The 144,179-nt window shown below is 44.8% G+C and overlaps 2 protein-coding genes across 2 annotated transcripts; both read left to right on the forward strand.

Moving 5' to 3' along the window:
- Positions 1-58,164: 58,164 nt before the first annotated feature.
- Positions 58,165-59,133, forward strand: LOC139324563 (uncharacterized). The gene has a single exon (XM_070954275.1). The coding sequence runs from the start codon at positions 58,165-58,167 to the stop codon at positions 59,131-59,133; it is 969 nt and encodes a 322-aa protein (XP_070810376.1).
- Positions 59,134-62,733: 3,600 nt separating this feature from the next.
- On the forward strand, positions 62,734-114,900 carry CACNG8 (calcium voltage-gated channel auxiliary subunit gamma 8). Its single transcript, XM_070954371.1, has 4 exons — positions 62,734-62,956; positions 75,682-75,765; positions 107,100-107,240; positions 114,257-114,900. Exons 1-4 carry the CDS (start codon positions 62,734-62,736, stop codon positions 114,898-114,900), a joined length of 1,092 nt encoding a protein of 363 aa, XP_070810472.1.
- Positions 114,901-144,179: the final 29,279 nt, after the last annotated feature.

The following is a 144,179-nucleotide window of genomic DNA, read 5'->3' on the forward strand; positions in this document are numbered from 1 at the left end:
AGATACTGAACAAAATCCTCGGCTCTACCCTCCAAGGGGTCCTCCCGTGCTTCCTGATAGAGCAGGGAGCGGGTCACCCTAAAGAGGGCTGCCGGGCGGTTATCTGATGACACAATAAGAGCAGCAAAATAGCTACATTTCGCTGCTTTTATCGCCATTAGGTAATTCCTAATGTGGGATCTTACTAGTGTCTGGTCAGATTCAGAAAGACTGGCCCTCCAACTTCTCTCTAGGCGTCTTTTCCAGTGCTTCAACTCCCTCAGCTCCTCGGTAAACCAAGGAGCCAATTGAGAATGGCGCCGGGTCAGAGGCTGCAAAGGCACGACCCAATCCAGAGCTCCAGCAGCCGCCCTATCCCAGGCGGCCACCAGGTCTCCAGTCGAGGCGTGTGCCAGAACCTCAGGAAATGGCCCAAGCTCCGTCTGGAATCTGTCAGGTTCCATCAGGCGCCTGGGGCGGAACCATCTTACTGGCTCCGCCTCCCTGCGGCGGGGTGCAGCAGTTCAAAAGTTGAGACGAAGGAGAGAGTGATCTGACCATGACAAGGGTTCAGTAACTATATCCCCTATCTCAAGATCCCTCGACCACTGTCCAGAGTCAAAAACCAGATCCAGCGTGTTTCCCCCTGTGTGGGTAGGGCCATGAATTAACTGGGTCAGGTCCATAGCTGTCATGGAAGCCATGAACTCCCGAGCCATCTCCGACGTCTCACCCATGGACGGCAGGTTGAAATCCCCCATGACTATAAGCCTAGGGGTATCAACCGCCACCGCGGCGATGACGTTGAGTAGCTTGGGCAGGGCTGTTGCCATGTGGCAGGGAGCCAGGTACGTGATCAGCAAACCCATCTGAACCCCATGACCCCATTTCACAAGGAGGGATTCACAGCCGGCCGTCTGAGGAACAGTGGCCTCCCTCGGTTTCAGACCTTCTTTAATGATAACCGCTACCCCCCCCTCCCCTCCCCTGTGACCTCGGCTGATGGAATGCTTGGAAACCTGGCGGGCACATTTCAATGAGGGGAACCCCCCCCCTCCTGGCCCAACCAGGTCTCCGTAATACCTGCCAGGTCCGCACCCCCCTCCTGAACAAGATCACAGATGAGGGGGGCTTTATTTACTACGGACCTGGCATTGCACAGCATCAGCCGAAGGCCTGGGTCCTGAGGGTCTATGCAACCTGAGGAGCGAGTAGAGCCTTGGGGGCCGGAGCACGCCACCGCTCGTAGACAGCGAGTGCGCACTCCCCTAACCCGATATGGCCCCCTGCTCCCGCCATATCTACCCCTCCCACCTACAGTACTGATGTTCAAAAAACCATCCGGACAAGCTCTAACCCCCCCCCCTCGACCCCGGGTCCCCCACCCCCCACACCGCGCTTCACTGCCAGACCCGACCCTCCCCCTTGTGGGTTATCCCCCATACCCACAACCCGAATTCCAATCTGACCCTCCCCCTCCCTGGGACCCCTTAAAAATTTGACTAAAAATTTCAATAGAAAACCCCTCAATCCCCTAGTTTTCACATGCCACCTCTCTGGGTCCCAAAACCCGTCCTTGAGGTGGGCCCTCGATAGTGAGGAGGGCCACATCTGCGAGAAGGGGGAATCTTGCAGCGCAAGGAGATCTGCAGTCGTATACATCTCCAAAATGCAGCGATGGAGGCCCGGAGCTCAGACAGGGGACTTCACAAAAGATGTAACACAGCCATTTGTTCATCAATGTGCTGTTGGTATCTCTACTGTCCTCCCACAACAGTAGGAGGGTCCTAATTATCTCCTCCAATGGAGGCGACCTCCGGCCCGCCCTCTCACGGCGGAACCCCCAAGGGGCCGTAGATTGAAAAACTTCTCCCACAGACAAGAGTCATGATGTAATAGAGGACCCCTCAACAGTTGCATCAGTTTGGCTGACCATGGTCGGAGGAAAGATTTATCAGTCTATCAGTCAGTCAATGAGTCACGCCAGGGGCGAAGATGGAAAATCCTTGGCAAAGTCTTGTACTCAAGGTCACATTCGAGTAAGTCCCGATGGAAAAGGGAGAGGGAAGGGAAGGGGGAGAAGGAAGAGGGGAAGAAAAGGGGGGGGAAGAGAGAAAATTCCCTCAATCAGGGCAAATAATAAGCCCATTTAGGCGGACACAGTACCCGGCGGGGGGAAGGGCTGGTATCTATGCGACGGAAAGCTCCTCCGTCGCCTCCCAGCCCTACTTTCCTCAGTTCTTCCGGGATAACGAATCCGAACCCCAGCCTCCATTGGATGTCACAGGGGGCCTCCAGGTCCTCTACAGCCACCAAGAGGGGGTCTCTCTTCTCCAGTCCTAGACCCGTTTATGCTCCTCTCAGTTTTCACCCTCCAGCAAGCCCCCTTCTCCGGCAATAGGGCCTGAAAACAGCTCCAGTACTTCCTTGGGGTGTGCCATGGCCCAGTTTAATGTTAGGGCCGGCCTCACCACCCCCGCTGATATCCACGCCACCATTCCCGGATTCCAGGGGGCTGCTGAGGAAGTTCCTGAGTGGGGTAGATGAAATTTCAACGGGCTGCCACCACTCGCTGCCCCACAGCCATACTTCCCCCTTCACCTTTGCCGCTATCGCTGCCAACGACTGCTGCCAAACAAACCACCATAGCTCCATTTTCAGCGGCGGCGGAGCAGCACGGCCAACTTCTCTGCCAGCACCTCCAGGCATGTCCAGGGGCGAGGGAGATCTCAAAAACCCTCACCCCGAGCTCCGCTGACTGAACCCGCCGCCGCCAACAAGCCTCATCTCCATATCTCCTCTCTCCGCTCTCAACTCTCCGCTCGGCTTCGCTCTCTGCTCTTCCTTCTCCTCCCCAGCAGCGCCACCACTCTCCACTCTCCACTCGGCTCTCGGCGGCGTCGGCAGAGTCGGAGCGGCACGGCTACACTCTCCCTCACCGTCTCCGACTCCAGGGGCGTTCAGGGGCGAGGAAGATCTCAAAACCCTAGCCCTGAAACCATCCGACACAATCAGAGGTCGCTGGTGGTCGAGCTCCCCTGCAGTACCCCCTCAAGCTCCGGAAAGTCCTCCATCCAGCCGCAGCACCTCACCACGCGACCGCCATCTTGCGCATGCTCAGAAGGTAGCAGCTTTTAAAGTTAGCTATGTAGCCAGTTTTGTTTTTTCGCCAAAGAGATTTTTTTTTTGGATTGGAGCTTTCTTATTGTTATGGGTAATTTGTTTTTTCTGGCTTTGAGGGTTACTATTGGTACATATAGTTTAATGACGTTTTTGACTTTGAGCAAAAAATTTTTATAATGGTCTTCAGCAGTATTACAGCCAGTGAATAGAATATGCCAATCAAGAGATGAGAGGTTGGCAGTTATGGGATCATAGTTGGCTTCTTTAAAGTTATAATTTGGAGTCCCGTCATTATGACCTTTGCAGGGACGTAAATTGAGACAAAAGTCAATCATGCTGTGGTCACTGTTAGAAAAAGGTTCTGTTATTTGTAGTCCATAAATTGTGTTTAAACTGTTGCAGAAGGTGAGATCAAGGCAGTTGTTGAGTCTAGTGTTGTTTGTTACTAATTGATCCAGTCCCAGAGTAGTAACGGTATTGTACAGGGTTGTATGTATAGGTTCAGTTGTACATTTGTTTAGGGTCCAATTAATTAGAGGTAGATTGATGTCACCAAGAAAGATAATAGGGTGTGAGCAGGAGGCTGCCCATGTTAGTAGTGGAGTTAGCTTGTTTGCATGATCGAGGTCGTAATCAGGGTCTTTGTAACATAATAAGAAGAGAAGTTTGGTATTTATGGACAGATCACAGATGATGGTCTCAGGAAGATCAAGGTCCTGTGTAACTTGAATCTTTTTCAGATCTAGGGACTTTTTATAGAAAATGGCAACACCACCCTCTCTACGGCTTTCACGGTCAGATTGGAAAACATGATAGTCATGTACTGTGGTAATGGAGTCTGGAAAGGATACATTCAACCACGTCTCACAGACAAAGATTAGATTGAAAAGGGCTGCATTTAGTAGTAGTAGTAGGAATTCAAGCATTTTATTTGCGAGGCTTCTTGTGTTTCATAGCTTTCACTTAAGGTCTGTAGTGGTGGACCTGGAAGAAGTTGGGGGCGTGCGTGCCTAGTTTTGGTTGTTGGGAGGGTGGTTGTTGGGATGTGTGATGCTGGTCTTGCGTTTAATACAGTCAGCATGGTAGTCGATGTATAGGTCGGTCTCACTTTGGTCCTGGTGTCTTTTAAGCTCTGAGTGGAGCTCACGAGCGTGGGCATGTTTTTTTTTTTAATATTTTTATTTTTTCCAACATAAACATACAAAAGAAAAATTTTCTCAAGAACGAAGTCTTGGTCCGGTCACAAATGGGTATACTAGTTTAAGAAATGAAAACAGATAATTTTAACATAAATTCCAACATCTTAATTTAAATCTTTCTATTATCATCATACATCTCAATCTCCTACTAAAACAAAGCTCATTTTTTTTTTATTGAAAAAGTTTTCAAATACAAATTTTCCCCCCTTTTTTTCCCCCTCCCTCCCCCTCCCTAACCCCCCCTCCCCACCCATCCCCCCCTGTGACTTCTTCGTAACAAAAAAAAACCTAATTCATAACAGATTACTTACTCCCTCCTCTAAATATTGACCTTTACTTACTAAAAATATTATTAATATTATGACATCCCCCTTTATCCATACATTTCAGAAAAGAGAAAAGAAAGAAAAAAAAAAGACATTATACTATAACATTATAGAATAACTTCTAATTTAGCATAATAGTATTATAACTCCCAATTTGGCAATAATCTGCCCTTTTTCTCCTCTCCCAAGTTTGTATCTATATATTATTACAACAATTCAAGACCACCTTCCACTTTAAAACTATACGATAAGTCCTACTTTAACATTTAATCTTCTATATATATTACTATAACATTTCAAAGCGGCCTTTCCCATAAAATCTAGTTTAACATTTATTCCACTCTATCCATTTCCTCCACTCCCCTAAATATATCACTTAAAAATCCCTTTTCTTAGACTAATCAATCTACTAACTAGCTTATTCACCCACTATCCTGCAAAATTACCATACACAACAATTCTTAATATCTTTGATTCACTGCCCACACTACTTAAAAATATATGTCTATATATTCCATTATATCTAAATAAAAAAAAGAAAAGACAATGACTTTAAATTTATAGTCCATATAATATCTTCTTTGAAGTCTTTCCACTGGATTGGTAGAACCAACATCCATAATAGGGTGACATAGCTTGCTGGTGCAACAGTTTATTCAGGATCTTCAATCATATCTGCCCCCATCAGTAGTAAATATCTTCTTATATGTATAAAAGTAAAAACAACCACCCGAGTGACATTATAATTATATTTCATATAGTAATAATTGTGGTTTTCATCAGGATTATTGATTCCCATCATCGTAGTGGGTAACAACCCGATCTTCTGCATGCCCCAGCATAATTCTCTTGCCTTGTGATTCAAGATAATTATAATATGTTTATCAACACAAAAAGAAATTCCAAAGTGGATAATTCAAATCCATCAGTTTAAGGCTCTTTTCACGTCCCCAGATTACGGCCATGCAGAGATCTGCCACAATCCTCAGGATGATATTAACCAATACGTCGCCTCTTCTATGTTTACACATAATCATTCATATTTTAAAGTCACTGGCTTCACTGTTGCTTGATTTAGAAATTTCTATTTTTATGCAACCTATTTCTTTTTTTCTTTTCTTTTTGTGGGTTTGATTTCCATCCTGGTTTCCTTTCTACAAATTGTATATCATCTGGTCGGTTTTCATTCTGCTTTGTAGATTGGTCTTGTTGGTTTTGTTTTTGTGTCTCATGTTTCTTTTTTATCCCTTGTATATCCCCTAATTGGTTTCCATGCTTGTCCTTGCCTTGATAAGTCATCACATTAAGGTTAGATGCCACTTCTTTCAAATTTGTAGATAATCCAGCTGGGGTGTCCGATAAATCCAAAGGCAATTTATCTGGTACAGTCTCTATAATTCGATATTTTACCTTTATTTCCAGCTCCTTCTGCTTATCCTGTATTATACCTGAAGATGTTAAGTTCATTTTCAACCTATTTTGATAAAATTCTTCCGCTCTTTCAACAGTATTTAGCTGGTATCTTTCTCCTTGATATCTCAATATAATACCAACTGGGGCGTCCCACCTAAATGGGATATTTCTCTTTTTTAACTCATTCACCAGAAAACCAAATTTCTTCCTTTCCATTAATATCTTAGGTGGGAGTTCCTTGTAAATCCAAATCTTTCTTCCATACAATTGCAAATTAGAATTGAAGGAATTTTGCACAATATTATTCCTAATTTCTTTATCTGTAAAATAAATCACCACATCTCTAGGCAGTTGCCTTTGCTTGGCAATCCAGGAGTTTATTCGATAAACTCTGTCAATCCTACAAAACACTTCCTCAGGTTGAACCTTTAAAATCCCAGCTAGAATTTCAGAAGATATTTTCCTTAAATCATCTCTGTTATTTTCCTGCAAACCTCTCAATCTTATCGCATATTCTGTGAAATTATATTGTACCATTAGAATCTCTTTTTCAATCCTCTGTTGCAAATTTTCTACATTACCAGACTTTTGATCAGCATCAATTTTAGGTTTTTCTTCTGAGCTATTATCCTGAGTGTTTATCAGATCATTTTCAATTTTTTGAGTTCTATTGTCCAATTTATCTTGAATTTCTTCCATTTTAGACTCTAGTAAATTAGTATTTGTGTCCAACTGTATCATAAATTCTGAAAAACCATTAGCCACTTTTAAAAATTTTTGCTCCAAAAAATCAAACTTAGATTTCACCAATTCTTTAATTTCCTGCTTAAATTTTTCAAGTTGCTGATTCACAATCTCCTCCCTTCTTTCAATCTCCTCTAAGAGAAATTCTATTATATTAAAATCAGGTTTCTGAGACTGAAGAGTTAAAACTTGTTCCTTTAAATTGTTGGTGGGGGAATCCCCCCCCCCTACTTGTTTATCTGACTTTGTAAGTCTCAGTGCCATGTTTCCGCCCAGGCAAGCTTTGTTAAAAAAAAAAAAAAAACAAGAAAAAAGACTTCTTTCCAATCAACAACAATATCAAGTCTCCAGGGGAAAAAGAAAGAAAAAGACACAGGAGCGAAGTTTTGTCTACAAATGTAGCCAGTGGTATTTATTCCGCTACATTGTAATAATAGAAAACGGAAGGACTTTCCCTTTCAGCCTCTCCTCCCAAAGCTCATTTTTATATTCAATTATAAATTCAATTATAAATCAAAATTCAATACCGCTCTATCTAATTTTTTTTCCATTGCTCCTTTTAACATCAACATTAAACACAAAAACAGTCTAATCTATTAATCTATATATTTACCTTACAATTTTATCACCACGAATCCTAATTTCCAAATGTATGCAACTCAATTTTTATTTCAATTTATTAATCAAAATTTCTTTCTATTTTTCTCGTTTTCTAGACCCAATTCATCCTATCTTAATCTTAAACTTCTACACAGACATCTCAAAATTTTCCATTTCATTTTAATTATTGCCCAACATTTTCTTTTTTCACCCCTTATTAATAATTATTCTTCAATGTATTCTCCTCGTTCTCCTCCATCACTCCCCTTATTGTTTGGCTGATTTCCAGCATAACATATTTTGGCTGAGTTTTCAGCATATTCTCCTCCATAACTCCAACTATTATTTGGCTGATTTCCAGCATTTTCTCTTATTTTGGCTGATTACCAGCATGCTTTATTTTGGCTGGTTTCCAGCATTACTTATTTTAGCTGAGTTTTCAGCATAATCTCCTCCATAACTCCAACTATTATTTGGCTGATTACCAGCATTTTCCATTGTTTTGGCTGATTAACAGCATTCTCCTCCATAACTCCACCTATTATTTGGCTGATTTCCAGCATTACATTATTTTGGCTGAGTTTTCAGCTTATTCTCCTCCTTAACTCCAACTACTATTCTGCTAATTTATTTTAAAAATTTCTTCTTCAATATGTTGTCTATTAATCCACTGTTTCCAACTATACTATTCCAGGGTGTATCCCCATCTATTTCTTGATATTAATCATTTCCAACATGTGTTAAATTCAATCTCAATTATGACTTCCATCTGTGTACCTTAGTATATCATCTATAAACATTAACAATTAATCATAATTATCATCCACCACTTTATCAACTTAAAACTAAAACATGTTACATCTAATTATGCTTTTATGAAAATATCACTTTTTTTAAAAAAAATATGATTTTATTAACATACATAAATCATACTATATAATATATAACAATATACACAATACAAACAATCAACAAGTGCTCCTCCACCCCTCGGGATCATTCCTGCTTCCAAAATCTTAAAGCTTCTTCTGGTGGTGGTATCCCCCTTCCTCCCGAAAACACATATATTAGGAACTGTTTCCAGATTCCATTGAATTCATTTACTTTCATTATGCCCCTCCTTACTTTAATATTACAAGTCAGTTTATCATTTATGGCAATATCCCATACTTCCTTATACCATTCTTCCAAACAATAATCACCTCGTGTCTTCCAGTTCCTAGAAATCTTGCTGCGGTCAACAAATTTGTTATCAACTCTTTAGTCTCTTTTTTACACTTTATATCTTCCAATAGTGAGAGTAATGCTACCTTTGGTGCCTCTTCTACCTTTATTCCTACAATTTCTTCAATCTCCTTAAACACCATCTTCCACAATTTTTGCACAAATTTACAATCCCACCACATATGTAAATACGTTCCTTTTTCCCCACAACCTCTCCAACAGTTATCTGAATAGTTCTAATTCATATTGCTTAATCTAACCGGAGTTAAGTACCACCTCCATACCGTTTTATAATAATTCTCTTTTATTCTTACTGACATATTTCTCAACACTCCTTGTTGCCAAATTCTTTCCCAACACTGTTGCCCTATTTGTATCTTCAAATCAGTTTCCCATATCATCTTTCCTAAATTTTCCCTCTCCTCTTCCTCCAACAATATTTTATAAATTCCACTCATTAAGCCTTTTATCCCTTTATTTTCTTCCTTTACAGTTTCATTTTTTTCAATTAATTCCTCGAACCTCGTTAACTCTCTACACTCTCCATTTTCTCTTATCCAGTTTTTAGTCCATTGTTCCACTTGGCTGTAATTTAACCAAGACAACCGTTTTCCTCCTAGAACCTCTTCCAATTCCCCACGTGTCCTCATTCCTCCTAACCATTCCCTTAGTTTCATTTTATTTTTTTCTTTTAAAATTTTATTCACTTTTTTTTTTTTTTTTAATTTGATTTATATGCCACCCTTCTCCGAAGACTCAGGGCGGCTTACAATGTGCTCAGCAATAGCCTTCATCCTTTTGTATATTTATACAAAGTCAGCTTATTGCCCCCACAAACTGGGTCCTCATTTCACCTACCTTAGAAAGGATGGAAGGCTGAGTCAACCTTGAGCCTTGGCGAGATTCGAACCCTGCAATAATTGCAGGCAGCTGGTCTTAATAAGCTTAATAACAGGGTGCCTTAAACCCCTGTACTACCAAGGCTCTTATTTCTTTATTCTTTATTCTTTATTCTTCAAATTCCCTGGGAACTTTTCCAAGATTACTACCGGTGATAATGGAGAGTTCTTCGGAAGCAGCCTCCCTTTATATTTACTCCAAATTTCCCAATGAAACTTCAGGAGAGGATTGTTTATGCTTTCAGCCCATTTCTTTCCACCTTCCATAAAAAATATATTTTCCAGCTTCCATTCTAATTTGGTTTTAATTTTAGATTTATCTTCCAACCATTCCAATTCTCCTATTCCTAAAATTGCCTCTATAACATGTCTAAGCCTATTAGCGACATAATATAATTTAATATTTGGGAGTCCTAAACCCCCTTTTTTTTTGGCTTAGATACCACTTATTTTTATTTATCCTTACTTTCTTATTCCCATTACAATAGTTATTCAGTATATTCTGCCAACTCTTTAACTCTAAATCTGATATTATTATTGGTAGCATCCTAAAAGCAAAATTAATCTTTGCTAAAATCTTCATTTTTACTAAAGCAATTCTTCCAAACCATGAAAAATTCAGCCTTTTATATTTATTCAAACTTTCCAAAATCTCCTTCTTTAAGCTGCCTAGATTTTCCTTTTCTAACTTTTCCAAATTTTTTGTAATTCTAACTTCCAGGTATTTAATATGATCTTTAATTCTCGTTTCACTTCGCTTCCCTTCCCAATCCTTCTCTTCCCTTTTAGTATAATTAAACAACATCAACTCAGATTTTGACCAATTTATTCTTAATCCAGTTATTTCTTCAAATTCTTTTAGATGCCATCCAATTCTTTCCATCTTATCTACTATGTTCTTAACTGTTAACAATGTATCATCAGCAAACATATTTAGTTTTATTTTACCTATCCCTTCTATCTCCCCATCATCTCTCAATGCATTGGCCAATAGTTCCATAACCAATACAAATAGGACAGGTGAGAGTGGGCACCCTTGCCTTGTTCCTCTGGCGAGTCGTATCTTGTCTGTAACTCCATCATTCACTACCACTAAGGCAGAGTTCCAAGAAGATAATTGATCTATTACAACTTTGAATTTGTTTCCAAACCCCATTCTGTCTAATACCATCTTTAATGCTTGCCAGCTCACACAATCAAAGGCCTTAAAAATGTCTAAGGCTAATATCCCCGCTTTAAGCTTTAGATTTTTAATCTCATGAATTACATTTAACACTCTTCCAACCAAATTATGCATTTGTCGACCCATTACAAATCCACATTGATCTTCCCTTATATAATTACCTATAAAATTATTCATTCTTCTTGCTAAAATAGTTGAAAAAATTTTTGCATCTTGATTTATTAATGATATAGGTCTGTACAAGTCAGGGAGCGTTGGATCCTTATCTGGTTTAGATATTAATATTATTAACGACTGCTCCCATGATTCTGGAATCTTTTCCCCTTCTAATATTGCATTATACAGCTTTAATAATTTCGGTACTAATAATGTTTTAAATATTTTATAGAATTCTGTTCCTAATCCATCTACCCCGGGTGATTTACCCACCTTCAAACTTTCAATTACTTCTACAATTTCCCTTTGCGATATACTCCTTTCCATTAATTCTTTATGCTCCATTTCCAGAGCCCTTTTTATACATTTCCCAATATAAGCTTCCATTCTGTCCTTCTTAACCTCCTTACCCTTGTACAACTCTTGATAAAATTCCTGGAATATTTTTAACTTTCCTTTCATTGTACTACAATAATTCCCCAATTTATCTTTCACTATACCTATTGAATTTTTAGCTTTCTCCTTTTGCGTGAGCCTGGCAAGCATCTTGGAATTTTTATTACTATTTTCAAAAAATACTTTTTTCATGTATATTAAATTATTCTGAACTTCCTCTAAATTTTTATTCTCTAATTCTTTTTTCTTAGCTTGTAATTCTATTAATTTCTGTTTATTTCTTGTATGCCAATACTCTTTTTCCAATTTCTTGATCTGTTCCTCTAATTTTTCCCGTAATACAGCTTCTTGCCTTTTAACATTACAAGCTTCCCTAATACATATTCCCCGTGTCACCGCCTTCATGGTGTCCCACACCAATCTCATTGCTATTTCTCCCTTTTCATTAATTTCCCACAATTCTGATATCTCCTTTTGCATTTTCTCAACCACTTTCTCATTTTTAAGAATCCTTGTAGTCAACTTCCATCTAACCGCTTCTCTATAGTCTTTTTTTACCATGAAGTCTAAACTAACCACCGCATGATCTGTTACTTTAATTACTCCCACTTCCATTCTACACAACTTAGTTGCCATATCCCTAGAAACGAAAACATAATCAATTCTAGAATAAGATTTATAAGTTGGGGAATAATATGTAAAACCGGGCTCCCCACCTGTAAGAAAATGCCACCCATCCACGTAATCTTTTTCTTTTATTAATTTATTTAAAATGGTGATATTATTCCTCCTTTCAGCACTTGTGGGATTGGTCCTAACCAATCTATTATTCATAACCATATTAAAATCTCCACCTAAGATGACATGTCCTTCTTTAAATTCTTCTATTACTTTAAACAATTCTAAAAAAAATTCTTACATGTCATTCTCAAATGTCTCACATTTGGGGCATAAACATTAACCAACGTATATGCTGTACTTTCAATTTGACCTTTAATCATAATAAATCTACCATGCCCATCTTTTTTTATATTCTCTATAGCAAATCCAGTTCTTTTAGAAATCAGTATGGCCACCCCATTTTTTTTGAAGTCCCCAGTGACTTTTCATAATGGAGTGACCACTTCAAATGAACTTCATTTACTCCATCCTTATCCTGGTGAGTTTCCTGCAAAAAAATGATGTCAGATCTTTCCTTGTTTAACAATTGTTCGATTCTCCCCCTTTTCACCACTGCCTCCAAACCTTTGACATTGAGTGTTGTAATTCTTATAGTTTTATCCATATTCAGCACATACAAATTCTTTATGATCCCTTGTGCACTTTAACTTAAACCAACAAATAAAAAAGCACAAAACAAACTCAACTAAATAACCCTCATAACCTACCCCCCTTCCCCATCCCCCACCCCCAAATCTCCCCAAACTCTTTCCCCCCCACTAAATCCCTGGTAGCCTAATGCTCCAGCCATTCCCTTAAAGGGGGGGGGGGAGATGAAGGCCACAGTCCAGAACCAGCAAACCTTCTAGTATTAATATGTTACAGATTTATCATCTCAGTCTTGTCGATTTCACTTCCCACTTGCCGTGGCTCCTCTTCCTCCACCATTGGCACTTTTAAGAGCAGCATCGCCCTGCAATTCCAGCCCCAGACTTTTAAGTAGCTCAATGCCTTGCTCCAAAGAGGTAATCCTATATTGTTTCCCATCATACATAAACCTCATAAATACTGGGTATCCCCATGCATACTTTATCTCCCTTCTCTTGAGCTCTTCGGTGATTGATTTAACACTACGCCTCCACTTAATTGTTTGGTGACAAAGATCGTTATACACTTGAACTGTGGATCCTTGAAACTTCAACAAAGCTAACGACCTCAGCTTCATCATCAGCTGCTCTTTTTTTTGTAATAATTAGAAAATTTTACCAAAATGTCTCTGGGACGAGACCCAGCTCTGAAAGCGCCCACTCTGTGGATGCGCTCAATGTCTTCTTCTCCTGTGGCCAGGTTAGGGATTATTTCTTTAAACCATCGTGGGATCAATTTCCTCATATCCTCTCCTGTCATCGCTAGTAAATTTCAAATTCGTATTGATGATCGTCTGCTTTGATCTTCCAGAGAAATCAGTCTTTTCTCATGCTCATCAAACTCCAGAGAGTGCTTTTCTTCCATCTGCCTCATTTGTTTCCCTAATTGGTCAGCTTCCACTCTAAGGAGCTTAATCTGTTTATCATTATGACCAATATTTATAGCTAATTGGTCCATGCGCTTGTCAACTTTTTCTGCATAATCATCCATTCTTTTGAAAATCGCCTCTTTAGTGCTAGTCAGCATTTCTCTGAGTTCATCCACTGTTGCTGGCTGTGAGCCAGTTTTCGCCGCCATTATTGTTTCGCTCTCTGATTCACCCAGAGATTGTCTTTTTAATTGTGCCGCGGTGTGATTTGAAGGATGGATACGTTGCCACTTATATTTGCTAACACCTTTTTGTTTTTTCGATGGCATAAATCTTCAAAGCCTGGGCAGCAATCAAATAAACCTTCTGCTTCCAGCGGGTGTTTTTTTTTTTTTAATCCGTAATAAAACTGGCTGCTTAACCGTGTGAGGTTGTAAAGTTATTAATCACTCCTTGAAGCACGCTGCTGTCTAAAAACAATTCCAAATATTCTTCTGTGGCATTCCAACAACAGCGATTAGGCCCCACACTTTAAACATTATTTATCGGTTTTTCACTGTCCCAAACAACTCTCTTTTTCCTCTGCTGTTGGCCCAGATAATCATAAACAGTCCTTCACAAATTTCTGTCCATTTTAGTTAGATGATAAATTTTATCGGCCCACTATTCCGGAGCCGGGAAAAACTCTTACCGGCTCATCAGGCTGTCAGGCCCCACCCCGAAAATATCACTTTTAGTCACCTTAACTTCCCACTTCTATTTTAATTATCTTTTATTTTTAATTTTCTATCTTTATTTTACCATAAGCACTTCTTGTTTTTATTTAAAACTCACTTAAACTTTGAACCATTTAAACAATTAAGCATTCAAACATTGCTATCTAGTTTATCTATTTTGCTTCTTCATTTCCTTATCTGTCCATAAGCATTTCAATTCAAAGTCAATACTTCCACGCTTAAAACTCTGCATATCCTTTTTAATTCTATTGTAGAATCTGTTTCCAGTAAAATCCATCAGCTTCTCCACTTCTGTTCCTGCGCCAAACATTTTGTTGCTGTGCCAGTTAGTTAAAAGTTTATTAGTCATTGTGTTTCTTCTTTCTTTATAGAGCCATTAAAAGACAGAATAGGAATCTCCAAAGTTCAAAAAAACGTAGTTCTTTTCAAAGTAATCCACAATATGTAACGAGTCAAATAGGTTTTTTTCAGAAAAAAAAACAAGTTTCCGCAATCAACACTTTCACTTAGTCACAGCTTCAATCACCATTTTAAAACATTTATGTAGCAATCCGTTTAATCTCTTTGTCTGGCTTTTAAAGATGACAAATCCTTAATTATCGCTTTTCTCTTTTCCAAAAGTCAAATCCATTTCAGTTTTAACAAGGAAATTCGAATATCCAACTCTATTTGGTTAATAAGCAATTCATTCCAATCAATCAGTATTAAAGTAAGATTCTTTTTTTTTTTAAGTTTTTATTGTTAGAAAATTATAATACAATTCCACCTTTCCGGTGTCATGGTGTTGATAAACACATACATATACATAAACATAATATTTACTTATTATTTACATGGTATTACCTAATTATCTTAACTTAAAAAGTACTACCCGTAGGAGTTTTTACTTATATCATATTCCATTTTCTTCCTACTACCTATAGTACAACTCATTTCAATATACCCATTTAATTAATCATCTGATTGACCTTTAGCTCTCTTACACTTCACTTCGATTTTCTTTTCTCTAACCACTCATACCACATATCCCACATGCTATAGTAGTCAGTTTCCTCTCTTTCGTTGATTTCTAACGTCAGTTTGTTCATTTCGGTGCATTCCATTATTTTCCCAATTACATGCTCTTTGGGTGGTAACTTTTTCTCTTTCCAATGTTGAGCGAAGGAGATTCTCACTGCTGTTATTATATGTACCATAAGGTACTTCTTCTTTCTTGCAATTTCTGTCTTCAAGATTCCCAGGAGAAATATTTTTGGTTCTAATTCAATAGTATCTCCTATTATTTCCGACAACCATTTACATATCATCCTCCAAAATTCTTTGGCTTGTGGACAGGTCCACCAGCAATGGTAAAAAGTACCCTGCTGGTGGCCACACTTCCAACAATTTGGACTCAGATTTGGGTAAATTTTAGCAATCCTGGCTGGTGCCAAGTGCCACCTATAAATCATCTTGTATTGGTTTTCTTTGTAAGTTGTTGCCCTAGTCATTTTAAGATTGTTATTCCAAATTTGATCCCACTCATCCAGATTAATGGTTTGTCCAATATTTTTAGCCCATGGTAGCATTGGGTCCTTAACCACCTCCTCTATCAAATCGTACTCCACCAAGTAATTATATAATTTGGCCAATAATTTATTGTCCGTGCCCATCCATATCTTGTCGAACCCATTGCTGCCTATCTCTATACCATATTGCTCTTTATCTTTTTTTATATCATGATTGGATTTGTGCATATGTCCACCATTCAATATGAATGCCGTTCTTTCAATTGTTCCATTGTTTTGAGATTCCCTGCCCCATCTAGTATCTCTTTATATTTTACTGTTTTGCCTAATTCCAGGACGTTGGGGTATATTATCACCTCCATCGTAGATAGCCATCTGGGGACTTTAGTATATTGTTTTTTCCTAATTTCTCCCCATATTGACATTAACGTGTCCCTTACTTTATGTTTGTAGAAATATGTTTTTGTTCTTTTCCCTGTTTCCCAGAGATAGGCGTGCCAACCCTTCTGGAGGTCGTACCCTTCCAGTGTCAAAATTCTCTTGTTTCCCAGGGTTGCCCATTCTTTTAACCAAACTAAGATTGCCGCTTTGTGGTAGGTTTCCCAAATTGGGAGTCCGAGACCACCTCTGTCTTTTTTATCTTGTAAGCTCCTGATTGCAATCCTCGGTTTCTTCCCTCCCCAAATAAATTTCCTAATAGTAGAATTAAGTTCCCGGAAAAATTTCCTATCTAATTTGATTGGGGCGGTTTGGAATAGATACAACAATTTGGGTAAGATGCTCATTTTTATTGCTGCAATCCTCCCTAAAAAGGATATCTGGAGCCTCTCCCACTTCTCTAAATCTTGGTTGATACTTTTGACCAGGGGTACATAGTTATCCTCTTTAAGGGCCGAACACTTTGTAGAAATCCATACTCCCAAATATTTAACCTTCTTGACAACTTGTATCCCCATTGATTCCTCCAAGGCTTTCTTCCGGTCATTGTTCATGTTTTTAGTCAGCATTTTAGTTTTAGATTTATTTAATTTAAACCCTGCTACCTCTCCATACTTACCAATTTCTTCCAAAATTTGGGCTCCTGTTTCCACAGGTTCCTCCATAATTAGCGCCACATCATCCGCGAATGCTTGGATTTTATATGTTTCCTTTCTTATTTTCAGACCCTTAATTTGCTTATTTTCTCTAATCCTTTTTAGCAGCACTTCTGGAGCCAAAATGAATAGGAGTGGTGATAATGGACATCCCTGTCTCATTCCCTTGCTGATTTGAAAAGTTTTTGTTAGGTCTCCATTCACTAGGATGTTGGCCCTTTGTTTCTCATAAATCGTGATTATTGTATTCACAAAGTTTTGTCCAAATCCCATTTTGTTAATTTGTTGCTTTATAAACTCCCAGTTCAGATTGTCAAATGCCTTCTGGGTGTCTAAAAAGACTAATGCCATTTATTTGTCCTGGTGGTCCTCATAATATTCTAACACATCTAGAACTGTCCTTGTGTTATTCCTTTTTTTTTTTTATAGAAACTTTATTGAGGTTTTTTACAAACAAAACAGAAATAAAAAAAATAGAAAAAAAGAGGAACAAAACATTCAGACAAAGACATAAAACATATAAGTATAATAACATTTTCAATTACTATCAGATGTACAGTGTTTTAACTATTTACATAAATAATACTTGGTGATATTTCAGCTCACTTTTAATCAATATTTAGCACACCTTTAGGTCTTCCCTTCATTTTTATCATGCAACCACTTATACCACCTTTCCCACACCAAATAATAAACTATCTTCTCATCATTTAATTCATAGGTTAATTTAGTCATCTCTGCGCACTCGAGTATTTTCTTAATTGTAAGCTCTTCTTGTGGTTGACTTTTCTCTTTCCAGTACTGTGCATATGCCAATCTGGCGGCTGTAATTATATGGATCATTAAATGTAACATTTCCTTTCTATATGGCTTCTTTATTATTCCCAGGAGGAAAATCTCTGGTGTTAATTCAATATCTTCATCTATTATTTCATTTAACCACCTCCTAATTTTATTCCAGTATCCTTTCGCTTCCTGGCATGTCCACCACATGTGAAAGAAGGTGCCTTGACCATGGCCGCATTTCCAACAGTTGGGGTGTATATTGGGGTATATTTTTGCTAGTCTGGCCGGGGCTAAATACCATCTATGGAACATTTTGTACTGATTTTCCTTGTATGTCACTGCTCTGGTCAGTTTAAGATTCCTGTTCCATGCCTCCTCCCATTCTCCAAAATTTATATCACGCCCTGTATTTTTCTCCCATGCAATTATTTGGTTCTTTGTGACATCTTCAAACTTATCGTCGCCTAGTAAGTAATTGTATAGTTTTGCCAGGATCTTTTTATTTGTTCCCAACAGGACTTTATCCAATCCATTTGGTCCAAGTTCTAAACCGTATTGTTCTTTATCTCTCTGGTATCTGGATTTCACTTGTAAGTAAGTCCACCAATCTAAGATTATTCCTTGCTCTCGTAAGGTGTCATTTGATTTAAGCCTCCCTCCTTCGTCTAAAGTATCTTTATATCTGCCCATTTTCTCCCTCTCCCATCTATTGGGGTGGGTCAGGGCCTCCATCGTTGAGAGCCAATTTGGGGTTTTTTTGTAATATTTTTGCCTGATCTGGATCCATGTTTGTATCAGGGAGTCTCTGATTTTATGTCTATGGAAATGTGTCTTCCTTTTCTTCTCCATGTCCCAAATGTGGGCGTGCCACCCTTTTTGCAAGTCATGACCTTCTAGGGTAAGTATCCTCTCATTTTCCAAGGTGATCCAATCTCTTATCCAAACTAGCTTAGCTGCCCTGTAATATGTTTGCCAGTCCGGGAGTCCAAATCCGCCTATGTCTCTTTTGCCCCTTAAAATTTTAATGGAAAATCTCGGTTTTTTCCCTTCCCATATAAATTCTCTGATAATTTTGTCTAGTTCTAGAAAAAAATTTTTATCTAAATGTATCGGTATATTTTGGAATAAGAATAATATTCTAGGGAGGATGTTCATCTTAATTGTGGCTATCTTGCCCAATAGTGATAATCTTATTTTTTTCCATCTGTCTAGGTCTTGTTTCATTTTTCTGATTAGGGGGGTATAATTATCGTCTTTCAGGGTCGAACATCTTGATGTAATCCAAATTCCTAGGTATTTAATTTTTTTGGCAACCTGTAATCCTAATACTTCTTCTATCTCGTTTTTCTGGCTCTCTGTTGTGTTCTTGATCAATACTTTAGTTTTAGTTTTATTCAATATGAAACCTGCCACCTCTCCATATTTACTTAGTTCCTCTAATACTTTTGGTCCCGATTCTATGGGGTCTTCGAGGATTAGAGCTACGTCGTCCGCAAATGCTTGCGTCTTGTAGGTCTCCTTCCTGATCTTCAATCCTTTTATTTCCTCATTGGTTCTGATTTTCCGTAGAAGAACTTCTAGGGCCAAAATAAACAATAGTGGGGATAGGGGACAACCTTGCCTTACTCCCTTACTAATTTGGAATGTTTTGGTCCTATCCCCATTCACCAGAATACTCGCCTTTTGGTTATTATAAATAGATTTGATCATCATTTCAAAATTTGTTCCGAATTTCATAATCTCAATTTGTTTAGTCATAAATTTCCAATTTAGATTGTCAAATGCCTTTTGAGCATCAACAAAAATCAGGGCCATCTGTTTCTCGGGGTGTTCTTCATAGTACTCTAGAGTGTCTAGCACGATTCTCAAATTGTCCCTAATTTGTCTCCCTGGAAGAAATCCATTCTGATCTTTATATATCCAATTATTTAAAATCTTTTTCATTCTTTCTGCCATTATACCCATGAATAATTTGTAGTCAGTATTTAGGAGCGAAATTGGTCTATAATTTTGAATTTGTTTTGGGTCGGCACCTTCTTTCGGCACAAGTGTAACATGCGCCTCTTTCCATGACTCTGGAATTTTATAATCTACCAGTGCATCATTAAAAATTTCTACTAATTTCGGTTGGAGTGTTTCTTCTAATTTTTTATATATTTCCCCTGGGAATCCATCGGGTCCTGGAGCTTTGTTATTTTTCAATTTGGAAAGAGCTACTTTTAATTCTTCAATTGTAATCTTTCTATTTAGCATTTCTTTCTCATCATCAGTTATTTGTGGGAGCTCTGCTTTTGTCAAATATTGTTCTATTTTGTCATCCGGTACCTCCTCTTCTTTATATAGGGATTCATAGTATTCTCTCACCCTATCCAGTTTTTCTTCCTCATTTGTCAATATTTTACCCTTAGAGTCTTCTAAGGTATGAATTATTCCCCTTTCGTTTTCCTTTTTTAATTTATAGGCCAGCCACCTGCCCGATTTGTTAGTATTCTCAAAAAGATATTGTTTCGTTCTTTTCATTCTTTGTGCCAGCTCTTCTTGCTCCATGATATTTACTTTATGCTTCCACATCATCCAATTTTCTTTGGCTATTTCATCTTCTGGGTTATCTTGAAGTTTTCTTTCTGATTCACCTATATGATTTAAATATTCTTCCAAGGTCTTCCTTTCTTCTTTATTTTTGTGTGCGGTATATGAAATCACGACTCCTCTCAGATAGGCCTTCATTGTATCCCAAACTATTGTGCGAGGTGTGCCTTTGTTTTCATTTTCCTTAAAGAAAAAATTTATTTCATCTTTGAGTTTTTGTATACAATCTCTATCGCCCAGTAGTTTAGCATTGAACCTCCACCTCCATTGGTGTTTTCTCTGAACAGGCTTCCATCTGATTTCTAGTGGATTGTGGTCTGCCCAATCGTTTGGATTGATTACCGCTGTTCCGATTTCTAACCCCAAATTTCTGCTGACCCATGCCATGTCAATTCTGGACCACGACTTTTGTGCATTTGAAAAGAAGGTGTATTGCCTATCGTTTGGGTGCAGGGTACGCCAAATATCAATTAGATCTAATTCATCAACTAACTCAAAGAAAGCTCTTGGTAGATTTGTCCTTTTATTTTTTTTTTACTTTATTGCTCTTATGATCCTTCTCCGAATCCACAATGCCATTAAAATCCCCTATCATACACATTTCATTATATGCCATTTTCACTAATTGTTCATGAAGTTTCTTGAAAAATTCTCCCTGTTTTTTATTTGGGGCATAAATACCCACTAATAGTACCTTGGAATTCCCTCTCTTAATTTCGATCATGAGGATTCTACCCTTTGTATCTTTAAATTTTAGTTCTGCTTCAATTCCTTTTTTAACATAGATTACCACCCCCCTCTTCTTTTTCTCTGCCAACGAATCAAATGTTTGACCAAATTTTTTATATTCTAAACATTTACTCTCTTCTTTTTTTATGTGCACCTCTTGCAAACACATTATATCAACATTTTGTTTACCTAGTTTTGTTAATATTCTTTTCCTCTTTTTATAGTCATTTAGACCATTGACATTTACAGATATTAGTTTCAAGTCCTTCATCGCTATACCCCTATCTGGTTGTTGGTTCTTGTTTGTTTCTTACGGCCCTTACTGGTCTTACTTTCTTCTCTTTGGCTTCTTCTTCTTCTTCTTCTGTCTTCTCCTCTGCGGTTGCTTCGTTCGTGTTCTGTTGGTGTAGGGCTTCCTCCTCCACAGCTACTGTTTCTAGGTCTTCCTTACTACCCTGCTCTTCTTCCACACCTCTCAGCTGGTCAAGGAAATCTTGTGCTGTACTCAGGCTTTCTATTTTAATTTTTCTTCCTTGCCAGGTTATTAGCATCCCTTCTGGGAGAAGCCACCTAAATAATATCTTTCTTTTATTCAACTGTATGGCCAAAAATCTATATCCTTTTCTCATCTCCCGAACCCTTCTTGGTATCTGTTTTAGGATTATTATTTCTTTTCCTCAGTACGTTATCTGTTCGTCTCTTGCCATATTGTATAAGATATCTTTAACTTTTTTCCTTGCGAAGCGAATATGTACTTCTCTAGGAAGCTTATTCCTTCTTGCATAGTTAGTCTGGACCCTGTATACGTCGTCCAACTCCCTAATTATCGCCTGTTTGTCTTGGTGGAGTGCATCAGCTATCAGCTCCACCATCTTTTCACCTAGGTCTTCCTCTTTATCCTCGACAACGTTCTGAAATCGCAAATAGAAGGAAGCCCGGTCCATCTCCAATTGGATTATTGAATCTTCTAGCTCTTTATTTTGACTTGTCAATGTTTGATCCACGGTATCCAATTTCTTTTCAGTTTGGTCAATTCTTGTTTCGGCTTTTTGAATTCGTTGTTCATTATTAACTATTGATGTTTGGATTTCATTCATTTTCTGGTCCAATGCATGTATGTCTGATTTTAATTCAACATGATTATTTAACAGTTTTTCCTGCATTGCCATCATCGTTTCTTGAATCAGGGTTAATGATGCTTGCAAGGTTTGCATTGCCAGGCTTTCTGTTGATTTTTGTGTCGCCGGAGAAGTTGTCGCTATGGTAGGATTTGAGGGAGTCTTTTTTCCTGTTTTCCCCACTGTGTATGACATGCTTGTCATTTCTTTCAGAATTTTTTTTTGTTCTCTAATTATCCTATCAATATTACTCCAAATTCTCATTCGCCAGTTAGCGCCTCTGTTATCTCCTTCTTTATAAATATTTATATATCTATAATTCTATATCTAATTTTTTCTTCTAAATTTATAACCAAATTTAGCTAATTTTCCGATAGACAATCAGTATCAATATCTATGGGGTGATTCAAATTTGTCACAATACCTTATACTCAATGTACCATTTAAATATATTAAATATTAGCTTAGTGGATATAAGTTAAACAATTCAATGATATGCAATCAATATATCAATTAATCAACAATTCACGCTCAATGTATCAATATAGCAATTAATTTGGCTGAATATTGTACTTTTAAATGCTTAAAATACTATAAATACTGTAAATGTAAAATTTTTAAATACTTGATTTTAGATACAATTATAATTTTAAATACTATAGAAATAATATAAATACTGTAAATACTGTAAATGCTAAGCAGTGGAATATATATAGAAAAATTTAAGATGTCATAATTTGAGGGTATATTATATATATCTAGTCCAAGCGAAAACAATTTATCAAGATATTTACAATTTTAACAATCAGAATACTGAGGACAGAATATCTAGAGGTTCAAGAGCCTTTTTTTTTTTTTTTTTTTTCAAATTTCCCTCCTTGGGATATACTCTAGTCTTTTTTTTTTTTTTTTTGCTCAGTCTCTGTTCTTCTGCAAGCTTAGGACATTCCTCCGAGTTCAGCACTCTATCATGTTTCTTGCTGCTAGACTGTCCACCGCTAAGCAGTTTATTCCTCTGTCAAGTCACTCTAATGGCTGAGCTTCCTGTTCGTTACAAAAAAAAAAAAAGAAGCCAGACTCGATCCACCCAATTTCAGCCTCCGCTAGGTCTAGTTTTATTCACAGTAAAAAGGGGAAATAAGTGCTGGTCTTGAATTTCTCACTGATCCTCACTTGGCACACACACTGTCAGTGGAAATTTATTTCTTATTTCAATGCCAGCTTGTCGGGCTCTCTCTCTGTCAAGGAACTCCGGAAACTTTCAATCGCCGCTTCTCTCGTTAGTGAGACTCTCCACCCGACTTCACCGACCCCTTTCCTGATGTCCTCTTTTCGCGATGCTGGGAAGGTGTGTATTGATCAGCACTGCAACATCCGATCTTCCTTGCTTCCAATCTGGTTGCTGGTTACCGCGGCTTCGTGTCGGCCATTAAATTGGCCGACTCACGCGTGCTGGGTTTGACAGAGCCGCCCAGTCTTGCGATCAGCGTTTTGCCCTCCGCTTTCACGCTCACCCGGCTCGCTCTCTCGTCCGTGGGGCTCTCCGGGCTCCACGCCCCTCAAGGGGACCCCAAAACATGGTGACTAATGGTATTGAGGAGCAGCGGTCACTCACTCAACGCCATATCGCCGCGGGTCACCAACCGGAAGTCTGTCCTTGTGTTATTCCTTATCTGCCTCCCCGGAAGGAATCCATTTTGGTCGCTGTGTATTACCTTATTCAGAATTACCTTTAGCCTTCCCACTACGATACTCATATAAATTTTATAATCGGTGTTGAGGAGGTAGATTGGTCTATAGTTCCTTATCAATTTTACATCCGTTCCTTCTTTTTGTAGAAGTGTAATGTAAGCCTCCCTCCATGATTCTGGTATTTTGGATTTTATCAGAGCCTCATTATAGATTTCTAACAGTTTTGGAAGGAGAATATCCTCTAAGTCTAGATCTTTATATAATTCCCCTGGGAATCCGTCCGGGCCCGGTGATTTGTTCTTTTTAAGTTTAGATATTGCAGTCTTTAACTCTGCCATTGTGATTTCTTTATTTAGCATCTCTTTCTCTTCCTCCCCAATCAGTGGAAGTTCTTCTTTCAATAAGTATTGTTCTACTTTTTCCTTAGGGATGTCTTCTTCCTTATATAGGATGGCATAGAATTCACGGACCATCTCTAATTTCTCTTCTTCCTTATTTATGATGTGACCTTCTGAGTCTTCTAGTTGGTAAATAATCCCTTTCTCTTTTTCTTTTTTAAGTCTATAGGACAACCATCTGCCCGGCTTGTTGGCGTTTTCAAAATAATATTGTTTAGTTCGTTTGATTTCATACGCTAATTTTTCCTGATCAATTAAATTCATTCTATGACGTATGGTCATCCAGTTTTCTTTTGCTATTTCATTGTCTGGGTTTTGCTGCACTTCCTTCTCAGCCTTCCCCAGTTCTTCCAACAAGGTCCTCTGGGTCTCTCTCTTTTCTTTATTTCTATGCGCTCCATATGCTATTGCCAGTCCTCTTAGGAACGCCTTCATTGTGTCCCAGATTACTCCTCTATCGGTTGGTTCCTTTTCATTTTCTTCAAAGAAAACCTTTAACTCCCCCTTTACTTTCTTGATATTTTGTTCATCCCGCAGGAATTGTGTATTTAACCTCCATCTTACATTCCTTCTCTTATACCCACTCTTCCATTTAATCTCCAATGGGTTGTGGTCCGCCCATATGTTAGGTGCAATCTCAGCTGACATGATGTCCATTCCTATATTCCTGCTTATCCACATCATGTCAATTCTGGACCATGACTTATTGGGATTTGAATAGAAAGTGTATTGCCTTTTATTTGGGTGTAAAGTTTGCCAAATGTCTGCCAAATTCAATTCGTCCACTAAGTTGAAAAAGGATTTTGGTAAATTTTTCCTTTTTTTCTTTTGGCCTTTGGGTCTTTTATGATCTTTATTTGAGTCCACCACTCCGTTAAAATCTCCAATTATGCATATATTGTTATTATCCATTTTACTTAATATTTATTTATTTATTTATTTGTTTAAATTTCTATACCGCCCTTCTCCAATGTAGGACTCAGGGCGGTGAACAGCCAAAGTAAAAACAAGACATACATACAAAGCATACAAAATCTAAAACTGTTTAAAATAATTAAATAATTTTGGCCGTAATTAAAACATTCCAATTTAAAATCCGTTTAAAATTGGCTCAAGCCAGACCAGCTAGTTGAAATAAATGGGTTTTCAGGGCCCGACGAAAAATCCGGAGGTCTGTTATTGTACGTAGCTCTGGGGGGAGATTGTTCCAGAGGGCGGGCGCCGCCACAGAGAAGGCTCTCCCCCTGGGGGTCGCCAGCCGACATTGTCTGGCGGACGGCACCCTGAGGAGGCCCACTCTGTGGGAGCGTACTGGCCGGTGGGAGGCTATTGGTGGCAGAAGGCGGTCTCGTAAGTACCCCGGCCCTAAGCCATGGAGCGCTTTAAAGGTGGTCACCAACACCTTGAAGCGCACCCGGAAGACCACCGGGAGCCAGTGCAGCTCGCGCAGGAGAGGTGTCACGTGGGAGCGCCTCGTCGCCCCCAAAATCCCCCGCGCGGCCGCGTTCTGGACCAGCTGGAGCCTCCGGGTGCACCCCAGGGGGAGCCCCATGTAGAGAGCGTTGCAGTAGTCCAGGCGGGAAGTGACGAGTGCCTGAGTGACTGTGCGTAGGGAGTCCCGATCTAGAAAGGGGCGCAACTGGCGTATCAGGCGTACTTTATTATAGAACTCTCTTAATTTTTATTCGGAGTGTAGATAGCTGTTACTAGTATTGAGGAGTTGCCTCTCTTAATTTCTACCACTAATATCCGACCCTTTAAGTCTGTATATTTCAGCTCTGCTTTTATTTCCTTCTTAATATACCATACCACCCCCCTCTTTTTTTTCCCTGCTAAGGAAGCGTAGAGCTTTCCAAGTTTTTTATACTTCAAATATTTCTCATTTTCTTTTTTTATATGCACCTCTTGGAGGTATACCATATCTGCATTTTGTTTGACTAATTTGGTAAAAAATATTTTTCTCTTTTTGTAATCATTCAAGCCATTTACATTAATCGATAGAAGTTTCCAATCGTCCATTCTTATAATCTTGTGTTGTTTTAGTTCTTATTCGCTCGAGTAACTCTTTGTGGTCTTTGTTTCTTCCTTGCTTCCTTACTTTCCTTCTCTTCCTTCTCTTTTTCCTCCGGTGTTTCTTTCTCCTCCGGGGTCCCTTCTTTAGATCTTCTTTGCTGGGTGAGTTCCTCTTCTGTAGTAGTCGCTTCCAATTCCTCTTTGCTACTCTGGTCTTCTTCTGACCCTCTCAATTGGTCTAAAAAGTCCTGAGCCTCGACCAGACTATCTATTTTGATTTTCTTCCCTTGCCATGTAATCAGCATACCCTCTGGCAGAATCCACCTAAAGAGTATGTTCCTCTTATTCAATTGGATAGCAAGGAATCTGTAATCCCTTCTCAATTCCCTCACCCTCCTTGGGACTTGCTTTAGCACAATCACCTCCTTTCCTTTATAACTGATTGGTTCTTCCCTCACTATGTTGTAAAAAATGTCCTTGACTTTTTTCTGAGCGAACCTTATATGAACCTCCCTGGGCAACTTGTTTCGTCTAGCATAGTTCGTTTGCACCCTATATACCTCATCCAGTTCCTTTATTATCTTGTTTGTGTCTTGTCGTAGGACCTCGGCTATTAATTCTGCCATTACTTGACCCAGATTTTCCTCCTTATCCTCAGAGATGTTTTGGAAGCGTAGGTAGAAGGAGGCTCTATCCATTTCAAGCTGGGTGATTGAGTCCTCTAGCTCCCTGTTTTGTGCCATTAGTTTCTGGTCTACTGTGTCCAAATTCTTTTCTTGTTGCTCAATTTTGGATTCCATCTTTTTTATTTTCTGTTCATTTATTTGCATCATCTGCTGTATATTGTTTATTTTATGATCTATACCTTTGATATCCGTTTTCAGTTCTAGATGATTGCTGGACATCTTTTCCTGCATCATGAGCATTGTCTCTTGTATCATTGCCAGTGTCGACTGCATCGCTTGCATGGTAGGAATCATGGCTGACTTTTCAGTCTTAGACAGACCTTCTGTTGACTTTTGCATTGCAGGTGACGACATTGTGATCATAGAGTTAGAGAGATTTGGAGTTGTTTTCTTTCCCGTTTTGGTCACAGTAGATGCAAGGCTTGTCATCTCCTTCAACACTCTTGTCTGGTCTCTGATTATCTTTTCAATGTTCCTCCAGATAATCATCCACTAATTATCTTTCACTTTTACTTGCTGTGTCTTCTAAGGTTAGCAACAGTAAGGATAGCTAAGAAAAGCCTTTTCTCAGAATTTGCAAGGCTTATTAGTTGGTTCAGTCTCCCAAGGAGTCAATCAGATCTATTGATCTTTTCTATTTAAATCCAATTATAACTATTAAGGTGCTAATCTCTTTAAATCAACTACAAATTAACTCAACTAGTCAACTACAAATTAACTAACAACTAATCATATATCTCAGTCAATTAATTCCACTACAGTACTGTCAATAAGTAATCAAGTATAAAAAAACAATAACTCTTAATTAACTTAAATCTTAAAATATGTATATATATATAAATAATTAATTAAATAGTCAGTTAATTGATCAGTTAATTAATAAATCACTATATCAAGTATAATCAGTAGTAAAATTGGACTGTATAGTAAATTTGTGCACAGGGATATGCCTTGGATATAAGAATTAATAAATGCAAAAGGCTAATTATTTAATACAATCAAACTTATGCCCAGCTATATAGATATGTTATTCTAGTACTCTAAATATAAACAGGTAAGAAACTTAATATAATAAAATTCAATATAAATATATTAATAAGCTTGTGTTAATAATAGTTTATATCTATATAATTAATTACTCAATTGTTCTTAATCCCTTCGGTGGCAACACTTATGAGAGCCTAAATAGGGGAGAGTAGTAATCAAATATCACCAGTTTTCGTTTCTCCCGTCTCTTAGTGTCTTAGTGTCTTAACTGTCAAAGTGTTTCAACTCTCTTATTCCGCTTGTCTTCTCCTGGTGCTCCTTCTTGCCTCTCTAGCCAATCGTTGTTCTTTTCGTTGGTTTACAGTATGGCTACACTTCCGGTCCCAGTCTCCAGTCTCTCTCCTCTCCTGATCAGCAGTTTCACGTTCCTGGATCCCCAAAGCTCTCTCATTTGATCCAATCCGCAAGTACCATCAACTTTCTAGTAGCGCCGCCACTCCGCTTACAGATCTCTCCTTTCTGATTTCTCGCCAGCTTGTCTGCGATCGCTCTTAGGTGTCGTCTTCCCCTCCTCTCTCAGTCGTCGCTTATTCCTTTTGTAGCTCCTTTCGATCCGACCAGCCGGCACAGTTCAAGCAAATTTCAGGCGTGCTCAGGGAATAGATATGAGTGCTCTCCAACACCCCTTTCACCGGAATTTCTTGCTTCCCGTCTTGTTGATTATCGCAGCTTCGGGTCCGCCATTTAAAAGGCAGACCTCTCCAAGCTTCAACTCCTCGAAGGGTCCCCAAAATGCGGCGATAAGTGGCGTTAGGAAGAAGCGATCGCTCTTACCACACCATATTGCCACGAATCATCAACCGGAAGTCCCTTTAAAGTAAGATTCTTAAAGGGTCTTTAACTCCTTTCCTTATTTTACAAAATCTTCAAGCCCCTCAGATCTTCAGCTGCTAGGTAAGGCTGGAGGTCTTATTTGTAAATATCCTTATTCACACGTTGTTTCTCGCCTGGGTTGGTGTCACTCACCTGGCTCCGAAGCACATCGTCCTTTCTTCCTTCCTCCTGCACATTGCTTGTCCTGATTTGTCGTGGTCTCGAGGCAGCCGCCATGGCTGCTGTCCCCCGCTGCTGACTTAGAGGGTTGCCTCTGTCCTCCAAGGAACTTGCCCGTTCCTCTCGGCTGCCCAAGGGGTCCCTCTCTTCCCCTGTCCCTTCAGGGCAGGGTAGGTCTGCAGACCTGTCAGCGGCGGTTTGCCAGTCGGGGTTTTTGCGGGGCTCTTCAGAGCCCAGCTATTTCCCCGACTGCATCCCCGCGATACCAAACCGGAAGTCTGTGAGCGTGGGCATGTTGTAGTATTGACAGGTTGGGCCGTGAGCGAAGTTTCTTATGGTTAGTACTGCTTTTTGCGAGTGAGTTTATTGTGTAGATGAATTTGCATTTGCTGGTTTCACTCTTGCAAACGATTCTGCAGAAGTGTGAGGCCACTGTTCTTGAACTCTAGGCCGTCGCAGGTAACGTTGATGATTTCATCAGGAATGATGGTTGATGTTTGAAAGTTGCTGATGATATTGTGGACCTTTGTGATGTCGTCTGATTCATTGGTGTCCTCAAGCCCAAATAAGATGGCATTGCGACGCTTCTGTTCACGTTCAATCCTGTCTTTCATGAGGATGGAGATGTTACTTGCAGGGTTGTCATCTTTGATGAGGTCGGAGATGTTACTTGCAGGGTTGGTGGTTTTCTGTGGTTGTGGTGATATCTACCCTTTCAAGTAGGATAATAAATTTGTCCAGTCTGGGTCTGCATGATGTGCAGAGAAGTGGAAACTCAAATTTGGAGGTTTTTAGTGAAGTTGATTGTAGGAATTGGTCTAAGCTTTTGTTTAAACCCAAGCACTTGTTGTGAGCATACATGTCGCAAAGTAAGCACTTCATGGTATTCTCATCCTCTTTGAAAGCTTCTGTACAGATGAAGCATATGCAGGAGTTGTGTGGATCAACAGTAGAGATTGCCTTCTTTTGGGGTGAGGGTTTGGCAGTGGAGTGTTTTTTGGATGGCATGGTAGGTTTGCTGTGGTGGCACTGGTGTCAGGAAGGTTCACAGAGCACCAATAAAAACAGGCAAGGTATTTACTGTCCACTTTGTCTGTTTAACTTCTGCTTAAATTTCTAGAGCTGCACTTAATTAAACAGTCTCAGTGTTTCACACTAAACAGCCTATAAGCTAAACATATATAAACATATATAAGCTAAAAATAGCTAAATAGCTATGGATCAGGACTCAATTCTATAGAAAGGAAATCAAAGTCTGGTGACTTATAACAGGAAGTTATATATGGAAAGATTTCTGAATTCTCAAGACAGAAAGCTCTTTGTGGATTTGTGTCAATTAAAGGTGAGGACCAAATTTCCAAGCTGATAGAAATGGGAATTACAACTAGCAAATATGTGGAGTCCTTGGTGCTCTCTGAGCTTGCTTGCTGACGTTTCATTACCTGACTAGGCAACATCATCAGTGTGAGGGAGTGTGGGGTTTGCTCCCTGTTTATATAGAATGGAATAGAATAACAGAGTTGGAAGGGACCTTGGAGGTTTTCTAGTCCAACTCCCTGCCCAGGCAGGAAACCCTACACCACTTCAGACAAATGGTTATCCAACATCTTCTTAAAAATTTCCAGTGTTGGAGCATTCACAACTTCTGCAGGCAAGTTGTTCCACTGATTAATTGTTCTGACTGTCAGGAAATTTCTCCTTAGTTCTAAATTGCTTCGCTCCTTGATTAGTTTCCACCCATTGCTTCTTGTTCTACCCTCAGGTGCTTTGAAGAATAGTTTGACTCCCTCTTCTTTGTGGCAACCCCTGAGATATTGGAACACTGCCATCATGTCTCCCCTAGTCCTTCTCTTCATTAAACTAGACATACCCAGTTCCTGCAACCGTTCTTCATATGTTTTAGCCTCCAGTCCCCTAATCATCTTTGTTGCTCTTCTTTGCACTCTTTCTAGAGTCTCAACATCTTTTTTACATCGTGGCGACCAAAACTGAATGCAATATTCCAAGTGTGGCCTTACCAAGGCATTATAAAGTGGTGTTAACACTTCACGTGATCTTGATTCTATCCCTCTGTTTATGCAGCCCAGAACTGTGTTGGCTTTTTTGGCAGCTGCTGCACACCACTGGCTCATATCTAAATGGTTGTCCACTAGGACTCCAAGATCCCTCTCACAGTTACTACTATTGAGCAAGGTACCACATATACGGTACCTGTGTATTTTGTTTTTCTTCCCTAAATGTAGAACCTTGCTTTTTTCACTGTTGAATTTCATTTTGTTAGATAGCACCCAATGTTCAAGTCTGTCAAGATCTTTCTGTATCTTGAGCCTATCTTCTGGAGTGTTGGCTATTCCTGCCAGCTTGGTGTCATCTGCAAATTTGATGAGTTCCCCATCTATCCCCTCGTCCAAGTCATTGATGAAGATGTTGACGAGCACTGGGCCTAAAACAGCTCTCTTAAATTCCAAGACTCTAGTTTGACTTTGTTCTACTACTTGTGTTTGCATAATGTTGAATTCCAATATTGCATGATCACTTGCCCCCAAGGTTCCTGTAGCTTCAACACCTTCTATCATTTCGTCTCTGTTAGTGAGAATTAAGTCCAATATGGCTGATCCCCTTGTTCCCTTCTCTACTTTTTGGGAAACAAAGTTTTCTGCTAGGTTTGTTAGGAACCTGTTGGATCTTCCACTTGGTGCAGAGTTTGTCTCCCAGTTGATGTCAGGGTAGTTAAAATCCCCCATTACTATTGTGATGTGCTTCCTACATACCTTAGTTAGCTGACTAGCAAAAAGTTCATCTACTTCCTCTGTTTGGTTGGGTGGCCTATAGTATAGACCTATGGCAATGTCATTTAACCTCCTTTAATATTGACCCAAATGCATTCAAGGTAATTTTCATCATTGTTGTGCTCTATTTCTGTAGAGATGTAGTTATTTCTTATATATAGTGCAACTCCACCTCCTCTTTTATTTGGTCTATTTCTTTTAAATAATTTATATCCCTCTAGCTGTATGTTCCATTTGTGGGTTTCATCCCACCAAGTTTCCGTAATGGCAACAATATCATATCTGCCCTCATTTACTTGAATTTCTAATTCACCCTGTTTATTCCTCATACTCTGTGCATTGGTGTATAGACATTTGAGTCCATTTTGACTGACCCTATGTTTACTGTCTACATAACCTGTGTCATGCCTGACTGCCCCTGCTTTCTTGCCACCTGTCTGATTAATGCACATGGTATGGCACTCGCTATTAAATGCTTGGTTTTGGTTGACAGCAGGGGTGATAATCTTACTCGCACAGACATCTATGTTACATGCACTGATAGCCCTATTAATTTTGGATTGCTGGGGACAGAAATGTTCTGTATCAATTAATTCTCTGTCCCCACTGTTCAGTTTAAATGTTTATCCAGAAAATCTGTGAATTTATTGCTAAGTAACTCAGTCCTTTTCTTTGATGGATGCAATCAATCTCTTTTGTACAGTTCTTCATTGGACCAGTTGCAGACATCATGACTAATAAAACCAAAGCCTTCCCTTCTACACCACTCCTTTAGCCACACATTAAACTCTGCTACACGCTGGCCTTTCCCTTTTTGTTCCTTACTGTATATACCGGTAAAACCTCTGAAAAGATAAGCCTACAACCTATACTACTAAGTTCATACCCCAAGCTCTGGAAATCATTCTGCACAGAAAGTACATCCTTTTGGGACAGATCATTTGTGCCAAGATGTATAATAGCATCAACATCACAGTCCTTACTGGCATTCTTGACTATATACAGTACCTTGCCCTACTAATCGTGGTGGGGGTGCAGTTTTCTTCTTGATAGACACAGAGATAAGTAATTTTCTCCTTGGAAGTGCCTTGATTGGGCAATTGTTAACCTGCTTGATTGTTTGCCTGGTATTTAATTACTGCGGATAGATAATAAAAAAAGCTAAGAAGGAAACAAAAAGGTCAGAAGTAGCCAAAACCCATACTATAAAAAAAGGAGCAAACACCACACTCACTAGCACTGATAATGTTACCTAGTTGGGTAATGAAATGTCTGCAGGCAAACAACCTGTCAGTTTTGGAAGACAATTTTCTTTTTTGCTTCTTAACTGCCACATATTTTAGCTGGGGAAGTTGGGAGGGGGTTGTTGTTGGAGCGGTAGAAAGTTAGTCATAACAACATTCCGTATTCAAGGACTTTTGCCTGTGTCTGATGGAGACTGCCTGAAGATTGTATCCAGTTGAGTGTGAAGAGTTGATTGGACAATGTGATGAACTTGTGGGTGTGGGGCAGGGCTGTGAACTGTCATCTGGGTGTGGAAAACCTGGAAGCTTTCAGATTTGGGTTTTCCCAGATGTGCCAACATGACATCTCTAATAAATTGGAACTTTGAGGAACCTCAGGCCTCAGAGCTTTATTTCGTTGGGGGTGTTCCTTGGAACCCTGACATAACCATGCTCACAAGGCACCAAGGACTTCACAATTCTACCCTGAGCTACAGATATTCTCTTCTGTTAGAACTAGCAAATAAGAAGTAATTGACCAGCTGCTGGATTCTGTTTGTCCAGTTTTGAGGGCCTTGGATTTCCAGGCAGTGGCTTCAGATAGCTTCTGTATTCTAATGCTAGCAATTGATTATGAAGTTGCAGATAATAATTGATGCCAGACAATGTGTGTGAGGGAGCGAGAGAAAGAGAGAGGAAAGTATATGGAAAACTGGACAAAACGTTTTGGTAGAGGAAGATGGAAAGTTCTGTCTGGAATGGAGAACTGCATCTCAGAAATCCCTAAGAATGGTGTTTGGGAAGCATATTTCTTTTAATCCTGGTTCAATGGCTTGATTTCTGCTGTGACACCAGTAGTATTTTTATTCCGAGATTGTTATTTTATTATGATTCAGTTGTCTGAAAATACATGGAAACAGTCACAATATCAGGTTTCCAAGTGATGAAACCCATTCAAAAAAGAAATAGGCAAAGTCCGTCTTCCAAAACAAATTCCTTTTATTTAGGTAGTCATCAAATTGGTAAAGTCTGTTGTAATTCCAGATCTGACACAAAACGGAATTACACCACATAATATTGCAAGTTAGAAACATCCCTCAAAAGTCACATTCTCCAATAAACACTCAATCCACATTTCCCGGTGTCTTCAAACTCCACCTTAAGAATGTGGCGAGCCTCGGAACCCCCCTTACGTAGGAAAGAGAAAGAAAAGGAATAAATGAGTATACTAGAGAGCTAAATAAAATGGTTACACATATGTCAAATTCAGGCTCGAAACACATGTTGCTTGGAATTTTCCAAAGGAAGGCAGTTATAAATTATGATAAAGCAGAACATGTATTCAGTATGAGGACCATAATAATAGTGATAATGATGGTTATTGGACTGCTAGAAAAAAAAATCATCAGTAAAAGGAATGTAGAGAACCGAACTAGATTTTCTGAGCACCCCTTATAGAAGGATTATAAGGTCAAACATGGCTCACCATCTCAAGATCTATCACCCGAGTCTGTCAGTCTGTCTGTTTAAGTGATCATGTTATTTTCACATGCAACTTTCTATTGAATGAAATCTCCAGTTCCATTTTAGCATCCATAGTATTATTTCCTTCCTGATACTCCCCTTTCATCTGGTATTCAGCCATTTCAAAACCTACACCCCATCCATTCATAATCCTCCCCTATTTAGACTTCCTTCCTTCCTTCCTTCCTTCCTTCCTTCCTTCCTTCCTTCCTTCCTTCCTTCCTTCCTTCCTTCCTTTTTCCAGTTCATCACCCACTGACCTCCCTACAAGACAAGATTCTCTCGTTCATCTATCCTCAAGTACTCCATCTGTCCTTCAAATTACTCTGCTTTTCAGGACATGGAACCAAATGTTCTTTATTTTTTTTAGTTTTCTCAAACAAAGTTCTAACTAAGCAAAGAAAATGACTCAATTAGTTGCATGGAATACCTGGAGGAAGTGAATAAAAGCAACCAACGTACACATTCCAGTTAGCCTCTTTGACTACGTTGGTCAGGATACTTATGGCAGTAGAAACTCACCCAGAAGTGAATCAAAAGATGATAGAAAAGAAAATATTGCCCCAGTGATACACTGAAGTACATTAAATTATAGAGATATTGCATCAAATATTAGGGAAAAACTGGAAATAATCTGTTTATCGATCCATCATTGCTAATTATAGAATGTATAACTAGACCATTTGAGGAAAACTATCCATTTCAGTTGCCTACCATAGAAAAGGGGATTCCTGATTTTACAGCTCCGGCACCAAGGTCACCATAGATGTTATAGAACCTGTACCTCTGTCCTTTTCCTAATCATCCATGGTTATTCCTTTGCCTCAAAGCTCCTTGTGAAGTGGAAAAATTAGAAGCAGTAACCAACATTTTATAAATGGTATCCATGGATACTGTTAGGACAGATTGCTTCCCACTCACCTAGAGCAGTCAAGCAAAAGAATAGAGACTATAGGTTGGGGGCTCTGAGCTACCACTTCATTACTATGTAGAAGCAAAAACTGTGGAATAAAAGAGGATTCCTCTGGATCCTGGATTTGGTTGAGGCTGGTGTACGGCTGCTGGAACGCAGGTTAAGCTTGGCAAGTTTTATAAGAGGGAAGCCCACGAAGCAAAAGAGATGGAATCACAAATAGTGCTTTGGTCTTCCTCAACCTAGTGCCCTGCAGATGTATGTCCCACTGGAACATCAGATGGGAACTTTCAGTGGTATCACTCTAGATCAGGGGTGTCAAACTCACAGCGTCACGGTGGCGTCACATGACGTATTAGGACTTTTTCCCCTTTGCTAAACCAGGCATGGGCATGGCCAGTGTGTGACGCATCTGGCCCATGGGCTGCGAGTTTGACAGCCCTGCTCTAGAGATCCAGGACATCTGGAATAAAGAGTGGCTGCACTTTTAGGCTAATGCAGTCAAGTTTACTGTTTCTTCCATCTTTGTTTCCTCAGTACCATAGTAATATTCCCATAAAGACGCCTAGCAAAATGCTTTATTGCTTGGCACAATCATTGGCACACTCCTTTACATGGATTTAGAGCTTATGGTCTTCTGAATGCCCCACAAAATAGCATTTGAGGAAGTAGAAACATTGCCATGTAGACTACATATTTAAACATAGGAAAAGAATGACACTGAGGTTACATTTAACAACCATGCTTCACATGATTGCTCAGTTAACCACTGGATTCATATAATACTTATATGAATATAATCTAATCAGTTTGGGGTTCTATAAGGCACTTAGCCACATAAATCCTAATCAGGGTTAATACAAATCAAACATAGCATGCATTTGCTAGAGTTTTACATTGATCCAGTCATATATAAGCACAGAGTTCAGTTTGGGAAGTCTGGTGGGGGAGTGTCCTGAAAAAGTCAAGGTTTTGAAAGCATTTGTAAATCCCCAAGTTTAAGATTCATTTTTCCCAGTTAGTCAAGACTTTCCCATTTTCAGGAGGCCTGTTTTCAGCTGGGAGAGTGCTGCAGGAGGTCATGGAGGCTGAAAACAGGCCTCCTGAAAATGGGCCAGCCCATTTTGGCCAGCAGAGGCACTGCGGGCTGGTCCTTTGATATTTCCAGGCCGGCCCCACAGGCCAGATCTAAGCATCCTGCAGGCCGGATGCAGCCTGCGGGCCTTGAGTTTGACACCCCTGAGTTAGAGAATAACAGAATAACAGAGTTGGAAGGGACCTTGGAGGTCTTCTTATCCAACCCCCTGCTGAGGCAGGTAACCTATACCATTTCAGGCAAATGGTTGTACAATCACTTCTTAAAAAGTTCCAGTGTTGGAGCACCCATAACTTCTGCAGGAAAGCCATTCCACTGATTAATTGTTCTGTCAGGAAATTTCTCCTTAGTTCTAGAAGCTAAACATAAAGTGACAACAATGGCTACTGGTCATGATGGCTCAATATTAATTTTGGGATCAGAGCATCACAGCTTGAACTAAGCTTTTGGGGGACACAAGCAGGAGGATGAGTTTGTACTGATGTAATGGTAGCTGAGGTGGTATTCAGCCAGTTTGGACTGGTTCGGGTGAACAGGTAGTGGAAATTTTAACTGGTTCGCTGAACCAGCAAAAACCACCTCTGGCTGGCTCTGCCCCCGCCTGCTCTGCCCACCCCACCCACCCCACCCAGCCACCCTATATATGTTGCCTTTTCCACATGGCCCAGCTAATCGTCTCGCCTCTGTGCCTCGCCTGCTCTGCTCACCAAAGGTAAGCATGCCATCTGCTCACCCTTTGCCTCGGGTCAGACTCGGGGCCCAGGAACACGCCATTCCCTGAGGCCCTGGAGCCTCCGCCTGAGTCGGGGAAACTGCCATTCCCCGGCTCTAGCCTTGCCTCGGAGGCCCCGCCCACTCGCTGTTCGCCTTGGGTGGGTCAGGGAATGCGCCATTCCCCAGCTCTGGTCTTCCCCAGGGCTGGTGCCCGCATGCCGCCCGCCCCACTCACCCTCCGCCTCGCTCACCTTCATCCGCACCTTGGGACTGGTGTGGCTCAGCTGGTGAGCCGCCAGCCCCCAGTAGTTTTTGGCTGCCTTCCGAGCAGTTCCACTGCGATGCCATCCTTCTGGTGTAGCAGGCCATTCTCCTGGCCGGGTCTGGCCATGAGCAGCACTGGCAGGCAATGGGGTGCGTGTGCCACCCTGTTCTTTGCGCCGGCCGCACACACGCACCCCATTGCCTGCCAGTGCACATGCGCAGCGGCACTCCATTGATAGACCCAGCCAGGAGAACGGCCTGCTGCGCCAGAGGGACGGCATCGCAGCGGAGCTCCTCGGAAGGCAGCAGGACTGTGGAGTCCCTTTAAGGTACTTCGATGTAGGGGGGACCATAAAGGGACAGGCCGCAGGAAGCTGCCTTTTCTGCTGGTTCTGTGGGCGTGGCTTGGTGGGCGTGACTTGTTGGGGTCATGTGACTGAGTGGGCATGGCCAACTCGATGTCACTCACAGCAAGGTCCCACCCCCACATGACCCCCTCCCACCAAGCCACGCCCACAGAACTGGTAGTAGAAAAATTTGAATCCCACCACTGAATGCTACAGTGTGTGAGAAAGACCTTGAGAAAGAGGGCAAAAAAATGCTACCTAGGGAAAGTGTCTATGGAGATTCTCAGTCATCCAGGTCACGGTTGTCCCAAAGGTGCTTTTTCAAGAGGCAACTGGACTTTCTGGTTTTTCTTTGAAGACATTTAGCTTCTCATCCATGAAGCTGAAGAAGCTTCTTGGGTAGCTCAGACAGGAAACATGACCAGATGAGCTAATTTTACTTTACAATAAGGATACATTAACAGAATCTTGCAAGTCTGAAAGTACAACTTCGTTGTAAATCAGAGGTCCAGGCTTTTACTCTGTTTCAAGATGTCTCCCAAGATGTCTCCCCGAGAGCTTTATTTTTATACAGTTTTACACAAGCAGATGAAAGGTAGGACAGCAACAGGGTTCTGATTGGATAATCCTCCTCCCTCTTCCCCCACTCAGAAGAAGGTCAGATAACACAGACCATAGCAAGAATGAGATCATCCAGGAAGAAGATACATAACACCAGAAACGGAAGCAGTGTGCTGTGTTCTGCCCGACGTCATGGACTTCAATTCCCTACATCCCACTCTTTTTTATCTTATTTGTGAAGCCATCCTCTTACGAGGGGCCAGAAAAAGGGGTTATTATCAGGCGAGGAATATCCTTGCAGTTGCTTATATAAGGCATGACTTTGAGACAGTGTAGGAAGGGATTTAAAGCAAAATGCAGTTATACATATATTACAAAAGGAAGAAATACACTGAACAAAACAGCATCCTCTAATTAAAATAACACAAATGATAGGCCAAATTATACCAAATTTTAAGTTGATGCTGAATGTTTCTCGACTCATCTAAAATGTTAAAGCAACAAAGTTACATTTTCAGGAACTGATACAAATCAATTGCGTTAGGAGGTGGATAATATACAGCTTTCCCCCAATGAGCTATATTTTTATAGTCAAAGTTCCCTTTGAACAAATACTCAAATTAGTAAAGTTTTGAATTACTACAGCAGGGGTACATACAGGGATTAAACATGTAGAAAGCAAATTTTCCATATCATAAACTTCAGACAAACAAAAGGCATCAGTTTTCATGATGTTTGCAAGCTGCACCCATAAGTTTTGTTTCATGCAAATGTTTGGGTGATATGACAGCTGCTGATGCCAAAGTACAATTATTAACAATCAAACACAAACAAATTATGTTACAGAATTGGCAGTTAAAACCACAAAATTGGCAGCGCACAAATTCTCGGGTGTTTGTTCCACTTGTTGCTGCTGCAGTACTGCCTGTGCTTTGGTGGTCAAATTCTTCACATTTTCCCATGTCACTGGATGACTGGCATGACGGGATCAGATTGGTCATTGCGCCATCTGTAGAGTCACCCTTGCCATCTCTGGGATAGGGTTCAGGGGTTGGTGCCATGACATCCTTGGCTGGGCATACACAACACGCTGGGATCCACAAAGGTCCTGTAGAAGTAAGCACAGCAGCATAGCCCCGCCCCCAAGTAATTAAAGGGACCAGTCCTAACCATGTTTTGTCTGGTAATGCTCTATAATATACCAGAGGAAGAGGCAAACTTGTTTTTTGTTGAAAATGCCTCTGATAAGCAGTCAAATTAGAAATTGAAAAATTCAATTGATTCAAAGTAAATAAAACTTTTGTAACCTGTTGTGTTACCCATGACAAATTTGGGACCCGAGAGCCCTCTTTTTTTATTTGTTTGTGAAGGCAGTCCTTAAAGGACCTATTAGCACAATGGCTTGACCTGTGGAATTATAGGGAAGACCATGAGGAACAGCAATATTCCAGGTTGTACAAAATTGCAAAAAAGCCTGTGAAAAATAGGCAGGCCCATTATCTGTTTTTAAAGAAGAGGGCTTGCCTAGAGCTGTAATGGCTGAAATAACATGATTAGCTGTTTCCCCTCGTTGAGGGGTAGCCCAAATCGCTCCAGAATAGGTATCAATAGATAAATGAATATATTTCCAAGGAGCCAAAGAAGGAACATGGGTAACATCCATTTGCCATAATTGATTAGAGGTGAGACCACGGGGATTAACTCCTGTGTTCCCCGAGGGGGATGCCCCAGAACATTGGGGACAGGATGAAACAATTTGCTTAGCTTGCTCTAGTGGAATGTGGCAAGGTTGTGCCAGCCCCCTGGCATTTTGATGGAGAAAAGAATGACTAAAAAATGGATCTGTAAACAAAGTAGGTAAAACATGAACAGTAGCATCAGCATGACTGTTGCCTTCAGAAAGAGGCCCAGGAAGGGATGAATGACTGCGTATGTGAGAGACAAACTATAAATGCTTCCGGTCTTGTAGAAGTTGCTGTAAAGTGAGAAATAAGGTCATAAGATTGGAGTCAATCCTGGGTGTGATATAAGCACCTGGAAGATTAAAAATAAGTTGACACACATACTGAGAGTCAGAGATCAGATTAAAAGGCTGTTGGAAAAAAAATGTGGAAAGCTAAGATAGCAGCAGACAATTCTGAGTGTTGAGATGAAAACTGTAAGATACTTTCCAGATGACATCATGAGTATCCTTGTAAGCAATCGCTCCTCTCGTTCGTCCTCCATCAGAAAAAACAAAGAACTTGCGATAGTGGAGAAAGCAATGGAGGACAGGAAAAGAGGAAGTAATTAAGCAAGTAAACCTGAAAATAAAAGTGAAAGTCAGATTTTGAGATAGAAAGAACAATATTTATTAAATCAGTTCCATTTCTTTGACAGGCTCGAGTACGCCCCAAGGTTATAATTTCAGATATGGCTTGAATAAAGGGCAAAATATTTGTAGATGGTATTTGAGACAAATAAAGCCATTCAATACAATATACTTTTTGCTGTTCTAAAACAGCCAATACTCCTGTGGGTAGTTTACTAGTAGGAAATATTAACAGAGATAACTGACAATCTCTATGAGGGATTCGATCCACAAACTGAGTACTCAAGATGTTATTAATTTTCTCAACTGTAGCACATACTACAGATGGAACTATAATTAAATCTCCTGGCTTTTTTCCTTTAGTCAATAACTCAAATAATGGACTAAGTAAATGCGTAGGTAAAGAAAAATATGGGCGGACCCAATTAATAGTACTCAGCAATTGTTGCAAATTTACTAAGGAAATAACTTTGGGTAACTTTAAACAAGGAAAAGCCGGAGCAGAAAAAGACTGCAACATTTTATGTCCTAAATACAGATAAGGAACATGCAGCTGTATTTTTTCCAGGGCAATTTACAATCCATAGACACATAAATAATTTTGTATTTCAGAAAGCCAATTAGGTTGTATTTTTTTGCGCTCCAATTAAAATGTCATCCATACGATGATATACCAGGGTTTTGATCCCTGATGAAAGAGAGGGCGAGATGTTACAGACATGCCCCCCTTGGATTTTTACACTCTCTTTTCCACAATCATAACACTTTCCTTGAGGTTTTCTATTTCTATTTTATTAAATTTCTATACCGCCCTTCTCCCGAAGGACTCAGGGCGGTGAACAGCCACAAGATAAAACACATAAATACAAAAATGTAAAATAAATTAAAAACGAATTAAATAATTTGGCTAAACAAATTTAAAATACCCCATAATTTAAAAACAAATTAAAATTTACATTTAAAAAGGGGAGAAGATTTAGGTCAGGCCAGCTTGATGAATTAAAAAGTCTTAAGCGCGCGACAGGTTTGCTGCCTGGTGATAAAGCAGCTGCTAACAAATTAGTTTTATATCTTGACATGCTTTAATCATATCTGCCAAATCAAGATCTTTTCCCAGCCCAACAATTGCTCTTCGGCATTCAGAAGTGGCGTTCTCTTTAGCCTTTTGCCTGATGTTAGAGAAGGCTTGTTGACGCTTGCCAGAAACAGGCACTTTTCCGAAGGCTTGATAAGCACATTCAGAAGAAACTTGCAAAGTTGCAGCCGGTGGACAAACAGAAAGCATATCAGCAATTTCTTCTATATCCCCCCCTCCTTTTTTTTTTTTTTTTTTGCTTTAATTTATATGCTGCCCTTCTCCGGAGACTCAGGGCGGCTTACAATGCGTTAAGCAATAGCCTTCATACTTTTGTATATTTTATACAAAATCAGCTTATTGCCCCCACAATCTGGGTCCTTATTTCACCTACCTTTGAAAGGATGGAAGGCTGAGTCAACCTTGAGCCTGGTGAGATTTAAACTTGCAGTAATTGCAAGCAGCAGATGTTAATAACAGTGCTTTAGTCCACTGTATTACAGGCTCTTTTGTATAATAATAATAATAATAATAATAATAATAATAATAATAATAATAATAATAATAATAATAATAAGTAATTGAGCAGCGAGCTGAAAATTGGAAACACAAAGCTCTGCATGGCCAATACTTGAAAAGTATTGAAGGCAAAGCTGACCAGAAACTAACTTGGAACTGGTTAAGATCAGGAGTACTGAAAAAAGAAACAGAAAGCTTTATTTTGGCAGCTCAAGAACAAGCCCTAGCCACAAACTGTATGAAGGCAAAAATTCAACATGTTACCACCAACAGCAAATGCCGCCTCTGCAATGAAAAAGATGAGACAGTCGACCACCTGATCAGTGGGTGCAGCAAAATTTCACAAACTGACTACCTACAACGCCATGACCGTGTTGCTAAAATCATTCACTGGAAATTGTGCCAGAAGTTTGGATTTGAGTACAGCAAAAACCACTGGGAACATCAGGTTGAGAAAGTTTTAGAGAATGAGAAACTCAAGATCTTGTGGGACTTTAGGATTCAGACTGACAGGCACTTGATCCACAACACACCTGACATAACAATAGTTGAAAAGAAAAAAGTATGGTTCATTGACATTGCAATACCTGGTGATGCACGAATTGAAGATAAGCAGCAAGAAAAAATCACAAAGTACCGGGACTTACAAATTGAAGTTGAGCGACTGTGGAAAAAGAAATCGTGTGTTGTCCCGATTGTAATTGGAGCCCTCGGAGCAATACCCAAAGGGCTACCCCGCTATTTAGAAATTCTAAATTTGCCGGACTTGAACATTTTGACTCTACAAAAAACCACCTTACTCGGAACAGCTTACATCCTCCGACGATACCTTAACAGTTCCTAGGTCCTTGGTTAGGACTCGAGCTGCTGAGCTATTAACCAGCCTCAAAGGCTGTGAATCTCACTAAAGATTAACCAATAAATAATAATAATAATAATAATAATAATAATAATAATAATAATAATAATAATAATAATAACAATAATAATAATAATTTTATTTCTATACCGCCCTTCTCCCGAAGGACTCAGGGCGGTGTACAGCCTATTTAAAAACACAAGACAAAACATCAATTTAAAATTTAAAATTATTAAATAAATTTGGCTCCATTTAAAACCCCAAAAATTTAAAATACCCCAATTTAAAATTATCATGTCGATAGCCCGGCCTGGCGGAACAACAGGGTCTTCAGTGCACAGCGAAATACCCGGAGGTCAGGGATCTTACGTATTTCCGGGGGCAGTTCATTCCACAGGGCTGGGGCTCCCACAGAGAAGGCCCTCCCCCTGGGTGTCGCCAGCCGACATAACTTGGCTGATGGCACCCTGAGGAGACCCTCTCTGTGGGAGCGAACTGGCCGGTGGGAGGCTATTGGTGGCAGAAGTCAGTCTCGAAGGTACCCGGGTCCTATGCCATGGAGCGCTTTAAAGGTGGTAACCAGCACCTTGAATTGCACCCGGAAGACCACTGGGAGCCAGTGCAGCTCGCGCAGGAGGGGTGTCACATGAGCACAACGAGTTACGCCCATAACCACCCGCGCGGCCGCATTCTGGAGCAGTTGGAGCCTCCGAGTACTCTTCAAGGGGAGCCCCATGTAGAGAGCATTACAATAGTCCAGCCGGGAGGTGACAAGGGCGTTAGTGTCCGTGCGCAAGGCATCCCGGTCCAGAAAGGGCTGCAACTGGCGAATCAGGCGAACCTGATAAAAGGCCCCCCTGGGCACGGCCGTCATATGCTCTTCTAAAGACAGCCGTGCATCCAGGAGGACACCCAGATTGCGAGCCCTCTCTGTGGGGGGCAAAGATTCACCCCCAATAGTCAGCGATGGCACCTGCGGACTATATCGGGACGCCGGAAGCCACAGCCACTCAGTCTTGGAGGGGTTGAGTCTGAGCCTGTTCCTCCCCATCCAGATCCGCACGGCCTCCAGGCAGCGAGACATCACATCAAGGGCATCGTTGGGGTGGTCAGGGGTGGAAATGTACAGCTGAGTATCATCAGCGTACAGATGACACTTCACCCCAAAACCACGGATGATCTCACCCAGCGGCTTCACATAAATGTTGAACAGAAGGGGCGAGAGGACCGACCCTTGCGGCACTCCCCATGCGAGGTGCCTCGAGGTCGACCTCTGCCCCCCTGCCAACACAAACTGCGAGCGGTCGGAGAGGAAGGAGGAGAACCACCGCAAAACGGTGCCCCCTATTCCTAACCCCCTCAACCGCTGCAGCATGATACCATGGTCGATGGTATCAAAAGTCGCTGAGAGATCTAATAGGACTAGGACAGAGGAGCAACCCCTGTCCCGAGCCCTCCAGAGATCATCAACCAACACGACCAATGCCGTTTCTGTGCTATGCCCCTGCCTGAAGCCCGACTGGCACGGGTCCAGATAGATAGCTTCATCCAGGTGTCGGGGAAGCTGTCGTGCCACCACGCTCTCAACAACCTTCGCCACAAAACGAAGGTTGGAGACCGGACGGTAGTTGGCTAATTCAGCCGGGTCCAGGGAAGGCTTCTTGAGGAGGGGCCTCACTACCGCCTCTTTCAAGGTGTCAGGAAAGGCACCCTCAGTCAGAGAAGCAGTTATAATCCCCTGGAGCCAGCCTCGTGTAACCTCCCGGGAGGCCAGTACCAACCAGGAGGGACATGGGTCCAATAAACACGTGGCGGCACTAATCTTACCCAGAACCCTGTCCACATTCTCGGGAGCCACAGGATCAAACTCCTCCCAGATAATGTTCTCAAGACCTACCCTCGTCTCCTCCCCTGGACTCATCCAATCGGAGTCCAAGCCATCCCGAATCCGAGCGACTTTATCATGCAGGAATTGCACAAAATCCTCAGCACGACCCTGCAAGGGATCTTCCCGCACTCCCCCCTGAAGAAGGGAGTGGGTCACCCTAAACAGGGTGGCTGGGCAGTTCTCTGCAGATGCGATAAGAGCGGAAAAATGGTTAGATTTTGCCGCTTTTATCACCATTAGGTAGGTCTTGATATAAGACCTCACCTGTGTCCGGTCGGAATTGGATTGACTAGTCCTCCAAATGCTCTCTAGGCGTCTTTTCTGACGCTTCATCTCTCTCAGCTCCTCAGAGAACCAAGGAGCCAATTGAGATCGGCATCGGGTCAGAGGCCGCAAAGGCACGATGTGATCCAAAGGTCCGGCGGCCACACTCTCCCAGGCGGCCACCAGCTCTTCAGTCGAGTCGTGTGTCAGAGTCTGAGGAAATGGCCCAAGCTCCATCAGGAACCTTTCGGGATCCATCAGGCGCCTGGGACGGAACCATCTGGTCGATTCCGTCTCCCTGCAGCGGGGGGAAGCGGTAGGAAAGTCCAAGTGAAGGAGCAAATGATCTGTCCATGACAAGGGTTTAATATCTAGGTCCCCTCTACCAAGATCATTCAACCACTGACCAGAGACAAAAATCAAGTCCAGAGTGTGTCCCCCTATGTGAGTGGGGCCTTGAACTAACTGGGTCAGGTCCATGGCCGTCATGGAAGCCATGAACTCCCGAGCCACCTCTGACGCCTCACCCGCGGATGGAAGGTTGAAATCCCCCATGACAATAAGTCTGGGGGTATCAACCGCCACCCCGGCAATGACGTCGAGTAGCTCGGGCAGGGTCGCTGCCACGTGGCAGGGAGCTAGGTACGTAGTCAGCAAACCCATCTGCACCTCACGGCCCCACTTCACAAAAAGGGACTCACATCCGGCTATCTGAGGAACAGTGGTCTCCCTCGGACAAAGACTTTTCCTAATAATCACCACCACTCCCCCACCCCTCCCCTGGGCCCTTGGCTGATGAAATGCACGGAAACCTGGTGGGCACATTTCGATGAGGGGGACCCCCCTCTTGGCCCAACCAGGTCTCCATAATACCTGCCAGGTCTGCACCCCCCTCCAAAATAAGATCACAAATGAGGGGGGCTTTATTAACAACCGACCTGGCATTACACAACATCAGCCACGGACCCTGGGCCTGAGACTCTGCACAACCCAGGCCACGAGTCGCACATTGGGGGCCGGAGTGCGCAATTGCTCGTAAACAGCGTGTCCGCACCCCCGACACATGATATGGCCCCCTGTGCCCGTCATACCTGCCCCTCCCACTCATTATTTCAATTTCATTGCCCTTCCTGTTGCCCCCCTGTTCCCCAGATAAATTTCCTTTCCCAACCCCTCTGCTGCAACCAATCAACCTATCGCCCCGCTCAGTAGCTATCTGGACCCCCCCAGGTCCACTATTACAACCCCCTCCCTTCCTCCCGGGTCCCCTTAAAATTTTCATTAAAAATTTAAATTAAAAAACTCTCAACCCCCTCTTCGCTGCATGCCATCTCTCAGGATTCCAAAATCCGTCATCAAGATAGGCCCTCGATAACATGGAGGGCCAGGCCTGCGAGAGGGGGGAGTCTCGCAGCGCGAAGAGCTCAGCCGGTGAATACATCCTATAGTCTGTCTGGGGAAGATGAACGAGTCCAAGGATTCAATGGTGCTGATTAAAAAGGTCCAGGAGAGAAAGTTCACCATTCCGGCATGGGTCAACCGGACTCCACTGTCCTCTCACTACAGTGGAGAGGAGTCTCAGGCCGCTGCCCCGGGAGAGCAGTGACCAAGCCACCCTCTCACGGCGGCTGGTAACAGCAGATCTTCTTCGGTGACATCTGCAACAAAGTGACTCCCTCAGTGCCCATGCCCAGGTTTAAACATCTCCTGACAGCAAGGTAGTACAGATGACAATAGTACTGATGGTATAGCCGGAGGTGGGGGTCAGCTGTAGTTATTTTAAGGGGTAATGAGTCCAGATGCGGGAAGGATCCAGTCCGGATGATAATGGTCCCAACCAACGCCCACAACTGGGCCACGGTGGGAAAAGGGGGAAGGGGGGAAGGGGGGAGACGGACCAGGGCGATAGGCCAATCATAGCCTAGCTCTTCCCAACCCCTCCAGTCTCCACAAGATCTTCTAATCCCCCCCCTAAGTCCCAAGGTCTTCAGAAGGTCTTCAGGAGAGTCACCAATCAGGTAGCTCCAAATCAGTCCGCCAGGACTCCCCCTTCCACAGCTGGCAATAGACCAGTTGGAAAAGGTCTAAGTTTGAAAAGTTCCACCAGGGTCGTGCCACTCCCCTCGGCGTCGCCCCAGCAGCCGCCATTTCACTCCCGCCACCGCAGCCGCCGTGCCCAACGTCGCCACCGCTGCTGGCAGTCCCAAGCTTTTTTTGGGGAGGGGGGGCGTCCAGCGGCGCTCTTGCATGCCGCCATCGCCCTCACACACCCCTACCCCATCCGGCCGCCTCTGGGGGAACGCCGAGGCAAAAGGCGCCGCCCCGATCAGTTCCAAGCCTCCCGTCTGCGCCGCCATAGCCTCGCGGCGCTCCACGGCTCCAGACAGCCTCACGAGCGGCTCAAAAGAGTCCAAAAGCTCGCAGCAGGCTGTCCTCATGTTCAACTTGCTGGGCCAGGGCCGTTGGTTGGAAATTCGGCCCTCCAGGAATCCATGGGAACACCTACATTGCCCCCAGATATCAGAGCTTCACCCGTGAGCCGCCATCTTCGAGCATGCTCAAATCTAACTGTTTCTTTAAATTCTGCCTAATGGGGGTGTAACTAGCTCCTTCAGAAGGAGCTGATGGTTCAATTAAAGATGATTTTGGGGTGACAGTTTTAACTTTATAATCAGGTGGAGGGCTTGTAGTTAATTGTTGCCTTTCCAAAGCATCAGAGCCATATTTTTCTATTGCTTGATGAAATTGATACCATTGATGTAATATTTGCACTGAAGCCTTAGGTTCAAGATGTAACGCTTGCCCTATCTTTATTATATCTCAAACAAGGCGTCCCCTGTTCCGGATAAAAGGGACAATGTTTCCCTGTCTCAACTACCAGTTCCTTTTGTCAGTCTGTACATCGTCATGCCAGACTTGTGCAATTCCCACACATGAGCTTTCTGATATTGAGACAGATTGCAACCAACACTCACCATTAGGGATCCACGTAGGACGAAGGTACCAGGGGTCTATATTTCCAGACAATAATGAGTATCTTAAGGGTGTTGCTTTCCCTGTCTCAACTATTCTGATATTGAGACAGATTGCAACCCATACTTACCACTAGAGATGATGAAAGGTGCACCAGGGGTCTATTCCAGACAATGATAAGTATGTTAAGAATGTTACTCCCCACGGAGGGTGTCCCTGCTTCGGCCACCAGATGTTGTAAACCAGAGGTCCAGGCTTTTGCTCTGTTTCAAGATGTCTCCCAAGATGTCTCCCTGAGAGCTTTATTTTTATACAGTTTTACACAAGCAGATGAAAGGTAGGACAGCAACAGGGTTCTGATTGGATAATCCTCCTCCCTCTTCCCCCACTCAGAAGAAGGTCAGATAACACAGACCATAGCAAGAATGAGATCATCCAGGAAGAAGATACATAACACCAGAAACGGAAGCAGTGTGCTGTGTTCTGCCCGACGTCATGGACTTCAATTCCCTACACAACTTTCCCATCATCTCCTTTACACCTAGGAGGCTAGGGGAGGGTGCTTTGTAAACCCTTTTCTCTTCCCATTATGCAGTTGCAGGCTATGCTCTCTCTTATCTGACCATTCCCTAGGCAGCATCTCTTCCCCCTATTTTTAAGTCTTTCTCACCTACCATTGCCATGTCTTTCCTCCCTGTAAGCTTCTGCTTGAAGGTTGGACTTAAACCAGGGCCTGGTGTCTCAGCAGACTGATAGCACTGTGATTAACACCAGCTGTCTGCAATTACTGTAAATTCGAATCTCACCAGGCTCAAGGTTGACTCAGCCTTCCATCCTTTCTAAGGTAGGTAAATTGAGGACCCAGTTTGTGGGGGCAATAAGCCGACTTTGTATAAATATACAAAAGTATGAAGGCTATCGCTTAACGCATTGTAAGCCGCCCTGAGTCTCCGGAGAAGGACAGCATATAAATCAAATTTAAAAAAAACATCAAAAAACCGGATCCTGGAGCATGATATGGCAAGGAGAGGCAATGGAAATTCTTTTCAAGGGTTCCAACACCTGATAGCCCCCAAAATGCCAATTCAAGCTTCTCCCTCTATTTCTAATTCCTAGGGAGGGAAGGAGGGGGAGCTAGAAAACTACCATATGGATTTTAATGTTTGCATACATTTACATCCTGGCAGGTTTGTAATGTGTTCTAGTATCTGGGTGATATTAGAGAGATATATCAACTGATCACAAAGTACAGTACAGCCAGAGGAAAACACTCAGTTTTTTGGATTTCAAAATATTTTGCAGATTCATGTTTCATCATTTGGGGTTCTGCTGAGGTAGAATCCAGAGTAAAAACTTTACATAGCTGGGATTTCTTTTCCTTTTAGGCTGTGAGCTTAAATGATAGGTTTATGCTAAATTTAGTTGTTTTATATGCTGTATCTTCACCCTGGGTTGTTTTACATTAAATTTCTTCTTTGTAATTGTAAGTAAGGCATCTCTTATATGGTGTGTTTGGTATGCCTTAGAGCTGATCTTCTTAGCAGCTCTGCTTCAAAATATGTAGTTTAATAGTACTGAGAGTTTTTATTTTTACCATGAAGTATATAAGCAAATTGATGCTTATTTTTCGTCATAGCTGTTCTTTAGTTAGTTCCGGACCTTGTCTAAATACTGTTATAACCTAATCTAATTTACTATGAGAACAAGCAAGGTAATTAAAACTTAAATTTCTGCAGAAGTGACATATTTTCCCCCTAGAAATATAATTATCATAGCTTCAGTTCCATAGAAACTTGATGTAGAAACAGAATGATTAGAAGCAAAGATTTTACCGTATACTTCCCTGAAAGGCAGTCTGAGAAAAGTAAAAGTATTTTATGTGCATAATCTCAGTTTACTATAATTGCAAAAATGGATTGATGTGGAAATTTCCACTTTTTCCAATGTATTTTGTTATCGCTTTAAGAAAATAATGAAATGCAAAGATAATTATAATGCAGATGCGTACAAAAACCAGGGATAGTGTTTTTATAAAAAGTTAAAAAAAACAGGAAAAAAGATAAGAAACAAAGTATAGTTTTATAATACAGGTAGTCCCCAGTTTAAGAATTGGTTCCAGTCCCAAGGACTGTCATAAGTCCAATTTGTATGTAAGCCAGAACAAATAAGTAGTATTGTGTAATGAACTTGAACCATTGTGTATTTAACTTGAATCGTTGTGCATTTAACTCAAATTTTGCTACAATAGGCTCTATTCTTAACCATGGGTGGTCTTTAAACCAGGGCGTTCTTAACCCTGAAACTTGCTGTACATCATTATAACAATTAACAGTTATAATCCTGTATTATAGAATTGTAACTGGAAATTTCCACTTTTGTAAATATAATTGGAGAATATTATTATGTTCCCTAACATTAGGTTAATCTTCTTTAGATAAGTAGACATGTGTAGTAATTCTGCATAATCTGTGATGAAGAAAAATATGTGCATGTCAGTCAGAGACATATCCTTTCTATATTATTTTAGGTGTCTTAACTTAGGGCCATTTTTTACTTAAGCCTAAATGATATTAGCTGGGTGATACTATGAAAACACTGTAAATTACTGGATTGGCAATATCTTTTTCTACTAAATGCAAGGTGTTTCCTTTGGCCAATCCCCCCAATGCCCTATAGTATCTTCATCGTATCAACCAGCCATTCTAAAATGATATAAATTCTATCCTAATTGGGGTTAGTTGCTAGTGATGGTTGGATTGTTAGGTGTTTTGAGCCAGCCATGGCAGTTTCTTAAAAAAGGCCACCAGATGGGAGCAAAGAGGCACCTTTGATCCCACTGGTGGGTCAAGGGGCTCCGGCCAATGCAGCCCCATTGGGGAGAGTTAATGGCCCTCCGGCCCCCTCACAAACCTTGGTAAGGGAGGGGCCAAGGGCCCCTATAAGAACCCCTGCACAGGGGCTGCTCTTTGGCTCTTGTTCTAGCTTCCTACGGGACTGATCCATGGGCTTGATCCAGGCATGGATGCCTCCATGCCAGGGAACTCATTTTACCTACTTTATTCCTAAATAAAGATTTAACTTGATTGCATCCTTGCATGCTGCCTTTTCTTGGAAGTGCCCTCAATGAACCATCGATCTTCATGAGATCCCTCACAAAGTGGTAGCAGAGGATGGTTCGAGGCAACACTTCCAAGCCAGCAGAAGCAAGATGCCTGGAGGTTTCAGCTAGAACCCCCAAGAGATGGATGGCAGGAAATCCCCGATTATGACCAGAAGTCTTCAATCAAGAATGGCAGCCCTGCATCCAGTCCCTGATGCTAGCTTTGATCCAGAGGAGGGCTCAGATGATCTCTATGCCCCCAGAGGATTCAGCGGAATGCCAGGGACCCCTTCGCACGCTTCCCTGCAGCTGCAAGCCACAGAGGAAAGCATGGAAGGCCAGCAGTCCACCCAGGACTGCCAGGACACTGGGGAGATGGCCAGGGACCAGGCCAACCCCAGCGTAGACCAGCTTACTGGCGAGGAATGCAGAGAGCTGCTACAAATGCTACTAGCAGCCCGAGGGATGCCAGGAGCCAAGCCTCATGGGACACCAGCGCAGGGGGCCTCTGGACACTGGGTAAGTCCCTCCCCAGCACCCAGGAGGTCCCCTAACATGGTGCCGGCCACCCTGGGGGACCCCGGAGACCCAGAGCTTTTGGTGGGAAAATTCCCACCAAATCGCGACCTACAGCTTTCGGGGCCAACCAGAAACAACATGGCGGCCCCCAGTCTACCTACTCCAGCGAGGCTTGGTAGGCCTCAGCTAGGCCACGAGGCCCATCAACCGATGACAGCCAGCCAAAGCAGCATGCAAACTGCTCGGCCCACCCCACCGGCAAGCCTTGAAGTCTGCCCGGCTGCACCTGCTGCAGCGGGCATCAGAGCTGCGATCCAAGTCCTGGTCATGGCCCTGGAGGCCACGACAAACATGACCTTGATGTCGGGGGTAGCCAGCCTTCCTCACTACCCCCAGGAGACCAATGAGGGGGGGCATCCAATCCAGAGGCCCCCAGCCAGGACCCGCACCTCCAGAGAGTCTCCGAGGAACCCCTGGGGGCTCCAGCCTTCCCAACACCCCCACCGAGGCAACGGAGGACTCACCTCGACGTCTTCAGGGAGCCTCCAGCCGAGCCTCCCACTTCTGAAGATGGCTGCCTCCTCTGGAGTCTTCAGGACCAGCAGTGGGCCCCTCCAGGTGATCCTCGGCATCTCTGGGCCTTTCCAGCCCCATCCTGCAGCCTTCACCCCCCCGGTAAGTGTTCCAGTACCAGGAGGGCTTCCAGAGGAATCTTCAGAGCTCCACAGGCCCGGGCCCAGGCCTGGCCCTGGAGCACCGAGAGAGAGGTCCGCTCCCATTGGCTCCTGGGCCGGAATGAGCTCTGAGCATACTCAGTCGTTTGAGCATGCCCAGTCTGCTCCATCTGAAAAGGAGAAAAATAATCAGAGAAAAATACCTACACTCACCAGCAGAGGGATCCCTCTCCCATTTACTTCAATGGAATCCTCGCAAAGGTACCATGGACAGCAAAATGCAACTGTATTTTCTACTCCTAGTTACTCTTCTGCTTCAACACTCCCAAATAATTTTGAAAAAATACATCTGGGGGGTGAGAACTTCAACATATGGAATAAAGAGATACAGGTATGTCTCTTAAAAGAAGGGACCCTAGAAATGGTTTTAGACCCTCCCCCCACCTTTTCCTTGGGGGCCTCAAGAAGAGTGGTACCACAGGAAAGCCTATACCACTCTACTGAGCTCACTGGATGCTAAGTTGTACCCTAGCATTCCAGATGGGCTCACAGCTGGTGAGATTTGGGGGTTGTTATATAGCCTATTTAATAGTGATAGCTTGGGCTCCACCACAAGGCTTCAACATCGGAGTTGAAGTGCCGGAAAAGACGCCTAGAGAGTAGTTGGAGGGCCAGTCTTTCTGAATCTGACCGGACACTAGTAAGATCCTGTTAGGGTGTGTGTAAAAAGTATTTGTTGCTTGTGCAACGAGCAGAGCAGAAACACACAGGGAAGGAGATAAACGTGCAGCTTGTGTGAGAAAAATACTTTATATACAAGATAATAAGCAGTCTCGGTGTAGGTAAAACAGTCCAAGGTCATAAACAGTAATATCAGTCCAGTAAGTATCTTCCCTTACCAAAGCAAACAGACTTTAGTAACTCTCGGTATACAGTACCATATAACAATCCAGTCTAACACCAATCAGCAGAAAGACGCAGGAAGCAACAGGAACAGGAACAATCAGGAACAAAGAACGCTTCTCTGCGCTGCTTATTTATGCACTGTAGCCTAATTACAGGGTTCAGCAAACCCTGATTACGTGGCTCAGTTGTTTCTTAAAGAAACAGATATATTGCCTGACCAACAAGTTAGGAGTAAGCTACAAGCTGAACCTAACAGATCCCACATTAGGAATTACTTAGTGGCGATAAAAGCAGCGAAATGTAGCTATTTTGCTGCTCTTATTGCATCATCAGATAATCGCCCGGCAGCCCTGTTTAGGGTGACCCGCTCCCTGCTCCATCAGGAAGCGCGGGAGGACCCCTTGGAGGGTAGAGCCGAGGATTTTGTTCAGTATCTGTATGACAAAATCACTCAGATTCGGGAAGATTTGGACTCCGACTGGGTAGTCTCAGGGGTAGAGACAGGGGCAGGTCTTGAGAATGTTATCTGGGATGAGTTTGATCCTGTGACCCCTGAGGACGTGGACAGGATTCTGGGTAGATTGAACGTGACCACTTGTTTATTGGACCCATGTCCTTCCTGGTTGGTACTGGCTTCCCGGGAAGTGACACAAGGCTGGCTCCAGGGGATTATAAACGCTTCGCTGGGTGAGGGTGACTTTCCTGCCGCCTTGAAAGAGGCGGTGGTGAGGCCTCTCCTCAAGAAGCCTTCCCTGGACCCGGCAATGTTGGTAAATTATCGTCCGGTCTCCAACCTTCGCTTCGTGGCGAAGGTTGTTGAGAGTGTGGTTGCGCAACAGCTCCCCCAGCACCTGGATGAAACGATGTATCTGGATCCGTTCCAGTCGGGCTTCAGGCCCGGGTACAGCATGGAAACGGCATTGGTCGCGTTGGTTGATGATCTCTGGAGGGCTCGGGACAGGGGGTGCTCCTCTGTCCTGGTCCTGTTAGATCTCTCAGCGGCTTTTGATACCATCGACCATGGTATCATGCTGCACCGGTTGGAAGAGTTAGGGGTGGGAGGCACTGTGTTGCGGTGGTTCTCCTCCTTTCTCTCTGACCGGTCGCAGTCTGTGTTGACAGGGGGACAGAGGTTGACCCCGAGGCCCCTCATATGTGGGGTGCCGCAAGGGTCGGTCCTCTCGCCTCTCCTGTTCAACATTTATGTGAAGCCGCTGGGCGAGATCATCCGTGGTTTCGGGGTGGAGTACCATCAGTACGCTGACGACACCCAGCTGTACATCTCCACCCCGGATCACCCCAACGATGCCCTTGAAGTGATGTCCCGGTGCCTGGAGGCCATACAGATCTGGATGGGGAGGAACAGGCTCAGGCTCAACCCATCCAAGACCGAGTGGCTGTGGTTTCCAACATCCCGATATAGTCAGTTGACGCCATCACTGACTATTGGGGGCGAATCATTGGCCCCCACGGAGAGGGCTCGCAACTTGGGCGTCCTCCTGGATTCACGGCTGTCTTCAGAAGAGCACTTGACAGCCATGACCGGGAGGATTTTTCATCAGGTTCGCCTGATTCGCCAGTTGCGTCCCTTTCTGGATCGGGACTCGTTACGCATGGTCACTCATGCCCTTGTCACCTCCTGCCTGGACTATTGCAACGCTCTCTACATGGGGCTCCCCTTGAAGAGCACCCGGAGGCTCCAACTGGCGCAGAATGCAGCCGCGCAGGTGGTAATGGGAGCAACATGGCGTTCCCATGTAACACCCCTCCTGCGCGAGCTGCACTGGCTCCCGGTGGTCTTCCGGATGCGCTTCAAGGTTTTGGTTACCACCTTTAAAGCGCTCCATGGCTTAGGACCTGGGTACTTGCGGGACCGCCTACTACCACCAATAGTCTCCCACCGGCCGGTACGCTCCCATAGAGAGGGGCTCCTCCGGGTGCCGTCAGCCAAACAATGTCGACTGGTGGCCCCCAGGGGGAGAGCCTTCTCTGTGGGGGCACCTACTATCTGGAACGAGCTCCCCCCAGAGATACGGAGGATCCCGGATCTGCGCACCTTCTGCCGTGCTTTAAAGACCTTACTATTTCACCAGGCGGGCCTGGCCTAATTTTCTCCCTCTTTTATAAAAGATTTTTAATTTTTAAATATCTTTTAGTATTTTATACATTCAATTTTAAATTGGTTTTAAAAGTTTGGGGTTTTAAATTTGTCGGGGCCAAAATTATTTAATTTGATTTTATTCTACTTTTAAATTTTGTATGTATGTGTTTTATTGTTTGGCTGTGCACCGCCCTGAGTCCTTCGGGAGTAGGGCGGTATAGAAATAAAATAAAATAAAAATAAATAATAAATATAACACCAAGCTGAAATTTGGGGCTAGCATGGCTGAACACCTGGGAAAGTTGAAGGCACTCAGGGCAGAACTGGTGCTCAGGGACTACCCCGTGACTGAGGCCAACATGACTGCTGTTATTCTGGCATCCCTGGACAAAAGTTGGGGCAATTTTATTGTCTCACTAGAGGGAACCAGGAAGGAAGCCATGACTCTGTCCTACCTCACAGGGAGGCTCAATGAGGAAGACAGGAGGCATAGAGATGCAGGAGAATACACCAGGGCCACAACCCAGCGCATCAACAGGAGGCACCAGAGTTCAGAGCAGGTTAACGCTCTACCCAAGTGTTTCATCTGTGGCTCTGAGGAGCATCTGAAGAAGGACTGCCCCCATTACCAGCAAGGACCTAAGCGTGGTTCCAATCAAGGAAGGGGCAGGGGGCAGAGAAGGGGGCCTGGCGGGGGCAAAGGTGGTGCTAAGGGCAATTTTGTGTGTACTACTTACCTCACCCCCGCCACAAGGGCTGATGGCCCTACTGGCCTCTGGTTACTGGACTCTGGGGCTTCATCTCACATTGCTAACATGAAGCAAGGTGTCAGATTGGCAGTTTGGAAGGTCATTTATTTTGAGATAGCATCGAAGCTTGACACAAGGCTTTAAGAGGTTAAGGAGAATTAACTCCTCCGTCAAGGTTGCCAATGGTAACAACGCTTTGGTTGTTGGGGGGGCACTGTCTCTGTACCAGGGCTGGGCAATGTTGAAGGTGTGTTGCATGTTCCCTCTATCGCCAATAACCTGTTGAGCATAACCAAGTTATGTGATGATGGCAGGGTGGAGGTATTGTTTCGCAAAGGGGGAGGTCATGTCACTCGAGACAAAAAGGTCATTGGGAGTGTTACCATTATAAATGGTTTGCAATATTTCTCCCCCGAGTACCCAGCTACAGGAGACAGCTCACAGGGTGCCACCCCAGAAGGGGCCTGCGTGCAGAGAGAGAGAGGCCCCACAGCCAGCCCCCAGGCTGTCAAAGGGGCGCAAGGCCAAAGCAGTTGTGCCCATACCACCTCAGCCAGCCCCACAGCCTTCCAAGGCCAATGCGGGCAAGAAACCTGAGCCTCAGCAGGCACCTAAGGCAGATAAGCCCAAGAAAGGGCCTAAGGTGCCAGCACCGCCCAAGGCAACCAGAGCCAAGGGGGTGTCAGTGGGGAAGCCACTTCATACCAAATGCGCCCACCTCTTACATCGGAGGTTAGGCCATGTGAGCTTCCCCGTGGTCAAAAAGATGGGGGAATTTGCTGAGGGGATTCACCTCCAGAATTGTGAGGTGTTTCTGGACTGCGCCATCTGTAAGAGGGCAAAGAGGAAGGCCACCCCAATACCTAAGGTGTCACTGCGTAAAACCCAATACCCATATCAATTGATACATGTTGATTTGGTTGGGCCATTTACACCATCCCTAGGGAAAAGGCAGTATTTCCTCACTGCCGTTGATGATTTCTCGCGGTATGGCCATGTGTATACCCTCACAGAAAAGTCTGAAGCCTTTGATGCCATAAGAACACTGTACAACTACGTGGAAACCCAGTACAAGACCAAGATCGCACAGCTGCAGAGCGACCGTGGGGCTGAGTTCATGTCCCAAAAGTTCCAAGACTGGGTAAAGCATAAGGGCATACACCATTTTCGTACAGTGCCTTTTACCCCTGTGCAGAACGGCGTGGTCGAAAAACAAAACGGTATCCTGCAGACTACGGTGCGTAGCCTGATTGTGAATGCTGGAGTTGCGGAATCATACTGGGCGGAGGTGGTACATTACACCAATTACACCCTGAACCACACCTGGAGCAGCGTTGTAGATCAGACTCCATATTTTCTGGTCCATGGTAGGAAGCCAAGTTTGGGACACTTGCGTGTATTTGGCTCCTATGCTTGGGTGCACATCCCCAAGCAGCTGCGGAAGAAGGGGAGATCCGTCTCCCAGAGACTGAGGTTCCTAGGCTATGCCCCTGGCTCCAAGGCCTACCGGTTCCTGGGAGGAGGGGGCAGGACTGTGACCTCCCAATCTGCCTCCTTCGAAGAGGACTCCAATTGGACCCAGATCCACTCAAATGATCTGAGCCCATACATCAACCGGCCCAGCAAAGCCGCACCAACCACGACACCGCCTGAGACAACCACAGACCCTGCCACCGACGAGAGCGAGGAACAGGATGAAGAGGTCAGCCTACCTGGTCCAGATGGGGAGGATGAGCCGTCCAGTCCTGAGGGGGAAGACACGCCATCTTCACCTGACTCTTCACCTCCAGTGATGCTTCAGAGGCCCATGATGCCCAACACCTGGGACCGAGGGCCTCCACATCCCAGTCGTGAACAGCCAGTCGGCGAGGAACCTGCAGAAGAAAAGGGCGGTGAGTGGCAGGAGGTCAGAAGGTCAAAGCGGTCCAACAAGGGGGTCCCACCAAAGAGAATCGACATTGGGCACGTCGTGTCCATTAACAGTGTCATGGTCACCCCAAAGACTTTCTTTGACATCCAGGAGCTGCCCATCGAAGAACAGGAGAAGTGGCAGCTCGCGATGGAACAGGAGATGGAGAGCCTGAGAAAGCTCAAGGTCTTCACCCCCGGGCAACCACTAAAAGAGAAGAAGGTCATTGCTTTAGAGCGAATTGGCTTCAGGGCATCTCATGCAGATGAGTGCGTTTTCACACATGACACCAAAGGTGATACAGAACGGGTTTTGGTTTACGTGGACGACCTCCTATACTTAGGGCCTGGCAAGAAAATGTGTGACGAATTTGCCAAGGCCCTGGGGGAAAAGTTTACCCTGGAGTCCTTGGGGCGGGTTGACAGGTACCTGGGTGTACATATCTTGGCCACTAAAAAGGGATTTGCATTATCCCAGAGAGAAAAGATTGAGGAGTTGTTGGCCAAATGTAAAATGGCGGAGTCTAACCCAACGCGGAGCCCCATACAAAGTGACTACTATGGCCACAATCACAAGGACAGCCCTGAGTTCATAGATAATAAATTATACAGATCTGTGATTGACTCCTTGCTATACATTAGCAATTGGAGCAGGCCTGACATAGCTCTAGCCATGAATCTATTGTCCAGGCACGTGGAAAACCCAAAGGAATTCCACTGGAATGATGTCAAGAGGATACTTAGGTACCTCAGGGGCATGGCCAATGCCCTCCTTATGCTGGAGCCAGAGAAGGGGAAGCCGGCCCAGCTCTCCGCTTACTCGGACGCAGACTGGGCTGATGACACCAAGAGTAGACGGAGCACCTCTGGTTTCCTCATACTGCTAAATGGCTGTCCTATCCATTGGCATGTTAGACAGCAAAAAATTGTTTCTTGCTCCACAGCCGAGCCAGAATATGCCAGCCTATCGGACACAGCAAATGAGGCACCTTTGCAGCCCCATTGGGGAGAGTTAATGGCCCTCCGGCCCCCTCACACACCTTGGTAAGGGAGGGGCCAAGGGCCCTTATAAGAACCCATGCACAGGGGCTGCTCTTTGGCTCTTGTTCTAGCTTCCTACGGGACTGATCCATGGGCTCGATCCAGGCATGGATGCCTCCATGCCAGGGAACTCATTTTACCTACTTTATTCCTAAATAAAGATTTAACTTGATTGCATCCTTGCGTGCTGCCTTTTCTTGGAAGTGCCCTCAACGAACCATCGATCTTTGTGAGATCCCTCACATGGATGACTATATAGAAGATGTTCACCCTTATTCTAACATTGCCCAAGGAAACATCCAGATGTGTAAAATCTGGTAGATTTTGTCACCCTTTACCTTGGAGAGAAGGCAGATGACTGGCAGGGAAGAGAGGTAATAGTGCAGAGGCAGGATAGACACTCTCAATGTGGACAGCAACTTTCAAAGTAATACAGTTTTGAGATATACTTTATTTTAAAAACAGATAGAAAACCTTCAGCCAACCAGCAGGGGAAAGCCCTAAGCCTTGGTAGTGATAGCTCACTAAGTCATTGTTCAAACTAACCCTCACAAACCCAGTTAATGTTAGTATAGCTGAGATTTTATTCTCACACCAAGAAAATCAGAAGATAATTTTGTGCAGGGACCCAATTCTTGGTTGTATTAATGATTTGAATTGTTGTTTCTCGGATGCTTGTATTTTAATTTTTATAGTGTTTGTTATTATTTTAATTTTAATTCTGTTCACTGAGATGGGTGGCTATATACATAGGATGGACAAATAAATAGTAAAGCCACATCTGGACTGAATCACTTGACACTGCAAAGGGAGTTAATAAACAAATATTTTCCTATTCATAAAAAATAAATCTCATCACAACACTGATTACTATAGAGCCCTTCTTTTCACTAGCTGGTTTTTCATGTGTAGGAGTTTTGTTTTAAATAAAATTTATTTTACTTTTGGATATAGTGATGTCTTCAATCTATGAGCTCCCAGTCAGAGCTGAAATAATCCAGTCTAGTTAATTTCCTTCTGTAAGCCAAATTGCACTGAATGATATGAACTGTGTTGAGGTTTTCCTTCAGTGTGGGATATGAAATACAATATAGGAAAAATATAGGCTGTGGGCAGAGTTAGCCTGCAATACTGCATTCTAACCACTGCGCCACCACAGCTCTGTAGAAAGGAAAATACACCACATTCTATTTTCCTTTCTACAGCCACATAAATATGATGGAAAATGTTGGAAAAAATTCCAAATAGGAAAATATAAAATCAAATTCCCATCAACAAATATAAGTTAGATATCACAACTTCTTCTCCGTTATTGCTCCAAATGGTTACAACTGTTGGTCAGAACAGTCAATGGGGGCCACCCAGACCAAAATCCCTACTAATGAGAAGTAATTTAGAAATCTTGATTTGAGAGCATCCATCTTTGTGTATATGCAGGGACTTTTTCTGCAGTGGCACCTAAACCATTCGATTTCCTCCTGGTAAATATACATGGCATGTTTTTATTATCCTTTTACATGCCGTGCAAAATCCATCCCAACATTCTATTTTTTGTGCTTCTTAATAATATCTGAGATGCTTTTAATTAGCTTTTGTGTTGCGGTTATTTTTACTGTCTGGTTCTACTGTCTACCTCTACAGCTTTTATGACTTTTCATTCTAATGTTTTTATACAAATCCAACTTGAAACTACAGGTAGTCCTCAACTTACAACCATTCATTTAGTGACTGTTTGAAGTTATAATGGCACTGAAAAAAGTGACTTATGACCAGTTTTCACACTTACAACCATTGCAACATTCCTATGTTCATGTGATCTAAATTTGAGTGCTTGGCAATTAGCATGGATTTAAGGCAGCTGCACTGCCCCAGGGTCATGTGATTGCCATTTGGAACTTTCTCAGCCAGCTTCCATCAACCAAAGTCAATGGGGAAAGCCAGATTTGCTTAATGACCACATGATTCACTTAACCACTGCAGTGATTCATTTATCAACTCTGGCACCTTTTGCCACCTTCTGACAAGCAAAGTCAATGGGGAAGCCAGATTCACTTAACAACTATGTTGCTAACTTAATAACTGCAGTGGTTCAGTTAACAACTGTGGCAAAAAAGGTTGTAAAATGGGACAGAACAATTGCCTTGCTTAGCAATGGAAATTCTGGGCACAATTGTGCTTGCAAGTCGAGGACTACATGTACTAGTGATGAATTTAGATCATAATCTTATTTATATAAAAATAAATAATAAAATGTTTCAAAGGATCAGGATGCCTGTAGTTAACACTGCAGCAATGAATGGGGTAAGAACTCTTTCTGTATGAAAATCTTTTATACTCTTTATTTTTCTTCATTTTGCCCCATTTGCTCAGAAATAATATTGGCTGACTCCTTATCGAGTGGCAAGCAATAGATTTATCAACCTCTTAAATCAAGGTGAACTTCAACTTGAAAAGCAACATCTGGAATTTAAGGTGTCTCATACTCGGAAACCCAGGAAATAGAGAACAGGCAAACAAAAGAAGGAAATAAACCAAATAAATTTGACATAAGGATACTGGGTGTATTCTCAGTCATTTCTGAAAACTTCCTGAACCCGTAGATTAAGGGTGAATGAAAAATTTTAGGAGACAACATGAAGTATTTTTGAATATTTATTTTTTTCCATAGGGCTTGTAAAGGTTCTTCAGTAGACATAAAAAGAAATCTAAATGTTATCTGTTCCCTCTCCCCCTTCTTCCCGCTACCAAATTTTAGTGGCAGACTAGATCAGTCTTTCTCAACCTTGGCAAGTTGAAGATGTGTGGACTTCAACTCTCAGAATTCTGTGAGTTAAAGTCCACACATCTTCAATTTGCCAAGGTTGAGAAACACTGGACTAGATGATTCATTAGCTTTCCAAGAAAGTAGGCTTCCAAAAACCTGTAGTTAATATCTAGATAGTTCATGATAACCATCTGGTATTCCAACAGTAGATGTCCTGTGGTTACTTTCTAGCTGTTTTTCCACTAGTTCTTCAGGATTTTGACAGCCGTGATCTGGAAGCTCCATCTCTGTGAAGATTTCCCAACATATCATAGTCTGATGAATATCCGATCTTCATCATACAATTGTATCCTCCACAAATCTCAACTGCATAATTTTTGAAAATTTCTACATATATTATCCATATGCTTTCTTAAAGTTCTTGGAAGTTGTTCAGAAATTGCCTCGGATGTTCCTGTATCTTCTTTGAAACCTCTCTTGAAGTCCATCTGTTCTTTTCTGAAGATTGGGCATCCAAGATACAACATTTCAGAAGAAAGCCAAAGGAACTTCTACCTGATTTGCAGGAATCTCAAGAGCTTTGCAGACATTGCTAAGACAATCTTCCTAGTCTACTCTGTATCAAGGTTCCTTCATCACATCCATCCAGGCAAAAGAAAATTGTCTCTTGTTCTCATTTCTCAAAACAACTTGTGTTCCAGATCCTGCCTACTGGAAGAGGAAACTAGATACAGTAGGCAAGGCATCCATAATCACCACTGCCTCTACTGCTTGCATTCATAACAACTGGCATCGTTTCTTACCACCAAGCTGGAGTCACTTAAGCGCTGGAATGAAGAAAGGATGGTCTGGTGTGAGAAAGGTGTCCAGATTCTACTCACAACTGTGGGGGCCTTTGCTGCCTTTGGTCTCATGATCATTGCCATTGGCACAGATTACTGGCTATATGCTCGTGCCTTCATTTGCAATACCACTAATATCTCTACTGAGGAAACACCCCAGAAAGACAAGAAAGATCCTGGAGGACTCACCCATTCAGGTCTTTGGAGGATATGCTGTTTAGAAGGTAAGTCATCTGCTCATTGAAACAGGTTCAAGAGAGACAACGTTCTAGAAGGAGGTTAGTTCCCCATGCCTGTATACAGGTATTTATTCATAGGAGAAACTGTATACTGCTGAGATGATATTACAAAAGTGATCTGACAGGGAATTCTTGTAGATATCTTCAAATCTACAAGCCAACACATTTTGGCTGTTATGACAGGCATTATACTAAGTATAAATATGTAAATGTTATTCATATAAAGCACTCTCTTTCTCTTGAATTACTCACCATAACAGTAAACAGGCTGCCACGTTGCCCACACACATTTACTTAGAAAGAACCTGCGTTTTCACCCTGACTTTGCCTTTAAATGTTCTGAGCCTTCATAAGGGTAGACACACCAGTTTTTCTATCATCCCTGTTAAGGATATTGTTGTTGTGTTACCAACCAGCAGAGTGTAGAGCACAGAGAAACATTGCTGAGAGCAATGAATAAGAGATGTGCAAACTGGTTTATCAAAAGTTTACTTTATAGTAAAAAAAAAATCTCATAGTCTTTAAATCAATCCAAGTCTTTGCCAGTTAAATCAGTCCAGTGATACAAATATCTTCTTACCACACAAACAGTAGCTGGTTAGAATAACAAACTCACTCTGGTTCACAAACCACGATGGTAGCAGATCCATCCAACCGATGATAGCACAATGGTTGCAACTCCACACACAATGGTAGCTTATCATCAACTGAATACTTTACAGTAACTTTCTTAAATACGTTCACAACCAGTGATTATCTAATTACAGCATGACTCAGCATTACAATGAATCAGCAGTAAAGCCTTAAAGTCACACAATACATATTCATGTTAAAGTCACAGAACACATATATTGCCTGGACAACTTGTTAGGCTCAAACTATATCCTAACATTCTCCCCTTTGGACAGGTCAATATATACAGTCTAGATTCTTAATCCATAGCTTTCACAACACGTTTTATGTTTGATAGCACCTTGCGCTTTGGTAAAATTATCAGCAATATTGTCTTCCGACATACAATATTCCAACTTAACCATGTTGCTTTGAATACACTGACGAACATTCAGATACCGAATGTCAGTATACTTAGATCTAGTTTTAACTGCTAAATTTGTTGCCATTTTTATAGCAGCTTGGTTGTCCTCATGTATTAAAATTGGATAATCCATCTTTAAACCAATATCCATCATTAGTTGTTTGTAATAAATCAGATCAGTACAAACTAGTGACAAACATGAGAATTCTGCCTCCATAGTAGATAGACTAATATGTTTTTGACAAATTGATTTCCAGCCAATCAAACAATTTTCTAACATGATAGCTATACCCGATGTGAACTTTCTGGTGATCAAATCAGTAGCAAAACTGGCATCAGCATATGCGCTCAATACTAAATCATTGTTAGGTTCTAGATACAATGCATAATGCATCGTCATTTTCAGATATCTTAATATACGCTTTGCGGCCTGCCAATGCCTATCAGTTGGCTCTGCATTATATCTTGCTAATTGGTTTACTCCAAATGAAATATCAGGTCTCGACCAATTGCTTATATAAGATAGACTACCTATAAGAGACTGGTAGATCTCCTTACTAAATTTAGGACTTTGGATTTCTCCTTGTTGAAGATCCTGTGTCATAGGCGTTTTAGCTAGTTTACATAGCTCCATGCCATAATGTTTCAACATTTAGCTTATTTTGCTAGATTGAGATATTTTATAACCTCTCGCTGTTTGATTGATATCTAGACCCAAATAATGCCTAATATTTCCTAAATTTCTTATCTTAAATTTGGTTTGTAACTGTTTAACAATATCTATGGCTTCCTTGTCAGTTTTAGTTATTATGGCTATATCATCTGTAAACAATAACAAAAATGATACTAACCCATTATTTTCTCTTTTAAAGAGACACTTATCCGCTACACCTTCATGAAAACTGATCTTATTTAGCTCTTTAACTATACATTGGTTCCACTCAAACCCTGATTGTCTCAAACCATAAAGGCTTTTATTTAACTTCCAACAATCAGTGTGGTTTTTTGTTTCAACTCCTAAAGGCTTCCTCATATAGATGGTGTGTCTCAATGGAGCATGCAAGTATGCTGTCTCTACATCTATATGGTTAATACTATATTTATACTTAGCCGCCCACACTAGCATTGTTCTTAAAGTACTAGCACGTAAACTAGGAGCAAAAACCTCATCGAAATCTTTTTCGGTCTGAGAAAAACCTTGAGCTACAAGGCAAGCTTTATGGGTTACTGTCCCATCTATGCTTTTCTTAATTTTGTAAACCCATCTACAACCTATTAATTTTTCACCAGGTGGCAATTTCACAGTTTCATAAACACCTAAATTAGTTAAAGAATTAATTTCCTTACTCATTGCCTCCTTCCAAGCATTCTGCTCCTTTTCAGGATAAAGCTTGATATCCTCATAACTTGAAGGTTCTATGTTAACCTGGCAAACTACGGTTGCTTTATATCGATCAGGTGGATGCCTTTCCCTAGTAGATCTCCTAGGTAATACAGGACTTACTGCAGATGGTTCATCTGACTCCTCCCCTAAAACTACCTCCTCTAAACCTACTTCCTGTTCTTCATCCTTGATAGAGGATTCTACATCATCTAAATCCTCAGGAATATCATCAGGAATATGATGTTCTATACTAACAGTATTATTATCATGTCTATAATCTGCACGCTCTAGTTTATCCCATCCTTCATGCTCTAGAAATTTAGCACTTGCACTACAGTAAACACTAGTAGTTCCCTGTGCCCAAAATCTAAAAGACCTATGATTTGATTCATAGCCAATGAAAAACATTTTTCTGGCTCTCTGTTGATCCTTTCTCCTTAAACTAGATGGAATATGTACCCAAGCTGGGGCTCCAAATGTGTGTAAGTAACTAAGATTTGGTTTCCTCCCATGCCATAAGGTGAATGGTATTTCACCTGTAGAGGAATGAACCACGTTGTTTAACACATGGTTAGCACACATAACAGCCTCACCCCATAAATTTTCAGGCAAACCAGAATCTGCCAACATACGTTCACAACCAGTGATTATCTAATTACAGCATGACTCAGCATTACAATGAATCAGCAGTAAAGCCTTAAAGTCACACAATACATATTAATGTTAAAGTCACAGAACACATATATTGCCTGGACAACTTGTTAGGCTCAAACCATATCCTAACAATCCCTTTAGCCATCCCCATGCTGTGGGGCAAATCCATTTTCTCCAGAATGGACGTAATTCCCTGATTAAGGTGTTAAATCAATATACTCGTATCTGGTACAGGTAGTCCTAGACTTATAACCACAACTCAGGCTGGAATTAGGATCATTAAGATATTGTGGTTATAAGTTGATTTTTTTTGGACATTTTTTGCAGTGGTTGTTAAGCAAATGACACAGTCCTTAAGTGAAACCATTTTCTCCAATGGGCGTTTTTTTTTTTTTTGCCAGAAACAGGAAGTAAATGCTTAAACTGGCAAACAACATCACAAATCATGGCCACATGACCCTGGGAACTGCAAACAGCAGTAAAGGGGAACCTGTTGCCAAGTGCCCAAAATACAATCACATGACCATGGTGTGTCTGTGCATGTGTTCAGCTGTCTATCTTTGAAAATGGGGCATAAGTAGCTCTGGGGATGTCTATTGTAACTTTGAATTGTCATTAAGCAACCAGTCTATAAGTCAAGGGCTATCTGTACTCTCCAAGTGTTGTTTTTCACTCCTATAATCTAGTTGACATGGTTTATGACAACAGAATGATAGGAATCAAAGGCCAACACATTTGAATGCTCTCAAGTAGAAGAAAAGTTATGCATATCACAAAGGGATATAATACTTGTCATCCAGATGTTTTGGACTTCCATGTCCATAATCACTCTAGCTGGACTAATGGGTATTGACATTCTAAACATCTGACAGGCATAAGATAGCTTCTCCCTTCTTCTCCTTCTCCTACAGATGATGTAATCACCAAAGATGGCATTTCAACATTTTCCCAATTACATTAAGAAGCACTTATCCTTCCTCTCCGACCGTTCGCAGTTTGTGTTGGCAGGGGGGCAGAGGTCGACCTCGAGGCGCCTCGCATGGGGAGTGCCACAATGGTCGGTTCTCTCGCCCCTTCTGTTCAACATTTATGTGAAGCTGCTGGGTGAGATCATCCGTGGTTTTGGGGTGAGAGTCCATCAGTACGCTGATGACACTCAGCTGTACATCTCCACCCCAGACCACCCCAACGATGCCCTTGATGTGATGTCTCGCTGCCTGGAGGCCGTGCGGGTCTGGATGGGAAGAAATAGGCTCAGACTCAACCCTTCCAAGACCGAGTGGCTGTGGCTTCCGGCGTCCCGATATAGTCAGCTGGTGCCATCGCTGGCTATTGGGGGTGAATCTCTGCCCCCCACAGAGAGGGCTCGAAATCTGGGCATCCTCCTGGACGCACGGCTGTCTTTAGAAGAGCATATGACGGCTGTGGCCAAGGGGGCTTTTTATCAGGTTTGCCTGATTCGCCAGTTGCAGCCCTTTCTGGACCGGGATGCCTTGCGCACGGTCACTAACGCCCTTGTCACCTCCTGGCTGGACTATTGTAATGCTCTCTACATGGGGCTCCCCTTGAAGAGCACTCGGAGGCTCCAGCTGGTCCAGAATGCGGTCGCGCGGGTGGTTATGGGCGCAACCCGTTGTGCCCACGTGACACCCCTCCTGCGCGAGCTGCACTGGCTCCCAGTGGTCTTCCGGGTGCGATTCAAGGTGTTGGTTACCACCTTTAAAGCGCTCCATGGCATAGGACCCGGGTACCTTCGAGACAGACTTCTGCCACCAACAGCCTCCCACCGACCAGTTTGCTCCCACAGAGAGGGTCTCCTCAGGGTGCCATCAGCCAAGTTATGTTGGCTGGCGACACCCAGGGGGAGGGCCTTCTCTGTGGGAGCCCCAGCCCTGTGGAATGAACTGCCCCCGGAAATGCGTAAGATCTCCGACCTCCGTGTATTTCGCTGTGCCCTCAAGACCCTGCTGTTCCGCCAAGCCGGGCTATCAATTTTTAAATTGGGTGTTTTAAATTTTGTGGGTTTTAAATCTGAGCCGAAATTATGTAATTGTCAGGTTTCGATGCTATCTCAAAATAAATGAATTTCCAAACTGCCGATCTTTGAGGAATTTTTCTCTTTATTGAGCATAGTGATCTGTCCCTGGCTCTTTCGCGGTCAGTACTGACCTTTGCCCCCCAATCCCTCCCTTTCCGATCCCCAATTCTCTGCATCTCATTGGCTATCTTCCAAGCCACTTTCCTCATCCCCTTCTCCGTCAGATCACAGGAATGTCTCCCCCTCCCATCTCCGAGGAGACAGAATCTTCAAAGGAATTAAGTAGGCAAAAGTTCAAGCTTCTCCTCTCCTTATATATGTCAGTGCTGGGACGCTGACATCCAGCCCCTCTCCCTTCACTCTCCCAGGGAGGCCTGCATGAGACAAACAACAAGTTTAGTACAATTACCCCCTCTGAGGGTGTGTCCCACCCCCTCCCGCCTTGTTCGGGTGATCTGCATGGAATTTAGCTATAAGGCGGTCAGCTTGAATGTTCGTGCTCTTCACCCAGGAAGCTTCTGACAAGGGGTAACCCTTCCACTTAATTAAGTATTGGAGGCGCCCTCTGTGCCACCTCGAATCAAGAATTTGGTGTACTTCATAGTGAGTGTGGTCCCCAATGATCAAGGGCCCCGGGGATCACGTGACACCGGCCTTAAAGTTGACCCCACCACAGGCTTCAGGGGACTACTGTGAAAAACGGGGTGTATCTTTCCTAGTAACCGGGGCAATTGCAATTGTACTGTGACCAGGTTGATTATTTTTACTATAGGAAATGGTCCTATAAATTTCGGGCCCAGCTTCCTGGTCGGGAGCCTGAGTCTTAAATACTTGGTGGAGAGGTAGACTTTCTCTCCTACTCGGAACGGTCTTTGGGGGGCTCGGTGCTTATCTGCTTGTTTCTTATAAGACTGTGCCGCCTTGTCCAATGCTTTCTTGACGTTCTCCCAGGTTTCTCTCAGCGTTGCCATCCAATCGGTCAAGCTAACTGAGGAAGGGGGTTCCCTTGGGTACTCTGGCATGGGGACGAAATCCATACCGCTCACTATCTTAAATGGGGTTAGTCCTGTGCTACTATGGACAGCATTGTTATATGCGACCTCTGCAAAGGATAGGAGGTCCGCCCAGTTCGATTGTTGGTAGTCAACGTAGCACCTCAGGTACCACTCTATCATGGCATTTAATCTCTCCGCCCCCCCCGCATTGGTGCTCGAGTGAAACGCTGAGCTGAGGCCTTGGGATGATCCTATGGATCAGAGGAATTCCCTCCAGAATTTCGCTGTAAACTGGACACCTCAATCGGAGATGATTCTTCTGGTTACTCCGTGTAGGTGGTAGATGTGTTTCACAAACAGTTTGGCCAACTGGTGGGCTGAGGGTAGTCCGCTGCAGGGTATGAAATGTGCCTGTTTGGAGAATAAGTCTATTACAGTCCAGATCACTGTGTTTCCGCCACTCCTTGGCAGCTCTACTATGAAGTCCATAGCAATCTCCTCCCATGGCCTTAACGGTTCAGCTACTGGCTGCAGCAGCCCGGGAGGTCTTCCTGGTCGGGTTTTCATCGTGGCACAGATGGTACAACTTTTTACATAGCTGTCTACGTCTTTTCTTATGTGGGGCCACCAAAACTGCCTCCGTGCTAAATGCAGAGTCTTTAGGAAACCAAAATGCCCCGCTGGTTTAACGTCTTGACTCCTCTTTAGGACCAGGGTGCGTAGAGTCTCTGGCACATAAAGCTTCATCCCTTTCCATGCTAGGTCGTCCCTTTTTGTCAAGAGATGTTGATTGTCTCGGAACCAGGGGTCCGCCAACGTTTCTGCTTTGAGCCTTGTTGTCAGGTCACCTGCTGGTTGGCTCTGCTGGTCGCGATGCTGCCGTCTGGTGGTTACCTGACCTACTCCTTGAGGAGAGGGGATGATGGCATTCACCACCTGCTCCTGTTCACTGTTGTATTGGGGCATTTGGGAGAGGGCATCGGCCAGAAAGTTCTTCCCCCCTGGGATGTGCTTCAGCTCGAAGTTGAAATGATTGAAGTATTGGGCCCACCGGACTTGCCTGGGCGATAACTTCCATGGGGTCCTGAGGGCGTCCAGATTCTTATGGTCAGTCCAAACTTCGAACGGTCTCTGGCCTCCTTCTAGCAGATGTTGCCAGGTCAACAGCACCCACCTCACTGCGAACGCTTCCTTTTCCCACGCCGCCCATCGTCTCTGTGTCGGTGAGTTTACGGGATGTGTAGGCACAGGGTTGTAGGTCCCCTTGGCTATTCTTTTGGAGTAGGACAGCCCCCACTGCCATGTCGCTGGCATCTGCTTGGATGACGAAGGGTTGCTCGGGGGTCAGGGTGCTTCAGGACCGGTTCTTTTGCAAACATTTCTTTTAGTGTCTCGAATGCCTGTTGGCAGGCCGGGTCCAACTGTAGAGGTTGTCCTGGGCGGGGTTTTATTGCCGGACTCCCTGGTTTAGGAGGTCTGTCAGAGGTTTGGCAATTCTTGCAAAGGAGGGGATGAATTGCCTGTAGAAGTTTGCGAACCCCAGGAAGCTTTGCAGTTGTCTTCGGGTGCGAGGGGGTCGCCAGTCTAGGACTGATTGTACTTTGGCTGGGTCCATTTCTATCCCCTCGTTTGACACTCGGTAACCTAAGTAGTCTAGCCGCGACTGGTGGAACTCTCATTTTGATAGTTTGACGTAGAGGTTTGTCTTCAGCAGTTTTTCCAGCACTTTGCGGACGAGGGGTATGTGTTCGTCTATGGTTTCTGTGTAAATGAGAATGTCATCTAGGTAGACGAGGACTCCCTTATAGAGGTGGTCGTGTAGAACCTCATTTATCAATTGCATGAACACCGCTGGGGCCCCCTGTAGCCCAAATGGCATCACCTTAAATTGGAAACTCCCTAGTGGGCAGTTGAATGCTGTCTTCCACTTGTCCCCTTCCCTGATGCGTATTCGGTAGTAGGCTTCACGAAGGTCTAGTTTGGTGAAAACTTTCCCTTTGGCCAGGTGGGCTAGCATGTCTTTCATGAGGGGGAGGGGATATAAGTTGTGTACGCAGACAGCGTTGAAACAGCGAAAGTCAACTACTAGGTGCATAGAGCCGTCTTTCTTCTCTTTGAAAAGGACTGGTGCTGCGACTCGCGGTTTGGCTGGCTCAATGAAACCCCTTTGTAGGTTCTTGTCTATGTAGTTTTGCATTTCTTGCATTTCACGGGGCGTCATGGCATACAATTTAGGTTTAGGTAGTTTTGCCTCAGAGATGATTTCGATGGCGCAGTCGGCATCGCGGTGGGGGGGGTAGGACGTTACACTCGGCCTCGCTAAATACCTCTGCAAGGTCTTGGTACTCTTTTGGGATCTGTTCTGCTTCATGGGAGCTGTTGGATGTGGCCCCCAGCTGCTTCGCAGTACCCTTCGGGAGGGGCCCTTGTGTCGGCGTCATCTTCTTTTGTTCAGGCGGGAGAAGTTGGGGCTCGTGTGCGGGGGGCGTCTGTCCTGGTTGGAGCGGCAGAGGTTGGGGCCCCTTTGCTATCCTCAATCTGCGGGTCCCCTCTTGCCACCAGATGATTGGGCCCCACTTGTCTAGCCAGGAAAGTCCCAGTATGATTGGATCGGTCATCTTGGGGGCTATTATGAACCGAATTGTCTCCCAGTGATCCCCTAGTTCCAGCTTCACTGGCTCGGTCAGGTGTGTGGTATAAGCTCCGCCTACTAGGGTCCCATCAACTTGCTCAAATCGAATTGGGTGGTTGAGCGTCTTAGCTCGGATCCCTAATTTTAGGTCTGTGGGTAGATTAATCAGGCACCTAGTGCAGCCCGAATCTATCAGGGCTTGGAAAGTCCCTTGGGTCCCTGTTTTTGGGGCTGTTAGGCGTATGGGGAAAAGGAAAGGGTGGATGGGTCCACTCACCATTGGGTCGTCTTCACCATCGTCCTCACTGTCATACGAGTTGGGGGATTGATCTCCATCATCTGGGACTCTCCTTGCTTCGGTCAGGTGGGCGAAGACCTCTGTGCCTGGGGGGAGATTTCGTGGCGCATCGGTGGCGCGCTTGGGGCCCCGTTCCGGTCGTGCCTTTGGCGGTGGGTTTGGCCTCGGCCCTGGGGTTCCACATGCTGCTGCCAGATGGCCCATTCCCCCACATCTGTAGCACCTCATTGGGCTCCACGGAACGAAAGGCCTTTGGGTAGGCCGTAGTGCCGTGGTTCCTCGTCTGGTATGTGGTCTCAGGTCCGATTGGTATCTCTCTTTGACCTCTGGTTGCTTTAGCATGTTGTTGGTGTGCAGCCCCTCTCAATTTGCATCGCCACCTGGAACCATTCGGAGAGTCGGTTCGGGATGTCCCGATAAGCGGTCACTTGGGCGATTCGCTTATCTAGGCTTGTTCTGAAGAAATACACCAGTAGTCGCTCTGGTAGGGGAGGTAAGGTGCCAACGACTCTTCTGAATTCACGAATGTGCTCCTTGATGGGCTTCCCTTTCTGCATTAGGTTTCTGAGTTCATCTTCCACATAGGGGTCCTCCCCTGCCTCCTCGAACCTAGCCCATAGTAGTTGCAAGAAACCTTCTGCGTCTTGCAGTTGGGGGGGCCCTATTCTTGTAGAGGGCTGCTGACCAACTCCTTGCTTCTCCCTCCAGCCCTTCTGAAATGGCACTGACTAGGGCTCTGGGGAATGGATAGAGGTGTCCATAGCGCTCGATATAGATCTCAGCTGCGTCGAGGAACTGCGCTACCTGGTCTGGATCCCCATCGAACTTCCCTCTGAACCGGGGTGGCTCCGCCCTCAGTGGCCCCTCCTCCCATTGCAGGGCTCTGTGAGCCTGTCTAGGGTGCCGTTGGACTTCTTCCTCATCTCTCATTTGGGGGTGGGGGGGCGATGTCCTGCTTAGGCTGGTGTGCTTGCTGGGCAGAGGAGGAACCCATGGATGTATGCTGGGACCTTCTTTCCTTCTGGTATGGGAGGGGGGAGGGCTGCGCTCCCATCTATGGTGACTCAGTTCAACAGGCTCGGCTGGCCTCCCCCTCTCTTTGGGCCTGCAGGATGGTCCCTCCTCCAGTCAGATGGCATGGTCAAAATCTTGCTTCAATTTCTCCATGGGGCTCTCGAGTGGCAGCTTTGAAGCTTTTTGCTGTCTGGCTTGTTGCCAGACCCATAACCAGTCCGCCCTTCCCAATTCACTCAGAGGCTTCCCCTTACCTTTTGCGTCCAGAAAGGGGAACTCAACTTCTGCAGATTTTGGCAAAGTCCACCAAGGTTCATCATTTTTTCTTCTCTTGGCTTGGAGCACGATCGTCTGACCTTGGTAATTCTGCGGCAGTGGTGGAGGAAGGGGGGGTTGCAGCTTTGCTGGGAAAGGGGGGTGGGAGTTGAGGCCCCGTTACATCCAAGCTGGCTGGAGTAGGGAAGGGGGGGCTGGTTCGCAGCCACTTGAAGTAAGCTTTCAGTAGAGAGTTGGCTTTCTGCCATGGCTTCGGAACCCTGGCGCCACTCCGTCCAAACATCTGGCAGGGAGCTGGAGGGTTGGAGGTTTGCCAGTTTGGCTTGGAAAGTTGTGAGTACTGACCATCTGTCAGGTTTCGATGCTATCTCAAAATAAATGAATTTCCAAACTGCCGATCTTTGAGGAAATTTTCTCTTTATTGAGCATAGTGATCTGTCCCTGGCTCTTTCACGATCAGTACTGACCTTTGCCCCCCAATCCCTCCCTTTCTGATCCCCAATTCTCTGCGTCTCATTGGCTAACTTCCAAGCCACTTTCCTCATCCCCTTCTCCGTCAGATCACAGGAATGTCTCCCCCTCCCATCTCTGAGGAGACAGAATCTTCAAAGGAATTAAGTAGGCAAAAGTTCAAGCTTCTCCTCTCCTTATATATGTCAGTGCTGGGACGCTGACAGTAATAATTTTAATTATTTTTAACTGATGTTTGTCTTTGTGTTTTTAATAGGCTGTACACCGCCCTGAGTCCTTCGGGAGAAGGGCGGTATAGAAATAAAATTATTTATTTATTTATTTATTTATTTATTTAATTTGGCTTAACTTATTTTCAGTGTTGTACAGTTCCTTTACTAGTATATGGTTTAATTAGGGTATTACAACTTTGGTTTTACATTTGTTGTAGAAGAAATCTTGTTGGCTTTTAGCTAAAAAAGAGTACATAAGCTATTAACAAGCAAGGCCTTTAAAAGAAGCAAATTAGATACAGTACAGTATGTATGCTAGTTGCAGCTTTGAATTTAACATGCTGGTTGGGCTTCAGTTGAGGAGGGTTATGGGGTTGTAGTGATTTTTTCTTTTTCTTTTCAAAACACTAAAGGAACTGCAGCTGTATCCTTTCTTTTGAAAACAGCAGGAAGGCATTTGGGGCATAGAGGTTTTGCTCAATGACACTGCTGTCATAGCCATCTAACCTATAGAAACCTTACCCCATTGCCTCTCTGAGATTCAGCTAAGTATCTGTTACCAGCTCCAATCCTCCAAGCATTTTCCTAACCCCACCTTAAAGCCACCAGAGTTAATCATCCAGAACCCTTAAGTCTTCCTTGTAAGTGGGCTCAGCAACACTTAAAGATTATGGATGCAAAATTGGTAGCACATGTGTACTTGCTATATAAATCTTATTCTAGCATTCACTGACGATATAGCATGTGTTTCTCAACCTCATCAATTTTAAGATGTGTGGACTTCAAGTCCCACAATTCCCTAGCCAGTTGGCTAGGGGATTCTGGGTGTTAGGGTGTGTGTAATAAGTATTTGTTGCTTGTGCAACGAGCAGAGCAGAAACACACAGGGAAGGAGATAAACGTGCAGCTCGTGTGAGAAAAATACTTTATATACAAGATAATAAGCAGTCTCGGTGTAAGTAAAACAGTCCAAGGTCATAAATAGTAATATCAGTCCAGTAAGTATCTTCCCTTACCAAAGCAAACAGACTTTAGTAACTCTCGGTATACAGTACCATATAACAATCCAGTCTAACACCAATCAGCAGAAAGACGCAGGAAGCAACAGGAACAGGAACAATCAGGAACAAAGAACGCTTCTCTGCGCTGCTTATTTATGCACTGTAGCCTAATTACAGGGTTCAGCAAACCCTGATTACGTGGCTCAGTTGTTTCTTAAAGAAACAGATATATTGCCTGACCAACAAGTTAGGAGTAAGCTACAAGCTGAACCTAACACTGGGAATTTAAATCCACGCATCTTAAAATTGATGAGGTTGAGAAACATTGATATAGCTTACTGAAAAGCTCATCAAAAAGAATTGTGCTAAACAATTGTTCCCAGTGTCACAGCTAGACATTGCAAAAGAGAATTGGGTGGGATAGCATTTAATAGTGGAGGCCTGGCATGAGATCTAGATCCAACATCAGCTTGGTAAACTAACCTAAAATGTTTCAAATGATCTTCTGTAACTCAATGCCCTCAAATAGGGACATATTGTTCCCATCATGCTGGGAAATGCTCTTGTAAGACTCTTGTAAGACTGAGAAGGAAAGTAGTATCATTGGCAATCCAGCATGGGCTTAATTCCAGCATGATGCCAACTAACACTGTGCGCTAATCTCCAGACAGCTGGTAATTTGTCTCTTCCTGTTTGCAGGGTTGAAGCGAGGTGTGTGTGTGAAAATCAACCATTTTCCAGAGGACACAGACTATGATCACGACAGTGCGGAATACCTCCTACGTATGTATAAATAGGTGCCTTATTCATACTTGTATCTTGGCCTTGGCAATGCCCCGTCACTGTTGTTCTTTGGAATGTACGGAATTCTATGGCATTCCACCATAGGGAAGGGGTGGTGTGGTGGCTCAGCGGTTAAGATGTTGGACTTCTCAGCTGGAAAGCCAGCAGCCCTGGTTTGAGACCCTAACACCACGCTCCTGCCAATCTAGCAGATCGAAAGCATGCAAATGTGAGTAGATAAACAGGTACCAGTTCTGTGGGAAGGTAACAGAGCTCTGTGATGTCATGCTGGTCACATGTCTGTGGAAATATCTTTGGAAAGCATTGGCTCAATGGCCTTGAAATGGAGATGAGCATTGCCCCTTATAGTTGGCAACAACTAGCAGAGTAAAATCCTCAGGGACTCCTTACTTTTACCACCATAGGGCTACAGAGCCCTCAGGTTTCCCACAGGATGGGACACACACAGTAGTTACAGATGTATTGGTTTTGTAAGGTCCCAGAAGTTTCCCCAAGCCACTGAGATGCCAAAGAGAGTGAGACTCGAGATGAAGCTTGCAAAAAGAAGATTTTATTTATGGCCAAAACAAAATACTGGGTGAAACTCAGCGGTGAAATCCAGCTGGATCTATCCAGCTTGTGCGAACCAGTAGCGCCAGCGGCAGGAGGCTCCACCCACCCACTGGGATGTCATTACGTCCCGTTTTTGACCCTCTGCGCATGCACAGAAGAGGCGCATGCTTGCTACGCTCACATGCGTGCATGCTCACACTCCCGAACCTGTAGTGAAGGTAAGTACATTTCACTGCTGGTGAAACTATATCCAGAACATACAGATATAATGCATGTAAGGAATAGCCACATCTTGGGGAAGGTATGGCATCCTTTTATTCCTTCCTTAGTACCCAATTCTGGCCCCCTGGCCCATGCCTTCCTTTGGCAATGCAGCAAGGAACAGGGGGGTTGAGTGCTTAGCAACAGAGGAGCTGGGTGCTTCGCAACCCCGCTTCTTGAGATATCCACCAAGCATGGAGGTGGACAGAAAATCAAGATAACAGATAACAGAAGTTAGATCACTGGTAGAAGCAAATGGCAGAGGCAATTCCAATTCTTAGCAAAGAAATTCTTACAGAAGCAAAACAGCAAGTTATTATTATGTCCCAGTAATTCTACCTATTCTACTGTTATTATGTCCCTACATTCCTCCCTTTTCTTTTAGGACAGGATGCATCCTGTCAATGGTGGACTAGGGGTGTATATTTAATGGGGACGGTCTGGAGGACCATGATATTTGCCAGTTTATCGGGAGGGGTAGAAGACACTATGCATTGCATTAAAGGGATGAAACAGAGGAGGAGAAGGAGACCTCCAAAGGTTAACAACACTAGAAATCCAATCCTTTTCCAATAAGAGAAGGGACTGCCAAACCAGGTGAAGTCAACTGCCCTGGTCCAAGGCTGCACTGGGACATGTGCGACCTTCCCCACTTTGGCAGTTTTCCCCTGTATAGCTTTTCCCAGGTCATCAATTTTGCAAACAAAATTTGTGAGACTAAATTTTCCACACACACCTACTTTCACTAACAAATAGTGTAAAGCAAGTCTATTCTGGGATATTGCTGTTTTAAATAGAGTATGCTGTTTAGCTATGAAATTTAGAACACTAGCAGTTGCATTAGTTATTATTACAAGCATTGGCTGTAACCTTATACGCTTATTCAGCATATAAATGGGAGTTCAATAACCATACATACCATCTTCTGCCCAGGTGGCTGGTCCGTATACCTGAATTATTCTTTCTGGAGGCCACACATCATCCTTCCATTCTCAACATTCTCTTAGATCCGTGGCCTACTTTCTCATAAACAGGTACACCCAGTCTTTCACCTTGTTGTATGGGCAGTAGAAAAAAAAACTAGGTTTCACAGTTCCTAATACACATGCTTCATACCATCAGCTAGGCAATTGCACATAGGCAAACTTTCCACATATCCAATATAAGCCATCTGGAGCATGCCAATTAAGAGTTACTACATCCGTCCATAACCCACTCAGTCTAGTTATATTTTCAAATGGGTTACTAGGTTGTGTCAGGTTAATTCCAGGCTGAAAGGTGACAGTAAGCAAAGAAAACACCCTTGCTTGTAATATATTTCACACTTATCATTGCATTATATTCTCCTCCTGTTAGTCCTATGCATAAGAAAATTATTTCCAAATATTGAACCATTACATTAAATCAATACATTTTATATTGTCAGGGATTATGATATCACTATCTCCTAGGACAGTGGTTCTCAACCTTCCTAATGCCGCGACCCTTTAATACAGTTCCTCATGTTGTGGTGACCCCCAACCAGGGGTGGGTTCTGAAATTTTTTTACTACCGGTTCTGTGGGCGTGGCTTATTTTGTGGGCGTGGCTTGGAGGTCATGTGACTGGGTGGGCATGGCTAGCTGGGCATGTGACCAGGTGGCCATGGCTATGTGTATAGGGACTACTCAGAGGGCTGAAAAAAGTCATTTCTGACAGGTCCTTGCACTTTTGACTGGTCCTCACACTTATGACCATCCTCACATTTATGCCTGTGCAGCATTCTTAACAACCATGTCACTCATTTCAGAACTGCTTCTCTTCAACATGGTGACAAGATAGGGCAAAAACATAAATTGTGAGGACAGTCGTAAGTTCGAGGACTGGTCAAAAGTGCGAGGACCAGTCAAAAATAACTTTTTCAGCCCTCTGAGTAGTCCATATGCATAAAAGGATACAGCAATAGAGAGGGATGAAGGAAGGGAAGGGAAATTAGAGTAGGAGTGAGGGTAAGAGAGGGAGAAAGAGAGGAGGGGAAGGAGAAAGGAAGAGGAAGTAGGGAGAAGAAGAAGGGGGGGAAGAGAAAGTAAGAAGGAAAGAAAAGAGAGAGGTGGTAGGTTTGAGGAGAAAGATTGCTGTACAATAAAAAAGATGAAAGGGAAGAAAGCCAACCCCAAACAAATAAAAAGATATTAAGATAAAGAATGAATTGTTAAACTTTAAAGAATAAAAGAGAACAAATAGGAATAAATAGCAATAATTAGAAACACACATACAAACATACAACGTATTTTCTTTGAACAGAGTATTTGGCCGGTCCACAAATTTAAACAGTTGTAGGAGGTTAGCACCCACCCCTTTCCTAGAAGAATGAAATATTTTGGGAAATATTAAAAAGGCAGAATATTATATTTCCCTGGATGAGAAATGGAGAAGCATATTTTACAGACAAAGCAGCTCCCACCTTCCTGCCCCCCCACCCTTTGTTAATGGGCCAGAGGCAGAAAGTCAATCCTTTGTCAAAGGACATTTGCAACACAATAGCAACAGAAACTAACACAATGGGCCCCATCAAGCCATTTGATCCTGTCCACCATTAAAACATCTTTCCAAACAGTCTCCATGTTTCCAGTGTCTTTTTCCCCACTTGGAGCAGAACCCAGAAGGATATTTCTTCCAACACAGTATTTAGTCATTTCAATTAAATTTACAATTTCTATATTTCCTTTTTACCATATTTATTCCTCATCTATTTTTTAGAAAAACCAATATTACCCTTCATCCTCATCTCTAATCTTAATCAAATTCAATTTTTCCCTTCTATTCTATATTATACCCCTTCGCATTGTCATCTATTTTCATATCCATCCTCACATTGGTTAATTATGTAATACAGTTGTTTAATACAAATTCAACATTTTAATATAAATCAATTAGTTATATAACTATCTTTTTTTGTATATTAATCAATATGAACATGAATATTCCAATTATTTCCATGCAATCCAATTTCTTACAAATCAATTAATTATATTTACCAATAATAATAAACCAAATAATTTCCCCCATATATTCCTCCAAACCACAACTTAACCGTTTCTGCTTTCAACACAATATACAATTAATAGTATCTCAATTATTACAATTCCCTAGTTAAATAGAGCTTTTTTTCTTTTGTGTTTTAAAATCTTGAACCTCCTCTTGCCCTAAATTTCCCATTGTTTGCAGTTTTGTACCTACCTTTTTTGGTGAGGAAAAAGAAAAAGAAATCTCTCTGCCTCATTTTGTCACGCTGCAGCTAAGACTCTGCTTTCGCTTTCTCTTTTCAGCATAGCTAGGGGAAAAAAAACTTGCTCCAGGAATTTACCTCTTTGCAGCTAGCTCTTTGAAGCCCCGCAGCAAGAATTTAAAGTTTTTTTTCCCTCTAGCCATCAGCTGGGACTCCGGAGGCAGCAATAGATTGGGAGTGGGCGGGGTAAGCGAACGGCGACCGGGCGATCCAACAGAGGCAGAGGGTGAGGGTGAGTGAAGGCGTGGGGGGGGGCGAGAGAGGGCTTTGGCGACCCCTGTGAAATGGCCGTTCGACCCCCAAAGGGGTCGGGACCCCCAGGTTGAGAACCGCTGTCCTAGGACTACTGTGTTCAAGTCAGGTTGATCTGATTCAATGTCCCAATCCTCTGGTATAGGATATATAGGAATAGAGTTTCTATGGGGAGCAATCCCTTGCACATTTCCACAATCACAGTGTCCCACTATTCCCCACAGGCATGTATCAGTTCACAATTACAACAAGAATAACAACAACATTCAGTGATACAGTTACAATCACAGAACCAACACAATCTGTAGAATGCGAAGTTGCACAGCTTCTTTTGGGATCTTCAGATGGAATAACATAGGCCACCACTCAGGCCGGAAAGACCAAAACGTTGCTACTCCTGCAATGAGAAAAATCACAAACAAAACCCATTCATACCACAATGACCACATCAGTTTTTTGGGAAAGTTTATTCTCAGCGGGTCTTCTCCAGGAATCACTTGCCACTCTTTTAGTTTTTTCACTGGTCCTTTTACACAGGTGTAGTGGTCCACCCTTTGTCTTTCATTTGGACTGCTGTTTCAGTGGTCAGCAGGGCTTGGTAGGACCTGTCCCAGGCTGGGCCAAGTTTCTCCTCACGTCATCTTTTTATCAGGACCCAATCACCAGGCTGGAACTTATGGACAGCAAATTCAAGAGGTAGGGTTTGAGCTAGTCCTTTGTTTCTGAGGTAAGTTAAAGAAGACAACAGGCCAAGTATACAGTTCTTTACAAACATATCGTCATATTGTGGAATCTCCCCCATTCTGTCCAAGTGTGGTAATCCAAACATCATTTCAGAAGGTAAAATACTGGTAAACCTTTTTGGGCAGGTTCGAAGCCTGAGCAAGGCCAAGGGTAAAGATTTGGTTCACAGCATAGATGATTTTGCATTCCATAGAACATGACATTCCCACTGAATTCCCACTGCCTCCATGATTGATTGAAGCACTTTTGCAGTAAAATGAGTCCCTTGGTTGTCGTCTAGAGCTTCTACTACTCCATATCTAGGTATAATCTATTCCAATATAACTTTGGTGACTACTACTGCAGTGGCTCTCATGGCTGGATAAGCCTCAACCCATCCAGTCAAGTGACCCACTATAAATATTTAAGTCTCCCCACTTGAGGTAGTTTAATAAAATCAACTTGAATGCATTGAAATGGTCTCATGCTAAAGTTGCCCTCCCTTTTCTTTATGTGTAGAACTTGTTTACTAACTGTTTTATATGCTATACATTTTTCACATATTTGTCACAATCCACAGCATCCAGAAACTTTTGCCTGCCATCAGGCAATACCCATTTCCACAAACATACACATACACATACACATACACATACACATACACATACACATACACATACACATACACATACACATACACATACACACACATAACATTAAACAACATTTCCAGACCTGTGGAGGTTTTGTCCCTTCAGATTTTCATTCATTTTTCTTTTTAAAAGACATTTTTTAAAGCAACTTTTATTGCCACATTTTTTTTATTTATACTTTTTTTTCTTTTTCCCATCATGTTTTTAGTGTGTTCCAGTGAGCTAACATGCAGCCGAATGGGGAACGCGGCCCTATTTTTTTTACTAGGTTATTAGTTCTAAACAGGCTACCAGTATGGTTGCCCATTTTTTTTCTTTCTGAGGGGATTTCTTGGACTTTTCGTAGGCTCGAAGCCTGGCCAAACCCTCCCTTTTTTCTCTAAGGGATTTCTCGGACCTTTTTGTCAGTTCGGAGTTGGTTAGAACCCCCCCGAGTCTCAAGCTTTCTAAGAGGATTTCTCAGTAAGGGGGATTTCTCGGACCTTTCCGTAGGCTCGAAGTCTGACCAAACCCTCCCTTCTTCCTTAAGGGATTCCTCGGACCTCCCCGTTGGCTTGAAGTTTGACCAAGCCCTCCCCTGAATCTAAAAATTCTTATTCCAACAGTCACACCCCTTTCAAAGTGTAGGCAAACCTGTAGTAGGTATTTCCCACATCTCAGTCACTCACACACACAAGGCAACACTTTCCCCCCCCCCAAAAAAAATTTCTACTCACCCAGAAGAGCTCAGTTTATTTATTTATTGGTTCAATTTATATGCCGCCCTTCTCCGGAGACTCAGGGTGGCTTACAATGCGTTAAGCAATAGCCTTCATACTTTTGTATATACCTGCTTAGTAGGGCTTTCAGCCCCCCCAAGCAGTGTTCTTTTTATACAAAGTCAGTTTATTGCCCCCACAATCCAGGTCCTCATTTTACCTACCTCAAAAGAATGGAAGGCTGAGTCAACCTTGAGCCTGGTGAGATTTGAACTTGCAGTAATTGCAGGCAGCTGGCAGCTAAGTGCTACTTAACAGCACTTTAGTCCGCTGCACCACCAAGGCTCTTAGTTCCATAACCCCCCAGTGCAAGCCTCTTTGGTTAGGCATTCAGGGTAGGCAGAATCAGAGCCTGCCAGCAAATGACCAGGTCAAAGTCACTGGATAAATTTTTCCAGGAGCGATCTTGACTTCGCCTCTGGTCCCAGCTGGTTTCTTCCGCTGCCATAGTGAAGGCCACTGAGCCTGCAAGCAGCTCAGCTCGTGAGGTACTGAATGTAGCCACCTTGAATAAACGATGCCTCCAAGCCCCACATTGTTGGGCACCAGAAAATGTAAAGTCCCAGAAGTTTCCCTGAGCCACTGAGATGACAAAGAGAGTGAGACTCGAGACGAGGCTTACAAAAGGAAGCAGATTTTATTTATGGCCAAAACAAAATACTGGGTGAAACTATATCCAGAACATACAGATACAACGCATGTAAGGAATAGCCACACCTTGGGGAAGGCATGGCGTCCTTTTATTCCTTCCTTAGTACCCATTCTGGCCCCCTGGCCCATGCCTTCCTTTGGCAGTGCAGCAAGGAACAGGGGGGTTGAGTGCTTAGCAACAGAGGGGCTGGGTGTTTCGCAACCCCGCTTCTTTAGATATCCACCAGGCACGGAGTTGGACAGAAAATCAAGATAACAGGACAGAAAAACAAGATAACAGAAGTTAGATCACTGGTAGAAGCAAATGGTAGAGGCAATTCCAATTCTTAGCAAAGAAATTCTTACAGAAGCAAAATGGCAAGTTATTATTATGTCCCAGTAATTCTACCTATTCTACTATTATTATGTCCCTACAGTTTCCTTTCCTATAAAAGGGATGTGATTTTTGTTTTAGTGGTGTTGGAGTGGAAATATCTTTGGAGGCTGTTGTATTTCAGAGAAGACTCCGCTTTTGAGGCTAAAGATGCCTGGCAAAGGATAAAGAAGCCACAGCAACATAGATGCAGCTTTTTCAAACTTCTGAGTACTCTAGTATGGCTTCTCATGGGCCTCCTTCTGTTACCACCAGCCACCCTCCACCATCCCCACCCCAAATACTGAAAGTAGGGCTGGCGTCTTCATTATGTGAATTATGTTTCAGAGTAAGCCTCCAGCCAAATTGTGACAATGGCTGTTTAATTGCTTTCTGTATGCCAAAGGAAAAGGGGAAGATCCATATTGCTCCCTTCTTGGTTTCCCTCCCTTTCCTGCAGTCTTACAATATTAAAGTTTTACCTCCTGGTCAAAAAGCAAGGGACATCAATATTTGCAGAGGAAGTTAACCTATGGTGAGGTCAGCGAGAGATAATATGCTTATATAGTCAACTGCAAAAGAATAATTATTTAGGCTACTGACCTAAGAGCTAAATTCCAGATGCAAAAAAAGCAAGACCTTGTTGATTGCCAGATCCAGGACAAAAGTTATCCTTTTCCATCATGTCTGTAAAGAAGCCATATAAAAGGAAATTTTTACAAATTCTAAAAATACATTTCCATATCCAAAACCGCAGCATACATCTGCAGAATACGGTCAAAACAAGCATCAGTTTTTAAAAAGATATGGTTTGGTATATCAGAGGCCTGCTTAGGTATAGTTGTATCACAACTGGGAAGTTTTCTTTCTGTTTTAGGTTTTTTTCCCCCCAAAATGAGGAAAGGAGCTTGTTAGAGCCTCCTCGGAAAAGAAACATCTGTGATTGTTGAATCATAGATTGAGTAGAAAAAAATTCTGATTTTTTTTTGGGGGGGGGAAATAAATTTGCTCAATTTGCTTTACTAATGATGGATCTTAGGGCCTGATTTCTGATCCTAATTTCAATGTCTAGGCAGGTTTGGGTAAATACATAAGAGTAAATAACATTGACATTATTTTGACTCAGAAGCTAAGCAAGATCAAAGCTAGCTAATACTTCAGTGTGTCTTCATTGGGGAATTGTAGAGCTATAGGCTAGACAAGGAAGTTGAAAACCTTTCCAAAAAGTGCCTGTATCATATCTTTTGTGAAAAATTGCCAAGAAAACTATGTGGCTGTATCAAACAAATCACCAGAAGTTGAGCTTCTCTTAGCAGAGACTTCACTTTTAGTCACTATTTATGTAGGGTCAGGAATACATTATTCATGTAATATAATCAATACCATCCTACTTGTTAGTGAACCTTGTTTATATACATTGTTGTTATGAGGCTGCATTTAAAATACAGTTTACAGTTTAAAGAGCACAACATTAATCAGGTTTTCATTTAACTACAGATATTCCTCGGCTTACAACCACAATTGGGACCAGAATTTCCATTGCTAAGCAAGGCAGCTTTAAGTGGGTTGTGCTCAATTTTATGACCTTTTCTGCCATGGTTGTTAAGCGAATCACTGCAGTTCTTAACTGAATCACACGGTCACTAAGTGAATCTGGTTTCACCCATTGACTTTGTTTGTCAGAAGCCAACTGGGAAGAAAACAAATGGTGATCACAGGACCCTGGAAAGCTCCATGCTAGTTGTCAATCATCCAAATTTTGATTATGTGACCATGGGGATGCTGCAACAGTCGTTAAGTTTGAGGACAAATTGTTAAGTCACTTCAATGTTGTTGTATCTTCAAATGGTCACTAGATGAATGGTTGTAAGTCAAGGACTACCTGTAATGGATGGCAGACCACTTTCTCTTAATAAGGGCACTGCTGAGAAACCTGCTTCAGACAGTAAAAAATACTGACCCCAAAGGGAATATAATCCCATCCAATTAGGTGCCTTCTTGTGGTGCTCTAACATTATCCCCCAAGAGATCCATATACTGTAGTTCCAACTTCCAACCCTGAAGATGCTCAAAATGGCTGATTCCCCAGGTTGTGTAGGGTAGGCACTCAGCCACTATGGTATGTTATCCAGTTCAGTTTTTGTCTTTGGGCTGTGCATGTTCTTTGTTCTTGATTGTCTCCTGCTTTAACACTGTGTTGAGGAATTCGCAGAGCAACTCTTGAGTAGCAAGAGTATGCACATGAAAGCGATTGAGAGTAGTTACGAATAAACACAGCCAACACACAGATACACTGAGTTGTGTTTACTTTCAGGAAATAGTAATAAGGCACAGTCCAATAAACAGTCCAGGTCATACACAGATAAAGCAGTAGATAGTAAAACAATAGTCCAGGGATAATCCAATAACAAAGTCTTCTTACCAGTCGTTGTAGTCATAGACAATAATCAGTTCTTCTGTATTTGCAAACAGTAGCATACAGAGATATCAGAGAGCATGAACAGCAAAGAGAATCAAAGAGAGAGTAAAGGGAAACAAACCAGGTTTCTAGCTCCCTCTTAAGGACATTGGCTACAGAGCTAACCAATCAGGACACAGTATGATGCAATAAAGCAATGCAGCAGTCTTAAAGCTATATTGATGGTTTATATATTGCCAACCCAACAAGTTAGTAATAATCATTTCCTAACATTCTCCCCTTTGGGTAGGACGATATATAATACCTTACATTCTTAAACCATAGTTATCACAACACGCTTTGTGCTTAACTGCACCCTGAGCCTTTGTGAAATGATCTGCAATATTATGTTCAGTCATGCAGTACTCTAACGGAATCAATTTATTTTTACACAACGTTTAAATATCGCAAATCAGTATGCTTAGACCGTGTTCTTACAGCTAAATTAGTAGCCATATTGATTGCAGATTGATTATCTTCATACACTATAAATGGATCATTTACATTTAATCCTATATCAATTAACAATTGTTTATAATATACTAATTGAGTGCATATCAAGGATAAACATGAAAATTCAGCTTCCATAGTTGATAAACTAAGATGCTTTTGCCTAATTGATTTCCATCCTATCAAAACATTACCCAAGATTACCACCAGTGGTGGGTTCCTACCGGTTCGCACCGGTTCGGGCGATCCAGTAGCGATAATCTGCCATCGGTTGCGGAACCGGTAAAGATGGCTGGCTGGCCACGCCCCCGAACTGGTTCCCCGGTCACCGCTTGCTCACCCTGCCCACTTGCCCCACCCGGGCGGCAGAGCAGACTGTGTGGCACTTGCGCATGCGCACAGTCTGCTCTGCAGCTTGCCTGCCTAAACTGCCTTCCCATGCGGTTCCTGCCCTGTACCTCAACTAAATTGCCTCCTCAGGTAAGCATGCAAGTTGTGCTAGCCCCCTGCCCCCCCCCCCGCCGCCGTCCCTGTCGCTTGCCACGGCCCCTCCCACTGTCTCCACTGGGCTAGCGTGCCTGGCTAAACTGCCACGGCCCAGCCCGGCTCCATTCCAGGCCATGCTGCCTGTGGCCTAGCTTGCTATGCCCCCCCCATCCCCCATCCCCGCCGGGCTTGCGATCTTACCTTCTTCCTCCCACGGCTGGTGGTAGAAGGGAAGGCAAGTCAGCGCCCATGAGGAACCCCTCCTCAGCCCTAGCCATGTGTTTTATGCAATAGCTTTTCATTCCAAGCAGCCCGAGCTTGAAAACCCATGGGTGGGGCCAAGGAGCGGTTCCTCGTGGGCACTGAAAGTACCGGCCTTCAACCTGGCTATTTCTCTGTGCCAGGCTTTCTGAATGGGTCCCCAAAACACAGCACTGCAAAAAACTATCTCTCTCTCCCAGGAAGAGAGCAGGGGAGAGAAAGCAGCTTGCTGGAGAACACGTGAAGGGCTCCATGTGGTCTCCAAGTCAGTGGCTGCTGCTTCTATCCCCTGCTGCTTCTTGCCTGGGAGAGAAAAACTTTCAGAGCATTAAACAAAGGTAAAAGGGAAGTGGGGGGGGGAGAGAAGGAGAGAAAGAGGCTTTAATTTGCTTCGCATCGGAGGCTGGAGGCTTTTTGTTTTCATTCGCTCTGTGTTCCTCCTTCATGCAAAAAAAAAAAAAAAAAAAAGCCCGATCTGATCTGGAGCCGAATGTTATTAGAAGCAATGCTGTCAGCTTGGAGCATTTCATTTCAGTCTTCAACTGGGCAATGAATTGAACCTCCTCCCCTAAAACAGATGCAATGTGGGTTGTTTGTTTTAGCAACGTGGATTGTTTTCCTAGGGCAGGGGTCTCCAACCTTGGCAACTTTAAGATTTGTGGACTTCAACTCCCAGAGTTCCTCAGCTAGCTTTGCTTTGCTGACTGAGGAACTCTGGGAGCTTTGCTGGTTGGGGAATTCTGGGAGTTGAAGTCCACAAGTCTAAAAGTTGCCAAGGTTGGAGACCTCTGCCCTAGACCACTTTAGGAGCAAAGTGGTGGGTTTTGCTGGCATTTAAGGAGGAAAGAAAAGGAGGGAGGAAGAGAGAGAGAGAGAGAAAAGAGAGAGAAAGAAAAAGAAAGAAAGAAAGAAAGAGGAAGGAAGGAAGGAACGAAGGGAAGGAAGGAAGGGAGAGAGAGAAAGAAAGAAAGAAAGAAAGAAAGAAAGAAAGAAAGAAAGAAAGAAAGAAAGAAAGAAAGAAAGAAAGAAAGAAAGAGAAAGAAAGAAGAGGAAGGAAGGAAGGAAGGAAGGACCACAAACCCTGGCACTAGACGTGGCTTCAGAAGATGCTTTGAAACAGGATAGCAATCTAGGGCTGGAAGGGACCTTGGAGGCCATCTAGTCCAACCCCCTGCTCTAGCAGGAAACCTTATATTGTCTAGATTGTTTTGGTGCCTCCAACAGAGAGGAAAATTGCCAGAAAGGAAAAGGAGTTTACTAGGACAAGGCTGCCATGCAGAGGAAGGCAGAGATAGTCTTTGACCTATGACCACAATTGAGCACAAAATTTTTGTTGCTAAACAAGAGTGTTGTTAAATGAGTTTCACCACATTTTACTCAATCCATGACCTCTCCTGGCTCTAACAGTCATATGCAAGCTAGGTAGGGAAGAATATTTGAAGGTGTGTGTAATGTTCTAAATGTATAGAAGTTATAGTTAAATGTGTGGCAGAAAGTGGATTCTGGGTGTGTTTTTCCAAATGTAGTAAGTGAGGTTTAGTTTAGTTTAGTTTAGTTTATTGAATTTATATACCACCCTACTCCCGAAGGACTCAGGGCGGTGAACAGCCAAAAGATAAAATACATGTAATACAAATGTTAAAAAACCATTAAAATACGATTAAATAATTTGGCCTAGAAAACAAAATTTAAAACCCCCAATTTTTATACGACAAATTTAAAATTTAAAAATTTAAAAAACAGTTTAAAAAAGAGGTTAGGCCAGGCCGGCCTGCTGGAATAGGAATGTTTTGAGGCACGGCGGAAAGCGCGCAGATCAGTGATCCTCCGTATCTCTGGGGGGAGCTCGTTCCAGATGGCAGGTGCTCCCACAGAGAAGGCTCTCCCCCTGGGGGCCGCCAGTCGACACTGTTTGACCAACGGCACCCTAAGAAGCCCCTCTCTGTGGGAGCGTACTGGTCGGTGAGAGGCTACTGGTGGCAGAAGGCGGTCTCGTAGATACCCCGGTCCTAGGCCATGGAGCGCTCTAAAGGTGGTAACCAAAACCTTGAAGCACACCCGGAAGACCACCGGGAGCCAGTGCAGCTCGCGCAGGAGGGGGGTCACATGGGAGCGCCACATCGCTCCCATAACCACCCGCACAGCCGCATTCTGGACCAGCTGGAGCCTCCAGGTGCTCCTCAAGGGGAGCCCCATGTAGAGACCATTGCAGTAGTCCAGGCGGGAAATGACAAGGGCATGAGTGACCGTATTTAACGAATCCCGATCCAGAAAGGGATGCAACTGGCGAATCAGGTGAACCTGATGAAATGCCCTCCCAGCCATAGCCGTCAGATGCCCTTCTAAAGACAGCTGTGAGTCCAGGAGGACACCCAAGTTGCGAGCCCTCTCCGTGGGGGCCAACGACTCGCCCCCAATAGTCAGTGATGGCACCAACTGACTATATCGGGATGTCGGAAACCACAGCCACTCGGTCTTGGATGGGTTGAGCCTGAGTCTGTTTCTCCCCATCCAGATCCGTACAGCCTCCAGGTTGAATGTGTATAGTTTTAAAAGAGCTCTCTGTGTGTGTACATACACATACAGTATATATAGTAGATAATGTATCCTTTTGTGTGCCTATATACACTCTATACTATGTAATATGTATGTACACATATGGCATATGTACATAGGATTAAATAGTATATTTTGGATGTTCAGTAGTAGTAAATAAATAGACAGGGAAATTGTATCTCGTTGAGGCCTTTGAGGTGAGGAGAGGCCAGGCACTCTAACCCTAACCCTTGACGTGAGTGATGTCAAGTTGGCCACGCCCACCCAGTCACATGACCACCAAACCATGCCCACCCAGTCACATGACCACCAAACCACGCCCACCCAGTCACATGACCACCAAACCACACCCACCCAGTCACATGACCATCAAACCACGCCCACCAAAAAAGCCACGCCCACAGAACCAGTAGTAAAAAAATTTGGAACCCACCACTGATTACCACTATACCTGATGTTGATTTACAAGTATGTAGATCATTTGCAAAACTTGCATCAGCATATGCTGTTAAAACTAAGTCACTACTGGGCTCCAAATATAACGAATAATAAATCGTTTGCTTCAGATATCTAAGTATTTGCTTAGCAGCTTGCCAGTGCCTTTCAGTAGGTTCAGCATTATATCTAGCCAGTAGGTTCACTGATCTGTCCCCATCTACACACACACACAAACACAGCCAGCCGAGGCTTAAGAAAGTACTTGGCACACACACAGGTCGTTATCTCAAACTTGGCAACAATATAAGCACTGTCTGCCAAGAGCTTTACTGCAATAGATAACATAAAATTACATACGCATTGCAAATAGTCCAGCAAAACAATATCCCTTCGGCAGCTTCAGACATGGTTCAAGTGACTAGCCAGAATTAGTTTTTGTTTGTCACGGAGTTTTACCAGCCACCACCCTCTCTTATATAGTCTCTGGGGTGTGGTCCAGTGACTCAGTTCTAATCCCTAGCATGCCTCCTTAACTGCTACAACCGTTTATCACGCCTTCGTTGGCGTGCATCCAGGAATGACGGCTCTCCTTCTTCGCTCTCATCAGAGACACCTGGCTCCTGGCTAATCTCCTCTCCCTCGGCCGGCACCTGAGACAGTGCCAGAGGGGAGGGGCCTGGAGAGGGAGGCCTGGCTGACTCCTCTCCCTCATGTTCAGAGCTTTCTTCCTCCAATGAGATAGGCTCAGAGGGTGGGGCCACAACAGTTCACACTATAAGATATATCTGGCCTAGACCAATTACTTAAATATGATAGACTGCCTATTAAGGATTGATATATTTCCTTATCGAATACAGGACTTTGAATATTACAATGTTTAAAATCCTGACTCATTGGTGTTTTAGCAGGCTTACAGAGTTCCATATTGTAACGTTTAAGCAATTGGCTTATTTTCTTGGCTTGTGAAAGTTTGTAACCTTTACTAGTTTTAACTATATCAAGACCAAGATAATGCTTAATTTCTCCCAAATTCCTAATTCTGAACTTCTTTTGCAACATAGAAATAATTTTGGTTGCTTCGGTTTCAGATTTTGTAATAAGTGCTATATTGTCAGTAAATAGCAATAATAAAGAAACTAAACCATCTTTCTCTTTCTTGAACAAACATGGATCAGCTTTACCAGCTACAAAACCCATAGCAACTAACTTGTTAACTATACATCTATTCCACTCATAACCTGACTGCTTTAAGCCATAAAGACTTTTCTTCAGTCTCCAACAATCAGTCTTCCCATCAGCATTCAAACCTAGTGGCTTCTTCATATAGATCGTATGTTGGAATGGCGCATGCAGATATGCAGTTTCAACATCTATATGATTTATCCTATAACTATTCTTAGCTGCCCATACTAATGCTGCTCTCAAAGTAGTCGTCCTCAGACTAGGTGCAAACACTTCATCATAGTCCTTATCTGACTGAGCAAATCCTTGAGCAACTAATCTTGCCTTATGGGTAACAGTCCCATCTACACCAGTTTTTAGTTTATAAACCCATTTGCAACCAATTGCATGCTCACCTGGTGGTAGCTTAACGTTCTCATATACATCTAACTCCTTCAATGTCAGCTCTTTGTCCATTGCTTTCTTCCAAGCTACCTGATCCTTTTCAGGATACAGTTGAATTTCATTAGTTAGACGGCTCTACGTTCACCTGACAAACCACACTGGCCTGATACCTATCAGGTGGACGTTTCTCTCTAGTTGAACATCTAGTTAACTCAGGACTTGGTATAGGTATTTCCTCTTCTACCTCCCCTATAACCTCTTTCTCTTTTACAGTAACAGAAGGTTCTTCCTCAATTATCTCATTATCAGGGTTATCAACAAACACTTGAGTATCCACAATAATACTATCATTTACCTTGTCGGACTCCTGCTCAAGCTTACTCCAACCAACATGCTCCAGGAACTTGGCACTAGCACTGCAGTATACTAAAGTATACTGTATATTCTACTAAAACTCTCCTGTCTCTTTGTCTGCTTGTAACCTTCAATTAGCCCAAATGGTACATCATAGTGCAAAAATATTTGAATCAGGTACCTCAAGTCCACTAACTTAAAGAATGCATACAAAATCTGGGACTCATTACTCCTATGTAATTGAAATTTCAAGGATCTTCACACTAATTGTTTTCACAAAGTTGTGATAGCTGCAGTGTGGACACAGTCACACAGCTGTGTGAGCATCATTTCCAAATACTCCTTGCCAGCTTCCCATAAGGAAGATCAATGGGGAAGCCAGCAGGAAGTCAGAAGTCATTCCCATTCCCACTTTTTGCCCACCCATGGTCATTCTGTTTCTTGGTTTAAGTAAGGAAATATCTCTGAAAGGATAACTCAATTGGTCATGGGTTGTCTAGTTAGTTCTAAAATGTAGACAGTGGGGTTGAAGCAGAGAAGTAAGAGTCACTTACGGATTTGGCTCAGCATTTTCTGAGCCTAAGAAATTAGGATCTTTGATTCCATAGAGACTATCTACTGGTTTAAGTTTTGTTTTGTCATGTTTTGAGAATTTCATTTAGTAATGGTCTCAACAATTCAGTTCACAGGCTTCTTTGGGATATAAAAGGCTGGTGATGTAACCCTAAGGGTTCTCTCACTTGGCCAAATTTAAACGATCTCTATCACTCCTGTTGCTGGCAAGAACATCTGCTAGCATAAGCTGGACAGCCTCTGTTGCCAATTCCTATTCTGCCACAGTAATGAAGCTAGCAAATGGAGCTGTTTTGCATATTTATTGTGGACCAAACTTAGGAAAGAGAGATAGTTGGTGTAGCAGTTAAAGGTACCTGGTTGGGGACGAGGAACCTGGGAGTTCTACTTCCACCTGAGGCACAAACCCAGCTGAGTCACCTTGAATCAGTTCCTCTCTCTCAGCCCTAGGAAGGAAGCAATGGCAAACCACTCCTGAAAAACCTTGCCAAGAAAACTGCAGGACCAGTCAATGCCTTCCCCTTCTTCTTATAAACTTATCCAAGTAAAATGGACTAAAATTCTTATCATCTCCAGCTACCATGAATAAGTAATCCAGCACATGTGAAGAACAGGTTGGGGAAGGGTCCTCGGTTGGTCTGAATAACTGGAAATTCACGAACAGCAAGCCATGTTAACTATTTAAAAAATGAATGTTTCATTAGGCATTGCAATTGTATAAAACTAGATTAATTCTACAAAAGACAAAGTGCATTAACCTGGATGGAGACCTTTCTGCCCAGTGATAAAACTCAAAACTGCATCCCAGCAGTCACAACTATAGTTCCTATCCAGATTTAGAGTAATCCTAACACAGTAACCACCAGTTATGAATCCTGAGTGAAATAACATTTTCCATATCAAAAACAAGTGAGCAGTCCATTTCCACCTCATCATCTATCGGAATACCTTTAGCAACCCATGAAATACAGTACAAAAAAGAGAGTTTCAAATAAACTTTGAAGGCATGGATTCTCATTAACGTTCAGTTGCAAGTGCCTTACTACTCATTCCTGTCTGTTTCTCTGGCACAATAAGGAATAAACATTGTTTGCAACATTCAGTGATTACTGAAAGCCAAATCTGGCTCTAGTTCTGCCTCAGTTTACCTTCCCAATAAGCAACTGAGTCAGAAGATCATTTAAAAGCAGTTTAAATTAGGGTACACTGATAAAGTGGGGTCTGTTATGTCCATATAAGGGCATCCGCCCTGATTGGCTGCCAGCCATCGGGCGGGAGATTTGAATCCCTGTCTAGGGGCGGTGCGTCTGCCGGGAGCGAATATAAGGAGAGCTCCGGCAGCGCGCCAGCAGTCTTCTTGTACTTGTTACGATGTAAATAAAGTTTGTTACATGTATCGAGCTGGTCACGTCTTCTGTTCCTGCGCCTGATCTAACACTGGCGACGAAGGACTAGAGAAGAGAACCTGAGAAAGACTCACGGCACGATCGCCCAAAGAGCTGAAGTCACCTCACCACAGCGACTTCCAGAATGGCTACCCCGCAAGCCCCGATGACCGCGCTGAACCCGTTCGACCCATCCCGGGAGAAGTGGAGGTCATACATGGTCCGATTCCGGCAGTTCCTGCGAGGCAATGGATACCAGAACCTCGATGATGAGAGGAAAAGAGCCCTCTTCCTGGCTCATTGCGGATCGGACGTCTTAGAGATGGCGATGGACCTCGTGGCACCTAGGGACATCGAGGAGATGTCCTGGAATGACCTGCAGGACGTCTTACAGGAGCACTATGCACCTACAGGCACCCCCATCGCAAACAGGTTCACCTTCCAGCAAAGAAACCAGCGGGAAGGTGAATCAATCAAAGAATTCGTGGCAGCGCTCCGCCAACTCGCTGCCAACTGTGAGTTCGACAATGTGGACAATGCCATCCGGGACCGCATTGTGTTTGGAATGCGAGATGTGGGGCTGCAGAAGAAATTCCTCAGCAGGAAGAAGATTCCGCTTAAAGACGTCCTCGACGAGGCAACAGCGGCGGAAACGTCCGAACAAGCAGCCGCTGCAATGGTAAAAGCAAGAGGGATCCATAAGATCCACAAGTCGGGCCCAACCTCATCGGACGAGGCAACCACTCAATCCGAGTCTGATGAGGAAATGGCCGTCCACAAGGTGTCCCGCCCTCCCAGGCGGGAAACCCCACCGCATGGCGACCGCGGAGAGCGATGCGGCAGCTGCAGAGGCGACCACCCCAGAGCGACCTGCAGATGGAGGGACGCGACCTGCCGCCGATGCCTGAAGAGGGGCCACATCGCCGAGGCCTGCAGAGCCACAGACCCAGCCCCGGAGCCGCCCAGACCGCGATTCCGGGAAAATCGCAAAGATAACCAGAGGACATCCAAACGGTCCTCAAACCAGTCCCGGCGCGGGGAGGAGGAATATCCCCGAAACAGAACGGTGCACCAGACCACCACCATTGCTCACACAAGCGACGAGGGGACCACCAAGTTCCACGTGACGCTGCTAGCAGAGGGGTCTCCGTGCAAGATGGAGGTAGACTCCGGATCCGCCTTCTCCATCATGGACTGGCAGCACCTACAACAGCTGAAACCGGCATACAAAAGGACCCAGCTGAAAGCCCCGAAAGACAAACTTGTGGACTTTAATGGAAACCCCATCGACATCCTAGGCAGAGCAACCATCCATGTGAAGTACAACGACTTCGATGGAAAGCTGCCCATCACCATCGTGCAGCACAGCCGACCGAACCTGCTGGGCGTGGAGTGGTTCAAGCCTCTAGGACTTTCACTTCAGGGCATCCACGAGATCCGCAGGGACGAACTCGACTCCATCATCGAAGAGTTCAAAGAAGTCTTCGATGGTAAGCTGGGGAAATTTGTGGGGAGGCCAATCTCCTTTAATCTGGACAAGGGAATCACCCCAATCAGGCTCAAGCCCCGCCGAGTTCCATTTGCCCTGCGGCCGAAAGTAGATGAACAGCTGGATAAGCTGATCGCCCAGGGCGTACTGGAACCGATCGATCATGCCTCATGGGAGACCCCCATTGTGACCCCACTGAAGCATGATGGGTCTGTGCGCATCTGTGCTGACTACCGTTGTACCATCAACAAGGCGTTGGCACAGAGCGCATACCCAGTCCCAGTGGTGCAACACCTGCTGCATTCCCTGGGATCTGGATCAATTTTCGCGAAACTGGACCTGGCCCAGGCTTACCAGCAACTGCCAGTGGATGACAAAACGGCGGAGGCTCAGACAATTGTCACGCACAGAGGGGCATTTAAATGTAACCGCCTCCAATTTGGAGTCAGCGCTGCCCCTGGCATATTCCAATCCATGATGGAACGCCTTCTCCAAGGCGTTCCAGGGGTGGTGCCTTACTTCGATGATGTGCTCATCTCCGGTGACTCGAGACCCCAACTCCTTGAAAGGCTCAGGCGTGTCCTGCAGCGATTCAAGGACAAGGGTTTGAGGGTCAGGCGGGACAAGTGCATCATAGGAGTACAGGAAGTCGAGTTCCTGGGCTTCCTCATTGATAGCACAGGCATACACCCCACCAAATCAAAAGTGGAAGCAATCCATGAAGCTCCAAGCCCAAAAAACAAAACGGAGCTTCAGGCTTTCCTTGGGTTGCTCAACTTCTACGCCATTTTCTTAAAACAGAAAGCCACAGTGGCTGAGCCACTCCACCGCCTGCTGGGGAAATCGGCTTCCTGGAAGTGGGGCCAGGAAGAGGAAGCGGCATTCCGGGCCATCAAAGGACTATTGACGTCCAAAAGCGTCCTCATCCAGTACAGCGAGACGCTCCCCATCAGACTGACCTGCGACGCGTCGCCTTACGGGGTGGGGGCAGTCCTCAGCCACGAACTGCCCAATGGCTCGGAAGCCCCAATCGCGTACTTTTCAAAGACTATGTCCGGCGCAGAACGGAACTATAGCCAGCTGGACAAAGAAGCCCTGGCCATCGTGGCTGGAGTGAAGCGCTTCCACGAATACCTCTACGGAAGACGCTTCACCATAGTCACAGACCACAAGCCTCTCCTGGGACTCCTCGCAGGCGACCAACCAACCCCGACCTTCATGTCCCCAAGAATGACGAGATGGGCCATCTTCCTAGCTGGCTACTCCTATAGGCTCGTGCACCAGCCAGGCACAGCCATAGGGAACGCTGACGCCCTCAGCAGATGCCCGTCGAGGAAGCCGGTCGAGGACCCAGCCCCCACGCTCCACCTACTTCACATTGATGACGACGCCAGCTGCCCGGTGTCATCCGCAGATGTGGCCGTCCACACCCAAAAGGACCCCACACTCCGCCAAGTGAAGTCCTGGATCCTCAGAGGGTGGCCAGCGGAAAAGCCAGAGGAAAGGTTCAGCCCGTTCGCAAGGAAACAGGAGGAGCTGTCCACCATCAAAGGCTGCCTGCTATGGGGAGACAGGGTGCTGATTCCTGGCACCCTGCAACGGCGGACGCTAGAAACCTTACACAAGGGGCACCCGGGCATCGTCCGCATGAAGGCCCTGGCACGGAGTTATGTCTGGTGGCCCTCCATGGACAAAGACATTGAACAATGGGTCTCCAGATGTGACCCGTGCCAAGAAGTTCGCCCAGCGCCGCCGCAATCCGAAGTCGCGAAGTGGGAGACCCCCAGCAACCCCTGGTCGAGGATCCACATTGACTTCGCGGGTCCGATGCAAGGGCGACACCTCCTCATCGTGGTAGATGCCTTCTCCAAATGGCTCGAGGTGGTGCCGATGGCATCTACCACAACTGAAGCAACCATCCGAGCCCTGCGCCGCCTGTTTGCCACACACGGCCTACCGGATGTGCTGGTCTCAGACAACGGCCCCCAGCTCACATCCCTGGCCATGGAGTCCTTCCTGGCAGGACTGGGCATCCGCCACGCCCTGTCCGCCCCTTACAGGCCGGCCGGAAACGGACAAGCCGAACGCATGGTCCGGCTGACCAAAGAGGCCCTCACCAAGATGGGCCCGGGGGACTGGCAAGAGCGCATAGACAACTTCCTCCTCACACAGCACATCACGCCACACGCCACCACCCACAAGAGCCCGGCCGAACTGTTGATGGGCAGAAGGTTGAGGTCACCCTTGGACCGGCTGCACCCCCAATACAGCCCGGAAGTGACCGCAACCGCCAGCCGCCCGCTTCGCGCCTTCAGCAAAGGAGATTCAATCTTCGCGCTGAATTTCAGCGGCTCTCCTAAGTGGCTGAAGGGGAAAATTGCCAGCACAACCGGGCCCAAATCCTACATCGTTGAGTTGGAAGATGGACAGTTCACGAGACGCCACATCGACCAACTCCGAAAAAGGTGGGGGGGGGCACATGAAAACCAGCCTGACGAGGGAGGCCTACAACACCCCGACGAGGTAGGCCTCCAACACCCCGGCGAGGTAGGCCTACCACACCCAGACCAGGTAGGCCTACAACACCCCGACGAGGTAGGCCTACAACACCCTGACGAGGTAGGCCTACCACACCCCTGCGAGGCAGAGCAGCACCACCCCGACAAGGTTGGCCCAGCCCACTACCAAATGCTGTCACACCGGCAGCCCAGCGAGGTAGACCGGGGCCAACCGCACGGGGGATGGCACCACCAACCCAGCCAGGTGGGCACCAGGCACGGCAAGGCCAAGGACCACCAACCCAGCCCGCAGGTAGACCGGGACCTGCCCAGAGGAGGAGCAGCGCACCCCACCAGTTACAGCAGCCCATGCCAGCCCAGCAAGGGAGACTGCAGTTCCAGGCGAGTAGACCGGGACCCATCCAAGACGGGCACCCCCAAACCTATGGGCAAGGGTGGCACTCGACTCCCCGGCGAGAGGGACCCCCGCCCATCACAAGAGGCAGCCAGGAAACAACACCCCGACCCGGATGACCCCAGGCACCACCCAACGGTAGACCAGGGACTAGGGGGAAGGGAAAGCCGACAACAACCCGGCCAGGTAGACCTGCACCACCCCGGCAAGGGAGACCTCCGCCGCCCCGCAGAGGTAGTGCCGCAACAACAGCCCGACCAGGTCGACAACCACCGACCAGACAGGGTAGACCAACGCCAGCCCGACCTAGCAGACCAACACCACCCCTGCGAGGTCGGACAACGCAACACGGGCCAGCACCTCCCGCAGCCGGCGGGCCGGTCCAGAGGGCACCAAACAGAACCACCACCCACCCGGCACCAGGCCGAACCGCAACCGAACCGCAGCGCCCGGGAGACCAGGGAGGAGCAAACGATGGACTTACCAAGACTCAGACGCTCTTCCCGGGTCAGAACCGAGCCACCGAGACGAGGAAACAGATCCACAGGCCAGGAAGAAGACCACCAGAACCAGCCACCCAAGGTCTGCGGTCCGGCCGGAGGCGCTGGGGGTGACCCCGCTCACTCGACAGCCGAACCAAGCCCGGTTCCGGAGAGGGAGCCCGGAGACGACAGAGCCCCGTCCATCCAGGTCGGAGACGGAGAACAAGTGAGACTGCGCAGGTCAGCTAGGGTGCCGAGGCGTCCTACGTACCTGCGCGACTACGTGACTTTTGTAAACGAGATTGACAGTTCAGACTAAGGGGGGAGGAGTGTTATGTCCATATAAGGGCATCCGCCCTGATTGGCTGCCAGCCATCGGGCGGGAGATTTGAATCCCTGTCTAGGGGCGGTGCGTCTGCCGGGAGCGAATATAAGGAGAGCTCCGGCAGCGCGCCAGCAGTCTTCTTGTACTTGTTACGATGTAAATAAAGTTTGTTACATGTATCGAGCTGGTCACGTCTTCTGTTCCTGCGCCTGATCTAACAGGGTCTCTCTATGAAAAAAAAGGAAGAGAGAGCCTCGAGTCCCATGTTTCCCTCCTCTTTATAGTTAACACAAGAAAATGCAAGAGGAAAGTTGATTGGACAGAATAAAAGTAACCTCCCCTTTGCATAGGAAATCAGTTACATGTAGTCAAACATGTTACATATTTGCATCCCATAATATCACACATGTTCATTAAAATGAAGTCTGACATCAGAAGGGGCGTAAATTGTAAGGAAAAAGGTTTTTTGGAGTCCACAAAAAAGATAAACCAGACCCCAAGTTGTACTAACAAATTTTTCTTATCTGGAGCTAGTCTTCAGCTTGTTTATCAGTTTAGGAATGTTAAAAGCTAATAAATCTGAACAAAATAAAAGATCAAAGTTCTCACCTTTCATCCTGGCCAGGCATAAAACACTTTTTCTTTTCTTTCTTCTTTCTTTCTTTCTTTCTTTCTTTCTTTCTTTCTTTCTTTCTTTCTTTCTTTCTTTCTTTCTCTTTCTCTCTTTCTCTCTTTCTCTCTTTCTCTCTTTCTTCCCCCCCTCTTGCTTTCCACTTACATATACCAACAACTTTTCCATTCTATGGGATCATCCCCATTCTGTTTAACACATTCCATTGTCCTTCTAATTACTAAGAAAAGGCTAGTTATCCCTCTCCTCCCAGGTCTTAGAAATGACTCACACAAACGCACATACACACATATCATTAAACATCATTTCCAGACCTGTGGAGGCTTTTGTTCCTTTAAATTCCCACTTTTCTTTCCTGGGGCAACTTGTGGTTTGTTCTCCAGGCAGTGAAGAAAATGCAAGAGTGATTCTGATAAAAATGTTATTGAGGGCCCTAACCACTGCCTATCTTTTCCTCACTGCTTTAAGCCAAGCCGAGAAGCTGATTTTTTTTTTTTTGTTTAAACATATTCAAAGGTACCTTCTGTTGTGGTACGCTGGCAGCCTGCAGAGCTGGCAGCAGAGTCAGACAGTGAGGAGGTTGGGGAGGAACATGGGCCAGCCCTGGAGTCTGGGGAAGGCTCGGACGAGGGCTCTGCGTTGGAGGCAGAGAGGGGGCCCGGGCCATCTGGGAGTTATGTGCTGCCTCTGGAGCCTCCAGGGTCGGACATCAGTGAGGCAGAGGAACAGGGGGAGCCTGTTCCCAGTGCGTGCATGCACAGAGCTGCCAGAAGGCAAGAACAGCTAAGAAAAAAGGGATGACTCGGGAGTAGGGCTTGGAGATGATTGGCCCCTCCCATAAGACATAAAGGAGGAGCAAAGGCACCTGAGCCTTTGCAGGAAGAAACTTTGTTCGTTCTGGTCGGTTTAAATTCTGAAGCTCCGTTTTGATTCTGTGCTCCATGTGGCCTTGCAAAGCTAATTGCCAATTAGGTTCTTTGGTAGCATGTCAAGGGAGATAAAGGTGGGTGCTTATCAGAGTCAACTAGTGTCCCACACTAGAAACTGAAAGAAAAGTTAACAACTCAACAAACTTCTCAACACTCACCAAACATCTTTTGAATAAACTTCATCTGGATGGACACCTGCTCGATCTTTTAGTGCCTCTTTATAATTCATGATCTTCCTTAAAAAGGTCTTTTGCATCTCTGACAGCAATCTTCTAAACCTCAGATAAAAATCAATGTCAAAAGAAATTATTTTGAAGCACACTTTTCCATTGATAATGATCTGTAGCCCAAGAAACAACTGACTGAGATGAAGACATCCCATCTGGGGTGTCATTTGAAAGCCAAATCTGGCTCTAGGTTCTGCCTCAGTTTACCTTCCCAATATGCAACTGAGTTGGAAGATCATTTAAAAGCAGTTTATTAGGGTACACTGATAAAATGGGGTCTCTCTATGTAAAAGGGAGAGAGAACCTCAAGTCCCATGTTTCCCTCCTTTTTATAGTTAACACAACAAAGAAAATGCAAGCGCTGTTAAATAGGCAGGCCATGCCATCTGCTGATGCAGGCCATGCCGGAAATTGGCTGCCCGGCTCCGCATGGCTGAGCGTCGGGCATCCTGTTTCTGTTTTGCTGGCCACCGCCAGGCACACAGCTGATTGGCGCTCCAACAGGGCTTCTCCGGAGTGTGTCTGCAGCTGCTGGCATCACGGATGTTCCCACCACTACCAGGACCTCCCCCCGCCCAGCTGGTAGGCAAAACTCTGAGGTTTGACAGGCGGCTCCCCACTCACCAGGGCCGCACCTGGAAGATAGTAAGCACAGGTAGCGAGGATACATAGCAAAAGGGCATTATACCTGGCCTCCCGTAGGCCCCCCTGGTTTGTACGGATATTTGCCATGGTACTTGCAGAGCAGATGGGCCGCCCGTATGTCTCCGCTTGGCACCCAAGAGGCTTCTGTATCAGGGAACCCCTTCCACTGCACTAGATACGGCAACTGACCACTTTGTAGTCGGGAGTCTAGTATCCAATCGATCTCATAGTGGGTCTCACCTCCCACCTCCACGGGACCAGGCACCGGTAACGGCTGTGACCGAAAGGGGTGAAACCAGTTCTACTATGGACAGCATTATTTTATGCCACCTCCGCAAATGGCAGGAGGTCTGCCCAATTGGTCTTTTGGTAGGTGACGTAGCACCTAAGATATCTCTCCACAATGACATTGGCTCTCTCCGCTGCCCTGTTAGTACTGGGGTGGAAAGCTGAGCTTAACCCCTGTGAAGACCCTATCATTTGAGATAACCCTCCGTGGCACCCCATGTAGGTGGTAAATATGCTGTAGGAACAATTTCGCCGATCTTCGTGCTGACGGTAACCCGGGGCAGGGTATGAAATGGGCCTGTTTAGAAAATAAATCAATGACCATCCATATAACTTTGTGGCCATGGCTCTCCGGCAACTCAACAATAAAATCCATGCCTATAGATTCCTCCCATAGCCAGGTGGGTTCAGCTACAGATTGCAATAGGCCAGGGGGTTTCCCAATGCGGGGTTTGGTGGTTGCACAGATCAAACAACTCCTGACATAGTCCTCTATGTCGTGGTGCATCTTGGGCCACCAAAATTGCCGCTTAGTGAGATGTAGGGTTTTCAGGAACCCAAAGTGTCCTGCTTGTTTCACGTTGTGGCACCATTGTAGCACATGTGGCCTCAGGATCTATGGCACATACAGTTTCTTGCCTTTGCACACTAACCTATCCTGTTGGGTGAGGCAGCCTCATGGCCAGCACAGCTGCAGGATCTGCAGCCGAGCACCGTACCGCCTACCTGGTTGGATACCACCCCAGGCAGACCGCGAGAGGCCTCAACATGGGCCCTGGACCAGGGGTTGTTGCCTGGTGAGACAGGCCAAGGGGACAGGGACCCATTGATCCAGGCCCCGAGACAAGCAGGACCACCCTACGGTCACCAGGCCCTGTTGATGGCACCTGGGGTCCCGGCCCAATGGCAGGCTGACCAGGGTCCATTGGGTCCGGGATGGCCAGTGGCCTATTGGCCTTACCCAATGGCCATGGAACCCCCACTCCTGAGGGCCACCTTTGATGGGGACCCAGATCACCTGGCTCTGTTTTTAAGCCAGGTGATCAGCCACATGGATTGCTACAGCTGTTTGTACCCATCGCAGTGGTCAATGGTGGTGGCGGTGATGGCTGTATTGGAGGGGGAGGTGGCTGAGTGGGTGGCTTCCCTGCATATTGAGCATGCTGGTGAGCTGGCTGACATTGGCCTTTTCCTGGGGCATTATGGGCCCGCTTTGAAGAACTGACCTGAGTCCACCAGGTGGAAGAGGAGCTACTGGCACTAAAACAGAGGTGACGGCCAGTGAGGGACTATGTCCGGGACTTCCGCCGGGCTGTGGGTAAGGTGAGAGGGTGGCCTGAGCGTCTGCTGGTCCATCATTTTAAAGCAGGCCTGGACAGGGGCCTACGCCAGGCCTGTGCCTATCGGGGCCTCCCTCATTGGTTAGCCACCTAGTACCAAGCGGCCATCAAGCTTAACGCTGAGCTACGGGAGTGTCGCTCCAAGGCGGAGTTCAGGGCCGGACCGTGAAGGGCCGTGGAGTGTCCGCTTGGGGCCAGCCAGGTCGTGCCTGTCCTTGCGGGGGTTCTGCAGGATGGGACGTCCCAACCGACATTAAACTGTTTCTGGTGTGGCCAGCCGGGTCATCGTGTGGCTGAGTGCCCAGCCCCTAATCCGTAGCCCAAGGCAGGGTCCCCGCGAGTGAGCGTGGTGAAGAGGACTCCTCTGAAAACCCCTGAGAAGGCTAGAGAGGTGAACCAGACAGTGGGGGCCACATTAGCACCACCTGTGGCAGCTGAGAGAACGCCAGCGGAAGGCAAGTACCAGATGGGGCCCTACAACAGCAATGATGATGGGGAAGGGGATCCAATGGTAAGTGCACCTCTTCCGCTTTTCCTCATCCCCGTGACCATTACAGCCCCACAGTTGGACCAAGAAGGTAGATACAAGGCGCTGATAGACTCGGGGTGTACCTGGTGTTTGATAAGCTGAGCGGTAGCTAACAACCTAGGGGTACGGGTTAAGAAATTGGTTAACCCTGTCCGATTTGAGCAGGTTGATGGGTCCCTGTTGGGGGGAGTGCCAGCCACACATGTCACTTTGCCGGTGTGGCTCAACATGGTCAAGGATTGGGAAATGATTTGGTTTATCGTCGTGCCTACGATGACCGAATCCATAATCCTAGGGCTGACATGGTTAGACAAGTGGGTCCTACCTGGGTACAACTACCAAAGCCCAAGATGTACTCAATGACCCCAAAGGAGATGGAGGAACTCAGAAAGTACATTGACAAGAACCTGGCCCGGGGGTTCATTCAGCTTGCTCGGTCAAGGATTGCGGCTCCCGTCCTGTTTAAGGAGAAGGACAGGACTAGCTGCCTCTGTGTGGACTTCAGGGATATTAATGATGTGTGCGTTGAAAACATGTACCCTCTGCCCCGATGAAAGATATGTTGGCCCACTTGGCCAAGGGGAGGATATTTACCAAATTGGACCTGAGGGAGGCGTACTATAGGGTGAGGATCTGTGAGGGGGATGAATGGAAGACCGTGTTCAACTGCCCCCTAGGGAGTTACCAATTCAGGGTGATGCCTTTCAGATGGCAGGGAGCTCCTGCAGTGTTCATGCAGTTGATAAACGAGGTGTTACACGAGCATCTGTACCGGGGGTGCTCGTGTACCTCAATGACATACTGATCTATACAAAAACCATGTTGCAGCACATCCAGTTGGTTCAGCAGGGCTTGGAAAAGCTACTGGCTGCTAACTTACAGTATTTGTGAAGCTCATGAAATGCGAGTTCCACCAAACCCGGCTGAATTACTTGGGGTATCGCATGTCCAGCACTGGAGTGGAGATGAACCCAGCTAAGGTCCAGGCCATCCTGGGGTGGCAAGCACCATGAACACGATGGCAGCTACAGAGTTTCTTGGGCTTCACAAATTTTTATTGGACTTTCATCCCCACATTTGCCAAGGTGGCTTTGCCATTGACGGATTTCCTGCGGACTAAACACACAACATCGAAGCCCCAACCGGGCCAGCCGCTGCACTGGATGATGGAGTGCCAGTGAACATTCAAATCCCTCAAGGAGTTATTTGCTAGAGAGCCTGTACTGAGACACCCAGATCCCAACCAAGCCTTTGTAGTCCAAGCAGATGCCAGTGATGTAGCGGTAGCTGCTGTCCTATTACAAGCTAATGAACAGGGCGCGTTACAGCCATGTGCATATACCTCCCGTAAACTCTTGGAAACTGAACGTAGGTGGGCCATATGGAAGAAAGAAGCCTTCGCGGTCTGGTGGGCCCTCGTTACCTATCATCACCTCCTGGAGGGCAGTAAACATCCGTTCAAGGTTTGGACGGATCATAAGAACCTTGAGGCCCTCCAGACTCCACAGCGGTTGTCGCCTAAACAGGTACACTGGGTGCAGTACTTTCACCGCTTCCAGTTCACCCTGAAGTATGTTCTGGCCGGGAGAAGCTTTCTAGCAGATGCATTGTCATGGATGCCTCAATATGATAGCCGGCGAGAGGAGGTAGTGCATGCCATCATCCCCCCCTCACCTCAGATGCAACCCGCTGCCTGGGTCTTGGCTCAGCGGTCGGCAGAAACAGCTGAGGAGTTAATGAGACATTTACAGGCTGAATTATCTGCAGACCCGTGGTTTGTGGAGCACAAGCGACTGCTCACCCAACGGGATGGGTTACCGTGGAAAGGTAAGGAACAGCATGAAACAGATGCAATCCAGGATTAAAGTCAGTGCTGGGAGCAGTCGCCTCCCAGCGCTGTTAAATAGGCAGGCCATGCCCTCCACCAACACAGGCCATGCCAGAAATTGGCCGTCCAGCTCTGCGTGGCTGCTCCAACAGGGCTTCTCTGGAGCGTGGCTGCAGCTGCCGGCATCACGGACGTTCCCCCCACTACCAGGACCACCACCACCACCCCACCACCCCCAGGTAGGCAAACCCCGAGGTTTGACACTTTTTTTATTTGGAGCTAGTCTCCAGCTTGTTTATCAGTTTAGGAATGCTAAAAGGTAATAAATCTGAACATCATTTTAAAAGAGAAAAAATAAATCAAATTAAAATACAAAGTAACTATGTTAGTTAACAAATAACAAAACCCATGTTATTTGCCCTTCATTACTGTAGAAAATTATGAATGTCCAATCTTTTAAAAAAGGCATTTGGAGATATAGAATAGAAAACTGGATGTCCCTGGATCATTGACATCTTTTCACAGAGACTCTCTGTAACTTTGCCATGTATGCTTGGGGCCTGCCATATAAATGAAACAAGCTTTATGGAGGCCATGGTTAGCTCATGTATATTTGGTGTAACATACCCCCTAAGACAAATTTTATAGTGTAGCTCTTGAGGATTGCTCCAAAAGGTTTGTGCAGACTCCATGCTTTAGTGCAGGGGTGGAGAACTATGGCCCTTTTGTGACTTGTGGACGTCAACTCCCAGAATTCCTGAGCCAGCCATGCTGGCTCAGGAATTCTGGGAGTTGACGTCCATAAGTCATAAAGGGGCCATAGTTCCCCACCTCTTCTTTAGCATTTGTAGACATTGATAGCCTGACAAAACTAAAACTTAGAGAAAATGCACAGAACAACACCCAATATAATTGTTGTGACCCAGGCCCACGTAGTTAATATTAAATGCAAAACTGTTCCAAAAAACAAACAGATTTTATTAAAACAGCTGAGAATTAACTCATTCTCAGCTTATTCCAAATTAAATGAAAGCAAAGTTCTCAAAACACCTTCAGTTTATCTCTGACTTTGGGATAATTAGGCAAACTGCCAAACACTTTTCTTGGCAACAGTTCAGGAACAGAAGACGCTGACAAGAAAGAAATACATCCAAACACGAAGCAAATATCTCAATGGTTGTTTTCCGGCAAAGAGGCCAAGAGCCGTTGCTGGTCTTTTAAGCCTTATGGGAGGGGCCAATCATCTCTTGGCCCTACTCCCGAGTTGTCCACTCTGCTTTAGCTGCTTCTGCCTTCTGGCAGCTCTTCTCATACGTGCACTAGGAACAGGCTCCTCCTGTTCCTCTGCCTTTCTACTGTCAGCCTCTGGAGGCTTCGAAGTCCGCGCATCACTCCCTGATGGCCCTGGCCCCATCTCTGCCTCTGACGCAGAGCCCTCATCCGGGCCTTTCCCAGCCTCCAGGACTGGCCTATGTTCTTCCTCAGCCTCATCGCTGTCTGACTCCACTGCCAGCTCTGCAGGCTGCTGGCAGACCACAACACTAATGAGTAGAGTTAGCTCAAAATTGTCTCCAGTTTGCCAATTTCCCATGCGTAAAGATTTTGCTCTGAGACATGTTTTGTGCCCTGTTTTATATTCTCTTCCTCTCTCAATTCCTTCCTCCCTCCCTTCCCTCTCCCTCCCCCCCCAGGAGTGGTACGAGCCTCAAGCATCTTTCCTATCCTAAGTGCCCTTTTGCTGTTGCTGGGGGGGTTCTGCGTAGCTGCCAGCCGTGTCTACAAGGCGAAGCGCAACATTATTCTAGGTGGTGGCATCCTGTTTGTTGCTGCAGGTAAGTTGTATAGTGAGTCTAGTACAGGTAGTCCTCGGCTTACAACTGCAATTGAGACTGCAACATTTGTCCCTAAGTCATGTGGTCATTAAGTGAGTCCTTGTGTGATTGCGTCCAATTTTATCACCTTTTTTGCTGCGATTGTTGAGTGAATCTGGCTTCCCCCATTGTCTTTGCTTGTTGGAAGCCAGCTGGGAAGGTTGCAAATGGCAATCAAATGGGATACTGCAAGCATCATAAATACATGTTGGTTGTCAAGCAACCAAATAGCGATCATGTCACCATGGGGACACTGCAACAGTCCTTAAGTGCAAGGACCAGTTCCAAGTCATTTTTTTCAACACCATAATCACTTTGAACGGTCGCTAAATGAATGGTCGTAAGTTGAGGACTGCCTGTACAGTGAGTAGATGCAAACTGTCCCTCTCTGGATCGCTAGAGAGATTAGTGCCATATATAGTTTGTTCATCAGAACTGTCTCTCTGTCTGAATGGGTCTAGAGTGGGGGAAAGCCGTTCTGATTTCACATGCATTTCTATTTATCTATGGAGATTCTCAGTCATCCAGGTCATGGTTGTCCCAAAGGTGCTTTTTCAAAAGGCAACTGGACTTTCTGGTTTCTCTTTGAAGACGTTTCGCTTCTCATGAAGAAGCTTCTTGGGTGAGAAGTGAAACGTCTTCAAGGAAAAACGAAGTCCAGTTGCTTTTTGTAAAAGCACATTTGGGACATTCCTATTTGTCATAGATTACTTTCCTGCACAATATGGAAGGGTTTATTTATTTATTTACTTATTAGATTTATTAGATTTATATTGCCGCCTATTCGCCCATGGTGACTCAAGACGACTTACAGAATATAAAAAACCACATTTAAAAAACAGTAAAACTCATAAAAAAATCAAATAAATTAATGTAATAAAATCACCCCTGACCCCCACCTCCCGCCCCAGCGACAGCTGATCACATGAGCCATTTAATGGGCTCCATCCCGCTCTGGGTTCCCCAGGCCTGCTGGCAGAACCAGGTCTTCAGCGCCTTCTGGAAGAGTATTAGGGTGGGGGCTGTTCTAATATCTGGGGGAATGATGTTCCAGAGAGAGGGAGCCACCACGGAGAAGACCCTTTTTCTGGGTCCCACCAGGTATATCTCCCTCGGGGATGGGACCCACAGCATTCCCTGCCTCCCCGCTCTAATGGGTAGATGTGACCGGCAAGAGATGGTCCCTCAGGTAACCTGGTCCCAAGCCATGAAGGGCTTTAAAGGTGACAACCAGCACCTTGAATTGCACCCGGAAGCAAATCGGCAGCCAATGCAGCTCCCGCAGGAGAGGTGATATATGTGCACACCGGGGTCTGCACAAAACTGTGCGGGCCGCTGCATTTTGCACCAACTGGAGCTTCCAGATGCTCTTCAAGGGCAGCCCCATGTAGAGCGTGTTGCAATAGTCAAGACGGCAAGTGACTAAGGCATGAGTGACTGTGAGTAGAGATTTCTGGTCCAGGAAAGGGCATAACTGGCACACAACTCGCAGTTGTGCGAAGGCCCTCCTGGCCGTGACTGTCACCTGCTCTTTGAGTAGAAGTCATGAGTCCAGGAGAACCCCCAGATTACGCACAGGGTCTGTTTGGGGTAGTGCCACTCCATCCAAGACCAAAGATGGCAATTCTCACTGAGCCAACAAACCCCAAACCCAGAGCCACTCGGTCTTGCCAGGGTTTAGTTTCAACCCATTGCTCCCCATCCAACCCCTAACAGCCTCCAGGCACTACGAGAGGGAGGACACGGCATCACTTAACTCACACGGGCTGAGTTTAGAATTGGGTTTAGAATTGTATGTCCTGGTTTACAACATCTCCAGAATGTCTTATTAGTAGGCCTAACTTTAGCCAGAGGTACAAGTTAAGTGTTACAATATAAATGTGCTATATATCCCGATGGCTTTACCATATGAAGGGGCTAGACCCATATGTCGCATTATTTCATACTCATAGGCATATCATGTTTTCTCCATCTTCCTGCTCTTTATTTATTAATAGTTCATCCTTCTTATACCTGTCTATTTATCTATCTCTTCCTTTTCCAGTCCTGTAAATAAGGTAAGGACTTTAAATGACCTCCAGGGCCTCTCATTTTCCTACTCCTCCCATTGTATACATCCAAACAGTAATGAATCCTCTAGTTTTCCGTTCAACCAGCCATATAATCAAAATCTGCATCCTGGCAGTTATCAGCAGGACTCAAAGGAAGCCAGGAGCTAAAGTCAAGGACTACCAAGTACCAATAGAAACTACTGATGCTTCAGAATCAGAAGGCTTGCAGAAAAGTGTTTGCAATTCTTTCTGTGGGGTCCTTGGTGCAGTATGAGCTTGGTGGCTTTTTGCAGACATTTTATTACCCAGTTAGGTAACATCTTCAATGATGCAAACCCCACACCCTTCTAGCACTGATAATGTTACCTAGCTGGGTAATGAAACATCTGCAAGAAAACCACAAAGCTCAGAGAGCATCAAGGACACACAGTCCAATCCTGTGCTACATATGTTCTCTTCTATTGGCAATGCTTTCTGAATAGGGGAATTAGAGGCCAATCTGTGTGTGTGTGTGTGTGTGTGTGTGTGTGTGTGTGTGTGTGTGTGTGTGTGAAAGAGAGAGAGAGGGAGGGAGGGAGGGAGGGAGAGAGAGAGAGAGAGAGAGAGAGAGAGAGAGAGAGAGAGAGAGGAATGTGGTTTTGTCTGTCATCTAGGGTAGGGTGTGCAAGCTGTGACCCATGGATCATATTTTTTGTAGCTTTCAAAGCTTCTCAGATTACACTACTCAGATTAGTAGGAAACTACTAAATTATACCAGTCTGCTTTTCAGCATTTAAAAAACAAAAGTAAAATTGTTGTATTACTCTCCAATAGGCTTAGCAAGCCTATTTTTACTTTTTAAAAAAACCCAGTCCCCCCCCTCCAAAGAGGGAAAGAAAGGAGTTCAGAAGTCTGTGTCCTGTCTCTTAAAGGGATAGTTCTCAGACACCAATACAAATGAAATAAAATCAACTATTGCCAGAGATGCTTTAATCTGAAGCTATGCAGCTATAGTCCTGCTATTGAATCTTCATACAGGTAGTCTTTGACTGATGACCACAATTAGGACCAGAATTTCCATTGTTAGGCAAGACAGTTCTTAAATCAGTTGCACCCAATTTTATTACTTTTTTTGCCGCAGTTGTTAAGCAGATCACTGCAGTTGTTAAGTGAATCGTGGTTGTTAAGCAAATCTGGCTTTCCCCATTGACTTTGCTTGTTGGAAGCCAACTGGGAAGGTCACAAATGGCAAACCCATGACTCTGGGACACTGCAGCTGTCATAAGTACATCCCAGATGCCAAGTCCCTGAATTTTGATTACGTGACTGTGGAGATAGTGCAATACAGGGAGTACTTGACTTATGACCACAGTTAAGCCCAAAATTTCTGTTGCTAAGTGAAACATTTCTTAAGTGAGTTTTACCCCGTTTTACAACCTTTCTTGACACAGTTGTTAAGTGAAGCACTGCAGTTGTTAAGTTTGTAACATGGTTGTTAAGTGAATCTGGTTTCCCCATTGACTTTGCTTGTCAGAAGGTTGCAAAAGGGGATCACATGACCCCAGGGCACTGCAACCATCATAAATACATGCCATTTGCCAAGCAGCTCAATTTTGATCACATAACCATGGGGATGATGCAACAGTCATAAGTGTGAAAAATGGTCATAAAGAATGGAACGGAATGGAACGGAACGGAACGGAACGGAACGGAACAGAACAGAACAGAACAGAACAGAACAGAACAGAACAGAACAGAACAGAACAGAATTCTAAGGCTGTGTGATTGGACACACAAGAAATTTGTATCCAGTGCATAAGCTCTCAGTGTACATACAAGCAACAAGTGCTAAATCATGATCATAATCATCATAAAATACATTCATCATAAATCATAAGATCAACACTTGGTGATAGTCATAGGATACTAAACATAAACATAAAATAAACATAAACATAAAATAAACATAAAACATACTAGGATACTAGGACACTAAGTATCCTAAGACTCAAGAAGCCTTCCCTGGATCCGGCTGTTTTGGCTAACTACCGTCCAGTCTCCAACCTTCGCTTTGTGGCGAAGGTTGTTGAGAGTGTGGTGGCGCGACAGCTTCCGCGGTACCTGGATGAAGCTGTCTATCTAGATCCGCTCCAGTCCAGCTTCAAGCCCGGGCACAGCACGGAAACGGCATTGGTCGCATTGGTGGATGATCTCTGGAGGGCTCGGGTTGTTCCTCTATCCTAGTCCTGTTAGATCTCTCAGCGGCTTTTGATACCATCGACCATGGTATCATGCTGCGCCAGTTGGAGGGGTTAGGGGTAGGGGGCACCGTTTTACGGTGGTTCTCCTCCTATCTCTCTGACCGGTCGCAGTCAGTGTTGGCAGGAGGGCAGAGGTCGACCCCGAGATGCCTTGTTTGTGGGGTGCCGCAGGGGTCGGTCCTCTCACCCCTCCTGTTCAACATTTATGTGAAGCCGCTGGGTGAGATCATCCGTGGTTTTGGGGTGGAGTTCCATCAGTACGCTGATGATACTCAGCTGTACATCTCCACCCCAGGCCATCCCAATGATGCCCTTGAAGTGATGTCCCGGTGCCTGGAGGCCGTGCGGGTCTGGATGAGGAGAAATAGGCTCCGACTCAACCCTTCCAAGACCGAGTGGCTGTGGCTTCCGGCGTCCCGATATAGCCAGCTGGTGCCATCGCTGGCTATTGGGGGTGAGTTACTGGCCCCCATGGAGAGGGCTCACAACTTGGGTGTCCTCCTGGATGCATGGCTGTCTTTAGAAGAGCATATGACGGCCGTGGCCAGGGGGGCTTTTTATCAGGTTCACCTGATTCGCCAGTTGCGTCCCTTTCTGGATCGGAACTCCTTACGCATGGTCACTCAGGCACTAGTCACTTCTCGCCTGGACTACTGTAATGCTCTCTACATGGGGCTCCCCTTGAGGAGCACCCGGAGGCTCCAACTGGTGCAGAATGTGGCCGCGTGGGGGATTATGGGAGCGAGGGGCTGCTCCCATGTGACACCTCTCCTGCGCGAGCTGCATTGGCTCCCGGTGGTCTTCCGGGTGCACTTCAAGGTGTTGGTTACCACCTTTAAAGCGCTCCATGGCTTAGGGCCTGGGTACTTACGGGACTGCCTTCTGCCACCGATAGCCTCCCACCATCCAGTACGCTCCCACAGAGAGGGACTCCTCAGGGTGCCGTCGGCCAGGCAATGTCGGCTGGCGACCCCCAGGGGGAGGGCCTTCTCTGTGGCAGCACCTGTCCTTTGGAACAACCTGCCCCCGGAGATACGTAGGATCCCAGATCTCCGTGCTTTTCGCCGTGCCCTTAAAACTTTTTTATTTCATCAAGCTGGGCTGGCTTGACCACCCCCCCCCCTTAGATATTTTTAGATATTTTTAATTTATAAATTGATTTTAGTTGGGGTGTTTTAAATTTTATATCGGGCCAAAACTTGTTTAATTCTTTTAAAATTAATCTTAAATTTTGTATGTGAATGTTTTTATTCTTGGCGGTTCACCGCCCTGAGTCCAGTAGGAGAAGGGCGGTATAGAAATCAAATCAAATCAAATCAAATCAAATCAAATCAAATCAAATCAAATCAAATCAAATCAAATCAAATCAAATCAAATCAATAAATAAACAATTAATATAAATCGTGAGATACAAGCAACAAAGTTATAGTCATAAGAAGATAAGGAAATAGGTAATAGGAAAGATGAGAAGGATAATAGTAATACAGCCCTACTAGGTAGTTTGACAGTGTTGTGGGAATTAGTTGTTTAGCAGAGTGATGGCATGGGGGAAAATACTGTCCTCGTGTCTAGTTGTTTTGGCATGCAATGCTCTATAGCAGGGGTGTCAAACTCAAGGCCTGGGGGCCGGATTTGGCCTGCAGGGTGCTTAGATCTGGCCCGCAGGGCTGCCCTGGAAACAGCTAAGGACTGGCCCGTGGTGCCTTTGCCAGTGAAAACGGAGCTCAGGAGGGCTACACACGGCCCTCCCGAGCTCCGTTTTTGCTGGTAGGGGGTTGCAGGAGGTCATTGCAGCTGAAAATGGAGCTCGGAAGCCCGTTTTCGCTGGCAGAGCACTTGGGCCACCACAGGCGCCCCTGACATGAGTGATGTCAAGCTGGCCACACCCACCCTGGTCATGCCCACCCTGGCCACCTGAGGTCAAACACAACCCTGACGTGGCCCTCAATGAAATCAAGTTTGACACCCCTGCTCTATAGCGTCGTCTTGAAGGAAGAAGTTGAAACAGTTTATGTCTAGGATGTGAGAGGTCTGTAGATATTTTCACAGCCCTCTTTCTGGCTCGTGCAGTATACAGGTCCTCAATGGAAGGCAGGTTGGTAGCAATTGTTTTTTCTGCAGTTCTAATTATTTGTTGAAGTCTGTGTCTGTCTTGCTTGGTTGCAGTGCCAAACCAGACAGTTATAGAGGTGCAAATGACAGACTCAATAATTCCTTTGTAGAACTGTATCAGCAGCTCTTTGGGCAGTCTGAGCTTTCTGAGTTGGTGCAGGAAGAACATTCTTTGTTGTGCTTTTTTAATGACATTTTTGATGTTAGGTGTCCATTTTAAGTCTTGAGATATTATAGAACCTAGAAACTTGAAGATCTCTACTGTTGATACTGTGCTGACTAGTATTGTAAGAGGTGGTAGAATGGGAGGGCTTCTCCTAAAATCTACTATCGCAAGTCACTTTTTTCAGTGCCATTGTAACTTTGAATGGTCATTAAATTAAGTGGTGTGAGTCAAGGACTACCTGTAGTAAATGCAAAGATTGGTTGCAAATCATTTTTTTTAATGCCATTGTAATGGTTGCTAAACAAATGGTTGCAAGTTGAGGACTACCTGTTTAGGGTTCTTCCACTTTCTCTTTTTTTTTTTAATCAGTCCATCGTCAATTTTTCTCATTGTTCTTCTGTGCCACAGGCCTCAGTAACATCATCGGTGTCATTGTCTACATCTCGGCCAATACTGGTGATCCCGGCACAAAACGTGACGATGAGAAGAAGAGCCACTATTCTTATGGCTGGTCCTTTTATTTTGGTGGCCTTTCCTTCATCCTGGCTGAGATGATTGGCGTGCTGACGGTTAACATATACATTGAGAAGAATCGCGAGGCCCATTGCAAAAGCCGCACAGAACTCTTGAAGAACACTTCTTCCTCCTCCTCAGCCATCTTGCACCTGCCCAGTTACCGTTTCCGATACCGCTGCCGGTCACGTTCCAGCTCCCACTCCACCAACCCCTCCCAGTCTCAAGAAACCTCCCCCATTGGCCTGAAGGGCTTCCCTTCCACCGACATCTCTATGTACACACTGTCTAGGGACCCATCCAAGGCCAACGTCAGTTCTCTCTATGGTGGTGCTAGTGAGACCGCCTCCACAGGGGAAACAACCTCTGGGGTGACCGGGACTGGTGGCGGATTCTTACAGTTGCACAACACCTTCCCCAAAGATCCTGGAGTGACAGTCACGGTGACTGGGCCTGGGGTAGCAGGAGCCACTGGTAACCTGGGTAAAGATGCCTCCTCCAATACCAACACACTCAACAGGAAGACCACACCAGTGTAGGGATGGATTTAAGAGAGGAGAGGGCATGGGAAGGAAAAAAAGGGGAAGAAAAAATACTGTTCAGAGGACATCAGGCGAGTCAGAATGTTGAGAAGCAAGAAATCAATCCATCCAGTGAGCAATTTTCTTGCTTGCTTTGCTTTGCATTGCTCCTTCATCCTCTCCCCTCCTTCTCCTCTCCCCTCCCCTCCTTCCTCTCCTTTCCCCTCCTCATCCTCTCTTTCATTTCGCAATCCATTCAACCAACCACCTAACCAGGAATTCACTTCCCCTGATTCACCCAACCACAGGATCCAAGATCACAATTTTAGTGGAACAGAGATGGAGGAGTCAGACTATGCTCACCAAGTGGCTTTCAGGAAAGGGGTGCAGGGATCACCTGTTCTTATTACCCAGATCAAAAGAAATTGCTAAAACATCACAGTCCTTTCAAGCGGGCACCTTGAGGAGAACCAGAATTGATATTGGACTACCCAAAAGCAATGCTATGATTATTTACTCTGTAGTTGTGGGGAAGAAAGGTAATTCTTCTCACACACTAGGTCAGGGGTGTCAAACTCAATTTCATTGAGGGCTGCATCAGCATTATGGTTGCCCTCAAAGGGCCAGTTGCATGTAAGACTATGACGACTCACAGTGGCCAGCTGGGCGTGGCTGGGTAGGCATGGCTGGGTGGTCACAGCTGGGTCACCACAACTAGGTGGACGTGGCTGGGTGGGTGTGGCCAGCTCAACGCCGCTCACTGGGTATGGATCACTCAGGACAGTTGGGTCGGGATGGAACAAGTTGCACCAGCTAACTCGACATGGAGACAATTCTGTGCCCCACAAGCTCCTTGCCTCCCCAAACTGCTGGCAGCCAAGTGCTTCTGTGTGTGTGTGTGTGTGTGCGCGCGCACACACACACACACACACACACACACACACACACACACACTGCATTCTAAGTTTGGGGACTTTTATCCACAGAGAAAGGAGAGGGCCTTCTCCCCAAGCCCAGGCATGATTGGCAGTTTGCAAGCTCAGATGTGGATAAAAGTTTCCAAGATTGGAATGGTGTGTGTGTGTGTCCACAGCATGCCAAAGGAGACGTTCTTCTTCCAATCCCAGACTTGGTTGGCATTTCCCTGTCTGATGCCCCCTCCCAGCAAAGCAGGAGGCAGAGGACAATGCTGCTGCATGTGGAAGCATGGAAGAGAAAGTTTGCAGGAAGCAGTTTCCTCCAAATCCAACTTCTGCCTTAATTGAGCTCTGGAGAGCAAGAGGAGGAGAAAGGGGAGCAGCGCTCTCTGGTCATACATGAGGAAGGCTGGCCTTTCTTGAAAGGGAATCCCCGTTTCCAATTGTGTGTGGTAGGGATGCTGGCTTGTTGGGGCAGCCTTCCCTCACACAGCTCCCTCATCACCCCCTCCTCCTCTCCAGAGATCTGTCATGGTGGAGGACGCAGCAGCAGCATTCTCCACCTCCTGTGGGGGGCCAGGCAAGACTGGGAGGGGGGATCTGGAGGTCTCCAGTGGAGGAAGGTGAGATCAGCGCGAGCACCAAAGTCTCGTCCACCAGACCCTCGCTGTCCCTCTCAGGCCACGCAGAGAGCTCTTGGATAGTGGTGCAGGCTGCCCAAAGCCCTGGGCAGTGGAGGCCAAGTGCCAAGCCCAGCCTTCGAGCTCCTGGGGCATCAGGACCCTGCAGCCCAGCCCAGCCCAGCCCCACTTCCCTGAGGGGGCACTCGGCTGTGCTTACCTCCTTTTTGAGGCTGCTGCTGCTGTGCTTGCTCTCCTTGGCCAGGTTTCTCATGGTGGGTGTGGGAGGGCAAAGTATGTGGGTCAGAGGGAGTCCCACTCCCTCTCCATGTGAGGAAACCCAGCTTTGTAAGCAAAGCATCCTCAGCAATAGGATGGGAGACCACCAGGAGAGGCCAGGAGGAGGGGTCAAGGGGATGGCGAAAGGGCAGCAGGGCTGCTGGTGGCCAAGCGCTAAGGCAGGACTACCCTCAGACCCTCCCTCCCTCTCATTCCAATCTCCCCTTCCCTTTCCTCCCTCCCTCCCTCCCCTCCCTTCCTCCTTCTCATTCCCATCTCCTTCCTTTCATCCATTCTTCCTTCTTTCCTTCCTTCCCTCTGCACCCAGGAAGGGACAAGGGGAGGGAGAGAGGGTGGCAGCACTGCCAGTGGCCTTGGCTTTCCCATGCTGGGCAGGGGCAGGGGCCATCCCAGTGAAAGGGAAGCTCTCGCAGGCTGCGGGGCCAGCATGTGAGGCCGGGCCGGTGAGTGGGCCATGGAGGCAGCGGAAGCCTCCTACAAATGGCTTCCCCAGCATACTGTGCCAAATTTGGGGCTACAGTGTAGTGTTGGAAGAAATGTCCATCTGGGTTCAGTTCCAAGTGGGAAGAAAGACACTGGAAACATGGAGTCTGATTGGAAAGATGGTTTAATGGTGGACAGGACCACATGGTTTGAGGTCCTAGGCAATCGAGCACATGGATGTGTGTGAGAGAGAGATTTATACCCTCTCTTGGGCTTTGAATTTGCTTCCTGTTCCTGTGAAAGAAATGTATTCTGATTGGTTGTCAGACTCCCATGGGCCCATTCAGGGGTAACTTTATAGGTTGTCTTGAGTCCCAGGCTTGGTTGAATCTTGCTGGGTGATGTAACGAAGGGGCTTTGGGCAATTCCTATTATGGCTTAATGGCTTTGTCCTGGTTTGGATCTTGAGTGAGGGCTAATCCTATCACCCTGGAGCTGAAGGTTTTTTGTCTTGTAGATAAGCTGGCACCAAAATATCTGCTGGGGCTGAGTTTCTGTGTCCCTTAAGATTTCTACTTCTCTTTTAGGGGAAATATTTTGCCTTTTTAATATTTCCTAGAATATTTCATTTTTCTAGGAGAAGGGTGGGTGCTAACTTTCTACAGTAGATCAACAGATTGTTTCCTCCAGAGGGAAAAGGAAACATTCTCTTCCACTGCAGCTTAATTAAGGGTGGACAAAAGTTTGTGCCAAAACAGTGCTGGAGAAAACTACATTAAAAAAAAAAGGGTGTGTGTGTTGAAAATCTAAATGGTCCTACTGCCCCCTAGTGGTTGTCAGAAGTATTTCAAATCCACTAGCTTTGCCATATTTCCTTCCTTTTTATCCTTTACTTTGGCTCGACTCTTAAGACCGAGCCATAGCTTTTCCTGAGATGAAGCTGCCTCTGGAGAAGAGGGAATCCTTGCTGTATTATAAAATTGTCCTTTGTCCATATTGAAGTGACATTCTGCCAATTATTACCGTGTTTCCCCCAAAATAAGATCCTGTCTTATATTTTTGAACCCCGAAATAAGCACTTGGCCTTATTTTTGGGGAGGTCTTATTATTTTGGGGCATGTGGAGCAAGATGGGGCTCCTCTTGCCATCTTACCTGATTTCCAGCTTTGTCTCCCTAATCATAACCAGAGGAAATGGCAGGGACTGGCTGCGCATGTGCTTAAATATTTTTTGGGGGTGGGATTTTTGAGGAGGGCTTTTTTGGGGGGGGGGTTATTTTAGCACATGCGCTCAAAAGCCTGATTGGGCTTATTATCCGGGGAGGTCTTATTTTCAGGGAAACACGGTAGTCCTGTGGTTTGTCTTGAAATTATTGTGATGTTTCATAGGACTTGGTTAATTAAACTTTTGGTCAGTAGTGAAACACAGGATCTTCCTTACCTTCATATTTCCTTCACGGGTGGATGCTTTCCCTGAATCTGCAAATCCTCACTGCCAACCTCACATCTCCTTGTTACATACCATTGCAGCACCCAGGGATCTGATAAGGGCCAGTGCAGTGTTTTTCAACCTTGGCAACTATAAGATGTATAGACTTCAACTCCCAGAATTCCCCAGCTAGACCTATTGGTGGGGAATTCTGGGAGTTGATGTCTGTGCATCTTAAAGTTGCAGAGATTGAAAAATACTGGTCTAGTGCATAATTTATATGCTACTACTGCATCTCCCACTTAGTGACATTTTTACCCAAAGTTTATTTTGGCTACATCCTGACTACAAAGCAAAAGCTGAAAGTTTTTAGAAAGATTTTTTTTTAAAGAAAATTTTTTATTTTTATTTTTCAAAAACAAAAACAAAACATAAAAACATTATCATTCCAAACAATTAAAGACAGTGTATCTGTCGGTAACATTTTTTGTGCTCCTCCTCTCTTCAATTTATCACTAAACATGCTAGTTTATTTCCAAAAGTTTCAACATCCATTTATATCATAATTATCTCCAATTCTTATTCTCCATCCATTGATAAAATAAATCCCATATCAAATAATATTGTCTATCTTCCTGCTCTCGTATTTCAAATGTCACTCTACTCATTTCAGCACATTCCATCATTTTCTTAATAATATCTTCATCATTAGGTAACTTTTCTCCTTTCCAGTTTTTAGCAAATACAATTCTGGCTGCTGTCAAAAGATTCACAATTAAGTATTGCAGTTCTTTATTATATGTCTCCGGTACGATCCTTAATAAAAATATCTCTGGTTTAAAGTCAATATGTCTCTTTATCATTTTTTCCAACCACGTGTGTATCTTAGTCCAATATCTCCTTGCTTCTACGCATGACCATCTCATGTGGTAATAGGATCCTGGGGTCTGATGACATTTCCAGCACTTCTCCGATTTACTCTGGAACATTCTGGCTATCCTCATCGGGGGTAGATGCCACCTGTAAAACATCTTATTCAAATTCTCCTTATATGCTGTAGACATTGTCATTTTATAATTAAGTGACCACAATTTTTGCCATTTCTCTAAATCAATACCATAGCCAAAATTCTTTCCCCATGCTATCATTGATTCTTTAACTTGTTCTTCTTCCAGTTTAACCTCTAATAAATAACCATATAGCTTTTTAGTTACATGATCATCAGAGCCCATTAAGATCTTATCTAAATTAGTCAAGTCATTATACAAACCTTCTTGTTTGAGATCTTCTCGATATCTAGAAAGTATTTGCATATATGAAAACCAATCCATCTTATATCCTTGATCTTCTATATCTTGCTTTAGTTTAAGTTCACCCTTTTCATCCAATAATTCCTTATATCTTATAATTTGTTCCATTTTCAACGTCACTGGATACGAGAATGCTTCAATTGTGGATATCCAGACTGGTACCTTCAAATAGTGATATTTTTTAATCTTCTCCCAGTTCAACCATAAAGCTTCACGTACTTTATGTCTTCTAAAATACCCCTGTATTTTAGTTCCTTTATACCACAAAAAGGCATGCCATCCCAACAACAAATCATGTCCCTCCAAATTTAACAATCTAGTATTTTTTAATAATATCCATTCTTTAATCCACATTAAGCTAGCTGCTTGATAATAAAGTTCAAAGTTAGGTAAACCATTGCAGCACCCAAGGATCTGATAAGGGCCAGTGCAGTGTTTTTCAACCTTGGCAACTATAAGATGTATAGACTTCAACTCCCAGAATTCCCCAGCTAGACCTATTGGTGGGGAATTCTGGGAGTTGATGTCCATGCATCTTAAAGTTGCAGAGATTGAAAAATACTGGTCTAGTGCATAATTTATATACTACTACTGCATCTCCCACTTAGTGACATTTTCACCCAAAGTTTATTTTGGCTACATCCTGACTACAAAGCAAAAGCTGAAAGTTTTTAGAAAGATTATTAAAGCCTATGCGGGTTGACTGGCAGTCAGGTGCCAGTTAGGTACTGTTTTATTTTTATTTTATTATAGTGACCCTAAAACCCTAAAACATGGACTCAGGGAAGAGCCGCGGTGGCGCAGTGGTTAGAGTGCAGTACTGCAGGCTACTTCTGCTGATCACTGGTTGCCAGCAGTTTGGCAGATCGAATCTCACCAGGCTCAAGGTTGACTCAGCCTTCCATTCTTCTGAGGTGGGTAAAATGTGGACCCAGATTGTTGTGGGCAATATGTTGACTCTGTAAACTGCTTAGAGAGGGCTGTAAAGCACTGTGAAGCAGTATGTAAATGTTAGTGCTAGTGCCAGTATGTAAATGTGTTAGTGCTAGTGCTAGTTTCGGTAAATAGCAGTGGTGGGCTCCTACCAGTTCGCACCGGTTCTCCCGAACCGTATGTTAATTTTCTGAGCAGTTTGGAGAACCAGTTGTTGGAAGAAATCTTTTCCCACTTTACAGGGCTAATCCTGCAAGGAACGCAGGAAGGAAAGATTCTAGTGTGCCTGTATTTCTAGCCTAATCCTTATCTTAATTGCCACCCCTGCTGCTTTAAGTGTTTTCAGAAACTGCCTCTGGGTTAAGCTTTGTTACATTGTAACAGCCTTAATGGTTCTTGGCAGTACAGACTTTCTGTCTGTAGCTGATCTTCTCTGGAGTCCGTCCCCCCCCCCGTTTTTCACACTTACGACCATTGCAGCATCCCCATGGTCACAAGAGGCCGGGCGAGGCTAAGTGCCCCTCAACGTGAGTGACATCAAGTTGGCCACACCCACTCAGTCACATGACCACCCAGCCATGCCTACCCAGCTGGTCATTAGGACAGAGAATTGGTTGTTAAATTATTTGTAAAGAGCCTGGTGGCGCAGTGGACTAAACTACTGTTAAAGTAGTATTTAGCTGCCAGCTGCCTGCAATTACTGCGAGTTCAATTCTCACCAGGCTCAAGGTTGACTCAGCCTTCCATCCTTCCGAGGTAGGTAAAATGAGGACCCGGTTTGTGGGGGCAATAAGCTGACTTTGTATAAAATAGAACACCGCTTAGGGGGGGCCAAAAAGTCCTACTAAGCAGGTATATACAAAAGTATGAAGGCTATTGCTTAAAAGCATTGTAAGCCGCCCTGAGTCTCTGGAGAAGGGTGGCATATAAATCAAACTAATAATAATAATAATAATAATAATAATAATAATAATAATAATAATAATAATTTGAAGCCCACCCACCACTTTATTTTATTAATAAAATGGAGAACTGTAATCTAATATATATGGAAATGGGTTGGAAGAGAAGCTGGTAACATTCCAAAATTAAATGTAAATTAAAAGATGGATCACCAGAATCTTACTTCTCCTTCCATGAATAAGAAGTACTATAGACCAAACGATCCACATTCTGCAATATATTAAACAAATATTCAAATCAGCTGAAACTACATAGGCAGCCCACTGAGGCTGTTGCAATCTTGCTTAGTTAGTAAGTATAATTAGAAGCAGTAGAATTCTAACTAATCAAGCTTACTGTCTGGTTGTTCAGTGAATTAGTATCATTCTGGCCACCAAATTTTGCTTTGGAATTCACAGGTTACAGAATTAATAGCAAATTCCTATTTGTCTTTACTATACTAGCCCTACTGTCAGCCTCTGCTCTTTCAATGCTTGCTTGTCGGCTGCCATGGAAATGGGGGGAGGGGGAGCTAGGAAGTTGCTAGATGGGGAAGCGTGCTGGAGGATGGGAGGACAGGGAAAACGAAAGCGAAACTTAGCTGTAGTCCTGTGCCTTTGAAGCTGCTATCGAGTCAACGGTCCTGACATTCCAGATTGATGACACTGCCAGACGTGTGATTCCACCTGACCTCTGGTGGACCTTTGGATTGGATGATTTACGCTGGACAGTTGGGAGGGGATGCCTTCTATATGTGATTTTCGCGCCTATTGCCTCAGATCTTGCTTTCCTTGGCTGCATTCAGTTCAATTTTAGTAAAAGTACCTTTATCTATGAAAATGGAGTTGGGATCATTCTTTCCTGAAATCTGAAAGGAGGCACGCCTGACATTAAGCAAGATCACACTTTTACAGCCATCCCGGATAACTACCGAGGGGGCTGAAACCAAACGATGTCTGATCAAGACAGTGATCAGGACCAGATGGGAGCTGCTGGCTCTACAATTCCTTCCCTCCACCCGGGGGGGGGGGACTTCGGAATGGATGGAAAAATTACAACTGGGAGAGGAATCAGAGCGAGCCAGATGGTCGACTGGAGTGGGGAGGTTACCGGACTGGGGAAGGACCCCCCCCAAGGAGTAACAAGTGCCAGACCCGAAGGGGAGAATCGGCATGGATGCAAGAGCAGAAAGAAAGCCTCATGGTCGCCCAAGCTATGCAACTTCTCAGAGATGCCGAAGACAGCCGCCGGGCCCGGGAGAGGTATGTTTACCCAACTGGGAAGGGAGGAGACCACCCCAGGGAAGACCCAGAGATGGCTGCTTGTGGGGGAGAGGAAGAGCAAGCTGGGGAAGGAACATCTCAAGCCTCTGAATCTCAGGCGAGAGATGCGGCAGTCCGGGGGGGGGGGCAGCATTGCAGGCTCTACCCCAGAGGCGAAGAAAGCCAAAAATCCCCCCCACCAGACAAGTTCAGAGGAGAACTGAAAACCTTGGCATTTTTTTTAACCCAAGTGTGGAACCACATGCAGGACTGGGGGGGAGGACTATCTGTCGGATGCAGCACGAGTGAGGTGCATTACAAATGCCCTAGAGGGAGTGGCAGCCAAATGGATGGTGGGCCTTCACAATAACAACTCCCCCCTGCTTAGAAATTACAACCTCTTTATGGGAGCCCTCAGAATGCGCTTTGAGGACCCCCTAGCCGAGCGGAAGGCGAGAATCAGAATGAAGGGCATTCACCAGGGCCGGAGATTGGTGGCAGAGTACACTCAAGAGTTCTGCGAGCTGGCCCCTTTCATGAGAGGGTGGTCAAATGGATTGAATGAGGACATTTACAAAGATTGCAGAGCACGTGGGGTCCCCGAAGATCTGCAGAGCTGGTACATGGTAGCAGCAGATGTAGAGATCGACCTGGCCCGAAGCCAGATCCGTGGTGGCCGCGCTTGGGATCAGTCATCCTCCTCTTTCCGTAAGGGGGCGCCAAAGACAGCAGTGGGGAAGACAGAGCCCAAACCCAAGCCAAAATCCTTCGTGTGTTTCAAATGTGGAAAGGAAGGACACCGAGCAGCTGAGTGTTTCTCCAAGCAAGCACCAAAATCAACCGGCCCCAGAGGGAAGAAGGCTGACAAAGCTCCCACAAAAGCCCACGAGTCCATCCTGAAAGGAGAAGTCATTGAGTTCGCTCCCCGAAAACAGGGTGAGTTGGGAACTCCGACCATCGCGGACAACAGCGAGAATGACACCGAGTCCGACAACAATCTGGTGAGTCACAATGGGGGCCCCATGATCATCCCTGTAGAATTAAGGGTGCCATCCACCGGGGTTCACGGGCAGATGCCAGCCCTCCTAGACTCTGGATGCACTAGGTGCATAATCAGCCCAAAAGTGGTGGAAAAGATGGGCCTAAGACTAAAAACATTGAGAAGGCCCATCACTTTCTGTCAGCTAGACGGATCAGTGGCAGGAGGGGGCCCAGCCAGTTTTGTGACTGGACCCATCGAGATGCAGTTGGGGGATCATCTAGAGACTCTTAGTTTCATTGTGGCCCCTGGCATGGAGCGGCCCCTCATAGTTGGATTACCATGGCTCCGTAAATGGAACCCACACGTTAATTGGAGGACAGGAGTTTTGCGCATTTGCTCCGAGAAACCAGGAAAAGACAGGAAAAAAACCCTTTCGGAGGACGGAGGGGAATATGAGGAGGCGGAAACAGCAATAGACCACATAGAGGGGGAGGAGAAGATTCCAAAGGAATATTGGGACCTCTGGGAGGTTTTCAGCGAAAAGGCCTCAGATGTGTTACCTCCCCATAGACCGACGGACTGTACCATTGAAATACTTCCTGGAGTGAAGCTCCCTAAGCCAAAAATTTACCCCATGACCCCTCAGGAGCTGGTGGAACTGCGGAACTTTATTGACAAAAACCTAGAACGGGGTTTCCAACCAGCCCGGCCGAGGGTGGCAGCACCAGTACTGTTCCAGGAGAAGAAAGATGGGTCCTTTTGCCTAGTTGTTGACTACAAAAATCTGAACGCCATTTGCATAGAAAATGTCTACCCCCTGCCGCTTATGAAGGACATGCTGGCCCATCTAGGCAAGGGGAAAATCTTCACCAAGCTTGACTTACGAGAGGCTTACTACAGAGTTCGAATTAAGGAAGGGGATGAATGGAAAACGGCTTTTAACTGCCTGCTGGGATGTTTCCAGTTTAGGGTGCTCCCTTTCAGACTACAAGGAGCCCCTGCTGTGTTCATGCAATTAATCAACGAAGTACTGCATGAACACTTATACAAGGGGGTGCTGGTCTACTTGGATGACATTCTTATCTATACCAAGAACATGGACGACCATGTGAAATTGGTGAGGACTGTCCTGAAAAAACTCAGGGCTGCTGAACTATATGCCAAACTCTCAAAGTGCGAATTCCACCAAGACAAAATTGACTATCTTGGATACCGCATCTTGCATGAGGGAATAGAGATGGATCCAGAAAAGGTCTGGGCAGTGTTGGAATGGGCCCCACCACACACCCGCAAACAACTACAGAGCTTCCTGGGATTTGCTAACTTCTATAGACAGTTTATCCCCTCATTCACCAAAATCACTCTGCCGATTACCAATCTTTTGAAGACAAAAGGAGAAGTAAAGCCAAAGCCCTCCCGACCCCTCGAATGGACTATGGACTGTCAGGCGGCATTTGAGAAACTAAAACGCTTGTTTGCTGCTGAACTAGTCCTTAAGCATCCCGACATGGAAAAACCATTTGTTGTACAGGCGGATGCCAGCGATGTAGCAGTAGGAGCAGTACTTCTGCAAATGAATGCAGATGGAAAGCTGCAACCCTGTGCTTATACTTCCCGTAAACTAACAGAGACCGAGAGGAGATGGGCCATATGGGAGAAGGAGGCTTTTGCGGTGCGTTGGGCCCTGTTAACGTGGAGGCAATTCCTTGAAGGGGCTAAGCACCCCTTTGAGGTGTGGACTGACTACAAGAACTTGGAAGCTTTGAAAACGCCACGTAAACTATCCCCAAAGCAAGTCCGTTGGGCTCAGCATTTCAAACATTTTAAATTTTCCCTGCGCTATCTTCCTGGAGGGAAGAACTTTATGGCAGATGCACTTTCCAGATTGCCGCAATACAACAGTGCTAGAGAGGAAGTGATTCGGCCAATCATCCCCTCAACTCAGCTGACGGCACCAGTAACTACTCGAGCGCAGGCTAAGGCAGGTCCAGCTTTATCGAGCAACTTGTCTAAGCGAATACAAGAAGCTCTCAAGACCGATGAGTGGTTTCGAGCCCACTTGAATGAGTGTACACTGCGAGATGGTCTGGCTTGAGTGGGAGCCAAGTTATATGTTCCCACCAGTCTGAGAGCAACGATCTTACAGCACACTCATGATGCCAAAGTTGCTGGGCATTTCGGATTTGTCAAAACTCTACATTTAGTCAAACGACAGTTCTGGTGGCCTGCACTCAAGAAAGACATAGAGGCATACATAGCTAGCTGCCCCGTGTGTGCCTCGGCCAAGAGACCTCTGGGGAAGCCGCCTGGATTACTTCAAAGCATTGCCAGGCCAGAGGCCCCTTGGAGAGAGATCTCCATGGATTTTATTGTGGAATTGCCCAAAAGTGGGGGGAGCAGTTATTTGGGTGGTCACTGATTTGTTTTCCAAACAAGTGCATTTTATCTCATGTCCCAAGATTCCTTCCGCAAAAACACTTGCGAAAATGTTTGTCCAACATGTGTACAGATTACACGGTGCCCCCAAGCATATAATCTCTGATAGGGGTGTCCAATTTACCTCCCATTTCTGGAAAGAGTTCCTAGCGCTAATAGGCTCCGCCCAGGGATTAAGCTCTGCCCATCATCCGCAGACAAATGGGGCTTGTGAAAGAACCAATTCTGTACTGGAACAGTATTTGAGGTGTTATGTCAATTATCAGCAAGATAACTGGGCAGAGTTATTGCCATTCACAGAGGTGGCCTATAATAACTCCATACATAGCAGCACTGGGTTCACCCCTTTCAAGGTGGCCTCCAGCCAAGACTTTGTGCCAATTCCAGAATTGCCCCAAGAGAATCCAAAACACCCCTCTCTGATTGATTGGATCGAACAGCTACGAGGCACATGGGCAGTAACTCGTAAGGCACTCGCTGAAGCGCATCGAGCCCATAAAGCCCAGGCCGATAAAAAAAGGGGTCAGGCACAAGATTATAAAGTTGGTGACATGGTTTACCTTTCCACCAAATACTTGCAAACTACCCAAAAGTCAAAAAAGCTTGGACCCAAATATGTAGGCCCTTTCCCGATAGTTCGGGTCATTAACCCAGTCACGGTTCAATTGGAGTTGCCAAAAAATTTACAGCGAATTCATCCGGTATTCCATGTCAGTTTGCCCAAACCGGAACACTCGTCCCCATTGCGCCCGGACCAACAACCTCCTCCTGTCCCCATTCTGATTGAAAGAGAACAGCACTTTGAGGTCAAGGAAATTTTGGATTCCAGGAAGCATCGTGGTAAGGTGCAGTATTTGGTGACCTGGAAACATTTCCCTTTGTCAAAAGCTGAATGGGTAAATAAAAAAGATGTTCGAGCACCAAAGAAAGTACAATTGTTTCATACCAAATATCCTGATAAACCTTGATCATTTACTCTATGTACATATTGTATATTGTATTCTTATTTCCTTTTTATCTTTTCCAGGAAGAATGTCTCTTTTGAAGGGGGGCCAAATGTCAGCCTCCGCTCTTTCAATGCTTGCTTGTCGGCTGCCATAGAAACGGGGGGAGGGGGAGCTAGGAAGTTGCTAGATGGGGAAGCGTGCTGGAGGATGGGAGGACAGGGAAAACGAAAGCGAAACTTAGCTGTAGTCCTGTGCCTTTGAAGCTGCTATCGAGTCAACGGTCCTGACATTCCAGATTGATGATACTGCCAGACGTGTGATTCCACCTGACCTCTGGTGGACCTTTGGATTGGATGATTTACGCTGGACAGTTGGGAGGGGATGCTTTCTATATGTGATTTTCATGCCTATTGCCTCAGATCTTGCTTTCCTTGGCTGCATTCAGTTCAATTTTCGTAAAAGTACCTTTATCTATGAAAATGGAGTCGGGGTCATTCTTTCCTGAAATCTGAAAGGAGGCATGCCTGACACCTACATCTAATGGGGCTTATTCCCTAGTAAACAATTTAAGATTGCCACTCTAGGGGTCACTCATGCAGAATTCCAGGCCAGAAGAGAAAGTGATTTAACTCAGCTACTCATCATGACATCATTGAAAGACCTGAAGGACCAGGTTAGAGATAAATTAGACCAGGGGTGTCAAACTGGCGGCCCATGGGCTAGATGTGTCACGCACAGGTCATGCCCACCCCAGCTCCACAAAGGGAAAAAACATCACAAAACGTCACATGACAGCAATGTGACGCCATGAGTTTGACATCTGTGAATTAGACAGAACAATTAATCAGTAGAACAAGTTGCCTCCAGAAGTTGTGGGTGCTCCAACTTTGGAGGTTTCTAAGAAGCGATTGGACAACCATTTGTCTGAAATGATATAGGGTTTCCTGCTTGAGCAGGGGGTTGGACTAGAAGACCTCCAAGGTCCCTTCCAACTCTGTTATTCTGTTAAATTATCATGGAGAAAATCTATCTGTGTGGTTGCTTGGAATAAAAAATGACTTGATGGTATATTATCAATCAATGACTTGTCATGAAGAATAACTAAAACCTTTGAACAATTTATTGTTTGGGTAATAGTAATACAGTTTGCCAAGATGTTCATTAGGGACATGCTTTGTTCTTTCAGTAGCTAATATTATGGGAAAGCCATGTCTGAAAAACAGTTAGAAACTCTTGTCTCTTTACTGTTTCCTCTAGCCCAGGGGTGTCAAACTTGCATCGTCACGGCATTGTCACGTGATGTATCAGGACTTCCCCCCTTTTGCTAAACTGGCCGTGGCCGTGGCCAGCACGTGATGCATCCGGCCCGAGGGCCACAAGTTTGACAGCCCTGCACCAGCCTTTTGAGAACTAGTAGTTTTTTCTCATATGTTTTAATGAAAATGTATTCTTTGTTTGGAGGCAGGTCTTAGAAAATGTAGAGAAGGGTGAGATTTTTTTTCATTCTTTTTGCAACGATGATATCACTTTTTTAAACTCTTCAGAAAGAAGGACATTTAAAATGTGGAAAGAGAAAGGGGTCACTGTTCAATGGAAAAGCATAATCTAGTCCACGTTTTTCTGTATAAAGCGGGTTTCGTATTTTTAAAAAAAGTGTTCATAATACAAGAACAAAACACTGGCAAAAATCCAGTGACTGTGCTACACAGAGAAACTCATAGCTGGAGGGAAAAACAATAGAAACTTTAATTTAAAAAACACTTGTCTGTCTGTCATAATAGCAACAAACAAATGCATGGACTTTTACTGGAATCTACCTTTCAAATAAACTCCTATGAAAACACTTTGTGGGCAGATGTTATTGAAGGGAGAGAGAAGCATATCCAAACTGTGGATGGTAGAAAGGCCCCACACATGTTTTGTGCTTTGAGAATAGATTATTCATTCAGGGGCCTGAGAAAAAAAGCCAAGGATTTAACATCAGAGTGTGTACAACAGTGTTCCCCAACATTTCCAGCTTTGTGGCCTGTGTGTGGGGAGGGGATGGTTCATGTAAGCAGCCAGCAAGCACGCATACGTGCAGCTGCATTTGTGCAAGAGGCATGCATGCACGCCTGCCGCTTACACAAATGGAGCACACATGCTCGCCGGCTGTTCATATAAGTGATGATGTGTGTGTGCGCATGTGCCCTCGCCATCCGTTTCCACGGCCCAATTGCAAAACCCTCACGGCCCACTAGTGGGCCACTGCACACAGGTTGAGGACCCCTGGTCTACAAGGTAAGGTAAAAAAAATGTCAAGGTGGGAGCTGCAGTGGTATGATTGAAAATCTGCCTGTTTTTTTATGTGCACATACAAAACAGGTATAGCTTTGATTACACCTGCTGAGACCACCTAGTTGATTTTTTTGCCCTACAGACACCCCTACAACGTTCTGACATTTTTTTAAAAAAAGTTAGTCTGTCTAGAATGGATCTGGCTGGCTGATAGAGCAAGACTCATGCACTTGTTATACACGTATTATCCAGTTTATGTTTGCTTCACACCTTCAGGTGTCTCAAAGGTGCTTCCCCCCCCCCCCCCAAAAGGCAACAGGACTTTCTTTGTTTTTTCCTTCAAAAAACAAAGTCCAATTGCCTTTTGAAAAAAAAAAAACAACACCTTTGAGCGAACCATGACATGGATGACTGTAAAACTCCTTCAGGTGCCACATTTTCCTTAGCAAGAGTAAGTTGTCAGATTGCTAAATAAAAGGTTAAGAGGGCTTAATTCCATCCACAAACTTTGCCTACTGGACTTAATTGTAACCCAACTGTTTGTGGCATTCCCCATTTGGGTAGCTTTTGACCCAGCCAGTATTTCTGATGGAAGGTTGTAAGTCAACGCAACTGAAAGCTGATGCAATGGGAATGAGGCAGCAGGGTTACTGCAACTTTAAGAAGCTGGGTAAGAAGCTGCCTATATAAGGGAAACCATTAGAGGGTGTTTTTCTTCTCCTCATGTTCTCTCTCATCATGTATCCCATTGCTCTCCTCTGTGTCAGCAGATGTATGATAAGGTATTTACCACATATAAGTCTGTATATATTTAGTTGTATATAAAACCACTGTTAATTATCTAAAGGCTGTGTGCTGTGTTTTGCTCCTGGGTTTATCTCATGATACTAGTCACGCTGCCTAAACTCTGACAGGTTATTGGCCCAGTCCACAGTAAAGGCCAGAGTGACTTGTGACTAGAGAGCCTAGAGAGAAGAGAATCCCAGTGTGAGCTTGCACCAGAGCAAGTGGTTTAAATCATGGTTAGCAGGCAGCATGGCCTCCGTCGGTGTAATGGGAGGAGGTTTCCTGGTGTCTCAGCTGAATGAGACTAATTACCTCTCCTAGAATGTGAAGATGGAGATGTACCTGTGGAGGGAGGAGTTGTGGACGATTGTTATTGATCCACCAGCAGTCCTGAATGATGGGGATCAGAGAAAAAAATGAAAAGGCATTAGCCAGCATAATCCTTGCCTTGGAAGATAGTCAGCTAATACACGTGAGGGGTCTCCAGTCTGTGAAAGAGTGCTGGGAGGCGTTGCGCAGCGTGTATGTGAGAGAGACTGCGGGCAGTAAAGTATTGCTGACTAGGTGGCTGTATAAGGCACAGCTGAAGCCAGGAGTGTGTGTGTCCACACATTTGCAGAACATGAGACGGACATTCCTCGAATTGGAAGAAAGGGGAATGACATATACGGAGGCACACAAAGTGCATATAGTGCTTAGTTCCTTGGATAGTTCATGGGACATTCTTGTGAACAGTCTTGAGTCCATGCAAGAACAAGACTTATCGATGGTGTACTTGACTGGTCGGTTGTTGGAGGAGGAGCAGAAATGGCTGGAGAGGAGACCAGGAAAGGAGGAGAGAGCGTTCAGCACAAACCAGCATCTGCAACAGTCCAGGATGCCGGCAGAGCAGCTGAAAGAGTTAACTTTGCGAAGAGATGCTACATGTGTGGTTCTACTGAACATCTCCAGAGACGCTGTCCTGAGAGGAGGAACAGAGGGGCAGCGAGACAAGGGAGCAGAATTAATCAGCAAACATGGAGCAGTTCTCCAGTGTTGTTTTCCCTGGCAGCATCAACGACTGAACACAACAGGGATATGTCATTGTTGGACAGTGGAGCAAGCCAACATATTGTTAATAATCCACATGTGTTTTCTGGTTTGAAACCAGCAAGGAAAACATGGGTTAGTCTGGCTGATGGACAGAAAGCTGCTGTAAAAGGGGAAGGTAATGTGTATGTACCAGAAATAGATACTACATTGTACAACATGTTATATGTACCTGCTTTAGAGCATAATTTATTAAGTATATCCATGTTAGACAGGCAGGGGTATGAAATATTTGCTGGGGGACTACATACAATTAAGAAGAATGGACAGGTATGTGCACAAGGTGTTAAAAAGGATGGTCTGGGAATGGAAGAACATAATTGTGCACGTGTACTTAAAAATGTTTCTACACATGACAACTGTATACACCTGTTACATAGAAGATTAGGGCATGCATGTTTTAACATGTTGAGGAAAATGCCGGACATAGCTGAGGGGCTGAAATTGAATAAATGTAATGCATATTTGGATTGTTCTTTATATAAAGAATCAAAAGCTAAAATGTATCATGCAAGTAAGAAAAACCCAAGGCAAACAAATGGAGGTATACCTAGGAGACCTGAAGGATATAATGAAGGTTTACTTCCTGAGAGGTTCAAAGCTGGTGGGGTTAGAGTAGGTGGTATTCATAATGAACCCTGTTCAGAGATAGGGTCATGGTTAGTACCTAAGGAACAACGAGATGAATGGAGGAAGCCGAAGATAAAGAGAACGATAGGCAGGCAGATAAACCAAAGTGAGGAAACTGAGCTAGGTGAAAGAGAAAGTAAAGTTATCCAGCCAAGGGATGGTAAACAGGATGTAATGGAGATTAATGAGACAGAGTGTACAGTGTCAGTAGATAATGACTGTAGGAGTAGGTCCAGCTATAGTAGTAATGGAGTGAGTAGCAATGAGAATAGGAACTGAAGCAGGAGGCACGTCCATAATGGAAACAGAGAGCAGCGTGAATATGTTAAAGCATTCAGCTGTACAGCTTTAAATGGGAGGAGTGTCAGGGTATGTAGATTTAATAGCTGTAAGCTGATGGAAGGTTGTAAGAGGAAGCAACTGAAAGCTGATGCAATGGGAATGAGGCAGCAGGGTTACTGCCACTTTAAGAAGCTGGGTAAGAAGCTGCCTATATAAGGGAAGCCATTAGAGGGTGTTTTTCTTCTCCTCATGTTCTCTCTCATTGTGTATCTCATTGCTCTCCTCTGTGTCAGTAGCTGTATGATAAGGTATTTACCACATATAAATCTGTATATATTTAGTTGTATATAAAACCACTGTTAATTATCTAAAGGCTTTGTGTGCTGTGTTTTGCTCCTGGGTTTATCTCATAATACTAGTCACGCTGCCTAAACTCTGACAAAAAATATAGATTTGTTGGGTCAGTGACCCACTGCTAATAGGTCAAAATAGGTCAAAATCGGTCATCGCTCTGGCAGCTGCTGGATGCACATCTATAACATATGTGCACAAATAAAATGGCATATTGTAGCAAAAACTCTAAAATTCACTCATTCTTGCAATGAGCTACATTCATTTCCTGGCTTGACAAAATACAATTGTCCTGTTCACACAATATATCATACTGTTTTCAAATGAATAATACATATAAAGAGTTGGCCCCATTTTAGCGTGTTCTAAAACTCCAACTCGCCGCCCGCTGTTGTTATGGCATGTTTAACTAAGTCAACGAGCAAGTTAGGAAATACAAAGCAATGAATGAAGTGATTCTGACAATTAATCCTAACAGCTTGGTTGTGCTGTTCAGTCTACACTGTAGCTACCTGCATCTTATACCCTGTCACTAATATGTTGCACTGTTTCTGAGACCTCTCTGCCTAGACTGCAGTTGGGTCCTGTCTAGTGTGGTAGATACCTGCTTCTATGAACCTGGTGCTTAGTGCCTGTTCTTGTGCTGCTACGATCAGTGCCTCAGTGTTGTGTTTTAGTCCAGCCCTTTCCAGCCACTGGCAGGATTTACCAATGTTTGCCTACCCAGCTATCTGTTGATGGTACATCCCATGCAGGGTCTTGTCTTGCCACGGCATTTTCTCCCTTTGATCATCCTCCTATGTCTGCTACTGATGCCTCAGACATTCCTTCAGAGCTCATCTTAGGGTGCCATCTTTCTGAAGTACTCATGAAGCCTCTTGAGTTTTGTCCAGAACAGTGTTTTTTACACACAACAAATCCCAACCTTCCTCTATCCAACTGATGTACAGTCTGTGGATGTTTTTCTTCTTCCATGTCTAGATCAAACTTTAAACTGCCAGAATGAAGCCATTTTCCTGGCTTTGTCATTGCCCACAAATAAGTCATTATTGGTAAATATTTGTGGTAGTAGCCGACATACCAGCAGATGGGCTGGGCTCTGTGTCTCTCCACATTGACGTGTTTCTGGATGTTGAACTTGTTGGACTATTTAGAGGGGCTGATGAACCACCTTTTTGATGATTCAAGTCATACTACAAGCCAGTCTCCTGAAGCTTTTTTCCATCAAAAATCTTAGTTTTTGCCCCCGCCCTCCCCACTTCCCATTAATTTAAGTCTGGCCTTTAGAGTACTGTGTGCTTTCCATGGGCTGCCAAATACAAGAGTTTTACTGCTGAGGTGCTGCCAGGAAAAGATACACATTATTTATATAAGCAGCAGGAATAAGAAATCAAACCAGGCAGTTTTCTATTGTTGTTGTTATTTGCGAAGTCGTGTCCGACCCATCGCAACCCCATGGACAACGTTCCTCCAGGCCTTCCTGTCCTCTACCATCCTCTGAAGCAGCAGTCACCAACTGGTGGTCCATGGACCACTGGTGGTCCGCAGAAAAATTATTTACATTTTTTATATTGCACTAAATCAGGGGTCCTCAAACTACGGCCCCTGGGCCAGATACGGGCAATGAATGCTTGTGTTGCTGCAGAGAGTCTCCCCCTCTGGGGTCTTCCTGTGTGGGTTGGAGGGGGGCAGAAATTCCGACTTGGGGTCTGCTTCAGCCTCCTGGTTTGGGGTTTGGGCAAAGGCTAGAAGGAAGTGCCACTGGTGGCGAAGGGCCAGAGGCCCTTGTTCCAGTGGGACTGCATCATGGCCTGGAACTGGCTGACCATCTCAGCCCACTGAGCCTCCAGGTGCCGGTACCTGGCTTTGCACTCCTGCAGGTCTTCCCTCTGCTTGGAAAGCCTATGCTCGTAGTCCTCAGTGAGGTGCCTCTGCTGAGCCACCTTCTCCGTCAGATCCAATTTGAACTAAGCTGTTTTGCCAACTCTTTCTCGTGGTGGCTGCTTAGCTCCAACAACTGCTTCCTGTTGGGGCCCTAAGGAGCCTGGGTGGGGAGGCGAGGAGTTGGCCATGCCCACCCAGTCACATGACCACCTAGCCACGTCTACCCAGCCGGTCATTAGGCAGATCACATTAGTGGTCTGCGGGATTTAAAATTATGAATTTAGTGGTCCCTGAGGTCCAAAAGGTTGGTGACCCCTGCTCTGGAGTCCATTTAAGCTCACACCTACTGCTTCACTGACTCCATCCAGCCACCTCATTCTCTGTCGTCCCATTCTTCTTTTGCCCTCAATCTTGCCAAATGAAGGGATTGTGAAAGTGACTACATCTGCTTTTTTAAAGAGGATCAGGTTGTATGTGTGATTAGCATCCCAATGATATTTGGAAGAGGAAGAAGAAAATGTTCTCTTTTCTTATTTTTCATAAGATGATTGAGGGGCAGAAATAATATATTTTCTTCTTTTGCTTTTTTATAAATGTTATTACTTTTAAAATAATGACAGAAAAAAAACAAAGGGAACAAAACACAAAGATACATACATTATCCTTTACATTATTGAAATTCATTTTCAATATTAAGCAAAAGTCAAGCACAGAAGGGCATAGCCTCATAATGACATGAGAGACATTAAAAAGTAATATTCAAAAGTATTACTTCATAGAAATGGTAGTGGAAGTTTGGAACCAACTTCCAGTTAAGATAGTGGGTCAGTAACTCAGTATAAACATGCTTGGGCTAAACAGATGTCCATCATCCAACAAAAATTTAAAAAATAAAAAAATAAAAATAAAAATAGTAATTAAAAATATTAAATACAGAAATTAAAAAGAAAACAAAAAACAAAAACCTGAAAGGAACCTCTAGGTCTTTTTCTGATGTCTGTTTTCTGTTTCCTCCACCTGTCCCAGAAGGTATTTGCAAGACTTTGTACTTGTCTCCACTGGCACAAGTATAGGTCTTTGGTACCGAAATCTCCAGAAGGAGCACTGACTGCTCCAGTTTTCTGAGTGAGGAGAGTTGCTGGAGTGAGGAAGAAAAGGTCCTCTGTGTCGTTTGGGACAGGAGTTAGAGGTCTGGTGTTAATAATAGCTGATACTTCTGCCATGAATTTTGTCAGACTCTTGTGGGTGAGTCTTGTAGCTTCTACTTCTAGAAAGATAGAACCAAGGATTCTGCAGGCTATGCCTATCATTCTTTCCCAGGCCCCTCCCATGTGAGAAGAGTGAGGTGGGTTGAAGGTCCATGTGCAGCTTTGGTCTCTTAGATATCTCTCTATGCTGTTGGTGTTGATATTTGAAGAAACACATAGTTCTTTGGCTGCTCCAAAAAAGTTGGTGTCTCTGTCTGAACAAATGCATTTTACAGGGCCTCGGATAGCAATAAAATGCCTGAGGGCATTTATGAAGCTTGAAGTGTCCATAGACTCAATAACCTCAATGTGGACAGCTCTAATGGTCATACAGGTGAATAGGACGGCCCACTGCTTACCGCTTGCTTAACACCCTCTAGTGTGATGTGTGGTCATGGACTGGGGGGCAAAAACGTCAAGGTCAACATTAGTGAAAGGAAGATTTGTATTGAGTCTGTCAACTGGAAGCTCAGCCATCTTCTGCATTTGCAACCTACCACGGAGCCTGCATCAGGTGATGCACCTGAAGATGACCCTACTCACACATATTTTAGCTCCAACTATCCACAAACCAGCAGTTCTTATAGCTCTTTCTGTAAATAGTCGTCCTTGATGTTTGACTTGATGGTGATAGTGTAGCACAATCAAAGAAGCAACGTGATGATTGCCAGGAACTATCAGAGGGTTTTTTCCCTCTGGTTCTGCCTTTGCTTCCTTAAGGCAGCCAACTACTCTCAATAGGCCATTTTGATCAAGAAACGGGTCCAGTTTCCTCAGGGAGTTGTCTCTAGGGATACGTCTTTTGTTTAGCATACAGTCCATTTCTTGTGAATAAGTTTCATACTGCACGGTGTGAATGATGATGTTTTGAGATTGCTGATGTTCTATTACCGAACGGATGTGCTGGCAGTGGTGCCAGCCTTTGCAGTTGCTGTGTGTGGCTCCTTTAAATGACTGGGCTATGTGAGTCAGGCAAGTAATAGCCTGAATGACTGAATTCCAGGTTGAGAATCTGCAAAATCTATGTGATTCAAGTTGAGCCTCTGAGACCACTGTCCGAAACATAAGAACTGTAGGACAGACTTCAGCATCTGAGTCTGCATCTACCAGATTGAATGTATCAACTTGAGGAACAGTCTGATCTGTGTTGCACAAGAATGCAGGCCCTGATAACCAGGTAGTGTCTTTAAGGTGACTTGCAGCAACAGCTCTTGTAGTGTGATCTGCGGGGTTGTGATCAGTAGGTACATAGTGCCACTGTGTAGGGCAGCTAGATCTCCCAATTCTTAGCACTCTGTTGTTAACATAGACATAAAATCGCCTGGCCTCATTGTAGATGTAGCCTAGCACTACCTTGCTGTCGGTGTAGAATTCTATATCTTTAAGTTCAATGTCCATTTCTGATGAAATAGGTTCAGCTAGCTCAACAGCTAATACTGCAGCGCAAAGTTATAGTCTGGGTATAGTGTGTTCAGGATATGGGGCCAATTTTGCTTTGCCCATAACGAAGCCTATGTGACACTGTGCTTTAGTATCTATTGTTTTTAAGTAGGCAACAGCAGCTATGGCTTTGATAGAAGCATCAGCAAATATACAGAGCTTTTGGCTTTGTACCTCTGTAGAGCAGGGGTCCCCAACCTTTTGGACCTCAGGGACCACCAAGTACATAATTTTAAATCCCGTGGACCACTAATACGAATCCATTGTGCTGCTTGCTGAAGCGCCTGGACTCCCAGTGATGGGATGGGGTCCTTCAGGCACTCTCCCTCCTCTCTCTTTCTCTCTCTCTCCCACTCATTCTCTCTCTCTCCCCCTCTCTTTTTCTCTCTCTCTCCCACTCATTCTCTCTCTCTCATCTCTCTTTCTCTCTCTCTCTCTCCCCCACTCTCTCTCTCATTCTGATTCTCATTCTGATTCTCTCTCTCTCTGATTCTCTCTTTCATTCTCTCTCTCTCTCTCTCATTCTCTCTCTACTTCTCTCTACTTCTCTCTCTTTCATTCTCTGTCTCTTTCTCTGTCTCTCATTCTCTCACTCTCACTCTCTCTCTGATTCTCTCTGTCTCTTTCTCTCTCTCTCTCTCATTCTCCCTCTCATTCTCTCTCTTTCATTCTGTCTCTTTCTCTCTCTTCCATTTTTTCTCTGTCTCTTTCTCTCTCTCTCTCTCTCTCATCTCATGGGCCAGCCAGTGTCTTGGGGCTGAGAGGAAGTCAAGCATCTCCCAACCAAAGTTTCCCGTGCCACTTCAGGGAGCGCTCCTTGAGAGATGAGAGCTTGCAGGGGGCCGATCTGGCATCTGCAATGGAGAGCAAAATCTGGCTTCTTCTCTCTGCTGTAGTGCGGCATCAGGATTCCACCTCAGTATAGGCAGCCCTCGTATCCTGTCACTTGGGACTCAGAGCGGTAAACAGCATCTGGTCTGGGGAGCAGCTGGATTTTGTTCTCCATTGAGGATGCCAGATCGGCTCCCTGAAAGCTCTCATCTCTCAAGGAGCCTGACCAAAGTTTCCCATGCCGCTTCAAGGAGCGCTCCTCGAGAGATGAGAGCTTGCAGGGGGCCAATCTGGCATCCACAATGGGGAGCAAAATCTGGCTGTTCCCTGGACCAGTCGCCATTTACCAGTCCAAGTCCCAAGCGGCAGGAGACGAGGGCTACCTTGCGCCACCAGCTGGTGCAAATATACCAAGGTGGAATGCTGTTGCCGCGCAAATGAAAGTAGTGCTTCGCTCCTGCAGCTTCCAGCCATCACAACTGCCGCTTCTGCCCACTTGCGCCGCCCCCTCCCCTGCCACCGCAACAGCACCATTATTTCATTCCGGACAGTGAGGGCTGCGCTTCTTTTTGCGCATTACACGTGCCACCCCAGGGCAGAGATTTCCAGCCCTGCCACGGCCAGTCCCATATTCCAGAGCTGTAGTAGTCTCACTCACAGGACTGGCCCGTTGGTCATCCCGGAGCACCTCCGGCAGGCCAGTGCACCCTGGTGGAGGAGCTGATTCGGGATGACCAACCGGCCAGTCCTGTGACTACTACAGTCCCACCCAGAGGCCTTGCAGAAGGAGAGATGTAGGCCCAAAAGGTGGCTGAACCTCCCCCACCCCCCCAGGCAGCCATTCGGCTGAGCGTGGTGAGCTCTTGGGTTTACCTTCCAGTTCCAATTCGTGTAGCTCGCACCACTCTACTCAAGGTGAGGTTTGCGCTTGTCTTTAAGAGTGGGAACTGGCATATGGGCAGGGTGATGTGGGCGGTGCAGTCATGTGTTCCCGCGTGCGAGCCAGATTAATTGTTCTTGGGGGCCATATCCGGCCCAGGGGCCATAGCTTGAGGATGAGTGCAATATAAAAAAAATGCAAAAATACAAAAATTTCTCTGTGGACCACCAAAATTTTCTCACGGACCACCAGTGGTCCACGGACCACTGGTTGGTGACCACTACTGTAGAGGGTACAAGGGCATATGGGCGTGCAACTCAAAGATCAGATAAAGCTGTTAAGGAATTATTCCATTCTGCTCAGGAGTTCCTTTTTTCAGGAGGAAGTGGAGCAAACCAGTCAGATGTTTCATGGGTTAAGTCTCTGAGTAATGCTTTACCTTGAATCGTGATGGGGGCTGCAAATCCTAATGGGTCATACAGACTATTTATTGCAGACAAGACACCCCTACGAGTGAAAAATTTCTCTTCTGTACTTACTTGGAAGGTAAAGGAATCAGTTCTCAAGTCCCAAAGAAGACCAAGACTGTGTTGGACTGGTAGAGAATCTGTCCCTAAATCTAAGTCTCTTAGATCGTTAGAGTAGTTTTGAGAAGGGAAGGCTTCCACAACTTTCTTACTGTTGGAAGCAATTTTATGAAGCCTGAGATTTGAACAGGCAACCATTTCCTGTGCTCTTTTGAGGAGACTGATTGCAGACTCATTTGAAAGCATTGATTTTAAACAGTCATCTACATAGAAGTCCTTTTCTATGAATTGTCTGGCATTGGAGCCATACTCTGTCTCACCTTCTTTGGCAGAATGTCTGAGTTCATAGATAGCAACTGCAGGGGAAGGGCTGCTGCCAAAGATTTGTACTTTCATACGGTACTCTATGATGTCTTTGGAGGGATCGTTGTCCCTGAACCAAAGAAATCTTAAGAAATTTCTGTGTTCCTCTCTAACAAAGAAGCAATGGAACATTTGTTGGAAGTCAGCTATGAAGGCAACAGAGTCTCTGCAAAATCGCAAGAGCACTCCTAGAAGTTTGTTATTGAGGTCTGGAACTGACAGGAGAACATCATTTAAGGAAACACCTTCAAATTTGGCATTAGAGTCAAATACTACTCTAATCTGACCTGGCTTTTTAGGGTGATATACCCCCCAAATAGTGGTACTGTAGGTAACAGCGCTCCTCATAGACTTTGAAAGGGGGAGCTATTTCTGCATGACCATTTTCGAAGATTTTCCCCATAAAGGAAAAGAAGTGGTCTCTCATTTCTGGCTTTCTTTGGAAATTATGTTTAAGGGAAGAGAAGCATTTCAGCACTTGTTCTCTATTGTTAGGTAGGCGTCTTCTCTGTGGTCTGAAGGAAAGAGGGGCAACCCAGCTGTTAGTGTTATCTTTAACTAGTCCCTGCTACATCATTTCTAAAAAGAGTTTGTCTTCAATAGACATTGCCACCTGATTGTCGTCTTTTGTCCTTTGGAAGACTGTGCACCCTAAATGACCTTGGTCACTGTCACAGGTGAGGTTGTGACTAAGGGAGCCTATGAAAGGACAAGGCAAGTAGGTAGTGTATGGCAATTCCTTTAAGAGGACTTGGTTGTGGCATGGCTGAAAAATAGAAGGACGTCTATTCTCTAATGTGCTTGTCAGCTTGCTGCTAACAGAGGTTAAACCAACCTGCATGCTTCCTAAACAGACATCTCCTATAACAGTGATGGTGAACCTTTTCTGCACCGAGTGCCGAAAAGGGAGCACACATGTGCGCACGGCACCAAGTGCTGAAAAGGGGGCACTTCGCATACTCGTCAGAGCCGCAACCAGGAAGAAGAGTTGCCCAGGGGGCATGCACGCACCGGATAAGGTACTTCTGGTTTCCGGCACACACATGTGCGCCGGCCAGCAAGTCTTCTGGTTACTGCCGTGCATGCGCACGTGCCGAGACCAGCTCGTCTGGTTTCTGGCACTGTTGCACGCACAAAGGCCAGATTGTCGCGCGCATGCATGCATGCCAGAAACCCGGAAGAGGAACGGGTGATGCCGTACGTGCCAGGCGACATGGCTCCGTGTGCCCAAAGTGGCACGTGTGCCATAGGTTCGCCATCGTGGTCCTCTAATGACCCACCCTAGGTTTAATTTCTGAGCGTAGGGAGCATTGTGGGGACCATTGATCTCAGCTCTTACTTTGTGGACTCATAAAATATCTCTCCCTAGGAGCGATACTATCTGAGCCTAAGGATCAAGGTTTGGTATCAGATGCGCTATGTGGTTCAAATGTGGGTGATGAATCACTGCATCTGGTGTAGGGGTTCAGGGATCTGGTTGCATTCGATAAGAGTTGGTAAAGTCAGGCATGTTTTCCCATCTACCAACTCAACTTGGTAACCAGATGCTCTTCTCCCGCTGTCTCCACAATTCCTGTGCACGTTTTTAAGGAATATGGAGTGCTGGGGCCTTTAATGCCAAAGGCATCAAAGAAGGCTGAGCTGGCTAAAGACCTGTTACTTTGGTTGTCTAGAATAGCATAAAGCTTAATGGCTTTGTCTCTTTGGCCTGCTGGGTAGACTCTGACTAAACAGATTTTGGAGCAGGACTTGTCCTCTGCAATGTCTTTGCAGACCTATGAGCATTTTGTATTGATTTATGTTGTGGTTCTAGCAGTGTGTTCTTCCTCCCTGCTGTGCTCACTGCCACTGTGTGTTGTAAAGTCCATGGTGTTGGCCCTGGGTGCAAAGCTGTGTTGTGGCCTGTGCTGCCACATTCCATGCATTTTACACTGACCTTACAGTCGTTGGCAAAGTGAGGGACTAATGAGCAGCACTTGTAGCAAATATTGTTTGCTTTCAGGAAAGCTTTGCTGTCTTCCATGAATTTCTCCCTGAAGGGTCTGCATTTTAGGAGAGGATGTGGCTTCTGGTGTAGAGGACACTGTTTACCAGGATCTCTGATCTCAGTTTCTATGTGAGAGCAGCTGGCAGACCTGTGAAGGGAATCTGGAGGAGTCACATTAGTTTTGTGGACTGCTACTGGAGGCTTGCAAGGATTATGTTCTGAAGGAGCAGCACATGACAATGTGAGGTCAAAGCTAGGATCATTTCTTGTTTTAGCTTGTTCGCACATGAAGTCCACAAAAACAGAGAAGGGGGGAAATGGAACATTGTACTCTCTTTTGTATTTGGAGCCATGTGTGATCTACTGCTCTTGTAAGTTATAGGGTAACTTTTGTATGATGGGGTTGACACCTCTGGCTGTGTCAAGGAATGCAAGTCCTTGCAACTCCCATTCTGACTTAGCTACTTGAAGTTCCATTAGTAAGTCGCTAAGTTCCCTAAGTTTCTGATAGGCTCTGTTAGGTATTTTGGGAAAGCTATCAAGTCTTTTGAACAGTGCATTTTCCACTGCTTCTGCTGAGCCGCACTCATCAAGTCTGTCGCAGATTGATTTAAGGCCTGTTTCAGGGTAGTTTATATTTATTGTCCTGATTCGTTTTGCATGCTCAGAAGATTCAATTCCGAGCCATTTAATTATCAAATCTATCTTCTCACTGCATGATAAATCTAAGCTTCTGATGGCATTTTGGAAGGAAGATCGTCAGGCTCTATAGCTTTCAGGATGATAATTAAACTTTTCAAGTCCTTGTGTGACTAGCTCACATTGTGCAAGGAACTTGGCAAGATCTATGGTGGGTTGATTAGCCGATTGTGCATTGCTGTGGTGAAAAGGTTTTGTGTAGTCATACCTTTTAGCAGTCTCTGTGTTAAGTTGGGTGAATGAGGACACAGCAAGCCAGGCAGTGAGTGACAACAGCTCTTTAATGTAGGGTGAGAACCCAGCAACTGACCTGGGGAAACAGCTCCCCTTATATACCTTGCAGCTGTGGTGGTCAGCCAATCAGCTGATGGCTAGTTAATTCAAACTTCCTGCCCAAAACCTATATACATAACACTCCTCCCCTCCCAGAAGTCACTTGGGGTAGACATTAGCATACGTAGTCCCACAGGTGACCAGGGTGCATCCGCACCCTAGTTGACCTGCGCAGTTCAGTCGGAGGTGTGGCGTCGAGCGGGTTGGAGGAACTCCCTGTTTCTCCCTGCTCCGCCAATGGAACCTCCGAGAATTTGTTGTGGGCGGCGACTTCCTCGGCTGGTCGATCTTCTGTGATGCGGCGGTGCTGGATCTCGGGGCCGACAGCTAAGTCCTCTGCTTGACTCGGGCTTGAGTTAGCTCTGGAGTTCTGTTGGTAGTTAGGGAGCGGTTCGTCGAAGATGTCTTCTGTGTCGGCGGTTAAACGCTTCCGCAACTGATCAATGTGCCGGCGCCAAATCCTCCCATCTCCCATGTCTACCCTATAAGACTTGGGCCCGGCTACCTCCATAATTGTCCCTGTTTCCCAGAGGGACCCATTCCCGTAATTTTTCGTGTACACTGGCATCCCTATTGTGAACTCTCTAAGTTTCCTCTCTGTCCCTCTGAAGTTGTCAGGGGAATAGCTGGGGTGTAGCCTGTCCAGGACTCCTCGGAGCTTTCTCCCCATTAGCAGTTCCGCCGGGCTCCGGCCTGTTTGCGGTGCATGATGTGGCATGTTGGGCCGTTAAGAATCTGTCTATTCTTTCCTGCCAGTCCCCGGGGCCTAGGCGTGAGATGGCTTCCTTAGCCGTTCTCACAAATCTCTCCACCAATCCATTGCTAGCTGGATGAAACGGGGCGGAGAGTATGTGGCTGATCCCCAACTCCACCAAGTACCCCTCAAACTGTGTGGCCATGAACTGGGGCCCGTTGTCTGAAACTAAGGTGTCCGGTAGGCCATGGGTGGCGAACAACTGCCTTAGCTCCCTAATGACTGCGTCGGTGGTAGTGGCTTTCATAAATCTAATCTCCAGCCACTTTGAGAAGGCGTCCACGACAACCATAAATACCTGCCCATGGAATGGGCCAGAAAAATCTATATTGATCCTGGACCAGGGACCCTGCGGCCGCTCCCACTCCCTTACCGGTGCTGTAGGGGGGTCTGGCCTAGACTCTTGGCAGGGCTGGCACTTCCCCACCCACTCAGTG

This window comes from Pituophis catenifer, unplaced genomic scaffold, assembly GCF_029215685.1.
Source record: "Pituophis catenifer annectens isolate HBS135680 unplaced genomic scaffold, rPitCat1.0.hap2 SCAF_15, whole genome shotgun sequence".
In the NCBI taxonomy this organism is placed as follows: domain Eukaryota; kingdom Metazoa; phylum Chordata; class Lepidosauria; order Squamata; family Colubridae; genus Pituophis; species Pituophis catenifer.

Coding starts and splice junctions, on each gene's coding strand:
- CACNG8 (XM_070954371.1), top strand. CDS start 62,734: ATGGTCTGGTGTGAGAAAGGTGTCCAGATTCTACTCACAACTGTGGGG. Junction 75,766..107,099: donor CAGTGCGGAATACCTCCTAC/GTATGTATAAAT, acceptor CTCCCCCCCCAG/GAGTGGTACGAGCCTCAAGC. Junction 107,241..114,256: donor CATCCTGTTTGTTGCTGCAG/GTAAGTTGTATA, acceptor TCTGTGCCACAG/GCCTCAGTAACATCATCGGT.
- LOC139324563 (XM_070954275.1), top strand. CDS start 58,165: ATGGTCACCCCAAAGACTTTCTTTGACATCCAGGAGCTGCCCATCGAA.